Source organism: Lonchura striata, chromosome 11 (assembly GCF_050655825.1).
Source record: "Lonchura striata isolate lonStrDom1 chromosome 11, ASM5065582v1, whole genome shotgun sequence".
Classification (NCBI taxonomy): domain Eukaryota; kingdom Metazoa; phylum Chordata; class Aves; order Passeriformes; family Estrildidae; genus Lonchura; species Lonchura striata.
In genome coordinates, this window is record NC_140713.1 from 16,045,703 (window position 1) to 16,167,598 (window position 121,896).

General features: G+C 40.4%; 5 protein-coding genes and 1 long non-coding RNA gene across 16 annotated transcripts; 3 read left to right on the plus strand and 3 right to left on the minus strand.

The window, feature by feature from the left end:
- Positions 1-1,476: 1,476 nt before the first annotated feature.
- Positions 1,477-5,908, plus strand: LOC146766428 (uncharacterized). Its single transcript, XR_014957902.1, has 4 exons — positions 1,477-1,618; positions 2,322-2,404; positions 3,918-4,004; positions 5,771-5,908. It is a non-coding gene; the product is annotated as an uncharacterized LOC146766428 (long non-coding RNA).
- Positions 5,909-8,889: 2,981 nt separating this feature from the next.
- On the minus strand, positions 8,890-54,847 carry SLC12A4 (solute carrier family 12 member 4). Of its 8 annotated transcripts, XM_085589617.1 has the most exons (26): positions 53,794-54,152; positions 52,860-52,917; positions 38,512-38,789; positions 35,098-35,192; positions 33,707-33,838; positions 27,813-27,959; positions 27,192-27,246; positions 26,720-26,850; positions 26,031-26,272; positions 24,035-24,249; positions 22,968-23,132; positions 22,790-22,888; positions 21,111-21,168; positions 20,341-20,515; positions 19,842-19,960; positions 19,260-19,358; positions 18,825-18,944; positions 17,976-18,080; positions 16,851-17,019; positions 15,333-15,528; positions 14,484-14,653; positions 14,180-14,311; positions 13,976-14,083; positions 13,142-13,326; positions 10,345-10,478; positions 8,890-10,042 (listed from the first exon to the last, which is right to left on the minus strand). In XM_085589617.1, the coding sequence occupies exons 3-26, from the start codon at positions 38,681-38,683 to the stop codon at positions 9,951-9,953; spliced, it is 3,315 nt and encodes a 1,104-aa protein (XP_085445743.1). In that variant the 5' UTR covers positions 38,684-38,789; positions 52,860-52,917; positions 53,794-54,152; the 3' UTR covers positions 8,890-9,950. The 8 variants fall into 8 exon arrangements, with proteins under 8 accessions (XP_085445743.1, XP_085445744.1, XP_085445742.1 ...); XM_085589618.1 differs by lacking the exons at positions 52,860-52,917; positions 53,794-54,152 and adding an exon at positions 54,501-54,612; XM_085589616.1 differs by lacking the exon at positions 52,860-52,917.
- An 8,162-nt stretch (positions 54,848-63,009) lies between these two features.
- Positions 63,010-77,279, minus strand: LOC110484426 (dipeptidase 2). 2 transcript variants are annotated; one of them, XM_085589625.1, is made up of 11 exons: positions 75,790-77,279; positions 72,578-72,858; positions 71,677-71,803; positions 71,089-71,218; positions 70,620-70,761; positions 70,108-70,177; positions 69,433-69,609; positions 68,820-68,907; positions 68,174-68,249; positions 66,418-66,553; positions 63,010-65,162 (listed from the first exon to the last, which is right to left on the minus strand). In XM_085589625.1, exons 2-11 carry the CDS (start codon positions 72,709-72,711, stop codon positions 64,977-64,979), a joined length of 1,266 nt encoding a protein of 421 aa, XP_085445751.1. In that variant the 5' UTR covers positions 72,712-72,858; positions 75,790-77,279; the 3' UTR covers positions 63,010-64,976. The 2 variants fall into 2 exon arrangements, with proteins under 2 accessions (XP_085445751.1, XP_085445750.1); XM_085589624.1 differs by lacking the exon at positions 75,790-77,279 and adding an exon at positions 74,438-75,728.
- Positions 77,280-83,284: 6,005 nt separating this feature from the next.
- On the plus strand, positions 83,285-97,414 carry LOC110484408 (galanin receptor type 1). The gene is made up of 3 exons (XM_021555017.4): positions 83,285-85,664; positions 86,528-86,593; positions 95,411-97,414. Exons 1-3 carry the CDS (start codon positions 84,957-84,959, stop codon positions 95,726-95,728), a joined length of 1,092 nt encoding a protein of 363 aa, XP_021410692.2. The 5' UTR covers positions 83,285-84,956; the 3' UTR covers positions 95,729-97,414.
- Positions 97,415-97,529: 115 nt separating this feature from the next.
- DDX28 (DEAD-box helicase 28) lies at positions 97,530-99,814 on the minus strand. The gene has a single exon (XM_021555045.4). The coding sequence runs from the start codon at positions 99,791-99,793 to the stop codon at positions 98,168-98,170; it is 1,626 nt and encodes a 541-aa protein (XP_021410720.4). The 5' UTR covers positions 99,794-99,814; the 3' UTR covers positions 97,530-98,167.
- DUS2 (dihydrouridine synthase 2) lies at positions 99,124-115,325 on the plus strand. 3 transcript variants are annotated; one of them, XM_085589623.1, is made up of 16 exons: positions 99,124-99,235; positions 100,197-100,336; positions 101,223-101,268; positions 101,942-102,033; positions 102,880-102,923; positions 103,589-103,649; positions 104,756-104,803; positions 105,408-105,473; positions 107,028-107,098; positions 107,493-107,579; positions 107,685-107,853; positions 108,824-108,945; positions 111,561-111,704; positions 112,836-112,923; positions 113,533-113,606; positions 114,821-115,325. In XM_085589623.1, the coding sequence occupies exons 2-16, from the start codon at positions 100,214-100,216 to the stop codon at positions 115,056-115,058; spliced, it is 1,473 nt and encodes a 490-aa protein (XP_085445749.1). In that variant the 5' UTR covers positions 99,124-99,235; positions 100,197-100,213; the 3' UTR covers positions 115,059-115,325. The 3 variants fall into 3 exon arrangements, with proteins under 3 accessions (XP_085445749.1, XP_085445747.1, XP_021410688.2); XM_085589621.1 differs by lacking the exon at positions 99,124-99,235 and adding an exon at positions 99,863-99,896; XM_021555013.3 differs by lacking the exon at positions 99,124-99,235 and having other exon boundaries at positions 99,863-100,336.
- The last annotated feature ends 6,571 nt before the right edge of the window (positions 115,326-121,896 follow it).

A 121,896-nucleotide genomic window follows, 5' to 3' on the forward strand; every position in this document is an offset into this window, starting at 1 on the left:
AATAATCTGGCTTCAAGGGTGTTTCCAGAAAAATAGCCTCAATGGAAAACTACAGCAGTAGGGACATGTAGGGGTGAGAAACTGCAGCCCATGAAAGGGGACGGAACCATGGCAGCCTTTCACAATCTGCTCCTCTGAATTACTGCAGTTACCACATCAACACAACAGGAATTTAAGAAAAATTAATCCAAGCCACTGAAAGAAATTTCTGCAATACTTAAAAGTAATCTGGGTGTCACAGCATATCCCACAGTCCAGACGGCCACAAGACACAGTATCAGCATACAATTCCATACAGAGCCACACCACTTCAGAAGGCTGCAAGCACCTGCCCTTCTTGTTCTTTAGCCCAACCTTTTAACCCGTCATGTTCATGCATTGCCCCTGTGTGCCCTCTGCTCCCTTTGGGATTGCTCAGTGCCCCTGGGCACTCCCTGGCTCATTGCTGTCAGTGCTGCTCACCTGCTGCTCACAGCTGCACCCACTGGGGATGAGGCTGGGCTGCAGCCCCACTCCCAAATTACCAAAAACTGTGCACCTACATCTGGTCACTCCAGAAATCACTTTAAAGCACCAACAATAGCACACTGTAATGTAGATTAACTATTTAATATAAGTTTTTCACAGTACACAACTTGTGTTTGAAGCCGCATAATATTTGAAATGAGCTTATCTGGAATTCTTGTGCAATAACAAATGATAGATAAAGGTTTTGAGCTCAATTATTCAAATGTGGTGAAAGTTCCAAACAATAGCGTTAGCTAAATAAAAGCCTACTGACACAAGCCTGTGCATTGTCAGCACACAGAACACACGGGGGCACCCATGTTCAACGAGACACAAAATGCTCTCCTCAAAAGAGCTGCTTTGGTAGCCGGTCTTGAGTCCTTCCATCTCCCTTCCTGAGAAAAACATAATTGCTTTGTTCCATTTTATAATTTTATCCTCTCTTTGAAGACTTTATAGTTAAGCAAAGCTGCTACAAGAAGTTTTTCTATAAACCATAATATTGTCACAATGTCATATTTAAAAATTTTTAGATCCAGATTTAAAAGCCACTTAAATAGTCGAAAAAATAAGAGCTGAAATTGTCAGCAGAAATCCCTTTAAATTCACCTGTTCATCTGCTTTTCACAACTGTATCCCATTCCCAATTACCATTACCTACACAGATGAACGAGAACTAACACAACCTCTGCATTTGCTGGGGGCTTTCATGTTTAGTCTCAAAACATACTTTGTGATAAAATATGACAAGTGTTCTCAAAGAATGCATACTGCAAGAAAAATTGAGGTTGGATTTATTCCTACACAGATACCTTTGAATTTGGTTGGTTTTGGAAAAGCTTTTTAAGAAAGCCAGCAGAGCTGCAGCTACAAACAAGCTGTCAGAGTGATTCAAGCTCTGTGCTCAAAGGGCACCATGGAACACCTACACGTGGATAATCCTTTCTACAGTGTCACAGGGATATCTGCACTCACTTGCTCAAGCATGCTACACCCAAACTCAAACATTGCTTCCTGACACATTGACAACTCATTGCTCTCTTCAATGGAAGTTTTGCTTTCACATATCACAGAAGAAAATACTTTCTGTCCAATAAGCAGCAGAAACAAGGTGAGTACTCTGGGCATGGCCTGTAGACAGGCACCACATTCAAGAGGGTATAGCTTACTACTTTTATTTATCTTGAGATTAGCTTTCTAATTGCTGGAAAATTTCATAGAGGAAGTGTAATTATGTTGGGCTCTTCTAGAATTTATGTTCAATTTATGAGACCTACTCCATAGAAGTGGATCTCATTAATTATAATAGAGATTAAAGTTCCTTTAGCTCACCATCAATAGAGAATATGACATTGAAAGAGGAAGAAATACCAAATTATAACTGATACATTCTGTAGTTTCCCCTTTTCTTGCAGGCTGTACAGCGGATTGAAAACTTGAGTCTTTTACTTCTGAAGCAGATCTTTCCTGTGCTTTTCATCTGCTCTGCTTCAGTTGAGAGACTTGAGCTCCAGTTTCTTGTAATCATGCACAAAGGACAAACAAGATTGTTTACACAGTTTACTCACTGTTGGAAAAGCAATTGAAGCTTGTTTGTTGTTGTGTTTTTTAAGACAAACTAGAACTTGAGTATTTAAACAGAAGTTGCTACCTTTTATTTCCTTAGTGTTGCACATGGTCTAACAAGGGAACAGATTATGCAATAATTGTTTGGAAGTCAGTCAAGCAAAGGACTGCTGGTTACTACATTATCAATGACAGGGCCTGTTGTAGGAATTGAAAGCAGCAATTTCTTGTTCTATGTTTCCTTCTAGACTTGCTGTGTGAGTTAAATCATCTTTAACTCAGCAGATACTTCTTATGATCCTGGTTGCTCAAGAAGCCACAAAAGACTCAGGTAACTGGGACAGCACATCTCTAAGGAGCAGCTGTTAGCTGGAAGCACTCTTAGCAGCATCCACAGGTGTTTTGGTCTGAGAGATGTGTTTGTCAAGGAAGGCAGGAACTTCCCTTGCAAAAGAAAATATGACCTCCCTTCCCTCTGAGTTATTATAACTTCAAAATTACAGGGCTTTCAGGCAAAGATATAGGAAAAGAAATAACAGCTTTTTACTTGTGTCTGTGTATATATGTATAAGAAGGCAAACAAACAGCAACAAAAAGAAGCAGAAACCCAGTAACAGCCTTCTCTGGACTGCTGCTACCCTTTGGTGTAGTAATATGAAATAAAAGATGGGTTTATAGACTGCTATTGTCTGCTTTGTTTTCAGTTGTAAAACAAGCAGTATCATGTATTTGTGCTGCCAAGTGAAGCTTCTAATTGTGGTGAGGTGTTCAAACAAAAAAACTCTAGTGTCTTCCTTTGATTTAACAGTGGTGCACCACAAGGGTTTCTTTTTGTTTGCTTGTTTTATTTGTGGTACAAATAACCAATTTTCATCCAAGTTCCATTTTAGTCCTGTAACTCAGACTGAGAGTATTGCATTTGAAGTAATTTCTGATTTGAAGATGATCATCAAGTGTTCATTTTGAAATCCAACATTAATTGAAAAACTGGCCCAGACTAGGATGATGACACCTGAATTCTGTTTCCTGAGGAGTTCAACAATTTCTGTGAACCATCTCCCAGAAATACATAGATGTCACAAAGCAGGTACCTGAATGAAGTAGGTTTGCAGCTGGAGTCTCTTTGTAAGTGTTTGACATGGCTTTGATGATGCCAGTATACAAAATGGCTTGGTCATCTGGGGTTGAAGCATGTCTAATTCTTTAGTTACAAAGGTGAGATCAATTTCCTGGCTAAACCTTAAAGCAAAAGAAATGTCAGCATCAATAGAAGGTCAACCTTGCTAAAATAGGTGAACATTTTCCTTTATGCGTCTTATCTGTAGGACTATTGACTTCTAAATGTTTTTTTTTTTCTAAGTTGCCTTCTCTGCTTTTTAGAAGATTTGCCCCTGTATGCCCAATTTAAAGACATTATTGAGTTTCCCTAAAAATCCTGACAAGCAAGTTGCAGTACCCAGGATTTGATTGTGGGCATATGGTTAGTAATGACATTCTAATTAGATTTTGATACTTAAGCCTGGTGTGAGGAGGGTCAGTCTCTTAATCGTGTTAGACATTGAAGAGATTATGAGTGACTTTTTCCTCCTCACAGACTCTGCACTAAAAGCTGCCTCTCTTTAACTGGATTGAAACGCTAAATGTAACTTGATAAAACATTGGCACATTGCTGTATTAGCAAAAAAAAATCATACAGGCAAATTTAGTCATTTCATAACCCCACAAGACTGAATTGCAATATGAAAAGACACCCCGCACATAGTCCTGCTGAAATAAACTTGGCACAATCAGATGTCCAGTTGAACAACCACTGTGAATTCTAACAGGATTTGTTCTCTCCACAGACTTCACTGACAGAGGTGAATTAACCAAGAAATAGGACTAACTTCAGTCTCAAAGCAAGTTTTCTGTAACTTGTTGCTTCTGTGTAGGTAAGAAATAATAGTAAAGAGCATCTCTGTCATTTCCACTTTAATTTTTGTTCTGATTTGGTGCAAAATTGGTGTTTCAGGAAAACAAAGGCCACTCTTACTATCAGAGGAAAGTTAAAGGGGAGGGGGAAATGGGGAGACATAAATGCAATGCTTTAAGTGCACATGGTCTAGAACTTAGACTTGGTATTCTTCTATCACATACCTATCCTTCTTCCACTTCCTCTCCAAAAGTACTCATTTTTACAGACACATTTCACATAACTAGATCTGAAAGTCAGAAGGTTTTGTACATGAGATGGCAGAAGATGCAAACATCAGCATTGGACTTTGCCACTTAAGGCTGTACTGAGTCCCAGACAATGTTATCCCCTCTCTGTGCTTTCTTAGGATGTATGGCCTGACTGTAGACACTGAAGTAAAATACTTCTGTTTTGTCCAGTGATGTGGGGCTTATGCCAGTTTTCACTAATTACACAACAGGTGGCAGAAAGAACCCACCTTTCATCTAGTTTATTTCTGTCTCCAAACACGAGAAGTAAATCAGGCTTGTTTGAAGTAGCTGCTTTTAAAATCCGATAATAAAAAAACCCCAGCATTGTAGAAATGATGCACTACTCTGATACTAACATATCTGCTAAGATTTAAGATTTGCTCATGGCAGAGTCTTACACAACTTTAACTTTAGTGTTTTAAAAACTGGGCATGAGAGATAAACAGAATCACCTAAGAGACAGGCTAGAGAAAAGCCTCTCTCTCTCCCTCTCTTTCTCTCTGCTTTTTATTTTCAGTTTGTTCATTTAGTTCACTGACCACATTTTAGTTCACTGACCATTTCAATAGGCTCTTTTGAGGTGAGAAATATCTCCATAAATGCAATTTGTTGAAAATGGTAACAAGTAGAGCCCAACTAAACACACTGTCATGAAAAACAGAGCTGAAGCCACTCTGACAAGAGCTGTGCTAGTTTAAAGTCCATAAACAATCAGCATGGCCACACTTCACCCCAGCACAGCTAGCCTCTGAGGAGGCTGATTGTACTTGTCCTTGAAAGAGAAAAGAGCAGATAAGCCACAAAGACTTATTTTGTGGGGACAGCTTGTGTGGATCCCAGTGAAGGACATGAAAGCAGCCAAATAAAAATATATTCAGTCCTGACTTCAGCTAGCTTATTTTGATGGGAACTATTTACATATTCCACTTAGATTTATAATGTTCCTTTGATGAATCTCTTTTTGTTTTGGATTTTTTTTTAAGCCTCAGAAATTGATTTCTTATTAACCAGTTTGGGGAGAGGGGGCTGTTAGTTTAAGAGAAAGCAAATCAAAATTTTAATAATAACTGTAAATTTTAAAGCAGGATCAAATTAATTGCTACATTTAGCAAATTGTTTCAGGCATGTAACAGGAAAACCCTATATCTTTGGATAAGTAGAGGAGGCAAGTTTGACAAATACTGCATTTATATGACTTGCTTCCTTGTTACCTATAAAAAGCTTTGAATTTAGAATTTATGTATCTTGGTTTTAAGCTGTGATTTTTATAATCCTTGTTGATTGCAGATTGAGAGTGGGTCTTCTACAGAAGTAACTATCTGACCCAAGCAAAATTGAACTCTCAAAAACCAATTATGAGAAACTGAGGAGCAATAACAAGAGTGGTCCATAAGCTTCTTGACTTTGGGTTCTTTTTTTTTTTAATTTCTAGTAAATATTTTATATTCACCTGCTCTGCTGGCTACTTGTTTTTCCTCTTGTTTACACACAGCTCAGAGGACTGAATTGTCAGAGAGGAGCTGCTCATCTTTAGCACTGACAACATCAAATACATCATAAGCATGTGTGATATAAATCACAGTCTGTACAATACAGGCACTCTTGTATGAAGACACATGGAAATCAGCATTTGTTGAGGGAGGCTTACCTCAACTACTAAATAATATTTCAGTTTGCTGAAGAGAAGAGCTTTTCCAAGGTACTGCTTTTTTGAAACTCAGATGTCTGGGTTGTGTTGGACTTTCAGTCAGATTCACTGCCCTGACCTCCTGCAGACCTATCAAGGACAGGCCAATCCCATCCTATGAAAAATGAAGCTAATGTTTCCCTTGCATCCTCCCTCTGAGTGTGATCCATCCCCTGCACTATGACAGCTATAGTTCAAATCCCTCCAATACTTTGCTGTCTTTGAACCATGGAGAGTTCTTTATGTCTGGAGGTGTATGGACAATATTGGCTTCTCCTAGCAGTAGTATTTTATTGGCAAGAGAAGTAGTTACATTAAAAGGACATGCCCCAGCTTGGAGCTGGCAGGCAAAATTAAGTTCAATCTCCCATCCAGTGCTGCAGTTTAAATAGGCAAAACTTGACCCTGCTGCCAAGGAGCACGGCCTCACCCATTGCTACATGGTTTAGAGGAAGAGATGTGCCCTTAATTATGCTGTTCCCAGCAGCAAGAGCCCTACCTGCACTATTTTAAGAGTAGAGAGCTAATTTTGGACAGATGTTGCCAGCCACAGACTCCATTTTAGTCAACTGTCCATGACCAGGCTGTATTCTGTTCAGAGAGCTTGGAGTACAGACTGAGACCCCGATGGGGAATTTTCTTCCAAAAGCCACCACCTGCTGTGGGTCTGCCTATGCTGTCTGACATGGAAATCCAGAGAAGGGGGAACCACTTCCCGGGGAAAAGCAGCACTTGGTATTGGCAGCATCTGCCTGTGGATGCTGTATCTGACCCGAGCTGTGCAGGGGGATAATTACTCGAGAATGGAATGAGAACCCAAGACCCCCGAGCACAGCACGAGGCAGTTCTTCCTTCCCAGGGGAACTACTGAAGGAGCGAACATTACTGGGGATGACGCAGATGAGAAAATGAGAAACGGGGACGGGGGGGGGGAGAGGAAAGTGGAAGTGGAACTTTTTTACTCTCCCACGTTTCGTTGGCTGTCCGCACACACGGGGCGCAGGGAGCGGTGCGGGGCTGTCCGCGCTCCCGAGCGCTCCCGGGGCTGTCCGCACTCGCGGTCCGGGCTGTCCGCGCTCCCGAGCGCTCCCGGGGCTGTCCGCACTCGCGGTCCGGGCTGTCCGCGCTCCCGAGCGCTCCCGGGGCTGTCCGCGCTCGCGGTCCGGGCTGTCCGCGCTCCCGAGCGCTCCCGGGGCTGTCCGCGCTCCCGGGGCTGTCCGCGCTCCCGGGGCTGTCCGCGCTCGCGGTCCGGGCTGTCCGCGCTCCCGGGGCTGTCCGCGCTCGCGGTCCGGGCTGTCCGCGCTCCCGAGCGCTCCCGGGGCTGTCCGCGCTCGCGGTCCGGGCTGTCCGCGCTCCCGAGCGCTCCGCGGCCGCGCGGGCCCGGCCGGAGCCGCTCCCGGAGCGCCTCGGGCGGCGGGCAGCGCCCCCTGGCGGGCCCGCAGCGCCGCTGGCGGTGCGCGCTCCGCGGAGCGATCTCCGCGCTGCCGCGGGAGCGTTGGCAGTGACTCGCTATTGAAGCTGCGCCGCTCGTGTTTTGAGTGTAGCTCCCTGTACCAAGGGGTGAAGAGTTCAAATCAGCTCTGTCACACTGCATTTTAGGTGCTATGTTCTCATCTCCTTAAGCTCCGGGCATAGGAACGAGAATGGAAGATGACCATTCAGGTACACTCACACAAGATGACTCAGATAGAAATCACCTTTTTTTTTTTTTTCAGTGATCTTTTCTTACACAAACTTTTCCATGCTACTTTGTTTTCAGTGCTGTGAACAAAGTCTCAGAAGAACTTATTATGAACGTTCTTCTGGATGTAATGAAGGCTTACATAACTGGAACCTGTAAAATCCTTAGGATCCCCACAATGCTGTGTGGAGGGGGCTAATCACCTCTGAAAACCCAATATACTGTATTTGTAAAGAGATTCACTTGGTTGCTTTCATGTTAAAACACAATGAGCCACAAACAGATTACTTGGGTCAGGGAACAGATGGCACTGAAATCCTTTTGCAAGGTATAGTCATCATCCAATTGCATAAAATTTCATAAGGAAGTGTATCTATTTCTCAGAGTGCTTGAATGAGATCACATTTGATAAAAGTCTGAGGAACAAAAGATTTCTTATTACTCCTATAAAAGAATGTTTGCAAATAGGTATTATCTATCAAAATTACTGTACACTTGCACCCCATTACTCAGTGCTCTGAAGATGTAAAAATAATCTGTACAAATAGCACATTGTATTTGCAAATACAAAAGCTTTATTCTTTTTATTGGTTTGAAAGCATGACATTAATTTTGGCTTTCAAAATCAAGAAAGCAAAGATTTGTTAAGATAAAAGAATACCCAATAGAGAGCACACCCTAGAGGTATGTCCTGGCTGTTGTCTCAAAGGGATCCTGGCATAGATTAATACCATCCTGATCCCATCAGGTATGTCCTTTACAGAGAGAACAAACAGGTTTTAACTATGAAACTCCTATGAACAGCATTTTTATTAAGTTATTCAAGATAAAAGCCTGGATAGTTCTTCAGATTTGCATCTCTCAGACAAATTGGGCTTGCTGTGATCAGTGAAACACCCAGGAGTACCACCTAGCCAGAGCCCACGGGACAGAAATGGGTCAATCCCTACCTTTCTTCCAGGTCCCTGGGATGCTAGCTCACACTTGCCCCTGGGTTGGATCACCACTCTAATCGTCTACAGGTGCAGAGTTCTGTGTGGCTGGGGGTCCTGGCAGTGCCCCAGAGCTTCACTCTCAGCCACACACCCAGCTGCTCTGCAGGCTATGCTGGCAGCTCCCCTGTGCCCTTGTGCCCTCTGGGTCAGCACCCTCACCTGGTGGGTCCAGCAGTGCCAACGCTGGAGCAGGGCAGGGCAGAGGCTCCCCCTGCACAATCCACCCCACACACACAACAGAGAGCACCTTCAAAGTGTATGCAACATTTTATTGAAAAAATACGAACGTTCTGTACATCAAGTACAACTTAATGGGTTTGATAAAATCTCCAGAGACTTATTGGTTAATATAGGTCTTCTTTTCTTCTTTTCCCTCTAAGGGCATAAAGCATACAATGAAGCAGCAGGTCCCTGTACCTGTGCAAGTGCAATCCCATCGCTGTGCGTGCAGCTTAGCACCTGGCTCTACACGGGACTCCAACATGCCCAATGCACTTTTGATGGATGGTCTGCAAGAAATTTAAAGCATGGAAGAACTGCACAGGACCGGTCCTTCAATCCACTGGTGATTCAGAATTTATTGTGAGATCTCTGTTCTCCTAAACAGTCTGCATCTGCATATCCAATAATTCTGACAAATAAATACAAAAATAAATAGGGATCTGGCCTCACAGAACCTGAAGTCTCAGAAGCAACAAAACTTATAGCAAGCTACATACATAATTTCAACTATGTCAACATAATTTATTTAAATCTCTATCAATAAATGTATTAAAAGTATAAATTCTTACCCAATACTGAGAGTTTAGTTCTGGAAATAAACCCAGAAAAGGAAAGCTTTTTCAGTCCTCTCTTACTTCAGTGTGCTCTTAGAAAATGCTTTATAGCTGAACTTCAGCAGAAACTAGCTGCTATATAATGCACTTCTATCCCCCAAACCTAATATAAAAAGCTTTTTAGATCTTTTTACAGTAACTGGCTTTCATGTCCTAACTTTACATACAGTTATTAAAATACTGCACATAGCAGTGCTGACTAAAAATAGGTTTAGTGTTAAAACTACATGCACAAATGCTGGGGTACCAAAGCAGAAAATGAATAATGTGGCAGCTTCACAAATTTATGTTGCTAATTGGATGGTGTAACAAATACTGCAATCCCAAAAGATATGTATGTTGCAAATGGAAAAACAATGAACAGGATTGGATGAGAAGAAAGGCAAAAAAACCTTTTTCTCTTCTCTGTTTAAAACTGGAATGTCCGTAATGGCCAAGAAAGTAAATGTAGACCAGGGTTAGAAGCTTCTAAATCAGGAGTAAATGGTGATGACTTCTCGGCCGCCACCTCTCACGAGCAGTACCCTCTCCAGACCCTCAGTCAAGACTTCGAGAAACTCCATGTCTGTTTCAGTAAAGTCAAGGCCAAAAAGCATCAAAAGCAAAATACACAGGGGGCTAGACCAGGGCCAGCTCACAGCCCTGGTCTCACTTAGTGCAAGTACCCCTCTAAGGACCAAAATACTGTGAGTTTGTGGCACTTTTTCCTTTAAGCAATTACTACCTTACAGCCACAAGCCAGTACCTTCCACTCAGGGAACACTTTGTCACATATTACAGCTCAACAGCACTGATGGCCAAATGAATTCAAGAGAACAGATTACAGCAAAACCTTCTGTGTGGCCCAGGCCCTGCCTGAAAGGATACAGTTTTCATCTCCATCAGTATTCTTTGGAGGACCAGGCATGTTGAGGAGCACAAGTCTGGCATCATGGGATCTATTTACAATGACTTCATTGAGCTTCACTGCTGTGTGCATCCTTCGGACATTAGACTGGTTCCTGTAGAAGAAGCACATTCAGACTTACTGTTAGAAACAGGCCTCTGAACACGGAATTATTAAAAAGGTCCTTAAAAAGCACACTCAAATCTCCTAAATACCCTGTTAAATGTCAACTCAACACAATGATATTCTTCAAGTTTTATGATGAAGATACAAAAGACATTTCCCTGACTTACTCAGGTTCAGCTAGTCCACTGGTTTTAAGATCTCTGGAGTCAAGTCTCCAGTTTAGAAAGTTACACTGCTCTTCAAAAAGCATACTTGATAAAGTTGATTTGGTGTTGCATAAGAAATCAGAGCACAGCTGCACGAGGGGATGTGCTCTTCAACCAGGCACAGTCGTGACTGCAGGGCTTCCATGCAGGCAGCCCTGCCAGGAGCCCTCACACCCACAGCAGCACCAGGCTCCTCTCCAGACCCAGCAGCACCAAACTCTCCCCGTGGCCTGGGAACCAAGCAGGAGCCTGGCACGAGGCTCAGCCACACCTGCCAGGAGCTCACTTCCCTCTTGGTGCTGAACAGCAGTTGGCATCTCCAGAGAAAGGCTGGGCCACTACAGACTGCAGTCACACGATGGGGAAACAGAGGATGGCAGCCCAGAACAGGCTGGGTGTAAGGGGCTTTCCTGGAGGGTTACATGGATGTTAAGCTCTCCTTCAGGATACTCTGCCTGGCTGTTTACAGGAAACACTTTTACCCAGGTGTCTCTAAAATCTCAATCACACTTTCAAACTTGAGTAGCCACTCAGTTCAAAAGTTAGGGAAGAAAAGGGAAATAGGTGCAGCATGATCTCATACGCCTCCACTCCATGAGAATCCAGGCTAAGAGAGGTAAAAGCATTGATAATTTGGAATATATTAACACAAAATAACATCAATTCATGCAGGAACAAAACTCAAAAGTAACCTTTGGGGATTTCAAGCCAGGGAATGTGTCCTTCTTACAGGAAATCAACCATTATTTTGGTAACACAGAAGGAATACAGAAATAAATAAACTTATCAAAGTTTATATATTAGAATATATTTATACTTTTGATGCTTTTCCATTCGAGTTTTTGTCTTAATTTTAATGAAGTAAAAATAAGTATTAGTAGAAACAAATGAAATATGAATCTGTGCTTTCATTGATTCAGCTTTGCACAAAGAGAGAAACTCTTTAGTTACCTTCCTGCTCTTCTGAATATTCAGATTTGCAAAGAAATAATTTATATGCACAGAAAGAAAATGTGGTGGGAAGAACCATGTTTATTATGCTAACAGAATAATTTACCCACTGTGAATTACCTCTCTGTTACTTCATGTTTATTTAATTTGGAGCAAGGACACCCTCTGTCTTCACCACATCAGCTTCAGAAAGCCAGGGACACACTGAGGCCAAATTATGTTTACAGGAAGTCAGGAAAAAAACAGCAGCAGGAACGTAACAGTTGTTGGCTATGTATAGTTTTGGAAAGGAAGCTGAAAACTTGTGGTTTTCTCTAAAGTGATATTTAAAACTGGCATCTCCCCAGTGATTTGAAGGTGTAGGCTACAAGAAAGGACTTGTTTAGTGCCCAGCAACTGCCAGAGCTAACATCCTAGCAGTGTTGTGCAATGAGAACGTCTCTAAATGAGTAATGTTGCCTCCTGCTTGTGTCATACTCCACTTAGGAAAATAGGTTCAGACTGGAATTGTTATCTAACCTTAGTTCTTGTCAGGACAACTCTTGTAGTTTGTTACATCCTACTTATAATGATACTTAGCTTAAGTAGCTAATCCTGCTCCCTTTAAAACATTGCTAAGACTGCTCAACTCTAGAGTCTCTTCTTCCATCAGTACACACAGTTTTCCTGCTTTTAGCTGAGAAAATTAAGTCTTTCCTCTCAACCATCTTAATGTACTTCTAATTTAAATAACAAACTTACAAGTTTTCCCACCCTCTGAAAGCATGGAAGAGGAAAAAGTACAGGCAGTTAACACCAAATTCAGCAGAACTTCTACAGTATGATTCAGCCTAAAACAGATTTGAATTCTGATTTATGGGGGGGAGGAAAAAAAACCTGGACCTTTGCCATGTATGCAAAACTGACTGAGCTCTTCATGTGAGATGTAGGACATCAAAGAGGTGGCAGGAGATTCACATAGTTTTACACAAAGCCAAAATAGACCTTTACTTCTCACTCTTCAGGGGGCACACACGTGGTAGTACCACAGCTGCTGTTACATGCCAGTGCTCCTGCAGCAGCAGGTCTCAGAGGGTTTATCACACACAGATGCTGTTCCAAGTCATTCATCACCATCTCCACAGCTTCTTCCTTCATGCGTGAAACATCCACACTACATACTAGACAGTGAAATTATCATCTTTTCTTTTAAATTCTGATTAGATCAGTGAAATTATCACTGTGTTTTATTGAGGGATTTGGGAGAAGTAGGGAAGTTTCCACAGGATTTAACAGTTCCAATTTAGCATTTGGCTTTACCAAGTGAAATATTGAGGGATGTGTGCACATTTGATTGGTTAAAGGTTTCTGAGGAGTAAACTGCTGTCTTTTCATAGCCAGGTCTCAATGTTTACAGCACAAGTCCAAACCAAGGATAAGGAAACAAAAGATAATTAAAAGCACAGCATATGTAGAGCTTCAAGAGATGCAAAGTGTAGACTTAGACAAGACTCACGGCTTAATGGTGATGAGATCTCTAAAGCTTCCCACAGCACTGCCCCGGTTCCGCTTCTCAGCATCACATTTCTCTTTAGTCCAGGTCATCTGGATATTCTCAGGAACAGGGTCTGTCTCATCTTCCTCATCTGAGTAGAGGCTCTCCAGACGTGCTATTGAATGTCTGTCCTTTACAAGCTGAGCCTGGAGGGCACATGAGTGACAAAGTGAACTTAGACTTTATTTTATGTTCTCTGGTGCTCTTTAAATAATTATAGATGTTTTGTTCCATTGTATCTTTTATTCTGCTCACTCAATTCAGCCTTCAGGAGAGTTCTGATACCAGGAGTCTGTCCTAACCAAAAGTCATACATACCAAACTGACTTTTAACAGTTTTGAGGGGTGTAAGCCAAGCAGAATTTGGACTGACAGAAGCCTGTATCTATACAAGAAAATATGTCAGTCTAGCTCACATCATGACATGGTCAGAAACAACAGAAAAGACCAGCCCAAAACTGACAACTGGAATAAAACCTTAGCAAACACATGCAGAAAAGATGGATCATTTTCACAGACATCACAGTCACGTGTCCTATAAATCCAAACTGGAAAGACATCACTGGAAAACAGGATATGCTATAAATTGAGACAAATACCGGATATCCCATGTAAAGAAAAAAACAAGAACTACATGCAATTTTGGGAAACAAAAAAAGCTACACTAAAAGTATTTCCTTACATCTTCAGAGCACAGGAGTTAAATTTAAGAAGCAGCTACATAACACACTACTAGGAAGGCACTTTGTGTCATCCTCCTCAGCAGCCCATAGAGAACAACCACAAATGACATACCTCCCTTTCCCTCTCAGTTTTTGTCAGCCTCATTTGCCTCAGCATCTGAGATCTCTGCTCCATCATAAGAGTTCTCTCGTAAGTATATGCTGAGATATCACTATTGTGCTGCAGAAATAAGGATAAATATTGTGTTTGTAATCAAGTCATAACCAAACATCATCATGTGCATAATAAAGTGAAAAATGGGTTCAATTCTCTTACCATTTCTACCACTTCTACCTCTGCCTCTATTCGGAGCTGATAGAGGAAAGTAGCCAAATCTTTCTTCATCTGGATGCTGTTATCATCCATCTGAGCAACAGTAAAAATTCTCATTTTGCATTTTCTCCAAACCTAGTGAGGGAACACCAACTCTCAGTTATTTGAACCAATAATACTCTGCTCCACAAAACAGAAACTTAGCAACACGTCCACTCTCATTTATCAATACAGGCTCTACTAAGCCTGTTTCTTTAACTAAAGAATGCAGAAATAGGTGGGGGACATTCTCTGTGTAGCTGCTTACTTTGTGCTGTTTGAGAAGAAAAGGAAGCAACATCAACATGCCTCCATCATGCACAATCCACCACACATCAATGTTGCCTTCGTTGTAACGCTCGTGGTTGCTGGGGTAGAAAGACACATTTTTGGGAACCAGCAGAGCCAGATGAGCTGCAGTTGTGCAGCGAACAGTACCTGCCCAGGAGGGGAAGAACACACTTACTTCCAATTCTGTAAGAGTCATTCATGGTTAGAAAAACACTACTCACTGAGCAAGTGTCAGCAAACCATAAAAGTCATCACTTAAATAAAGAAAAGTATGCACAGCAAGGCTTGCACAGACAGGTCAGTCCAAGTGACAAAACCAGGATAAAGCAGACTCACAGGAACACAAGCCTTATTTCATACTGGAAAGTAAAGCAGCAACCTTCAAAGCTAAGAATGAGGAGACAGCATCTGTCTGTTCTGATTTGATTAAGTAACTGGACCACAGTAGAAGGAGAGAGAGGCAAGGAGAGTGTTATCCACTAGAGAAGGATAGGTTAGAACCACTGACAAAACAGAGATTATCTAGTAAATTAATTATAGTCTGCCACAAAACCAGCATGTTTCAAGCCCATAATTTTTTAAACATTTATTAGAGCCATGAGTTTTTGCTGCTAGATTAATCTTTGAAGATCTTTCTTAGGTCTTTTATCTAAAGGAACTGGTATTTCAAACAGAACAATTTTGTGAGAAAATACTGGCTTATCCATTGATACTAGATAAAAAGACAAACTCAAAACCAATCTCACAAGGATTCTGTTAAAATCACATGTGTGTAATTAACACCTCTATTCACAACATCTGATCATACCAAACCTTTAAAGCTCACCTATAAATGTCTTCCAAGACCTTGGATCTTCACTCTGTCTCCAGCCATAGGGCCACCCCAAAACCACAGTGTTGTGCTTCATCCCACCAAGTCCACAGGACTGGATCAAGTGAGCAATTCCTTCTCGAACTTTATTGGCTACAACTACTTGACAAAATCCTTTAACCTTCTCAATTTCCATCATATTCTTAATAGTCTGAAAGACAGACAAGGAAAAATCTCCTTTTTTTTTTTTTTTGCAAGTTTTCCTTTCCAAAAGGAACTCCCTTTATAGACAGAATATTTCTTTGTCATGAGATTACAATGTAAATTCCTGCTTCACATGTCCATAGGTAATGCATATTACAGTACATATTACAATTGCATATTACAAATTCTGCTCATTGAATCCAATGATTCAATGATTCAAAATTTCCTTTATAAAACAAAAGAGAAAACATCCACTTGTTTAAAACACAGTTTCTTTCCAAACATCAGCATTTCTAACTGATTAAAGTAAGGATTTTTTGGTTTGTGGTATCATCTCTTATTCATAGTAGTAGATAGTGATATCTGTGTTACTATTTTACTTCCCATTTTCTAATTCTGTAATGCTCACCTTTTTAAACCCAAGGCCAATTGACTTCATTTGGATTTCCAGTTTCAGATTCCCATGTAACATGCTGTGCAATACTAAATTTACAAATATAAACACCAAATCCCACACACCAGCATGTACGCCTTTTATCTGTTTAAAAACTAAATAAACTTAATCGACACCTAGACCATTAATTAGTTTTCCTTTTGTAACAATTTTCCTACAGAAAAAGCCTCTGGGGAAGAAAACAAATACACTGAATCTATACAGATGTAAACAGGGCTATGATGTCATGTTTACACAATGAGGAAGATTAAGTAATTTATTAATAATTTCTCAGAACTATCCTTCAATGTTTTTTGTAAAAAATTTATCAACACACTGAAAAAGAACACATTTGCTAAGTTTAACAGTTACTGAAATCACAGAATCACTAGGTTGGAAGAGACTTTTAAGATCACCAAGTACAAGCCATGCTCTAACACCACCTCAACTAAACCTCAACGGCACCAAGTGCCACATCCAATCTTTTCTTAAACAGCCAGGGATGGTGACTCCACCACCTCTCTGGGCAGATGATTCCAGTACTTTATCATTCCTTCTGCAAAAAACTATTTACTTGGAATATTCAGAAACCTAAATAGTTCTCCTCCCTCCATTAAGCAGCTTTCAGAAACTTCTACAGTCATTATTTCCTTCCTATAAATGAAGGCAGTTTTATGCAGTAAGGCTGTTTACAAACATGGTGAGCATTGATCTGCATTCCCAAAGGCACAACTAGCAGCTGAAACGTGTATGCAAGTCCTTCACTGAACAGCTGAACTTGTTCTGTGTTTCATGGAAGCCTTATTGAGATGCTTTCTTCCATGTATGATTACAAAACAAAATTTTGCATTACCTGCCCACTCACCCCTTTCTACTTCAGGATTTAGGACACTGACCTGCTCAGCAGCCTGGGCTTCTCCATAAGTTTCTAAGAAATTCCCTTGGATGACTGATCCTATGATAGTCAAACCTTTACCAGCTTTCAGCTGGGATGCAAATGTTAACAGTCTAGGGTATTTTACATGCAAATCTTCATCAAGTTTCAGAAGGACCAGCAACTGAGGCCTGGAGAAAATAAAAAAGACAATGTATTTTTTAACTAAAGTTTTAACAATAACACATGTAAAAAACTGCCTCTCATCACTTATACTGTGCTCAAATATTAACTCTGGAACATTCTTTCTGAATTTCACAAATATGAGGGATTTTACATAATATTTTGTTTCTCTTGGTTAAAAGCAGATGTGGAAGTGTGGGAATTCTGCTGCTGCATTGTGCTGGCAGTAATAAAATCTGCTGATATACTCAGTTTGAGAGGTTTGCAGTAGTGTTTTATTTACAGACATGATCTTCAAGGCTCTTTTTTAAGTACTATTGGAGCACACATAGTGTTCATACTGCAGGGCTGTTCTCCCAGATCTATCTGAATACTTGTGCCAAGAAAATATCTGTTTTCTGTCTCCAGAAACCTGGCATATGGAAAACAAAAATATTTTCATCTCAACACAGATCCCACCTGCCTGCTGTTCCTTAAGGTATCACTACACAATCAAGTTGCTGGCTGGCTGGCTGAGCAAGTATAAAAAGATTTATAAAACTCTGTCTTTGATAGATTCCTATTGCTCTTGTTCAGAGCCCAAGGGTTGTGCAATGCCCAACCAAAAAGAGGGTTTTTGCCTACTCTGCTTTCAACACCAGAAAGGGATTACATCAGAAGGAATAATGTTGGCCACTGCTCATTTCTGGCCTCTACACCTCTGTACTCACAGACCTCCAGTTTCCCCAGGTTCCACTTCTGAAGCCACCAATTTGGAGTCCAGTTAAAGATCCAAAGGGCACTAAAGGTCTGCCCGTACAGGGTCCACACAGTGACAGCTTGGCAGCGACAGGACAGCTCACTGCAAACTCAACACTTCTTTTGGCATTTAAATTCATTCACACATCTCATTTAGAGTCCAGTTTAATTCCCTTAGTGTAAGCAGACAGCCATGCCAGCCATTTCATTAGTGCAGGGTGAGTACCTCCAGTTCTTGGTGTGTGGAGGGCCCTCCTCCAGCCTGAGCAAGGCGTATCTGGCTGCGCTGAGCGACAGGCCCCGGATGCCATCGCCCCACTCCTTCTCTGCACTGTGAAGAACAAACACTTCAGCCAACACATGGCTCCACGAGCACTCACCTGTACACTTACATCAGGCTATAGAGACCTGAGCACCTTACAGTCAGTTTAATGACATCACATGTATGGCATCTACATTTATAATTTGTGCATGAATGTCTGCGATATCACATCACAAAAGTGAAAATGTTGCAGTAAAATATATATGATGGACCACCACTCTGGGCTTCATTTGTAATCAACACTAGAGAGAAGGCTTCCCAAGCATATATAAACATCTGGCATTTCAACACCCAATTTAGTTAAGAGGCCAAATTAAGTTCTAAAGCCACACAACAGCCTGACTCCATCTAAGCAGCAACCCAAGCAGCCAGTTCAACGTCTCAAGGACTGTTCTAGACAGACCTTTGCACCAGATAAATTGGAATATAATGGTTGGCATCAGCTGTTCTGGGCCTGAAGTAATCATGTGCAGTACACAGCAGATAGATCCCAACCAGCTTTCTGCTTCCTGTGATTCATTTTCACCTAACATCTCTAGAGGTGTTAACAACAAAATACTTAACAACAAAATACTTCAGGGGCTTTTGAGTAGCAGTGACACAGTAAAATAGAGAAAACAAAAATTAATTAATAAGAAAAGCCCTCCAAGTCATCTCCTGGACAGTTCCTTTTCCAAACGTGAAGACTCTAGAGATAACTCATTAAAGAGATCTAGCCTCCTTCTTACCCTTTCTTATCCAGTTAATACTCACCCTTGGTATTCAATGTACTTGTAAATCATGCCTGCAATAAGCATAGCTACCAAAGCATAATACCAAGATGAAATGAACATCAGTGCCAGGCAAATACTCATGCCTAAAAATGAGAGGGCCCTGAAACGAGAAGCAAAGGTATAAGTAAGTAGTGGGGCAGAAAAGCTTAAAAAACAAGTCAATTACTTTCTTGCTCTTTTTTCTTTACACTGTCTGTGGTGAACTGGCAGTGAAAGTAAAGCCTCCACTGCATCTCCCCAGTCCCACCAGTTTCAGTATCCTGTTGTTAAAATTAAACTCTTGTGCCATGAGATATCCGAGTCTGGCTCTTGTGTATAGCTCATACACAGAGAAATAAAAGATGCTCCCTGCCCTGCTGGAGAAGGTTCTCAGGTGCAGATTTCAGGCTCAGTGAGGTGCCAGCCCTTCACTCACCAGTGGTAGTATTTAAAGCGGGGCCGCCAGTTCGGGGTTCGCAGAAGTGTCTGGACTGCACAAGCAAGATTAACAAAGAGGTAACACATCAAGAAAAACCTGAAAAACGGAAGTGCAAAACCTTTTAACATTCACATTCATAGATCCTGGTATATATTACGATTGCATGATTGATTTCAAGTCAAAATCCCACTTCCCTGTCACATGCCCTATTCCCCTACCCCTCAGATTTTTATTAGCCTGAACTATCAGCATAAAATAGCCAGAACAATTTTTTAATTGGATCAAGTTAGATCTGTTCACAACATAATGCTGTATTTGTTCTGTGATTAAAATGCTTCTCCAAACCAAATCAAAACATAATGAACACTTGCTTATTCACAAAATAGTCCAGAGCAGAAACCAATAGATTTATACATAGAGCCTTGAAGTCACAGGGTTCACAGAGATCACAGAAGTGGAACTCAGGCTCTGGGAATTTGCTTTACTAGCTTAAGATATAGTTCTGAAAGACAATCAAACTAGCAAAACTCAAGAGTATTTCTATCCCTTCCCCAAGACAGCAACCAGGTTCTTTCTTACATTGAGAGAATTGGAGCCACCATGTCAAGTGAAGCAATAAGGATTCCCAGCTCAGCAATTAATGCTGTTAACAGAAGAGCCCACGTTGGTTCACCATTCGCTTTTCCATGGCCAAAGATCTGAAGAAACAGAACCATTAAGCATATCTTCCAGGTATTTTATAAGGTTGTAATGGGAAAAAAGAAAATTATATTTTTTAAAATCAACAGTAATTCTCCTACGTACTTCCTCCTCTAGAGCAAGGAGTCAAATTATTCTAATGACTTGCCATGCTTCACGGAATCACATGTTTGACTTCTTGATAAAATTACCCTATAAGTTTAGTTAAAAATCCTGAAAAGTATTCTTTCTTTTAAACAAAAGAAAAAACCCATTAAAAAAAAATACTGCCCCTCACTTCAGCGCTGGGCAAACCGGGGAGAATAAATCTGATTTTAAGAGCAGGAAGTCAAAGAGCTGGTGAGGCAGCAGGAGCAGAAAGGCTTCCCAAGGTACGAACCCAGAGGAAAGGGATGATGTTGTCCTTGGCAATGGCCTGCAGCAGGCGGGGGGCCCCGGTGAGGCTCTGCAGACCTGCCCCACAGGTGGAGAAGAAGGAGCCTATGACAATGACCCAGGGCGAGGGCCACGACAGGGTGCCCACCACCAAGTTCTTGTTCACCGCGTCGCCGAACCTGCAGGCAGGAACACACTCAGGCATTCCTACTCCAAGGAGTATTTTGAGACTCACGTTTGGGGTTTTCAGCTCATTTTAAACATGTCATTTAAATACTATTATTCATAAAATACCATACTTTTAATATGCTATACTATATTATTAATAATACTATCTTATTCTCTTAACTAGGAAACGCAGAAAGTAGCAAATAATCTGAGTTACTTCTGATATACATATTGGAAGTGTCTGCAGCTTCATTTCAACATTTCATTATACATATTTTAAAATTCTTGTATTATCATCACAGCATAATTTTTTACAATTACAAAAAAAAAAAGCAAGAACCAAGACACAGGATGAAAATCTGAGGGTGCCATGCCAGAAAATATCAAATGGAATACAAGAAGATTTCAAAAGCTGTGCTTACAATTTACATACATATATGGTTTAAAAGGCACCCAGAAGTAAAAATTAAAAAAAAAATTAAAATAAATTAAAAAGAAAAAAACAACAAGGAGAGGAGTGGGGCATGCAGAGAAAATATGCAAGAACACACCTACACTGCAAAAATATAGTAAAACAAAGGAGAGCATTAAAGCAGTAACACTTACTTATCTCTCAGGACAACACCTTCTATGCAGGCTCCAAATAATAACACACAACTGAAGTCTGGAGAACAGAGTGTGCTAAGGAAACAGAATTTATTTAGACATGGCACATGAAAGTATTGTGGAAAGGACAGTACGTTCCTCCATCCCATGGCACTTGCACTCCAGCTTCTCCACAAGTACATGGTAAAGCTGGCAAGGAAATGAACGTCCCACTGCTCACATACACCCCCTAATGTTACAGAGAAAGCTTCTTCTAAGTTTCAATTTTTAAAAAGGACAGATTTAAATGCTAGGATAAAGGAGAAAAAAATCAAATTAAGCATTTTTGTACTAAAATGTCCATTTAATCTTCTGCTAATACAAAAGCTGATATTAAAATCTTTCTTTTCTCTCTCCTTCTCCTGTGTCTGATATTTTGAACATACAGCAAGCCATTACCTTGCACATTCTTTTTTTGTATCTCTGCTGGCATTCACATCACCAATAAGTCTATCAGACTATTTGGCTATCAGGTTTGTTACTAACTGCACTGCTTCCGCACTGGGGAGTACAAAATACCTCAGGCTTTTTGGTTCTGGCATTCCAGGAAAGCTTTTGACCTTGTGAATTAAATTCACACAAATGGTTAAATCTTGAATTCTACCCCAAAATGCAACTATAAGTTACAAACTGTAATCAAAGGCAAAACATTGCTCCTGAAAGTGACAGTGTGAGCTTCCCCCTGGGGTGGAATCAACATGGACACATCCAGTCACCCACTGGGTGAGGCCAGAGCTGCCAGCAGAGCTGGGGGTTAAGGCTGGGACCTCTTTTAATATTCTTTATGTCCACAGGAAATGCTGACTCTTGGTACAGGGTCGGTTCTCAAAGTGACAGCAGGGAAAGGCTGTGCTCCTAAAGAGCTGGAACAAGCAAGCTGCATTCTGATTTACAGCTTGGCAAGTTTTGGCAAAAAAACAGGAATGAAGCAGCAGAATTTCCAGGAGAGTCACGGTCTCAGCCAGCTACCCTTTGATGAAACTGACTCAGAAAGCTCTTTTAACTTATTTTTTTTTTAGTTTTCTATGTTGATAAATTGTCCTTTAGGACACCAAGAGCTCGATAAAGCTTAAAAATCTTGGCTAATCTCTTCTTGAGCAGGAGAACAGAAATGAAGACAGCCTCTCCTAAGCAAAGCTCCTGTTGTCCTAAGTCCTGAAGAGCTGAAAAAACACTTGGGAACACTGTCTAATTTCTGAATCCAGTTAATCTTGTTCTAAAATATTCAAGAAAACCTATACTCCTTAAAGTCACTCCAAAGAAAAGGCTTTTTTTTTTTTTCAGAGAAAGGAAATTAAATTAATGAACTCTCCCATTAAAGCCTCCCCTCACCTTAATGTTTCACTGCAACCTAAAAAAAAATAAAATCTCCAAGTACACCACCAGCATGAGAAGCTAGAGATCACTGTGTAACAAAGAACAGCAACAGGAATGCAAAATAAAAGAACCCATCACAAAAAAGGGAATGGTAAGTAATGGGATAATAATTGCAATTCTTTCAGCTCAAGGATTAATGTTCTGTTGTTCTGGGTTTTTTCCCCCACTGGCCAATCACACCTGCACTGACAATTTGGTGCGCTGAAAGCCCTTCCAGAAATCAGATACAATGTGCCAGCACTCCAGTAATATGAAAAGGATACAGACTAGTGATGTGGTGACAATGGCAAGAATGGTTCCAACAGGGATGGATTTCTGTGCATCTTTGAGGTCCCCTGATCTGTTTGAACCAGCCATGATACCTGAAAGTACATTTGGGTAAGCTCACAGGGCAGGAGGAAGCTCAGAGCCCCAGAAGGCCCCTCATGCCAGCATCCTCACCCGTCACTGAAGGGAAGAAGATGCCCACCAGCACCATGAACGACGTGGTGATATCTGAGAGCACGTACAGGTGCAGGTTGTTCTTCTGGCCTGCTACATCCACAGAGGGCTGATGTGCTCTCTCCAGGATCTCTCCTTTCTCCAAATAATTGCTCCATAAGTTGTCTTCAAGGTTATTATCAGACCACGGAAAAGAAAAGCATGTTTCAGTTCAAACCTGTTCTCATTATAATGGGTTTACAACTGAGGATTACAAATGCAATTCAGTGATCAACATAGGAAAACTACAAACATATATCAGTAGTTTACAGAAGTCTAAGCAACTTTATTATTACTAAATGTAACATTCTTTTAACCTCATACCTACTTCAACCAAAGGAAATACAGGAATATTTTTATGAGCCACCACAGAACACAGTAGCCCAGAGAATGTAAAGCAATACCAACCAGTTTTCTAGACAGAAACAGGTTTGTTCTTCAGTCAGTGGAAGAATTACAGAATTGTACGTTTGGTATTTGAAATTTCACTCATAAATGCTGAGTCTTCTTGTAATCTTAGAAACTAGACTGTTGGTTCCTGTGAAAATGGGAACCTTTGGCACTCAGCACCTGCTCTCTAGTGCTCATTTCAATAATGAACACTTTTCAATTATATTTTATTCAGGAGTGGGCAAAGAAGGAGACACACTATTTCTATACAAGTACTCTTATCTTTCAGGGCATTATCTTAACCTGACTAAAGAAGAGAGCTGTCACTATAGCGTTCTATATAAATTTTAATAACTTACTCATGTTAGTATAACTTAAAATCACAGCTGACTTCACGTTGAAATTATGAGATGAACAAGGGAAATTTAATCAATTTTACAGGAGACAAGTACTGTATCAGGACAAAAGTTCCATCTCCTCTTTTTAAAGGTTATAAGACCTTCTTTATTGAAGATAGTTTTCTTCACTGTAATTACATTTTTTCATTGCTTTTTTTCTTAACCAGCAGGGAAGAGTTTGACCCATTTCAGCTACTCAGCATGCCTCCTTTTTAAGGGAAAAAAAATGTTCTACCATACCTATTAAAATGCCACTAGCAGCTCCTGGAATTCCTGCTATCTCCGAGACATTGTTCATTAGGAAATACTCATCACAGTGCTCGGTGGTTAAGTTTGTGCTGTGGCAGAAGAGCTCCCAAAGCTTAGAGGCCACAGTCATGTTATCCTTAACTACTGTTTTGGCACAAACATCAAATTGATCTCTTGACAGAGTCCTGTTGCCCAACATGCAAATCCTGGAAGGGAAACACGAACACCAGAGTTATTGGTCAAGTGGCTCTGCTGTGCTACATCATTTCTCACCTTCAAAAGGATGGCTGTAGCATGACAAAGATAGTATCTGTTCCCTTTAAGGGCCAGAAATATAAAGCTACTTTTTTGATTTGTGGAACTTGATTATTTTATCTTAAACAATAAAGGGAACAATTAGGACAATTTTTGGGTTTTTTGTTGTTTGAGGTTGCTGGATTTTTTTTTAATTAAACAGAACTACTGGAGTGGAAGATAATGTGAAGATTACTAGAATTCAAATTACAAAATATTTAGAATATCTACAAATATTTGGAATCTCATTAGCCCAGTTTCTACACTGCAGTACTTGAATAGCAATATAGACATTTTAGATTCAGAATTAGGAATATATATTAAAATCATAATAAGCAAAGTTTCTTCTTGTCAGCAGATACTGTGCTTAATTGCTAAAATCCTCCACTGCCTGTTGTGTTTTATCTAACCACAAACATAATTTATTTCAGCACTGAAGAAATTTTAATCCACTTGTCTAAAGACAATTCCACAAGACAGTGAGGTAATGTAAGAGCTTCCTGCTTCTAAAAGTTCATTCAGCTCTTCTTCCCACAATCAGAAAACACCCACAGGAAAATAAAACTTCTTCCATTTTAATTTTAATTAATTTTAATTCTATTTTAATCGTTTCACAGGTCTTATTGATCACTGAAGACAGGAAAATGGGAAAACACAGGGCTGCTCTTGCATGGTCTGCAAGCCTGTGAACTGTAACTTCCAAGCTTTCCCCTACATAATTAAAAAACACTATCTTGTTACTTCAGGGAAAAAAAAAAAAAAGGAATACACTCCAAGAAGAAAGATAGGGAAAACATTCAAGAACAATCTAAGAGATAATGAGTGGGCTGTAGAGACATTGTTTTACTTTTACTGCTGTAAACCTTTGCTGTTGTAAAACACTATAATCATTGAGCCTTAAATATCCAAAGGGAACACTTGAGGGCTGCAAGTACTTAGTTATGGTCAAAGCATTTCAAAATGTGAATAATTATGCATATCCAACTCCTCTATTTCCATTCCATTCATCTCTTGTCAGCAGTATCAGAAAACATTGTTTGCATTCCTGGTCAAACACATACATCCACATTTCTGCTGCTCCAGCTCCGAGCTGAAGAAGCTGATTCCATGTTTAGCTGCCAACATGGCAAGGACCCTGCTGGGCCCAGGGCAGGCTTCTCACAGAGCAGGGAAAGCTTCTGTGGAGCCTCACACAGCCCCACATCACCCTCCCAAGAGGTGCCCAGCTTCTCAGCAAGGAGTTGACCACACCACGAATTTCCAACCACAAGGGCAGCGTGTGGTGTCTGACTGGCCTGGGGAAAAGGGACCTGCCCAACTGCTCCCTAAGAACTCACAAATAACCCAGCAACACCAGCACTCAAATCCCAGCAGCTGCAGGCCAAGAGACTGGACTGCTCTGCAGGAGGCAGAGCTCTGACACTGCTTCCATGAGCTCCATCAGCCTCACCACAAGACTTCCTTCTACCAAAACAGTTTAAAAAGTGTAATAATATGCTCATTTTAGCCTAAGAAACTTCAGTTCCATGAGCTCTGCACACTGTCATTATCCACAGCTAAAAACATTGGAAATAATTCACAAAAAAGATAGCTTCAACAATGCATCAGGCACAGGTTTGAAGAAACCTACATTAAAGCCCAACTTCCAGACCCACAGGCAAAGCTACAACCCCCATCCAGGAACATTACTCACGGAAATTCAGGCGGATCAAAGATGGACTTGATAGCTCCCGCATAAATGGACAGGATGGATATTACTACACAGGCCAAGAAGAGGGAAGCAAATTTGTTCACATACTTCACACCTACAAACACCACCACTGCCATCAAGATGAGGAACACCGTGCCATAGACCCTCATGTTGTTCAGCATGGCACTGGATGCATCGTGGGCACCAGAGGGATGAAAAATTGCTGCTTGTGGCACAATATATGTCTGAAACAAGAAAAAAGAAAGCAAAAGTGAGCTGGAGGAACACCAGCACAGAACTCTGTCTGGGATCGTGTACCTGTACTAGAAATGTAAACCACTTTGCATTCTGCAGCATGCTCTTCACTGGGAATCAAGAACACACAGGGAATACAGGAAAAGTCAAGAGGTAACATCCCTTTCTATGGCAGCAGTACAACTGAGCCACCTTTATCAAAAATGAGGTTTGGGTTAAGTCACACTTTCACCTGTCTTGTCAGAAGAGCTCCCAGTCTGCACACTCAGAGTGTGCAGCTTCCAAAGGGAAGCTCTAGAGGTAAAGAACTGGATACCAAGGAACTGGAGACCTTCCAGTCTCTTCCTGCAAATGTGTGTGCAAATATGGGACAGAGTACTAAGGCACTTTCTATATTTTATTTGTCTTTAAAGCAGGATTACTCTGGTATTACTCACCAATAAAATCTCAATGGCACCAAGGATATACATGGCTCCTGCAAATGTTGTTCCCAAATAAAAACACAGCCCTACAGCTCCACCAAACTCTGGGCCCAATGACCTAGATATCATGAAATAGGAGCCACCAGCTGTGAAACAAAAAAAAAAAAAAAATGAGAGCAAAATTATAATTTATTGCTATAAATGTTTAAATATTTATAAAAATAATACAACAGAATTATATACAGTGTATCTGCTATTTTGATGTTCAACCGAAGTATCTTTTTTGAAAACACATGGGTAAAAACCAAATAAATTGATCTTTAGCTAGACTGATGACAAAAAGAAATACTAGATATGAATTCAGGCTTTGTATTCTGGATTAAGTAAATTTCTCCAGAATAAAACCATTTCACAGCTTATAGCAATTTAGGTTTTGGGGTTTTTTTACCTTTTTAACACAACTGAGACACTTGCTAACTACACTTACCTGGAACAACACCGTTCGTGGCAATTGCACTCATTGATATGGTTGTCAACATAGTCTGGGGAAAACAGGGAAAAGGAAGCAATTGTGTCAACAACATTTTTTAAAACATAACTTATTTCTTGATAAAATAAAGCTGCCACTGCACATACGATACAGCATTTCTATTTATTCTGCCTCTCATTATCTAAAAGAAAACATGGGCAGCAGGAATTTAATCACTGAGCTGTTGAGACTTCTGTTTGAGAGATGGCCCCTGCTGTATCAGTGCAAACAGTGGGTGTCTGCAGACAACGCAAAATAAGGGAATGCAGGTGTTCCTCCATCTGCAGAGATGTGATTTCAACCAAGGCTGGTCCAGCAAAGCAGGCAGCCCTCACCTGGGGCAGGCATGGAAAACAGGTATTTGCTGAACAAATACTATTTATAAGACTGTATTTACACTACAGTTAGCCAGTTTAGAAGTAACAGTAAAAAAAAAAAAAAAAAATTTAAAAATCCTGCAGCTTCGAACGTGGCAAATGTGTCTTTTCTTTACACAAGCACCTACAATACTGCCTCCCCAAGTCTCCCAGCAGTTTCACAGAGGTTTTGTCACATGCACTATTGTACCCAAGTACTTACACAACAGCAGCAAAGCAATACAATCAGGAAGGACTGCAGAACTCCAGCCATTCCCACCATCCAAGTCAGCCGAAGGAAGAGAATAACCCCGAAGATATTCTGCATGCATGGCAAATACACCCCCATCAGGGTGCCCATGCTGGGTGACTGGAAAAAAAAATAGTTGATATTCATTAACTGAAATTATTCAAAGCAGAGGTAACCAAAAAGGCCTTGAAGTTCATTATTTTTGATGGGTAGAAACCTGGGAAACCCAAGGTAGAGACACTCAACTACGGTGCTAGACTTCCATAAAACACGACATCAACTCCAAGATCATGAATTTCTGAACAAAATGTTGACCCTGTCACATACTGAACTGAATAATCTCAGTATTTAACACTGACTAGTAATAACCAGAGATATTTGGTTTTTTGGTTTTTTGTAGACCCATAGAATTTTCAGTATGAAACACGTCAAGTGCTGCAGATCCCAAGACAGATCCTTACCCTACTGCCCAGAGTTCACAAATTGTTTCAAGGAAAACATACTTTTGTCATGTTACAACTAGAAAAGATTTGGAAGCAAGCTGGGCACATGAATAATGTATTTTCTTCCATTTTCTATATTTCATATAAAACTAATGGTTCTACCTGTCCTTAAGTTCAATTTCAGCATCAGACTCCAAATTATTTTTGTCAGTGACTGAGAAAACACAAGTTACACGACTTCACAGGAACTGCACGTGATTGGTCTTCAACATAGCATCCTGCAGAATAATCATCCAAAATAATGGCAACAAAATGCCACTGGCAAGGGCTTTATTCCAAGGAATATAAAACTGTTTGTTGCATTGGTACACCTGGCACCAGCAGCATTTCAGTCTCAAATCTCTGTGGTTTCCTGCCAAGACATCTCATTGCTTCTGCTTTTTACAGTTTCCTTTGCACTTAAAATTATACTGAATTTTAAAACACACGGGGAATAGAGAGTCACTTCTGAAAGACTCATCCCTTCTCATACTCCCTTCTATAAATAAACATGAATTCCAAAACACATTAGATAGACAGCATTTAAAGACGCCCTTGAACAATCATTCAAATGAGAAGGATATTAAAGGGAGTTGACAAAACTTGTTCAAATTTGACTCCACACAGCAGTAACTAGATGCAAAAATAAATAGCACCTTTACAGACAAATGAAGTCATGAACCCAAAGCACTAGTATGCAAGACAAGCAATAAAATGTGTGCCAAAAACTTCACATAAGGTAATTCAAGAGTGTATTTCATTACACAAATCAAAACCCTTAAAGAATCACATGTTTATAAGATCACCAGGTCAAAACAAGCAAGGAATTTAGTGCTTCAACTTGCAATTGCATGTTACAATCCAGAATTTCCTCATCTGCACTAGAAACCTGCCCTGCCAGACATGAACAAAACTGTGCCCAAGAACATGATCTGAACTGTTCTTCGCTAGAAGGGCCAGGAGCTGCTGGCACTGAATTTTTTGAAGTCAGCTTTGAATTCCTTGACTAAAGCTGAAATAGATCAACCAGACTTTTCTCATACACACCACAGCTCAGGTGAACCTCCTGAAGGAAGGTGGATGACAGAATCATGTAATGAGGGCTTGCAGTGGAGTTACCCTAACAGACCTGCAAGCACAGGCCAGAGCTGCTCCTCAGCTGTTCCAGTGCAACAGTACCAAAAAAAGAAATTCACTAAACCATCATTTTATAAAAATTATCATCCAAATTATCTAACCTGATCAGCTTTGCCAGGACTATGTATGAGTACAAAATGAATTGCTGTCTGATAGTAACAGAAATTATACTTGTTACATAAATGTCCCGATCAGGGCAAGGTAAGGATTTTTCTACTGAGTTATTACAGTGCTATAATTGAGAAGGATCTTTCATGGAGTATGATTTACAGTGTACTTGTTTCCTCAAGGAAGGGAAATTGTAGATACTTTTGATTCCAACACTTTCACCTGATTCACTTTGTCTTTAACTCCATAAACTCAGACAGACTAAATAGATATTGCCCAGCACAGGGGCTTCCTGTTGTCACATTAATGCATACTTTGCCTCTCAGGGACACATTCCACATAATTTTATCATCATCTATCTGACTATTCATCCATCAGTCCCTCCCTCAAAACATCTCTGAGCCCATCAAATGAATTTATCAGACATGGAGTTAAAGAGTTTGTCAAAACTGGTATCTGAAGCCCATCCTGCTGCTCCCACACAGGAGAAGTAAATGGACCATGGTTATTGTGTTTTCTACATGACAGTCCTCCACACACTATGAAAGCAGGTGAGATTTCAGCCTGCCCTTTACACCTGCTTCCTTTGCATAAGAATCCACTTTATCTCAGTTCTATCCTATCTTCTGCCCCATGTGGTCCCTGCAGCATTGCTCCACTGCTCCATTATCTTCTCCCCCACCCTCCTAAATGGCCTCTTAAAGCCTATCAAGTTACAAGCTCACTTCGACCACAGAGGAAGAGAAATTGTGCATTAGCTGTACACTTGTGAGACCACTGTGGAGCAGAACAGCCTAAAAAATGCCTAGGTGTCTGCCCAAGCAAGTATTACTAAGTGTGTCTCAGGCATAAGAGTTTAGTCTAGATTATTTTACCCTGTGGAAAAAAAAATTACTCATGAGAAAGAACGATTTACAAATACTACTTGAACCAGCTTGTTCACAGAAATATTTAACACCAGTAATCTGCAGTGATTTGATCCTTTTTTTCACCACTAAGTGATACTAAACCAGTGCTGAAGTTTCAACAGAACATGACCTTAAACAAGGGTATTATTATGTTCAGCCTCAACAGCAACCACATGAAAAAATATAACACCTCATGCTGCATAAAAGAAATAAAAGAAACATTTTGAACACCATTTTATAACAACCAAGAAGGGACAGAAAACTCTGGAAAACAGTCTCAATTTCAGTGATGTAGATCATGTTTCTGTTCACTCTCATCAGCTGCAGACACATAATTTATGTAAATATTGATCTGAGTCTGAAGGACAGTGTTTCCATTGTGCCAGTGTGATGGGTTATTAAAGCACTTGGCTGCAGGGCTGAGGGACATTGATCAGCAATGACAGCTCTCACAGCTGCTGTGCAGCATGAGGACAGGCAGCAGCACAGAAATTAACTGCCTTGTTAAAGATACACGAATCAAACCTGCTTATCTAATTCTTTCCATCATGAGAAGGGGATATTTCTACAGCACTGTGACTGTTAAGTGCTTTATTGCAAGACTGTTTTAGAAAAGAAAAAGCAAGCTAATTTCCACCTTATTACATTGGAGTTGTGTCAATTTTACCTGATGTGTACCCTAAGAGGGAATGCAACTACCAAAAGTATTTAGTGGGGTTGCTGAAACAAGATATGATGTTCATATCAAGATGTCTTGCACTGAAATAAAATTAATTTGAAAGGATGAGATTTGGCAGGCAGGGCTGTGCTACGTCCCAAAAGGTCCTCCCTGAGAGACCTGTCTTACCTGCTCAGAGAATTACAGTAACTCTTACTGAAAGGATTGCTTTCCTCAGATCATTTTTAAATATCAGATCTAGAGCCTGCTCATCTGCCTTGCTCCAGCTCTTGCCTATGAGATGCCAATTCCAGCCAGGCCACTCTTTGTCACATCAGCTGAGCACACCCAGTGCAGCACTCACCCACAGGAGGGTTAACAATGATTTATCCACTTAAAACAGACCTGCTGGTGCTGGAATGGACTGCCAGACTTCTGTTCTCATGCTCAAATGGGAAAGATAAGGTAACAGCAGCACAGTGATTTATACTTCAAAGATGACTAAAAAGAAGCATGTAGAAGAATCCTGTTTGCACTGTTTCTGAATACCCTCAATCCATACCCTTGTCCAGTTACTGCTTTTAAATTTCATGGGTTTAATGGTTATAATTATTGGCCAGGGATTTCAGTCATCTTATATTCTGCATGATGTTTAACATTTTATATTGCTCATGGCAAGAGAGGGAGAAGAAATTCAAGCTGCAGTTATGATATTGCAGCTGATGTAATTTATCCCAGAGACAGACATGCAGACAAAGGTTCGCCTAAGGAAACTGCAGTGTTTACACAGAAAACACTGAGATATTAATACAGCATGATACTGTCACTTTTGGAAAGGTCACCAAACCCATCCTACAAAAAACATCTGAGAAGTCTGTGAACACACATTTTTGGGACATGGGAAAGCGGAATTCAGGAAAACACAGTTATTAAACCTGAATTCCATTTTGCCATAGAAGCAAAGCTTTAATAAAGATAATAGTTCTTTTTAATGGCAGTAAATAGCTTGAAAATATGCAAGCATGAATCATACCAAATGTAGAAATATTAACACCATACCATGCATGGTACTCTACAAGGGATTGAAAACAAGTTCTCTGTGAACAACTGTATACTACAGTCCCTTGCCAAATTCTCCCAATTATTTTTCCATCAAGGAAGCAAGGGACTAGCTTCTAGATTGCTCTGCATCTTACCCTGGTATTCTGGTCAGGCAATTAATAAGGAAATAAAACAGCAAAAGTGATCAGAACTTCCTCAAAATCACAACAGCTGTATCTATTGTATCCTCCACCATTCTGCTTTTGTCAGGGAAATAATCAATCTGCTTCTGACAGCAAGAGGATGAAAATTATTTTAGATTATGCAATAATACCATATTAGCAGCTGATGCATGACATTACTCCCACCAAAAGCATGCTAAAACAAATGACGCTGACATTCCTTATTCGTACTATGAAGGTAAAAACTTTGGACAAGACTCAAGTATAATGGCAAAAGAAAATCATAATTAAAATGTTTAAATTACTTTTTAAATGTCAGCTTATAGGACCAGAATGCAACTACTTTACCCAGGTGACCTTAGCTCAGTCCTGTCATGATGTAAAATTAACCACAATATTGCAGCACTTTTAGCAGATGTGCTCTCAAATAAAATTGAATTTTAAGCTTCAGATTGACAAAACAATTTTCTTATCCCCAGTGTAAAACTGCAGAGTAAGGAACTGGAATATAAGCAAGGGCATTCAGCACGAGGTAACATGCATGCTCCTTGAAAGCACTATTGGTTTGCAACATTATCACTGCCATCTCTTTCTGAAATGGCTCAAGCTTTGTAGGGCAGTGCTTGAAAACCTACAGAATTCAAGTGCTATCTTAGCTTTTTTGAAAACCTTTCTTTTGACAGAACTTGTAAGCAAAGTGACAGGCCTGCAAGCCATAAAATGCAAGCACACCACTTGCAGGTGCAGCAGTCACCAAAGCACCTGCGGCTCTGCCAGAGGAGGGAGAACAGTTAAACACTGCCCTCCTGATAGAAATCAACTCCAACAATCCAGCCTCACCTGCTACAGTCATTCCAGGGCCAAGCACCTAAATGCAGATGCTTTGGGGCAGAATTCAGTTGCCTAAGTGCCTGAGACCAGAATACCTCCTGAGCTGCCCCAGGGTGTCCAATCTGACCTCCACCCTCCACTCCAGATGGGTGCTGTCTCCTGCAAACCCCGTGTCACTACCTACCAGCCTTGTAGAGATGTGTCAGATACCACTGGGCAGCTAAAACAGCACTAGGAAAAAGCTGGGGCGTTGTTTAGTTTTTATTTGTAGCCCACTAAAAGCCCTCTAATCTAAACTCACATCAAACATAAGGAATTGCACTGCAGTGCACAGTTTTCCCATCTGCCCCAATTCTCTGGTAACAGCTGGCTCCCTACAGCTCCTCTGTCCTTTCTTTACAACATTGTCATGGCTCCTGAGAGAGGTTAAACACAAGCAGAAGGGAGGCCAGTTCCCCAAAAATCACACATGGTATCATCCCATTCATCAGTTTTGGCTGTGGAGAGAATCCTGACTTACTTTTGATACTTTCTTCTTTGATCCATCAGTATTTTCTGCTTCTTCATGTTCCTTGACACCTTGAGTAAGATTTGTGTAGTTGACCAACTTGCCAAGCAGAGATGACACTTTTGGTCGTATATCAAGTTCTTCCTGTGGAAGAAGACAACAAGTCAGCTTCTGCAGTTCACAGCATTTCTGAAGAGTGGCTGGGATCGCATCTTCCTGGGCATGCCTGAGACTACCAGGGAACACACCAGAAAAATCATCCAGGAAATGACAGAGTATTACACTGTACCTGAACCACTAGTGAGAGGTTTTAATTTCCTGAAAGGAGGGCAACTCTGATAGGAAAAGGCCAAAATGTCTACACCATGTGAATCATTCTCCTTAGGTGTTGAAAAGAATGAAGCAATGAAGAAGTCTGAGAACTGTGAGAAAATGAATGTGTACCGTGCATGTATCTCTAATGTCAATTTACATCAACAGGTATACTTTTTAAAAGGTCAAGCTGCCAAACAAATCAGAGATTTAGTGATTAAACTCTACTTATTGTAGACATGTATGCACTCTGATGATTTTATTACATTTTCCAAACTATGCTATCTAATTCATGTGGATCTCGACAAAATTTCCAAAAGCCACACGTATGGAGGGCCTCCCACCTTTATACTCATCCCATCCAATTTCTGTTTGGGGGCAGGAGGGGATGAAAAAAGCCCCAGAACAAAATCATTCCCTTTCCCATTGAAATTAAAGTCTTACATGTCTGGTAGCACAGTAAGGAATTGCATGGTAAACAGAAACAACTTTCCACGCAGGAAATAAAAGCCAATTGAGAAAGATTTCACTGTCTGCAGCTTTATCATATCTTTAGGTATCACCTTTGACAGGTGGGATCAGTAGCATTATGTGTTTTGTACATGATGCAGAAACTGAGCCCAAATGGGGTCATCCCTAAAAGGATGACATGAGCCAAGCACCCCTTTTCTTATTCCCTCCTGTGATCTGACCTGCAGTTGACATGTTTAAAAACCTGATTACAATTCCTTCCAGAAAGGGGCTGAGACAACATGTACCTCCTGTTCAGAGAGCAGCATGGCCTTTGGGATCCTGATGGATCCAACCTCTACTTAGTCCCAGGGAAGAGCCTGCACACCTGGTGTGGTGTTGTGATTATAGAAAAGGCCTCCAGCAGCAGTGTCTGCCCCTCCTTCATTCCAGATGTTTACAGTTTATATGGAGTTATAACTGCCTCACAGAGCCAGCTGTCACCACACAGGATCTCTCTGCCTACTGACAACAGATGGGCACCCACAAAAAGGCATGTGGGGGAGAAAGATGTGCTCAATCCCTCCCATCATGGAAGATCACAAATCACATTGGAAGTATAAAAAATAGCTAGAAATTACCTCAAACAAGGCCAGATTTCTGTCATAGTAATCACCTCCCTTGCTAGCTTCTGAACTGTTCAGGAAAGGGCTGTTTTCTTTATGGTTGCCATGACCTGTGAAGAAAAAAAGAAGCAAGTTTTGATAAGCAGAGAATGAGACTGCAACCTTGAAAAATCCACAGGGAATAAACTCCTTTGGTTAATTGAGTATGTTTCTTTTTAGTTTCTCAAGTCATACAATGTTAACAATATCAAAGGTATTATTCTCAAGGTAGAGTTACTTCTATTTCTACTCCTCTGCTTCATTAAAATAGAATAAAAGTCATCTCAAAGTAAAATTTATGAGCAGGGTCACAGCTCCAATGCTAAATGTGCCTTTACTCTCTAGTGCTCACTTCAGTAACCATTGCACTTAGAAATGACTGCTAATGATAACAGCAACCTTTGAGCTGTGTGTCCAACCCAGTCAGATACATTAAGACTGAACACTTCAAAACTAGATTCTATAATGACAATACAAAACAGCCCCCAAAGCACCTTTTGAGTTCTTAAATGCTGTTTGTTATTCACTATGCCCACTAATCCCAGACATTCAACATCCTTACTGTGTTTTCAACATTTAAGCTGCATTCTTCAGGCTCCTCTTGTACTCCTATATTAAAACCTAACATCATATACATCAAAACCAGAGCATTCCCATATGCAATGAACAATGTTTAAAAAAAAAAAAAAGAGCATGGAAGATGAGTAGAGCTTTCTGCAGCAAGCAGTAACAAAAAAAAAACCAAGGGCACTATAGTTTAAAACAACCTCTGAGGGGGAAAAAATTAAATTGATTTCCATCTTCAAAAGAAGTTCTTGGACCTATGTACCTATGTCTCCGATTACCCTCTGCTCAACAAACAAAAATTCTTCTTTTTTGCCTGTACTTCTTCCCTCCCTGCTCTCCCAGCCAATACAAATGAATTATTTCCAAGAGCATCTCCTTAAGAAAGGATTAATCCAAGGAATACCTTTTTCTATTTACAAAAGATGTACCCACTATAGAAAGTGAAAGAAAAAGAGATTATTACCTCAAATGAAAATACTACAGGTTAAAATATTGCACACTGAATACACCAAAAGGAAGAGATTAAACAGCTGGAATTTTGGATACATCTTTTCAATGATTAGAGTAATCAATTCAACAAGGCTACACTAAATTATTGTAATATAACTCAAGTGAAATTCTCTCTGCATTTTGAAATTTGAACCAACTTACAAAATTAACAGGCAAAAACAAGAGTCCTCCTCTACATATAGTGATCAGCACAAACCACACTTTTACAAAAGTAATTGTTATAAGCCAAAAAATTATGAGAACATTCAGTCCTACTCTTACTGAGGGAAAGGCATGCATGGAAAGCAGCACAATTTTCTGAAAATTGCTGACAGGTGCTTTGAACAAAACTGTTGGAAAAACAATATTGACAAAGAACAGAGGGATTTTTAAGCTTCTGTAAGGAAATACTTAGCTGACCAAAAATATATGAAAAGAGCAGCCTATTGTGTTTATGTGCTTAGTGCCTTTCTCACAGCTGACAACTAACCCCAAAATGTTAATGAGCAGCTGCCTTGAACAAGGGGGCTCAGCTTCTTTGCTGACCCCACCTACACATAAGAGATGCTCACTTTGCTACAATTGTAGAATTTTTTACACTACTAGAAAAACATCAGTAAGCTTAGCAACACAGCATCAAAATCAAACAGTTATCAGCTTTAGCAAAGGTTAAAATCTGCAAAAACTGCTTTACTTGCTGTATTTGTTATGCCTATACTGGAATATACCAGATCAATTTTGCTGCAGTGTGTGCTGCAGTCCCCCCATCCTGTTGTGGTTAAAGTACATTTACAATTTTTGCTGAGGAAATGGAGTTATATGCCATACACCTTTCACTCATTAAATTGGACACAAATGATGGTGCAAATTATGACATCAACAGAAATACTGTCTGCTTGATTCTTCAAGTCTCTGGTCTCTGCAGTATCTTCTCCATTACACTTATCAAACACAGCAAGGTCATGAGCAACTTTGGTTTGTTTCATCAATTCCTATATACCCTAATAGGAAATCCTATATACTGGCTCTGGTGACAGAATGTTTGAAATATCATCCTGGTTTTTTGGGGGGTTTTTTTAATCACCGAGTGATTTTTAAAGCAATTCTTTGCTGCCTTAGCTTTCCTTCTTCCAGTGGAAACCCTACCTTATCACTGTCTCAAGTCAGCATAATGGGGGTTCTTTTACTTAAAACACTCGGAGAAACTCTCAACCATTTTATGTACAAAATCCCACTGTTGCCAAGATACATTCATACATTCAATCTCAGCTTTTTAAACAAGATGATAATTCTTTTGCTCTTTCAAAATGCCCTTGTTACCATAATCCACATAACCTCTGCTTAGTTAACCAAGATTACTTCATACCATCTCCTTGAGCCTGAGAAAGACCATGACTTAAAATGAATCATCAGCTTGATTGTTATTATTTTTAGATGCATCTTCATTTTACCACCAGTGAATTTTTCACAACTGGTCTATTCAGAAGACCTCTCTCCCTCTCTCTCTAAAAGCTTCCATCTTCTCTCTCATTCTCCACTTATATGCTCAATGCTCATTCAGACCCTTCTCATTAGAGTGCCTTTCCAAATTTGACCCCTTGGCATGCTGGCTTTATACACCATCCTGCACACAGGAAGCCCAAACTCAATAGAAAATTCAGCAGAACTAGTGACTGGAAATATAGTATTGATTTTGCAATTGCTAGGGCACATTTTCTTCTCGATGGTTCAGATGATAGAGAAGCACAACTGGCTTTTTACCACATTCACAACACTAGCTCCATTGTCCTAAAATAACATACTACAAATAAATTACTGCAGACAATGCAAAAATAAAAGTGAACTTTCCTGCTGATCTAATGAAGTGCCACTTTAAAGTCCCTCTCAAACACCGCACACTTTCCACAGGAAGTGAAGGAGTGTAAGTTTATATGCAAGCTCTTTACAATGACATCCTAGTGCCACATCACCAATAAGCAGAACTGGAGCTGCAGAGGTGTGTGCTAATTCAAGAGTACTACATTGCTAACTAAAATACAGATAAACGACAGCCAAAAAGCACCTTCACCATAGCTGTATGTTCAATGCAATCTCTTTTTCATAGACATGTTCTAAATCAAAGCATTCCTCTCACTTTCTCTCTTCTCATATAGTGTTTCCATTTCAGGAGTAATACCTCCAGCAAATGACCATTTCCTCAACAACAATCACAACTGTACTTTGACAAAGCACACCAGGCTGCAGCATAGTGCAGAAACCACACTGCAAGAAAAAAATTTGTCCAGTGTATTCTCTCTGCCAGCAAGCAAGAGCAGCAGCTTCAAAGAGACTTACTTGCATGGGAAGGGCGCGTTATCTCCATCAGTTTGGGAAGGGAGCGGATGTGACCTCGGAAAGCCACTCTGGGGAATTCTTGCCCCAGCTTCACCCGAGGACAGTTTACATCCTGAAGCACGAAGTCTCCTGGGCGAGCACCATCCTGTGACATGCGCACAGTTTTCCACATCCTTAGTTATCAAGTCTTTGGTCCTGGCCAGTAGCTATGTGGTGTTAGTTTTCATCATGCAAGATAGATTTGCAAGGAACATTTCTCAAAGAGGGAGCTAAATACTCTGCAACAGAGAATAATTTATTTGCCTTAGTCCCTAATTAATCTGAAATTTTGAGGTATTCAGGCTGTATTCCAAGTAGGCTAATGTTTCCTTTTCACTTCTTTCATTGCTTCTCAGTCTTCATTATCTTTTGATAATTAAGGCATTTCTTTCTGAATGCTACCAGTTCTCTTCCAAACCAGATAATTAATTCTATTGCAACCACCACTTCAACTATACAGTTTATCTATAGCATAGATAACATGTCCAGCATAGTTCCCTAAACATTCTACTCCCCTACTCAGATACAGGCACAGGTCCAGAGAAAAAGTTCCTCATCCTGTGGATCACCTGAGTTCCTTAAAACATCAGAGCTGATCCATGGAACAAAACCTAGAACACTGAAGTGTGCATGTTCCCACACATGCAAACACACAGGCTTAGGAAACAAAACAAAAGCAATAAATGGATGTTCAAACTTTTGCGTCACAGCCAAGAAAAAACACTCTGGCTAAACTGTAGCAGATACTCTACTGACTAGTTTTACTTTGTTCTTCTCCAAAAGGTTAATGTTGTCTTTACTTAAAAAAAAGAAATATTAAGAACACAGAGGACACTATTCATGTTACTGCTTTCCTTCTGGAAGAGGATTAGGCCAGACAGACACAGTTTCACTGCTTGAGCATGCTGAATGCAAGCCTTTTGTGCAAGCCACTGTGTATTCTCAAGTCACTGAGGGATGAAATCCAGAATTTAGAGAAAATTACAAACAAAAGACATATATGAAAGTAACTAAAAGACAGATTAGTGAGGATAAAGGAAAGCTGAATAATTAGGCACAGTGATACATACTTTACACAGTATTGTAAAGAAAAGACCAAGAAGCTTCACAATGATAAGGCCTACTCTGCCAGACTAAAATAATCATTGAGAAGGTGGCAAGAACAGTTGCATGACTTGACCTGTCAGGGTTTTATTTGTTTTACTGCCAGTTTCCAAACTCCCTTATAAAAAAACACCACTCCCCTACTTCATCACATTCAGATGCAGAATCCTCCCTGCCTCAAGTACCAAGTCTTGAGTGAGGGACTAAATTTCTTCAGATAATTTCAGTGTGAATCAGAGTTCAAGTCAGAGCTGGAACTGAAATGCTAAGCTTGACCAAGAAACACATTGGTTTATTTACTCCATTATAACCAACAAACAGCAGGTATTTCCTAGAAATCCAGCTCAAAGGACAGCCCAACACTCCTGACCTCATTGTAATTTAATTTCTGGAGCAATGCAAGAGTTGGTATCTCACTTTTAATTGTACTATGCAAGTACAGGCTCCTTTGTGTCCACCACAGTAACAAACACTGTGATGAAATAGCCTGTCTAGCAGCTAACACCACGTTTTGCTATTACTCAGAAACTATTTCACAAGTATTACTGGCTACAAAACCTGTGATAGTTAAGGGCACAAACTGAGCCATTTTCATGAACAGGGAACACTACCTGATCTGACATTTTTTTTTAATTACAAAACAAAATATTCATACTTATAATATTTCATCTAGCAGTAACACAGGAATCTGAGATTAGAAATCAGAGTTGATACCCAAGTAGTTGCTGTGGGTTTCCCTTAATAAGAGCAATCTAACAGCAGGCTGTTTTAGCCAACTAATCACACAGGCTCACTTCCCACTCAGAAGGAGGTGGCTCAATTAGCTGACCCCTGGAGTGCCTCTCCTGTGCATGCATCTTGACACGCTGCAAATTACCTCTAAAGAGAGCTTAACCTAAATAAAACCCTGATGTATAGGTATTTTGAGACAGGCAAAAGGCATCCCACTTTGGAAAGCAAGTCAGTTCTGTGTGATTTATTTCTGTTTTCTCAGATTTTCATGCGTCAGTATGTCCTGCAGATTTCTACACAAGTGGTAATTAAGACACAATTTACTTTGATTTTTGACCACAAAATCAAAATAGGTTTGGCTACACTTAACTGTTCTCACAAGACCTAGAAGCAAATGAATACACCCAAGGTAAGTATTTACTGGAGGGGGAAAAAAAATGGAGAAACAATGGGATTGCTCCAAACAGAAATTATTGCATAATCGGGTTTTATTAGTCATATTATTTTGAGGGCATTTGTTCACAGCCTTATGAATAAAGCTTTAATATAAAAATCTGTCCATGTCCATTTTGATCACACTTTGAGGGTTTGGTTTGTTTTTGACAGTTCTTGAGACACCATTTCCCAGATGTCAATAAGGATCATGCTCACACTGCTCCTCCCAAAGGCTGTGTGATGTTCAGAGAGTTCTGCTCATCACTCACAGGCCACCAAGACCTGCAGGTCTGAGTATTGCTGAGAAACAAAAACCTCAACAATCTTCCTGGACTTTGCCAGCAGACCAAGAACCCTGGTATCTCCACATTTCAGCAGCCAAGCACTCAAGAGTACTGCTGAAGTAAACCAAGAGGTTGTCATTTTAGGATAACCCAAGAAACATGCAGACAACAATTTGATTTCAAAAACATTCCAAGTCTGCTTCTATTCATGTAGCTCCTCACATGAGGCAGGACTAAACAAAACTCAATCATTCTCAGACTGCAATGGAACATTTCTTTTGGCTCATTTGTGAATTATATGAAATAATTCAATGTACAATTACGCTTTTGCAGATATCACTACCTTGACAGTTCATTAACAGAAATCAGACATTGCTTCTTTTCTTAAATTACTCGCTTTCAACAATTTAGCAAAAATCCTAATCCAATATTGGCAACAGTTGAAAGTTACCTTTATAACTTTAATCAATAATAAAAAAAAAAAGACAGCCTATCAGAAATACTTGTTTCTCCATGGACAACACACAACTAGCCAGAAACACAAAGAATTTCTAATTCTGGTTACAAACTCATTTATGGCAGCAGAACAGGCAGCTGAGATCACAGGATCCAATAGTGAGGAATACTTATTTTCCCTTTAGCTAAAGTAGTCAGTATTACCCAAAGCACGTCTTTTCAGGAAAAAACAGAAATTCATGATTTAACTTTCATATTTTTAAAAAGTGAAAACAATAATTTCTTTATTTTCCAGTAGGAAAAGGACTAAAGTAGCAAAGTGAAATTCCAAGTTCAGAAACAAAACAGTTCTCAAAATGTTTTGAAAACTCCACTAAGTTCTTGTTTTGAGGCTGGGCTGGTTTAGGCTTGGGGGTGTTTTAATAGGATTCTTGTATTTACACCAGAAATAGGAGAAACATGAAATTACCACTATTGCATCTAGTTAGACAAAACTCTTTCCCACTACAAACCAGGCATTGCTAATGAAATAACTAACTGCAATCTGTTAATGCCAGTTCACACCAGAACCTGGGCTACCAGGTCTTTCTCACTGAAGGTGGCAGAAAGCACAAGCTGTAAAATCCCAGTATTTTATGAAAATAAAGGCCACAGTCACACTAGATAAGAAGCCACACAACAATGAGGCTCATGAGAGGAAAGCACAGCAGAATGAAAGGACAGATCTTTCCCTGGAGAGCTTTGAGATCCTCTGTACTTGAAACACAGGCTCAAACAATCAGTTTCACTGAGCGCTCACATGTCTGCTCCAGACACACATTTCCATCAGAAACTACAGCTTAAACACCCAACTGCTGACATTCATGCTCATTTGAATTGTGTATGTTTTCATTTACTATTATAACATTATTATGCTATGTAATAGCATTATGTGCTTCACTGTTAAGTGACAGTGTCAATATAGTTTTGAGTTTACTGGATTTTACCCAACTAGTAAAGCTGTGATTCTAAAGACTTATTACATACTACATTGCAGTACACATTTATCATCAGTGATGGCACCTATAAAAGTGACACAAAGAATAATTGTACCCAAAAAAACAAAATAAAAAGCTGTATTATTGAGAATTTTTCATCTGAACTAATTCAGAGCTCAAAAGATGGCAATTGCTTGTGCTCTGCTTGAAAGGAACAGCCAAAACCTTCCCAGACAACAATCTATGCAACAGTCTGGAGCAGAGTACAAAATTAAGTATACAATTAAGCACAGATCTTGGATTTATCCCTAAATAAACATGTGTGAATACTTCTACTGTATTTTACAAAACTAGATTAGAAACAGCCTTAACCATCAAGTTGTCTGACCTTATACAAATCGAAGGATTTAACAATTTAATAACCCTGTGTTTCAGAAAGCATTATGACTATTTTTCAGTTAAGATACACTGATAGTTTCAGAACACTTACAATTCTTTTTAGGTGCTAATATCAACATAAAATACTTACCCTTCAGCAACAGTTCTTTGACATTTTCAGTAACTTGGTTTACCATTATTCTTCCTCCAGTTCTTAGCACATGCTTTAGTAAATGCTTCCTCTGTGAAGTCCTGAGGATTGGACAGCTATAATAATATTGTATTTCCAAAAGAACTGTTTCTGCCTGCTCTGACAAATGCTGGCTGCAATGCTGAATTGGACTGATCTCTTCCAAGAAGCAAGAGTTCCTCACAGAAAGTTAAGCTGACACTGATATAATCCTGGCATAATAATCCTTTCAATAGTGAGAAAATATACAAATATCAGGATCTTAGAGAAAATACTACTTGTGAAATCCAAGCCCAGGTGCATTTAAGAGGCACACTGCAGTTTGCACACTTGCTCAGAAAAGTGTGCCACAGATCTGCTGCTAGCTGAGTGTGGACTCAGGGTTTTAAACCTGCTAGTGCCACTAAAAGTGTAGCTCTGTGACGTAGGCCCTGCAGGCATTTCAGCTTGCAAGTGAAAACAGTCATCTGTTTCTTTCCATCTTCAATACATTAGAAGAGGATGACCCATTAATGGATGAACGATATGTGAGATAACCAAAAAAACTAGCAACAGCAGATGAAATGGGAGATTTACATAAGATAAACATGAAATACTAACTTAATGATTCTAAGCACTTCATAATTACCAGAGCCCCCACCATTCTGCCCACTCACAAGGAGGTTCTCTGGATATCAGCACACACCTCACTAAGACTTATCTATCTACATGATGAGGTAGGTGAAGTCCCCAGGAATACCTGGGCAATTAAAGATACCAAGTCACTTTTGAGAAATTTGATTTAACAACTCACATCACTTGGGAGCTTTCATAATATAACCTGTCACTGCCAGATGAAGAAAAAAAAAAACAAAACACTATAAAAACAACCTCTATTTCACTGTAATCCACTTCAGAGGTTCTTTCATGTGGAACAATTCCAAAACCATTTCTCATGATTATCCTCCCCAAAACTCCATCCCTTCACATGCATGAGGGCACCTCAGATACAGCACACCTTCTATCAAAAAAATATAGAGAGCAACCTTCTGGTATTTCTCAGGGAAAACCTCTTATCTTGCTATAAAATGTTCTTACTTTCTCTGAAAGACTGCAACATACATCTATGAGACTGGTATGCAGATTCCATGCAATATTCAATTAAAATTCACCTTTCTTTCTGATACCAAATACAGAAAATTCTTTTCAGCCCCATCCAGGTTCAGCTGACCATGGCTTCATAGCACAAAAGAGAGAACAACAACAAAAAAAAAAGACCAAAAAACACACACCACCGTTCTGGACATACCTGTTCCCTCCTCCAGCTCAACACAGGCCAAAGAAACAATTGTACAGGCACAAACCTTGGAGTGAGAGAAAGCAGATGGGAACAGTGACCACTAAATGCTAGTATTGCCACCACCTCAAAAAACTTCCTACAAGGAACAAGTGGAAAGAAGTAAGTTAAGAGCCAGGAAGTTAAATATGCTCCAGACATGCAGAAAATGACAGAAGAAAGGAGATTTAATTACTCTGAACATTTCAATGTATGTACATTCTGTGCACTGCACAATGTGTAGTAACACAATGTGCATTTACAGACATCAATCTGCTATCCATCCATGGAAGACAGCAGAAAGACATTGATAACCACTTACAAGCTGATTGTGAAACCCTGAATGTCATTAGTTTTCAGTCAGTTAACTCATACAGAAAGTGCTGAACATCAGATATTTCTTATATTAGAGAAGTACCGTATTCCATGTGGAAACAAAACTCATGAGAGATTTTTTTTTTTAAGCCAAGGAAAAAGGAAAGGGGGAGGGTGTTTCAAGGAGGAGAGCAAAAAAAAGTTAAGCAAATCCAAGGATGACCTTTCAATGTGAAGTGCTACAAACAGCCAAAACTCACTCTAACTCTGATCATAATACTTAGAGAAATTACAAGTCAGCATGATACTTCTCCAAGTAAAGGGAGTCACTCCTTCCCACTGAACAACTCAGAGGGTGGAGAGAGCTCTGACATTGCACATGATAAAGAGAAAACCACTGTTCTTCTAAAATACAAATATTTTGACCCACATTTACAAAGAGCCCACAAGTCTCCCAAAACAGCAGAACACATTTCCCACAGTACAACACAGCACAGACCAAGACGAAGTCAGATATCTGGAGAAGCCACAGAGGCTTTTACCATAATTTTACAGAAAGTTCATCTGTTTGCAAGAGCATCAGAGCAAAGTAGGAATAACACAAGAGCTTAGAGAAACTCTTCAAAGAGCAATCGGCAACGTTAGATCACTTTTCTGCTTCACCAGTCAGGACTTAGGCAGCTGGAACACAATCTAAGTCAGAAAACTCTCCAAGATGTATAATAGTGAGTTTGCTCCTGCTAAATAGATGCTTCTACCAAAAAGTCTACAATACAGTGTCTTAACAGGGCAAAGGCAAAATACTGCAATTAAATAATTCTCTCTGTGTTACCTTGAGCTACAGCTTTAAAACTGCATGTATGCTAAAAGGCAACTTAACACAAGGCAGATAATCACCCCACTGTCTGCTTACACAGAATTGGGATTTACCAAACATGGCTTAACCATACCTCCTTTCATGACTGGCTACCATGAGGCAGAAATTAACCCCGACATCATCACCACATTTCCTGGAACACAAACACATCAAGAGTGAGTGGTTTGTGTTGGCCTAGACAAAAAAAAAGACAAGATAAAAGTTCATGCAGGAGCTGAAGCAAGGGTTGGCTTGTAATGCTCTCAAAACAGCCATGTCCCAGCACAGGGTGCAGAACACAAACAGGAATAAAGAGAAATGAAGGGATGCTGTTGAGGGGATGGGAGTGGTCAAGTGGTACTACTGCCAAACACTTCACATTGTGAAATCACAGGCTGAACAGTTAAAACCTTAGCAGAACAAAGCCAAAAAAATACATGAGCTGAAGGTTCTAAAATCAGATCTGCAAAACAATTAACAAACGTCTACCTTTGTGTCAGCCCTGGACACAAATATACACTACAGCAAGTAGTAGAAAAAGTAAGATCAATTATACTATTTAGAAGAGGATCAGCAAGACAAAGTTTCTAAATACAAAGGTAGAAAGCAGAGGAGAAACAGTAATGTGCTGTCCTCCATCAGAGACAGCAGCAGCTATGCCACACTCTCGAATTGCTCCTAGTCCTGACTCAGATCTGACCTCCTACATGGAAATCCAGAAGTGGACTTTGCACACAGTGCTCAGGGCTATTCAGCTTGCAAACAGAGACAGGGTCATAAAACAAAGTAGCATTACTATAGATAATTTTATGGAAAACAACTATACTCCAGGGCATAAAAACTGTGTTTAACTGCAGCAATCAGCAATGTAAAGTATGCAAGAGCAAGTCTCAACAAGTTTGCCCTTCTTAACTCAGCAAATGAGCAGCTTCTAATGGCACACCATAAAAATCCTCTTTTCCCTTTGACATGGAAGTGAAAGTCAGAAGGTTGTATGGTCTGCTTCATGATAAGAGGGTAAGTGCAGTGATTGAATGATGATCTAAATCCCTTAGATAAACAGAAGAAATTGATGGCTACTGGTAGGAGATGAAACTGAAGGCTGGTAATTAGAATGCAGGGGAAAAAATCCCACGTAGTCTTGTTGAGGCATAATTACCTATGCATAGCACAGTGTGCCTCTGCCCTACACACAGCTCTGCATCACCGCCCCTCTGCCAGGAGCTGTCACACAATCCCAGCCTCCAGCAGCAGCTCACAGCTCTGATTCTCGTTTTCACAGCAATCGATGGATTGCAGCCTCATGACACTACAGCCCATGTGCCAGTCAATGCAAGAGCTTCTAGGACAATGCAGGTCACTTGGGTGGAGAGAAAGGGGCAAATTAATCATTCTGCATTCAAGAGGGTGGACCCGCTGGCCAAACCCTAAATGTGAATACCTGTGGTAAAAATGCTGGCATGCCATGCCTTCCACAAAGGAGCTTCCTGGAGCAGCACTGTGACCATCAGTACAGAGGAGGGATGATGGCCACCCCTCCACCAGTCCCAGCCACCTCCCTCAGGCCCTGCCCAGCCCTGCCTGGCACTGGCCTCTCATCTTCTGCTCAGCAAAATGTCATTTCATTTTTATTTCCAATAAGTCTAAAGCTGCGTCCAGTCAGCAGAGCGTAACTGCCAAGTTATCAAACTTCCCCATTCATCCACAAGCTAATTGAGTAAAAGCTTTTTTGGGGCAATTAGCACTTTATTCTGCATGTCAAATTCCATCTCTCTGTCCTACAGAGCACAAAGAAGATCAAGAGATGATTAAAAAAGAACTGCACCTGGTACCTTTGACAGCAACAAAAATTTGACAAAGTGTGTTCCCAGAACTGTTCTGACCTGTACCTCTGCTGTTCAGACATGATTTAAGACTGGTGGAAAGCCAACAACCTTCTTTTCCAAGCCATACCTAGAACCCACCACAAAATCTAAAGCCGTATTAAAAGCCTGCTAGGAAAAAAAAAATGCACTCCATTCCCTCCAGGAACTTCTTTCTACAGTTCAAAATGACAATTTGAAACTTGTGAAACACTGTTTCACAAGCCATAGGGAACAAACAGGCAGAAAACAGGCTACAAAATAACCTCCACACACAGTTTTATATATACATAGATATATATATATGCAGTTACAGTATACAAAATGTTGTCATATTGAAATTCCAGAGAGGTTTACCCTACATGCACTGTAAGGGCTGTATTTTTGAGTAGACCTTTTAAATTTAAAGACAGTCATACTAAATGTCACGTATTACAGTCTGTGAAAAGACTAATATTTTTTGTGTATGTATTTTGTTATTTTGCTTGCTTAAAACAAAGATATTGTTCACTTGGCAACTGCTACAGCAGCCACTGTGAAAGATGCTCAGTCCTCCATGCATGACAAAATCCAAGTATGCTGAAAGACATCATCCAAACCAGCTCAACTGAAAGAACAAGAACAGTACTACTCATTGCTAAGGGATCACTTGGCAGCATTTAAACAGTTGCCTATTGAAAACTAATAATTAAGAAAGAGGTTTCACTAAATCAAACGAAAAAAAAAAAACCTGAAACTTTATTATCTGAGAATAAAATTCACCTTAGTGAATTTAAGTGATGCAAAATTTCCAATTCAGGGATTATTGAAGACAAAGGAAACACCCCTAAAATGTAATTCAAATAGGCTTTAAACCACGTCTTAAAATGGTGCATTTTTTTTTCTCTGTAATGCAGGTCACAAAACAGTGTATTTAAAGAGCAACCTTGAACCAACAAGTTGAAGACCTTTGGACCTTTGGATCAAAGAAATCTTGCTCCATGTATCAGTGCTAATAGCAATTTTTCTATAATTTAAAGCAGCCTGCACATTATTTGTTGCATCACAATCGAAACCAGATGTCAATCCTTAACTTGGTCTTGGAAGGTGAAACTGCCAAATGCAGCTTTCCTCTCCCTGTGGCACTGGGATCCCCCTGTATCCCCCAGCCTGTTACTTGCACTTCTAAACAAGGCAGTGATCACTAACTCTCATCTTTCTCAAGGTGGTTGTTCCAACCTCAGCCAATGGCATTTATCAGGTTTGGCTACATTCCCTAGTCAATGAGACTGCAAACTACCTCAGTCTTCATTCTACACAGAACCTTAGAGCAAAAAACCAAAATTAAATTTTACATTGAAAAGCACACAAAAACTTATGATTTAATTTTGTTGCAGCAGGGAAAAAAAGCAGATGTCACTATTTCCTTGAGGAAGTGAAACACTGAAGAAATTTGTAAGGGGAAATTGAATAACACACACAGATCAATTTTATACATGGAAGAGAGATATAATACAAATACAAGACAACCAAAAATGTACTTAAAATTCTTTAGAGAAGTTTGGCGATTGTATAGGAGACATCATTTCAGCATTATTAAAATACTCCCAAACTTAGACTCAACTCAGGTTTGGAATGGCAGCTTAACTAGCACAGGCAGAGAGAATTAGGTAGAAAACCCATGTCTTTTCATGTACAACTGCTTAGTCTTCTAATGCAGGTGTTCTCCAAAACACCAAAATTCTGCAGTTGCAAAAGACCAACAGAGAGTTCTCTGGGTTCTTTCAACAATCTCCTCTTAGTTTTTTGCACCATGCAGACCCATGGGTACAGGAGCTGCTTTCACATCACTCAGACCTATCACAAAGATTCTTCCCAGAGCTTTTTCAAATAACTGAAATACCAGAGAACCCACAAAAAGGCCCATGTTTTTCTATATTTAGATAAGTCTCCTGTTCACCAGCAGCTGGCACCACGATCCCCTTGGTACTGGACAGCTGCAGCCTCCCCAGCTCGGTCCTAATCACTGCAAAAATTAGAAAAAGTATGAGACATGCTTAGCAAAAGTAGCAGTTTATGCAGCAACAAGAATTTTTTTGTTTTCTTAGACAAGCATTTTAACAAATTAAACCTTACTACACTACAAGTCAATAAAATAGAGGTATTAACCATGGGCTCCAGGAAAATGAGCTCCTCAGAAAAATTCCTTTGATTACAGGGTATGAAGAAATATACACCACCTCCTTCACCCTCCTAGCTATTATAAACACCTAATTATGTCACAAAGCACATTTCCACTCTCATTTTTCACATGCCAAACTCTTATCTTTCCTTATCTGAAGCAAGAGTCCACTCCTCTATGCACCTGTATTTCTGAGAAAAGCATTCTGGAATTTACCACTGCAATCATTGCTGTGCTAATTGCTGTTTGCTCAAACAGAAAGAAAAAGAATTGGGGAAAAAAAAAAAAAAAAAAGAAAAAAGGAAAGAAAAGGAAAAAAGCCCTAACAACAAAAAACCTTCCTTCCGAAGGACTTCTGAAGTATGGACTTCTGAAGTATGACCCTGCTGCTAAGACCCCTCTTAGGATCTGCACTGAAAACCATAACTATTGCTGTGGATCCCACATGTACCCTTTCTAAAAAGAAATAAATATTGATATATTTAGCATTGTCAGGACACCTTTAATATCTCCAAATTTACACATCATACTTTTCAGAGAGGGGAAACCAGATGCCAGCAGAACAGAAAGAAAAAAAAACAAAACCTTCCCATCAAAATGCCACTACACTGAAAAAGATGCAGTCTCTATTCCATTTTCAGTAAGAGAACAGTTAACAAATCACCAGAAAAGACAAGACAGTTAACTGACATCAGTTTTGCTATTCTCAGGTTACTTTCTTTTCTCTGAAACAATTCAGAGGTTCTGCCTCAACCCCACCCTAGGCTGCCTCCTCTATGACCTCTTTCTGCAGCTTTTAGGCAACACAAAAAATACTGAAGACACTTGTGCTACAGAGGTTATGCAAAAATATTCCACTATGACCACCCTAACAGTGCCATTTAGCCACACTGCTGCCAGTGAAAGTTCTTAAGACAACTTAAATGTTATCTGGACATGTTTCTGTTGTCCTATTTAGCCCTACTGTCTAATTTATTACCATGACTAATTTAATCTTATCTCCGAACTTGGCCAAAACACCTACATGTAAGAATTAAGCACTTTGAAGAAGAGTTTTTGAATGATTTATGTGTCCCCATTGGAAGTATCTTCAGACACACTTTATGTGATCTTAGTTACAAGTCTTGCAAAAGACTGCAAATCTTTACCAGCAACTTACCACACATTAAAGCAGTGAACCAGGAAGTTTAAAGTAAAAGCATGCTGCTATCACAGCAGAACTTTACCCACATTTTCCGAAGCAGCTCAATGCAAATGAGCAGCACAATCTGCTGCTGCACAAGAGCACTGAACACACTGACACAGAATGTGAGCTCGAGGTAAAGGTCTGGTTAGAGAAGTCAGGGCTTGGAGGAAGCCATGTGATAACTGAAACATAAGCAGAGCAATTCCTTGGCAAAACCAAGGGTGGCAGCTGACCAAAGCTTGTTAGTGACACCAAGCTGATTAGTGTCTCATTTCCACACAAAAGTCAAGGGAAGATAAATAACTTCCCACAAGACACATGACATTTCCACACTTTGGTTAACTGGGTGCACCATGACTGTGGAGCTGAGATTTCTATTAAAGCAAAGTATATTTGGTTTTTTAAACACTCTTCAGACCCCACTGTCCCTCTTTTTGCCCTGTGTACCCAACCTAATATGCTGGCTTTATTTCAAAGACAGAGGGGATGCCAAATTCACATTTCTCATCCCTGATGATCCATAAAGAAGGGCTCACGTGTTTATCATAGGATCACAGGATAATTCTTTGTACTTCTTTTTCTAAATGAAAGATGTCAAAGTCTATTACAAGCAGTGGCAGTCAGTGGAACCTACTTAGAAATAAAAGGCTGATTTTCTTCATAAGCAAGCACTGGAACGATCTGACAAGGCTAAATTATTGCACTGACTAATGTCTCCTTATGGAAATGGTTGACAAGAAATTCTGTTGCAGAACAGTTTCACATCTGCAGATGTGAAACCCTATCCTAAAAAAAGCAAAATTCAAGAGGAAAAAAAAACCTTCAAAACCAGAGATATGACAAATGAAGGCACCAGTAAAAAAGATCAAACTAAAAAATAATCCATCAGAATCATAAGCAACAGCCTAAGGTATTGTGCAAGGAGTACTGCACAACACAGCCACTGCCCTGCAGGCTGTTACAGAGCAGCTGTGAACAGTTACAGCACCATGGCCACTCTGGAAGGGCCATGTCCCTACTGAGTCACCTCAACCAACCCAATCTAACTGAGCAATCCAAACAAGTCTTGAAATCAGGTTCTAGATAGCAAGTTGACCAAATAAAATCTTCCCAGCAGAAGGTTCACCAGAACAACTGCAACCAGTTTCTCACTCTGCCTGTGGTGGAGCTACTTGATGGCACGGAAAGCCTGGAGCATGGGCACTGCTCAGGCAGCTCTGTGCATCCACATGTCAGTATCAACTGTGTGCACTTTGGTAAGGCCACAACTTACAACTTGAACTCTGCACTCAAGTCAGTTTATCTTATCTCCAATCAGGGGCATCCCCAACACCAACAAATCCCTCCATGAGCCCTGTAATCAGCTGCCACAGAAGGCTCTGCAGGGTCACCCTCTTGCCTCCAGTCTGCAGGCTCCAGCCAGTGCTGAACAGCTCTGAGATATTCTGCCTTCAACAGGAGCTTCCACCTCTGCTGTGTCAAATCATCAACGCCCCGCTGTGTGAGCAGCCAGAGTAACTGCACAGGATGTAGAAACCAGCACCAAAACCAAAAGGAGTAACACAAGATTGAGTTCAGATTCCCCTCTACAGAGCTACAAACTGAAGAAACCTAGGGAAAAACAGAAAAGTCTAGTGGGGGAAGAACATACTTGTCAGGACAGGTAGGCAAGACACATCTTCATACACACACCCCGAGGATATGAAACAATACTTAATTACTGTGAAAGTAAATTAAAAAATGGAAGGCAGTTAGAGTTCAAACAAAAACAGAACTAGCTACCATATATTAGTAGAAAAATTACTAGATATTAATCAGCTTTAAAACAGAGAGACTCAGCTAACTTCCAGCAGCGTGGTTGGGCACTGCAGTTGGGACAGCAGCGCATTAGAGGCCACAGCCTGCCAGTGACTGATGGACTGTGACAGAAGCCAGGTGGCTATCCTGAAGTGTGTTGGTTGCACACATCCTATAGGCAGCCTCCTACCCAAATAAGAAGTGGTTTGAGTTGACCTTCCTTTATCCACCATGGCAGCAGCTTCCACAAGCCACACTTACCAACCCATGGCCAAAGCCAGCTACTGGAAAAAGCATTCCACAGGGTGTCCACCTCGACCTGCCAAGACAGGTAAAAAACACCCACTACCTTCATACACACAGGGACTGTAAGGTAAGTAGCCTGAGAGTAAAACAGTCCTATTTTACAAAACAAATTAAAAGCCCTACACAGCCTTTAGGGCTAGTGCCTCCAACTGTCTGTGGTAATAGAAAGCTTGGGAAAAGCACCTCCCTTTCATCATCTTAAAACACCCACACCAGGCATGGAAAGAACGGGCATTAGGGCTACGTAAGCAACTTGGTACTCTAAATCTAAAATTTCTTTGAAAATGATACAAAGAAGCAAAGAAACTCTCAATGCACACATACTGGAGATTGAAAAGCATATTGTCAGAGAAATTAGCAAGTTAACAAGGCAGGAACTGAACTTTGTTCTTATGACAGTTGAGTATCACTCAGCAAAATAACCCTGCTGCCTTCCTTAAGCACAGGCCTGAGCAGTTACTGTACATTCAGTAATATTTGCAGTCTGAGAAGTTCAACTGCACGGGCAAGGAAGATCAGGTCAGGTGTTTACTGCTTTTTCTTTTGTTGCCTAGAGTCACTCATGATTCACCGAGAGTAAGTCAGATTCACCAGATGAACCCATGGGAAGATCCTCTTCCTAAAGGTTACAGAAAGCTAAACGTAACCAAGGCAGGAAAGAAAAAAAAAAAAAGGAACAGATTGCACAAAGACCTAAAACAACCTTGTAGCAGGACTACACTATTGCCCAAATCTAAGTGTCCTTCACGTTCCCACTAGAAACACTCACTGTATTTAAAGTGATTTATATCTAAAAGTCACAGCAAAACACCAAGAAAGGCTGAGCACTGATATCAGCTGCCTAGTTAAAGAGTGTACTTCTCACCACCCAAAATCCCCTCCTACTTACGTGATCTTCTTCAGTAATTGGAATAAATTAACCCCTAAGAAAAAGCAGCTCTGCCTGGCAGGAGCAGCGGAGAGAGCCACACAGCACAAAGCACTTGCTGTAGCATTCAAGGGCCCGGCTTGCGGAAGAGATCTTGCTGGGGAGCCGCGGTTTTTAAGATGATATAAACAAGTAAAGCAGACACCGTTTAATTCGGCTAATTTAACTGAATCCTCTATCACCCGTTTATTTTGGCAGTGGAGCGCTGAAAACATCTCCACGTACTCTTATCACGTCTGGAGAAGGCAGTTTGTGGGAGCACCGATAAGAGCTGTACCCCGGGCCAGCCCCGCTCCCCGCCGCACCCCCGCTATCACCAAGCGGCCGGGGGGGCGGAGGGAGCCCCGGGCTGGCTCCCGTGCGCTCCGGGGAACCCCGCGTCCAGGGCATCCCCGGCCGCGCCGGGCGGGCTGCGCTGCCACCGCCCGGCCCGGCGGGCTGACACCGGCGGCAGCGCTGCCCCGGCCGTGGCAACGCCGGAGCCGCCGCCGCCCGGCGCATCCGGGGGGCTCCTCCCCCGGGCGCCGCAGCCCGAGCAGCCCGGCAGCCACGGCCAGCGCCCCCGCCTTTGTCTGTGCCGCAGCCGGCGGCAGCGGGCGGGAGCCGCGCTCGCCCGGGCGCCCGGAGCGTGGGCACCGCCGCCCCCCGCCCCGGCCGTGCCCGCTCACCGTCGGAGCTGACGGTGTCGTAGGAGTCGCCGGGGGCGGGCGCCGCGGCCGGCTCCCGGTAGTCCACCCAGCTGAGCCCTTCTACGCTGTCGTACTCGGCGCGGGGCTTGTCCTCCACCGGCACCACGGTGAAGTGCGGCATGGCTGGCGGGGCGGAGAGGGCTCCCCGCGGCACCGCGGCGAGGCAGGCGGGACGCGGCGCGGAGCCGGCGGCGCATTCCTGCCCCGTGCGGTCACTTCCTCTCAGGAAACCGCGCTCCTCAACTCCACCCATCCCAGCGCCAGCGCCGGGGCGGCGCGGATCCCGCCGCCCCCGGGGCCGCCGGGCGAGCACCGGGCGCGGGGGCGGGGGTCGCTCCGCCGGGCGGCCGCGCTCGGCAGCGGGGGCGCGGAGGAGGGGCCGGAGGCGGCGAGGCCAGCGGGGGGAAGGGGGAGCCTTCCTCCCGCATTCATCGTGACAGGAGCCGGGCCCGGGGGCGGCGGGAGCGGGGCGGGGCGGGGCGAGCGCTCCCCGCCCGCCGCCCTCCCTTGCGGGCGCTGCCGGGGTGCCTCGGGGGGGAAATTTCCCCTCCGCCGGGGCCCGGGCTTCCTCCCCCGCCGCCGCCGCCGCCGCCGCCGCCATTTGCTAGGCGGGAGCGATGCGCGGAGAGCGGCGGTGCGGATGGAGCGGGGTGGTCCCGGTGGTGCGGGCAAGCATCAGCAAGTGAGCCGCGGGCAGGGGAGCCGAGCGCCCCGCCGGGCCGGCAGCGAGCGCACTAGTTAGAGATACCACGGCTCCCAGCAGCCGGTCCGGCCCGGCGTGCGGCTGGCGGACAGGGGGATAGCGCAGCGGCACGCCGGGAGCCGGGGGTGTGCAGGGTGCCGGTACCGGGCGATGCGCAGCTGTCCCCGCTCCCCGTGCCTGCGGCGGCAGCGCCGCGCTTTCCCTTCTGCTCGCTGCGGCTGCGGGCAGGGACGTGGCAAGCGGAGCGAGCCCAGGGGAGACGGGGAACGTGGCAGCGCTCAGGGCGTGCGGGCAGGGCGCTGCCTGCGATTTGCATGCGGGCCGGGAGCGAGGTTTTTGGCAGCTGAATGCAAATCAGCCGGTTACTAAGGCAGCAGACGGATGGACTGTGGTCCTGCCGCTCAGCCAGGGGCTGCGGAGCCGGGGGACACCATTGTTCTGGAGGCAGAGCGGTGACATCCCCCCAGTAGAGCTCAAGGCACGCCAGCCACCCAGCCTCTTCCCCCCGAATGAGCAAAATGAGATATTGCCTTCACATTTGTAGAAGCTGGCGCCAACAGTGGGTATCTCTGCCTTCATATCGTATGTGGTAGCCTTCACATGGAGTTTAAACGTGAATTAGTATTTGCTAATGCCATTTATTGTCTGCATTTGAAAGCTGGCCTTGACAGTAGAAGGACAGTAGAAGGATCGTCAGGAAAAAAAAAAAAAAAAAAACAAACAGAACAAAAAAAAAAACACCTCTGGAAAACAATTTGTGTGTTTTACTGTGGATTATCAATTCAAAGTAATTCTGCAGATTTCTGTAGAGTAAAATATTCCCTAATCAAGCAATGGGTGTACAGTGACAAGACTTTCCAGCACAGATGTAAGATTTGTCTTTGGATCACACAGGAGTCACAGGAGGATATAAAGCTTAGAGCAGAGGAAGGGGCTAAGGCTGGACCAGGGAGCAACCTGGACCTTACCCCCAGCTTTCTGAACATGTCCTGCCTTTCTGAGAAAGCATCCCCCAGGTCACTGAGAGGAAGAAAAAATTGTAATGAGCAGGAGAGAGACAAACATAAGGGAGAATGCTTTGTTCACAAGAACTGACTAATAAGTCTGCTTTTAATTAGTTGGAGTTTGAAATGAACATAAAGGATCCATGCTGTGCAGCGACTGCTGCCAAGGGGGTACAGGTCTCTCAGTTCACTTAGCACAAGGTTGCTGGTGGACCACCTCTGGGGCAAGTCAGAGTAATTCCACCTCTTGGTATTGATCAGACAGGTGGAAAGACTTCTAAGACTCCTGTGCTTTCATAGAACCTACATTTTACTTTTGACACTCAGCTTTGTTGGGGGAAACAAGGATCTTCATGTGGCCATGTATATCTCTGTAAACAGCCTTATCAGTTTTGGAGGAGATTAAAAAAAAAACAACACAATTTCCTCTTTTAAAAACTCCTAGTTTCTTGAAGACTTAGGGTGAGATTTTTTTTTTCCCAGTAATCCTAAAATGAGCATGTTTGTAAATGTGGTCCCCTGAGATCTATAAAGTTTTACTAGCAATTTCGCTGATCAAGCAATAATTTTATTGCCCAAAGGCAATAAAAGGAAAGTAGAACAATGGGCCAAAAAGCAGCATTTTCTGTTTTACCCTCTATGGTTGAATTACGTTACATTAGTATGCATGAAAGGTTTGACCTAACAAGCTAAACCCACCAAGAAAACAAGAAAATTAATCGATAGGGGACAAATAATTTTTTACAGAAAAGGGGAAGATGCTAATTCACCATTAAGTATGTTTGTCATGTTCACTCTTCTTTCCTATTTTCCACTTTATAAAGCTTTTGAGTGAAAGTGTCTGGTCTAAGTAAGCTGGCCTAGAAGAAGGAGGCAGGGACTGCAAGAAATAAGTTTCCAAAGTTAATGTTTTTGAAGTCATGCTTATTCAGGAAAAAGCATTAAAGGGGGTGCTTTCTTCTCTTGGCACTTTGGAAAGCAGATGTGGCAAGGACACACCACTCTTTAGGCACCAAAATTGCATCTATGCCATCACACAACATTTTAATATCATAGAATCAGTGGTACTGAAATTGTAACCCATGAGCAGAAAAAGTTAAAAAGAAATTTTGACTCATGCACACATACCAGCATCTCCCTTCTCTGGAATGGAAGCTATATCCAAATGCCTTAGGAGAGAATTGAGCTCTAGGAAACCATTCAAGTCTATTGAAGCAAAAATATTTCTTTTGTCTAAGGACAAGGGTCCTTTACTGACTTGCAGAAAGACCGTATTTAGAGCTGAGAAATTATCTACCCAGATCAACTTTGATTAGCATCTGGTTTGTAAGAGAATACAATTTCAACCTGGATGATTAACTTTATTTTTTTTCTGATGATAATAAGTGACTGTTACTCTGAATGGTATGAGTGGGTATCATAAGCTCAAAAATTGTCTGATATGAATATGTTGCTGGAATTAAACTGGATTATCTACAATACTACAGTATTTACCTGAAACAACATTACTGTCTTCTCATTAAATAAAGGGATTAAAATTACCTGTTTTTTAAAAAGCTGAATAGAATTTTTAGGGTTTATGGTTTCATACCAGTACAGATTGGTCAGTGAAAACAAAAAGCAGTGAAAATAATTGTAATTTTCTCTCTTTTTTTTATTAATCTTTCTGCACACCCCACTCCAATATCAACAGAGAAAAACTGCACTTCTAAGAAAAAAGCCTGGTGGTTTCACAGCGAAAAAAAAAAAGAAAAAGCATTTGGCTCTGCAGAATCTTATTAGATTATTAGAAGGTTTACTAGAAAAGTATTTTCTGTATTTTCAGTAGTCTAGTTCACATTTACAGCATCAGTGAAATCAGCAGCCTAAAGATCAGCAAATCCATCATCTCCCCTCTGATACACAACCAAGAACTGCTTTTAAATTGGTAATAACTACTAATCATGTAATCCAAGGCACAGTTCAGTTCTTCCTTAGTAAGCCACTGGATATCTGTGAACCACCTTAAGCAGGTAAAGCTTCCAGCTGAAAAGGTCAGTGCCCTTCCACAGTAGAAAACTCTGTTTTCAACCCAAAGGCTGTGTGAGAAATTCAGAATCTTCCAGAAGGGTAGCTTAGCCAGCTGCTGTGGAGCCTGATAGAAATCCTCAGGGCGGGCAAGTGAGGTCAAGGTTGCCTTGAACGCTTCTCCCTGCAGGTGCCCACCTCTGAAGCACTGGAAGGGAGCTTGGCTTTCAGAGCCAGGGGCTGCACGTCCCCACTGCCAGCCAGCCTTGGCTCATCCCTTCCCTGGCACAGCCCTCGGAGGGTCCCCAGCAGAGAATTCCCAGCAGCGTGTGCTGGCACTTCCAGGGTTCAGCCCTCGCGAGGGACGTGGTGCACGAGCTCTGGAGCAGTGTTAACTTCCAGACTTGCAACATGGGATGTTAACCTCAAACAGCAAAAAAGCATCATCATTTCAATTCCTTCTCCAAGCAAATGATTTCCCATTTGTTTAAAGGATAGATGCTGCATCTGAAACTGTTTGAGAACAGATTTTCTTTTATTCTTCCCAAATTTCATGGAGAAATATTAATTTTAAGTATTTAGTTTTTTCTAACTAGGAGAATCGAGGCCAAATGAAAAGTATCATCTGTAGAAATAAGTCATTAGATTGCAAGTCAGATAATTTTTTAAAAATTCATCTCTAAAATTCTGTTGCCCTAACACAGCAGGGAATCTGTGACTGTTATTTATTTGTTTGAAAGATTTTTCCCACTAGAGTGGAAGCTGGGTGACAAATGGCCAAGAGCTGACCATCAGAAATAAAATAACAAAACAAAATTCATCTCTGCCAAGGCACAGTTTCCCAGGACAATCAGACTTGGCAGGAATTCTGCCAGTTCATGGCCAGCATTTCACCAGAGTGAACTTTGGTTTTCAGCACATTCCTGCTTTTCCACATGTGAGGATCACACCAGCCTTGTGGACAAAGCAAACTGGAACTGGCAACCTGGCTGTGAAAGTTTCCCACTCATAAAGAACAGGATCCAGTGCCCGTGGCAAGGACAGGCAGTGGCTGGAAGAGATCCTTTGGAGAGGACCACGACAGGAACACCCCCGTCATAAATGCTTGTAGGAGATGTAATGTGCAATCCTCCACAGGCCACTTCCAGGAGAAAAGTGAGGCAAGGAAAGGCCTTGTCTGCTTTGTAGCCAAACAGGAGTTCTGCTAAAGAAAACTGGAAATTTTGCTATTCTGCTAGAAAACATATCACAGCTTAAACATTAAAAGACCACAAGAGGACACTATAGTGCCATTTACCTTCAAAGTTTATTTACTTTAAGGAACTTCTGCTTCACTTGTAAAATTATTTATAACTGTATTTGATCCATGGAATAGACATTTCTACAAAGAAACTTTGTAGAAAGTTCATCTTTAGAGACTGAAAAGTTGCTTTGTCTTTGAGGTACCATTTCTTTCCTAATCACCCAGGTTCTGCACGTTCAATAAGAACAACTATATCAAGGTTTTCTACAACAAACTTATTAACATGACGGTAATTTTTAGTGTAGAATTAAGATGCTGGAAAAAATACTACTCTGTGGATCAATTTTCATATCAGTTACATTTTAGCATGGGTAGATTTGTCATGGTCTATTTAATTTTTAATAAAGGGCTCAGAGAGGAAACTGAGCACAGGCCTAGACAAGATTCTTGAGATGCTGAGTTTATCTACAGGAGGAAAATCAGAAAGATTAATCCACATCCAAAGGTGTATTAAACTTCTTTCAAATGTTTGTATTCCAGACTAAAGGGACCTTCTTTTTTTATTTGTGTGATAAAATTTGTATGAGCTTCAGTTTTATTCTCACTAAGTTTGATCTTTATTTTCTTTCTCAGCAGCAACCCTCAGGGGAACTTGAATTCTTGTTTCCTGGGCTTTATATTTTCCTTTAATTGCAGAACTGACAGAAGAAATGTTTTATAAAAACAGATAGACCAGGTGCTGAGAAAGGACTTCAGAGGAAAATACCCATTATGCAGAGGAAAGAATCATCTTAATGGAGTTTAAAAAACAATCTGGGGAGAAGCAACAGCAAAACAGCAGAATTAAGTGCCTCTCATTTGAGATCTGATTGTTAGGGCCAGAGCCTTAATTAGAAGCAGCAACATTTTTCTGCTGTAAGATAAATGCTGAACTTTGTTTACTTAGCTTGTATTTTTTTCCCCTCCACTATTTGTTGTCTCATTACAGAGAAGCAACTGAACCAAGTCCAATACCTCTCTGAGGTCAGAGTTTTTCGAAAGAGGGGTTTGTTGTTGCTTTTGTTTGAAAAAAAAAAAAAGTCATAATGCAGTTATAAATAAACCTAAAGGTTACTGAGGAACTTTTTCCATTTCTCTGGTGTCAGTCCCATGTCAAGTTGTTCTATGTAGATATAAGGCTTCTAGGTAAGATAGCAAGACAAAAAATGAAGACCAGATTAAAAAAAAAAAAAAAAAGACGAAAAAAAGAAAAGATAATTCTTTAATTCTTGAACCACTGAACCAAGCCTTGCAGAGCAGTCCAAGTAGGGTTATCCAGGATCACAGTCTGTCCTGGAAATGGTTCAGAAGATCAACTAAATACTCTGGGTCTGCAGTTGCTCTGGGTCTGCAAATTAAATCCAACAAATCTTAAGAGCAAATAAAAGTGGATGAATCTTCTGGTTATTTAATCCTTTTGCAGTTTAAACATGTTATGTTTTCGAAGCAGTTTGATCATTTCCATGTGTATAAATCCAGAAAGAGCAAACAGAACTGCTGCTTTCAATAGCAAATGGAAGAAATCCAAGTTGCTGCAGCCTCACTCTGCTTTTTCACTCCTCCCCTCCCTGAACAATGAGCATGGTTAACCCAATCACTGACACCATCAGCAGGAAACTCATCCCTTGAAGGAGGAAAAGTTTTCTGCAAGACCAGCTCGCTGAAGCAGCTTAGACAAACACCAGAGCTGTCTCCAGCAAAGGGAGAGACAACCTGCAGCCAAGGACAGAGCAGTGCAGCAGCCACAGCTGGCTCTGGCATGAGCTGCTGGGGCACTGCTCCTCACTCCACAGCTGGAGGGGATGCAACAGCTGGCTTGGCAGAGTTGGTTCTGTGGTGCAGATGCCCACTGAGCCTTAGATGTAAAGCCAAACAAAGTTAATGAGCTTGTATGCATATAAGTGGTTAGACTTAATGCACAATGTTTGCTGAACCTGAAACAGAAATATGCTGGCATGTTGCTTGAGAAACTCAATGACATGCAAGGAACGTGGGTGTTAAGCAGAGCTGAGTAGTTTGTATCCAATATAAAACATGAAGGAGTCCTTCCATGGCCCAGACAAGTCACCTCTGGGTGGAAGTTTGGTACAGGAGCTGAACTACTCAGATTTGAGGTGACAGAACTGTCACGTGTGTCAGACCAGCAGCAGACACTGGAGGTTTGGTCTCCAGCATCACCACTTGCCCAAATGAGACAACTCAGAACTGAAGTTATTTATTTCTGTGGATGCTACAGTCCATTAGTCAGGAAAAGGACAGTACTGGGGGAAGGGCCCTGGCACCAACCTTTTAGAACCAAATCAATAGTCTGCATCAGTATTATGCCTGTAGTTCTTGGCTGCTCATATCACATATGTTAAAGCATGAGCCTTTGATTGTTTAAGATGCCTTCAACTTTGGGTCTTTTGAGAATCAGCCTAAGGTGATTAATTTTGAGATTTACAGAAATATTAATAAATATTTTCAGAATTCATGTTAGCACAACTCATTATTTAGAAGAGGTAAGTCATGACTTGCATTCTTTCATTTGGCAGCCAGCAGAGCTTATTACAAAGTTTGTATCTCTGGTATATCTGGTACTTCACTGATACCAGCAGCCATAATAGAATCTGTCAGCTGAATTTGATTGCATTCGAATTACCAATGCAAATGGTTATTATTAATTGGGGCAGGGCAAAGGCATTCAGTTGTAGCATGAATCATCTCCCATTGGGAGGCAGAAAACAGAGTACAATCATTTTATGCTTGAGTTGTTACAAATGCAGAGTTGTGAATACTACAAGTTGCTGTCAGGGCTGGAGACATTAGCACCAGAGTGAAGGGTCACAAGTCTGAGAGCAGTCACTCTGTATCTTACATGATTTTAATTTTGAAATTAATTTCTAATAAGATGGCTTCCTACCATGCTTCAAGTTGTGTGATTTTGATAGTTTAAGAAAAATAAATTAGCTGCATCTATTAAATAAGCTAGATAACATGGATAATCAGTGCACAAGATTTCATCTGTTGATTTTGCCTTCTGATTTTGTTTCACACAAGCAGCTTAACTGAAGCATTCTGAATTAACATTATAACTGGTAATGGAAAAGGGACTTTTAGATCACAACACATCTGGGAGAAGTGCTGTGAGGCAGAGGTTATCCTAACCCTGATGCAGGCACCCCACCTGGTTCCCCTTTTGCCTTTTTCTCTATGCCTTAACAGCTTGAACAGGGATTTGCTGCAGGTCCTTATGGACTCACTGCTCTGACTGATCCCCATCCCTTGCTTGGATGGGTTTAGCAGTATCTGAGTTTAGATGAGGCTGACTGCCTATATCCAGGATTAAACCTACTTGAATTTCAAGCAGGGGCTTGAAGGGCAACCCTTCCCTGTGTTATCAACCCAGAGTCCTCATGTTACTTTGGCCTTCTTTCTGCCACAGGGGTGTGTGGTTCTTTCAGGGTTTCATGGGTCTCTGAACATCTACACTGTTTTGTGAGATTACATAAGTATCCTTACACAATTTTAAACAATATTTTATTGAAATTTCATATCTCTGTTTTGCTGCAAGGTTACAAATTACTCATTGCACAGTCAACAAACAAGCACAATACATTATAGATAAGAAGCCACAGAAAAGTATTTTATGTATCTTTAAGAAAAGGAATATATATTTTTACTGACAACACAGTATAAAGAAAGTAGCTGGAAGGAATGAAGAAGCATCTTACATTTTGTGTAATGAAGCAAATATCAGAGCACTAGTTCTGAGAAAAGAGACTATGGATGGCAGTTTTCCAATGGCTTATGAACTCATTATAAGAAGTACTGATGGGAATTAAATGCCCTATTGAATTAATCATTTTACCAGTAAAACATGTTCTCATTACAGTCAAACAATATCAGGGAGACAGACTTCTGAATCATTAATTCCCCTTTCTACATGTATATCCAGGAGCAATATTTATTGAGAAACTATTATTTTAAAGTTGGCTTGTGTGCAACTAGCTTGTTCAACATGATTGGTAAAGAATTTGGTAACGTATAGGAGTATAATTAGAATATATTTATCAAGGAGACCATCTTATCAAAAGAATTAATGAAGCTTAATTTTGAAGCTATAAAAGAACAGGGTCCTTCCAGAAACTCTACTTGTACACAGAGTGCAGAAATGGATGGTAGGAACAGTCTCAAATTCCTCTAGAAAAAAGCTCATGTGCTGTTTTTAATCCTGTTCATGCTCAGACTTCTCTTGTTGTTAAATACTCTGTGTGTTTACAAATGCTTTCCTTAGATCAATTACACGGCTTTTATTCTACACTAAGGCTAAATTCTGTAGATGTCATATCAGTAAATAAAAATTGGTATCATGAAATCAACATTAACAGCAAGCATAATGGGAAAGCATTTACCAGCAAGCACTGGGAACTGACCATACAAAGATGTGTTGCTGCCATCTTATAATTTCATAATAAATCTCAGTAGATTTGATTAAAATGTCAGATTTGAGCCTTCAAAGAGCAGGCCTATGTCAATAACACCACATACCTTGTGTATTTCAAAACATATTCCAAACACCAAAAGAGCAGACTTATAATAAAAATATCTCTGTCTAATCTTACGTCTATGAATCCACTGGTCTGATTTTAGCCAGCTAGAATAAAAATGAAATAATAAAACATGTTATTGATAAGGATAATAATTTAAATGTCAAAAAGATTTCTACAACCCTCTTGTTGTTCTTGCTCCCATCATCATGAAAATGCTGCAAACAGCTGTCCTCAAATTATAGAAAAGTATCTACAATGCTGACTGCACCTGAATGTGAGATCTACCTCTACCCTTCAGTAATTGTCCAGTTGCCCACTGTCCTGGTCAGGGTTCAAAAATAAAGAGTTTAGTGCTGCAGGATGGGTCTCTAAAGCTAGCTGTAGGCATGCAGTTCAAACTGGAAAAGGCTCGTCACTCATCTTGTCATCTTAAAAAACAAAACAAAACAAAACCCCAAGCAAACCAGAAAAGCACTCTTCTTCATATGGCAGGGGATGGTCTTCTCTGAGTAAGAGTTCAGATATTGATGGAAGTTGTATGATTTAACAAGAAGTAATATTTGAAAACTATTTGGCACAGATGTCTTATTCATAATCTCTAGCTCCTGTGTGGAACTGCTGGTCCTGTATTCCAGTATTTATTCCACAATATGGGTACCAAAACCATGCATCAAGTATTACAGAATTTATTCTTTAAATGTGAATATTTCCCATTAACAATGTTGGTCCTGGTCCAGCCAAGGTGATACAGAATTTATCACTTGAAATTCTAAACACTTCTGCTACATCATTTATAATTTACATGATTTTTCAAGTACGCAGATGAATTTATAGAAATTATGTTTAAAATTTATTATAGTTTTCCATTAACAAACCACAGAAAGATAAGTAGTTGCATTGCAGAGTATTCTCTAGATTCCATAGATTTTATGATACATAATACAGCATTAAGCATGATACAATTGTCAGACTAAAAGGTTGTGCCACAGAAGAATACCCAAAGGACCTGGATGGCAGTGGCTGAGGCTTACGTAGGTCTAGGCGGCAGGAATTTTGTGCTTCTTGCAGAATTTCACTTTCACCTACGTCCATTACTCCAAAAGTGTCCCGCACCTACAAAAATTCAAAAGGTTGTCCCTGAAAGCCAGACTGGCACAACAGCAAAAAGCTCTATGCAGCTAGCAAATTCAATGCTATTTCAAGTTACCCAACTCAAACTGTATTGCAAAACCACATCTGAATGTGAGGAAATCAATATTATTATTCTGCTGTTTGCATTCCTATGAAGCACTTCCCAGAATTCAGCACAGATACATTACAGCAAGAATCACAGGTCTGGCTGTTCTTTGTGTTGGCTCTCTCCACATACGGAGCAAAGAAACTTATGAACTTTCTTCCCTGGAAGGAACCCACACTCTCAAGACAGAGCTTCAACATCTCTAATTTAAAAGGGAAAAAACACTGCTAGATCCCACAGATTGGTTAGGAGTGGTGAATTTGAGCCTCTTCATAATGTCAGTCTGCCACACAATGAAGTCAGCATTACGTAGATATTTTGGCAGCTTAACTGGAATAGTACAAATTTCCCTAATTTCAGTTCATCCAACATGCCCAAAAAAGACAAGTGGAAGAAAGGTCACCTTGAAATATCTGCTGTCTAGAAGGCTTTGTGTGTAATATCTTCTTACCTATCAATACCTGTCAATAAAAGTAGGAGGCAAGCAGTCTGGAAGCTTCAGCAGAGGCATTTGGAAAAGTTACCATTGAGGGGGCCCTACTCTTATCCAGTCTCCTTCCCTCCTCTCCTCCCTCATCCTTCTGGATTAATTTCCACCGTTTATACTTAAAGCTCATTGTGATCTGGTTGTTATGTTTATGGCTTGTTAGTGATCTGGACATGGCAGAAGCCTTTTGAACAGCAGCCCAATCCCATGACAAGAATTAAATTGATTTGCAGGAGTCAACATTCCTTCCTGCCCAGCGAACACAGCCAGACTGTGATGCTGGTACATCCGCAGTTTCTCCAAACCATGAAGTGATTCCATTTAGAAGTCACTGATGTGTGCTTATCAGATTACTGCAGAGAGGAAAACTTCCAAAGAGCTTTGTCTGCTCTCTCTCATTTTCCTTTATGCTGCTAATGCTCTCTTGCCTTCTTGGTTTCTTTCCCAGCGTTTGGATTTACTGAATTAGGTGTTGACATTCCCTCATATCTCTCTCATTGAACAAAAAAGACTTTCCAAAACAAAACACATAAAATGGAAAAAAAAAAAAAGGGCAAAAACCCACCCAAAAAATAAACAAAACACCAACAATTCCTCTTTCCCTCTTGGTAAGAATCAAAATTCAGTTTGGATTTTAATCTTACATTTTCTACTTCCCTGAAGACACGGAGAAAGTTCTCCCTTAAGACTCCTTTCAGTTCAGTTTCATTCCATCCTCTTCTAAGAAGTTCCTCTATCAAAGAAGGGTATTTAGAGACATCTTCCAATCCCTTGGGAAAGCTGTTGACAAGAGTGACACAAGAACATACAACACACATCACTGACAAATTGGAGAAAAAGGGTTTTAATTAGTCTTTTGCACATATTGACTTCTGAAGTGACCTGACTTTGGACCCAACTCTTCCTCTGAGAATTCAGCTCACAAACAGAAATGGAACTGGGACACAACAAAAGGCTTTTTCTTCACATAGGACCCAATAAACAGAACACAACTGGAATGAAGATGAACTTCTGTAGAGGCAAAACAACACCATGGGAGGATATAAGAACAAAAGGGGAAAAAAATAACCAGAAATTCATGTATACAGTAATCCACACTTTCCATCTGACCTTTAGAGTAAGAGGAAACAGCTGCATCACAGATGAAGTTGGGGCAATCCAATGTAACTGAGAACAAAAGGAAACCTACAAACACATTATGAGCTCTGGGGTTGGAGGCATTTTGTCAATTCTGTTGTTTACAAAGTATTTACAAAAAAAAAAAACCAATTATAATAATAATCCTGGTTGAATTAAGCCAATTGTTTAGGCAGTGGAAAGAAACTAATTCAGAGTCCTCTACTGAAGAAATTACAGAAAGCAAAACTGATCTATACCTTATGCTAATTCTTGTCAGAATAAAAAGAATTTAGAAATAAAAAGCTGTAAAACCTGCATTCAATAGTTGTTTTTAATTATATTTACACGAGATTTTGACATGGTTTTGAGATAACAAATATTTTTGTTACTTTTCTGTTCCATGAAGGTGTGGTGATAAGCATATGTCAAAAAAATCTGTGGCATTACTAGCAGGAATTAGGACCTTAACATCAGTTTAACTGATGGCCTTTGAGAAAATGCATGATAAAATGTGTCCTTTTGTTGCAAACTGTATTTTTATCTTGAACATTATCATTACAGATCTATGATATCATGGGTGCTGACACAATGGGTTTCTGTTTGTACTTTACAGATGGGAGCCTGACTCTGACTTTCACTTCCAAGCAGGGAGTGAAAGGAGAAAAAGAAAAAAGAAAAAGGAGATAATGATTTAACAGGAAGATAAAAAGCAAAAAAAAAAAAAAGTTTAAGATTACAGCAGCAAGTGCCACCCAATGAGCATTTGTTTCCTGTGCTGTAACTGCAGTAGTCCAGGAGTGAGGAGAGGTTTTGTGGTAGGCTGCTCAGAGGTTTTGAAGCTCTGTTTGCCTCAAACATTTCCCAAAAGCAGGAGTGGTTTCACAACACCCAAACTCTGTGGGCTTTCCCCATGGATAGTGGAGGAAAGAGTTTTGCAGCATCTGTCTAGACTGAACCATTTACCATATAGAGATTGAGGCAGCTTTTCTGTCATTCATCAGTGGCTTTTGGAGAAAAACAACCCCTATCACTGGTTCTGTATGCACAAACCTAGAACACACAGCTTCAGAGTTCACAGGGCCTGAGAATCCATTTCTACATTAGTAGCATGATTTCTAAAAAGAAATTATTGTACCTCTCTTTCATAAAACTTGGGTTAGTCTCATTACAAGATAATCTGATATCAGTTTTTTTAGTCTGCCTTCTTTTTTTTTCCCTTAAATTAATCAAACCCCACATGATTTAAGGAGCAAATGTCAATGTTTGTACAACTTTACTCACCGTTCCACTCCATCATAGTCACCACCAATTCCTATTGATTCTGAGCCTGCAATTTCCTTTATATGGTCAAAATGATCTGAAAGAAAATGTCAAGAAAACAACATCTAAGCACCTAGCAAAAAAGAAATATGACAGTTCACACATATTGGCACTAGGTAACAGCTCTCCTTAATCGTGGGTTCTTAATCAAATTCTTTTTTAAAACAGTGAGAAGACACCCCATCAGGCAGGAACCTTCAAAATATCAACTACACTGATTAAATGCAAATGAGGAAAGAGACATGATCATCACAGCACATTAATTCCTAACAAGTAACCCAATTATACCAATAGAATTTTCATTATCCATCACATACCTATGTTTCCCACTCTTAATTACATAGGCTTAAAGTGTTTTCCAGAAAGTAACAACTACTTTGGGATTAATGGTTGTTGGCTCTGCTTGTGAGCATCATGTCCTCCAGCTACACACACATCTTGTACCTCTTGTTATTGTTTAGTGAGTGTTAGCTCAAAAAGTAATAGAGCTGGAATAAACAAGCAGTCAAATTTACATGGCTTTGAAAATGATGCATGACCTAGGACATTAATAGAATTTATGCAAATTTGTAGAACCCACAAAAACTACAGTATATTAACATCAAACCTGCAAGGGTAGAAATAGTAACGACTTTTCTGCCACAGGCCAGTACATCTGCATTGAAAGTCACCATGATAATTCCCTTGTTCTTTTTCTGAAAGATATGAAGAGACAGGTGATGAGTGAACTCTTGTGTCCTGCAAACTTCATGGGTATCTTATGTAGAATCTTCTATACCCATCCACCAGTGAGAAAAGCAACACTAAGTCAAAGTTCAGATGGCAACAAAAGCTTTGCCTCCCTGTCCTTTCCCCTGGGTTAATTTTACCTTCACACAGAATCAGAAGTGCAGTGACTACATAACAAAAAAAAAAAAAAAAAAAAGAAAAAAGAAAAAAAAAACTCAACCAGAATTTAAAAGTATTTGAGAACACTTCATTTTTGTAGTCAAAGGCTAAACACAACCCAGAGAAAATGTCTCAGAAGCAATTGTAAGCTGCTGCTCAAGGATCTGCTTCTAAATCAAATTCAGGGATCAGAGGGAAAGTAAACATCATGATTTGAATGCACATTTGCTGCAGCCCATGCAAACATTGCCATTAAAACAAAAACCAAAACCCTCAAGAAGCAAAACCAAATTCCTTCCACCAAAAACAAACCCAAGAACCATGTCACTCACCAGTTGCTGGAGGATATCATCAGGAACATTTCTTGAGTGATTACAAACAGAAAATGCTGCTGAGTGGCTGAAAATTACTGGTGCTTTTGAAATACTGAGTGCAGCCTTTACAGTGGAGTATGAAGTATGAGATAAATCTATCAGCATACCCAGGCGATTCATCTCCTTTACCACTTCCTAAAACAGATGTACAGACAACAGTGTCAGTATTAAGTTTCCTGAAAGGAAACTGTTTAGCTGGTATATGGAAACAGATTAATTCTGCAGCTGCCAGCTAGTCATAAACATGCTGTGCCTGTACTGGTTGCTATGTACCTATTAATTCATTAGTGATTTACTCACTCAAAATTAGCCAGCATGCCACCACATGCTCAAAATTTAGAAAACTTAGTCAATCTAAACTAAGTCATTGGAAGTGTTATTCATATCTTACTACTTACACATATTAATTCATACATCTAATATGTATTAAAAAAACTGTAATTAAATTTAACACTTCTTTTACCCTAAGAAGCACCACAGGGAATTTGGTTTGACTAAACTCTGGTCACCTCCTAACTATTAAGAACTTCCAGTAATTAATTTTTAATGTCAGTTTGCTTTTGAGAAGATAAGGCCAGAAGTTATTAGTTGCATGACAGATTGCCCAGATTAGCATTTGAAAGAAATCCTTACTTGGCCAAATGCAGTCAGACCAATAACATTAGGATAAAAGTTGTGTATTCCTTTAGATGATGATTCAGACCTTGAAAAGGGGAGTGAGGGAGAAGAAATATATTATTCTGGAGAATACAGTATCAACAGCTGAAAACTCTTACACTACACACAAGAAAAATGTCACATAGACAAATGTGGGGATAATGAGCTAGGTAATAGGTATCTTGTTCAGGCAGTGCTTTTTATGTTCATAACTGCTTTCAGGTTCACTAATGTTGATTTTTGTGAAGAAATTTAGGACAAGCAGATTGTCAAGTGTCCAAACTATGATCAATACAAGCACTACATAATGGATGTAGTCTCCCATTGTACACATGGAAAATTATTTACCCCCAAAACCCATCACCTTGACTTGGTTCAAAGTCTTTTCTTTCACAGGATAAGTTTGTGTCTGGATCCATATGTCTCCCATCATGCAGCTGCCACTCCTTTGCATTACACAGTCACACAAAAATATGCACAATAGTTACCAAGGAGTGTTGCAGGAGTGTGTTAGAGTCATGTAGCGAACACCCAAGTCATAGTACATCCTCAGCGTTGCCAAACTGCTGTCAATGGAGTGGCCACCCTCTATTCCAATCAAACATGCAATCCTTCTGCTCTCAGAGATACCTGGAAAACACAAAGAAGGATGATTCCAAAGTAATTCCATGACAGATAAGAAGCCAGCATTACTGAGCACTGTAATTTAATTACATTGTCTGTGTAAATTGCAAGCAATAATAAAGACATTTTGATAGAATTGGAGCTTACAGGGTACATGTTCATATGACAAATTTTCTCATAACTGCAGTGGGCCAGGGCTGTGCACAGTTAATCGCTGTGGTTCAGAGGAAATGTTGAAGTTACTCTTTAAAGCAGGATAAGTTGTTTGCATCTCTCTGTACACACCTCCTGCAATCACATTTTTAAAAATTCTTTTACAAGAGGGAGCATCACCTTGGGAAGTCACCACAAGTTCCAGCTCTTCATAGCTGTTACACATCCTCTTGACAACATCGATTTGCTCTAAGGTCAGGCGCACAGCATCCTTGTTCTGAGCGCTGCAAAGAACATACACTGACCAAAACTGAAAGAGACATTGACAAGTAAACCAGATAACTTGTGTTTTGAATTGGAAACTTCCATTTGCTCATAGTTCAGGAGCACAGATCAAAATAACTTCCTGCAGTTTACAAGGGAGTGGTCACTAAAGCTGTTTCCCCAAAGAAAGAGTTGTGTTGCAAGGCAAGAGCACCCACTCCAGACATGGTCAAGGCCTCCTGATACACTCAGCTACTCCACAGTACATGCAGGAAAGCAAATATAAGCTTCCTTTAATTTATATATCACAAAACAAATGCTGCTGTTTTGACTAAGAGTACCTGAATTATAAAACCCAAACACTTAAACACAACTGTCATGAAAGACTGTCTGTGGGTTTTCAGTTCTATTATTTTTTTTCTTTTTCAGTATAAATAACCAACATCAGAGAGGGAAGCAAATGTAGAAATATGTTCTGAGCCCCACCACCACAGCAGTACATACCTGAGCTCCCACATAACCAGCCTGAAGTTTCACAAGGTTTGTGTGGGTCATGTTGAGTTCCCTCAAGTTGACTCTACTGAGTCTATTTTGGTAAAGTATTCTCAGCTGCAGTACAAAGTCATTGTGGCTAGAATGGCAAACAAACAGGGCTTGTGATAGAGATAAATGTTCCCTTTCTAACCCAAGTGTAATTTCTTCCACTGTTTGGAGTCCCTTACACCATTGACAATAATCCTTCCAACAATAGATGCCTGACAGTCTCTCTTCTTTTCTGCGTTTTCTGCTTCTCACCCCATCCCACCACTGAGCAGATTATGGATGTTTAGTAAGTTGGGAGTGGACACAGATGAGACAGCTGACCCCAGCTGGCCAAAGGATCTTCCAGACCATTTATGCTCAGCATATAAAGTTTGGGAGAAGGAGGAAGACTGGGGGCATTCAGAATCATGATGTTTATCTTTCCAAGAAATATTATGTGTGGTGGAGCCCTGCATCCTGGGGATGGATGAATGCCTTAGTCATGGGGAGTAGTGAATTAGTTCCTTGTCTTGCTTTGTGCATAGCTTTTGCTTTCCTTAAGCTGCCCGTGTCTCAGCTCATGAGTTTTCTCACTTTTCTGATCCTCTCCCACATCCCACCAGAGGGACAAGTGAGCAAGGACTGTGTGGGGCTCAGGTGCCAGCTGGGGTTAAACCATGACACCTAGCTAGAAAATCAAAATGGTATTTAGGGTAACAGTCCTGCATTAATCACCCTCTGAACCAAAATTCCTTCCCAAAGTATCACTGCAATGGTAGCTCAGTGCTGTGTGCTTGTAACAGCCCATGTCTCTGGCATTTCAGCATTTCCTTCTCACTTATCAGCCTCACAAAGAGGGTTTAGATGAACATATTTTATATACCCATCGATCAAACGTGCATCTTGCATCAGCTCAAGAGCTCGTTCTCTCATTGCTTTCCCACAGCTGAATGGCACAATATCAGAAAAGAACATCAGCAGCCACAACAACTTTGCCATATCTCTCTTAATTTCCATTTTCCAGTGGAAAAAGTGCTAAAGCACAGCACCACAATTGCTCACTGATGACAATGAAACAGCAAAATTTCCAGTCTGCAGAGACTGTAGGGTTAGCAGCACAGGCAATTTGAATGCTCCTCCTTCTGATAAGGCCGCTTGTGAATTCTGGGGGAGGAAAAAAAAACAAAGAAATAATAGTAAACAGAAGGGAAGGTAGCATTGGAAACTCTGAAACTGCTACATTCTCCCGAAGATTTTAGGGTCTCTGGCTATTGTGCTCTTGCACATATGACCTCTCCTTAAACTCTGCTGCTGCCACCAGCTCAGTGCTGAAGAGAACCAATTGCTCAACCAGAGCTGAGCCCACTACACCCTGGACACACAGCTCCCAAAAACAGCTTCCAAAACAGCAGAAGAAGAGTGTTTTTTCATTATTTTAACTTGCTTGTTCTCTTTCTGTGGGAAATCTCATACTGAAATGGGCACTGAAACTGTTTTCTGAGAAAGTTGAGAAGTGAACTTAAAACACAAAGAACATCAGATGAGAGGAACAGTGATTGCTAGAAACAAAACCATCCTCAAAATCCTTCCTCTGATAGTCTCAGAACTTTTTCTTTCAGAAATATGCATCAGAAATATGCATGCATTGTGAGACCCAAAAACTTTAGTGGCACAGCACTTCTACACAACCATAAAGTTTAGAGAGCAATCAGAAGTTATTTATTTTCTTCTCTGTGTCAACCATAGAGATTTTCCCTCAAATGTCAAAGCACAAATACAGACTTACCCTTTTACCACAAGTACAGACTTTGTTACCACAGGGAAAAAAAGTCCTTGTATCTCTAATCTAGAGAATGTTAAATTGGTTTGTGGCAGGTCAGCATGCAAAATGTTAAAACGACAAGGTCAAAAAACTGCCCAAGCAGAATAATTTTGACAAGTTAGTACCACAAAGGCAAATTAGTTTCTGTATGCGTCTTTTGGTTGCAAATTCCACAAGATAAAATACAGGACAGATCTGCAGCCTGAATCTCTAGAGTTCTGCCAGATCCTGACAAAAGGACTCTAAAGGATAAACTAAGATTTTATAGCTTATTATCTGCTCTTCATATACATATAGAAATTCATATAATGTGTCAGTTCAAACTGCTTAATGAGAAAGTAGCAAACCTTTTTCACATAATATCTGTTCTGAGGCTCTAAAAACTGATATACACTGTAGATTTTGATCCAAATATTTACAATTTTTTCCTGAATTCAACAGCAATTTTCAGGAAGATTTTTTCAGCAGGAATTAAGTGTTCTTCCAGTTGTATGACTGCTAAAATAAATTATTTTCATCTGTACATTACCAAATCCACTTTCTGTGTATGTCTACAAAAATACAGTTTTTTGTAGCTACAAGAATTTTCTATTTGCTGTATCAAAGTATCTTCTCAGTTTCATGCAAAATATTCTTTATACTTTGACAGTAAGACTCATTTGCCTTTGAGGCTCTTTAGGTATAAAAAAAAGATCATAATTAAATCATCATTCAGAGATCAGTACTTGAAAATTGAAGGAGTATTGCAAGCACTATACAAAATTAAGAACATGGTACATTGGCATCCCTGTTTAAACAACATTTGAAATACAAAACCCACACAGCTTTTTCCATGCTTACTGAGCAGAGCAGAGAAGTGGAAGCTGAAATAAGATTTATAGCTTTCCTTTTATTTATCTAGAGGCTCCTTGGAGCAGTTACCTTCTTCAGATAATAGAGCCGAGTCGAAATCCACATTCCGCTGTGCCGGGTACAGCAGCTAAGGCTCGGCGCTGGACCTGCCTGGCATCACAGCAGCAACCAAGAAGCTCCTGTGCTCCCTTAGCTCGTGGCACAGGCTGCACACACAGCATTTGGCATTTGGAAATTGCCACTTGCTGAGATGCAAGGTCTGTGCATGAGCTTTCAGCTCAGCTACACCCACATGGGCGCCCCACAGGGTTTCTGCTGTGCCTTGTTAAAAACCCAGCGTTTCCTCCCTCTCGTGGCAGCCTGGCTGTGCAGTCCACAATGCCTCCGTTCACCAGCAGATGATGTGTTAAAATCTCTGCTTGTATGGTTCAGAAATGGGTGCCTCTTACCACGGCATAATTTAGGTTGGAAGGGGTTTTCGGTGGGGTATCATCTAGTCCAGCCACCTGGCGCCAGGTAAGGTAGCTCCAAAGTTAGAGCAGGTTGCTCAGGACCTCACTCAGTGGAAGGTTTGATATCTTCAATGAAAAAGATCATACAACCTTTCCAGGCCCCTCTTCCAGTGTTTGTTTATTCACATTGACTATACCTAAGCCAATAAATATCTACTTCTTGTTACTATACCGGCTGTATTTTATTCAGGACTCACAGTGCCATTGTATTTTATTTACAAAGGTCAAAATAGTCACAAGGTACGGGTGACCTTTCCAAAATGAACCTACTGTGGCTTTTCATTTTCTTTTAAATATGAAAATTTGGGAACAAGGAAATACATGGAAAAACAATGATGCTAGAGTTTCACAAGAAGTGGTTTGTTTTTCATAGTTTTTAATTCACTTCATATCTTTTTACCAGAAACCAAAAGGGCATCATGTTTTTGTTTAGGATTCCATTGCAGAGAAATGACCAAGTCTTATGATGAAATCTTCCACAGACCTGTTGTGCAAGTCATGTCCTAAATGAACACACATTCATCATCAATCCTCTAGTTCCCACTAATTGCAAAACTTAAACAGAAGCCCCCACATCCCTGGGAATTCTGATGCACATTGCTAATTTGGTGAACTTCACTTATAAACATTTACTATTCACTTCTCTGGACTAGAGAGCCCTAAACCATACAAATGAAGTAACAAGAGAAAAGACAAATATTTTCTCTTTCTAATCTGAAATTTGATCCAGGTCAGAGCCATTATTATGCCAATGACAGGAAACCATCTTTCATATTGAAATTAAAGCTGCAGTTATCAGGTTCAGACTCCTTTTCCATTTGTGGTCTAGTTCTAACCCATATTTCATTTTTAATTTTAAAGTTTTCAGGTTCTCATCTCTATCTTCCAGAGTAATTAAATATCACATACCTTGCCATTTATTTTTCCCATTCTCTGAATTTTCTCTCCTTGCAAAGTCAAGTTAAATCTCTGATCTGGTTTCTACCTAAAACTGTTTTCCCACATACTTGCAGAAAAGCTAAGCTCACCAACTCCTTGTTCAACAGAAGTTTTTGCCGAGCCACTAAGCACCTTCTTCAGCTTTTAACAGCTCACTTCTTTGCAGATTCAGAACATAACTGATTTTTAAAATTACTAAATGCCAGCTTTCTTCTATAATTTTATTCCAATAGCCCTGGATTAGTGTTAGCAGCTGTCTGTGTATTATAAATGGCAATGTAGCATTTGTGATGTACATCCTTCCTGCAGAGTTCATCTGCCAAGACTGGTCTCTTGATAAGTACCCCAGGAGCTATCTTTATTGTCCAGAATGTTGCTACACAGCTGTCTCACCCTGATAATAGCTATCCCTATGTTTATAGTATGTAAAAGAACTGCAGCACTCACACTGAAATCAGCTGCTCTCAGGAGGCACAGGGATAGAATTATGTATTGGAAGTACTTTTCCCACTAGGAAGGCTTGTTCCAGCCAGAGCATCTTCATTAATTTCAGCACCTACACATGCAAACCACTGATGGTTTTTACTGTCAGCACAGATTGAACTGTAGATGACTACAGCTGGGAAAGTAGGACTTTGTACATGCAGATGCCTATTGCAGCCATTTTTAACTGCTATTTTGTTTTCTGTAAAAGTCTTCTCTTCTACCAGCTGCACTACGTAACAGCACTTCAGCATTTGGGATGGATATAGTTTTGTGTGTCAATCAGCTTCAAAACCCTACTGAAATTGCTTAGGGACAGGTCACATTGACATAGTATTGTAAGTCCTGCTTATCAAGTATTCAAACTTGCTGTCCTACTTCTGTGTGAAGATTGCAATCTCCAGGGCAGTCAGTTTGACATTTCTCGAGGGCAGGTATCAGTGTTTTAATTAGAAACTGTTATAACATGTTAGGAAGAGGCACTCCTGTATATCAGGATTTAAGTTTGCATAAAAATAGCAATACAGGCAGAATTAACTATTGCAAATTGAGTTCCAACTGTTTCTTTTACTCTTCTCAGCATTAGTTTCAGGTCCTAAAATGAAGTGAGTTCACACTCAGAGGGGGTGGTGATGGGAGGTCCTTTGGTAATTTTTATCTGTTTAAATCAGTATGGTTGCAACATATTTCTTAGATGAGACCTTATGAGAAATATTCATCTTGGGAGATCAAAGAGGTTAAAAACCAAGTCAGTAAAAAACTTCTTTTTGCCATGTTGCTCTGCTTTGGGGGTGCCTGAAGCTGCCCCAGTTTCACAGCTAATTTGACCAACATCCTGAAGGCAGTTCAGAGGGTGCCATACACTCTCAGGACATGAACATACAGAACCACATCAATTGGCACAAGTTACTAAACACAAAAGAAACAGGAAGTACCAAGACAAGTTGTTCTTTTCACAGAGGAAAGATTTCATTAAGCACATGAAGATATCACCAAAGCTCCTTAGAAAGAATCTAGAGCTGAACTTTGCCTATAGCTGACAGCAAATAGTCCTTAATGAATGCAGATACCTTTCAGGATGAACACAAATTAGTACTATTCTGACACCCATCAATGTGTCTCGTCAACAAGATTTTCTAAAAACACCAAAGCTGCTGTGGATTCTCCTGGTTCAATACTCTGAGAGAATCAATTTCTGTATTTTCTTGGAAAGAAAGGTGGAGAAAGCAGCAGTGGGAAAAAACAGCTGCAATAGGCTTATCTAGCAATTTATATTATATTTATTTTTTAATTGCATTAATATTTGCAATTGATAATGCCCAAATGGCAAAGCAAACCAAGCAAGGCTTCTGTTTGTTTAGCTATAGATTTGTTCTACAAAGGTATCAGCTATCCAAATTAACTCTTTTCATTCAAGCAAGGTGAAAGTTCTTGCCACGAGGTGGCAGGAGCTTCCCCATTAAAATAATATGTATTATTATATGTGTGTGATCTGTGATTTGATGACAAATTGCTAATTGGCAGGACTGGAGATGACTTCTGAGAACCAGGATGCAAACTAGCTTGTTTCAGACAGGTGGGCTCTTTTATTTGGAGGTTGTTCTCCCACCCAAGGAAATAAAAAGAAAAATTTTCTCCTTTGAAAGGCAGTTGAAGAGGTCATGAAAGCCTCAAGGACAACAGAAGTTGTTGCCTACTCAGTTTGAGAATTTTATCTGAAAAGGCTTCCAGAACACTTAAAAGCAAAAAATAAAAAAAAATCCTGTTTAAAAGCAGAATACTCAAAGCTCTTCCAGTTCCCACTCCAATTTTCCAGGAAGAGCAAAGCCTTACATATCTATTTAAAGCAGTTGCTGCCCTCGTGGCATTAAGCACCCACAGCCAGTCAGGGCTCCACTGAATGCCATGGTTCCTGTTTAGCACAGGTTTCTGAGAAAAGCCACTCATTTTGGTATCAATGAGAAAATCCAATTTAGAGCAAGTATTCTTAGCTTCATTTTTACCAGCTAATAATGGGTCCATTTTTTTATTTTTCTTCATGTTTCAAATACTTAGCTTTGAGTTTTGGAGGGATGTTTAAAAATTGTCATCCTTGCCTGATGTGCAGATGGCATCCAGGTAATCCTTGAGCAAGATCTGATTTCTTATTCATTCCTATGCTTATGAGTAGAAGCTCTCAAACACCTTTAACTGCAAGCTTGTCAGCACATGCTAGGATGTTAGAAGAGGATATAGCAGCTTTCTAAATAATCAGTTGTGTGCCAGTCTCTTTGTTAGCAATTCTGAAAGGCTTAAGCAATTACTTCTCTTTGCTGTGTATCTGCAAACAGCTGTGCTGTGCACACATACAGGTAGTGTTTATTTCCTACCTCAGAAGCATTATGAAGCTAAATGGAGTATGGAAATAAATTGACTGGTTGTGTCTCTTGTTCATACCACATTGAACAAACTGGAAACTAAGTAAAGTTGCCCATTCAGTCTGTCAGAGACTTTCAGAAAGATCTAGAATTTGCTGCGATTGTTTTGAGTCAGCTGCCTCAGAATCTGACAGAAAGCACAATCAGATGCTCTTAAACACTCAGAGCTGTGTGGAAATAAGCGGTCCTAAGTATAATTTTTTTTTTTTTTTTTTTTTTTTTAATGTTAGTGTTAAGAAACTTCCAAGTCATTTTGTTTTGGGATTGTTTTGTTAGATCAGAAAATGTATCAGCATAGGATCCATTTTTTCTGAGGTGTTTTTCACAACATATTGTGATGCTTAAGAAGAGGTTTCTTTAATTGAGAAATTTAGCAGTAATTTCAATGAGGCAGTAGACAGAAATTTGCTGTGGTTCTATTGGAAAGAGAATTCCCTCCCAGCAATGAGAGAAAATCACCATGGAAACTTTTTGCTAAGATGGTATTAAAGAACAGCATGTACACTTAGATCTCTCCTTTTGTAATAGGTAGCATTTTGTGATACAGTCTGGAGTGACTGAGTAAAAGGGTTATTTGCACATGAGGCACCAAGACTTTCTCAGAACTATTTCAGGATTCTGTTATGCTGCAGAGCTGGCCAGTTGACAGCAAATCTTGTTACACATAGAAAAGTGTGAAGAGATGAGTGGACAAGTGATTTTACCCAAGTTTGGTAAAGTCAAGTTGATACACACACAGAAAAAACAGATTTGTGAACTGGCCTTAAATCAGTTTATCACCATGAGAAGCTAACTAAATGTTCTCATATTGTCATAGAACAATCTGGTTTTCAAACCAGGATGGACCAAGCTCACACACTCAGTTGAAGTAGTAGTATCTCCTTACCTTCCTTATAAACACCAGGTCTGGTACTGAACAGGGGAGCAGCACCTCTCCAGGGTGACACTGTGCTCCTGGCTTCCACAGCACAAGTGTGTCTCAAACTGTGCACTTGGATCTGACTGTCCTTTATATAGAGGCACAGATGTATTTACAAATAAATCCCATTAGGACCCAGATAAAGACATCATGTTCTTCTGTGTTAAGGCCAAACTGTAAGAGATCACTCTCATCACTTTGTCTCCTCTGACTTCACAGAGGAGCTGTGCACAAAACCACAGGGAGAATACAGGAAGAAATACATTGTCTGGAATCTGTTGGCATAAGCCAGAATATGTTCCTTATTCCCTACAGAATACTAAACAAATATTTACAAGCATTCTGTTTTGAGGTTTATTATGGTTTTGACATATTCCTGTTGTAATTTCATATGTGTCTGCCAACACTGCATGCCAAACAGACTTCTCTTTTTATAACTTGATTCCAACATAATGTCTGTTAGAACCAAAATCAAGATTTTTTACTTAGTTGGTCATAAATTAATAACAAACTTTGCTAAACAATTTTACCTGCCTTATCAAAAATTATACTGCAGAAGAAAGTTTGGAAACAGTGTGGATATAATGCTTTTGGCTCTTTAAATGAAGCTGTTCTATTTTTTATTATAAATTCTAGATAAGGCAAAAGGAATTTGCAGGGTATTTGTAACCAGCTACATGTCCAGTAAGGATGACACAGAAAAGTCATGTGAGGACTTAATGGCCAGAGTGCGATACATAAATTCAATTTTGATCCTTCACTGAAGAGACTCAAAGGTTACAGCTCACAAAAGGTGAAAATATTTACTTTATTCTGGCCCTGGGATTTTTGTAGTTGCTGCAGCACTTCATCATAGCTCCTCCATGAGCAATGCTACCCCGCACAGCTGGGCTGGGGGCCTGGTGGACAAGTAACTCTTAGGGGGATGAAGGTTTAAGTTTCTTCAGGAGCTATCTAGATGCAACTCAGGAAAAGGATTCTGTGGAGTTGGAAAGGAATTTAATCTGGGTTCTCATTTTTGGGCACAGATATGCAGAGCAGTCAACAGGACCTCCTGCCTCTCTTGGGGTCATACTTCAAGAGGAATGGCCACTGCACCTTTTCTTTCCACTCGGATCATAACTGGAAAGGGTTGGTGTGAGGCAAGGGCAAAGATTTCTGACCTACCACTGCTTGCTTCCCAGTTGCATCTAGGTAGCTCACTAGTCAGCATAAAGGGCTTTTCAGCCTGAATCAGCCTTTCAAAAAGCTGCTGAACCTAAAGCCACAAACAGGCTTTTCATCTGGCTGTTTGTTTTTCTTTAAATGGATCTGAATCTGAGATGTAACCCACATTCTCCAGAGAGGCAGAAAAGTGTGACGGTGAGGTTCTTGCTTGCTGTTATGTTTCAGTGCCCTCCTTCCACTCTGAAGTCAAGAGGCTTAGAGAGCTGATGCACAAGTATCAAAAAGCTGAACCATGACTCACAAAACAGTAGGAGTGGTTTACAACATACCTGATATTCAGTGCAATTAGGAGCTGAAGCATCCATTAGCAATCAGAAAATGGACAAATTAGTTTGTACCTAGACAAGCTAAAAATGCTACCATTTAAATGCTACTACTTAATCTTTTGAGTTTTCTTTCCCCCACCCTTATTCTTAGGGTTGACATTCTCCCACTCTTCTCCTTACTCTGGGATTGCAAATTTGTTCATAGAGGTCCTCTCTCAACAAGACACATCTAATGCCTGTTTAGTCAGGGATGAAAATCCAGTGCTTTTAGCCCAAATCAACTCAGACAAAAGCAACAGCATCTGGCTTCCAGTTCATTCTTGATCTTGATCATTAGTGATGGCTGTCAGACTTCTATATTTTTTTCCTCTCACAGAGATTATTCCGTGTCTTTTTGCTCTGTCCTCCCGCTCATGTTTAAATATTTGTTGTCTTCCTCTAAAAAGCAGTAGAATTTCTAAAGAACAGTATAATTTTTACAGCTGAGATATTTCATGCAGCTCAATCCACAGGGCATTAAAATTGTTTCTGGTTTCCAAGTGAAGCACTGTGAATTTTAAAATACCACATATAATGTGAGTGTACCCAGCAAAGTAGACACTACAGGTTCACTTGCTATCTATGCTCTTGTAGTTATTCAAGACTTGACCTTCTGCTAGTTGGAATAATGGACAGGTCTTAAGGCAAGTACTTTGTCTTGGCATGGTCAGTTCCCTTCTGACTGTATTTGGATTGAGAATTCTCAGGGATTGCAGATTTCTCACTGTCAAAACCACATTATTTAAAGCAGTGGAGAAGTGGCACAATGAAAGAAACAGAAGAAGGAATTTTTATCTTTGTAAAACTTTTGACTGCCATGGTAAATATACATTCAGGGTAAGTTTTCAGCAAAGCATGTAAATTAACACTGGAAATTACTTCCTCATGAGTAAGGCCAGCCAGGAATACTTCCACACCAGCCAAGCTCCATTTGAAATCAGAGTTGCAGCATCTCAGTTCCCTAATTAAAACGAGCTGAGTTCCTGCACATAGTTTTCAGGATGACTAATTCAGCAGGTGACTGCCACTTTCTATCCAGAATAGTCACCTTTCTTCCCCCTGCCCCAGCTATAACACTTTCACAGAACTAGAATGTTCCTTCTGTAAGAATTTAGGTAATTGTTGAATTTTGTTTTTTTTTTAAAAATCTAAACAATTCTATGATCTGTCCCTCCTCATTGCCAAAACTTTGCTATTCTCTGCCCATATTCTACTTGGCATGCCATGAGATCTTTCAGATCTGCAAAGCTGCATTTGTTCTGCAGGTGACACATACAAGCAATTCTTAAATTCCTGCATGCATTGTTTCAAATCCCCTGCAGTAGAAACCACACATGCTGAAGTTTTTATTATTTTTCCCAAACCCACTAAAAGACTAAAATGCACATTCTCATTTGCTGTGATTGTTACAGCTTCTTTTAAATTAATTCTTTCTGGTATGACTGTCCACTAAAGAAAAGAGGAAAAAATGAAACCACAAAAACCTCAAGCATAGAAAATACAAATATAGCCACTGAAATCACTTTCAATAGCCCTTTCTAAAACGCTACATGTAGCTATATGAGTAATATGACAAGAAGTAACCTTACAGTGGTCACATATTATCACAAAAGGAAACAGGAAAACATATTTTAGTTGGATGATTTAAGGCAGTGGGGCGTGGGTGTGCATAAGGAGAGAGAACCACAGCAGGCAGAGGTGAGCACTGAGCTGACAGTGTCTGGGGGGAAGAAAGGCTGAAGGCAGCGAAGGAGAGACAGTGTCAGCAGATGGCACTCGGGCTGCAGCACAGCCCACAGCTGGCAGAGGTCCCAGCACACACACAAAACATTCAGGAGCTGGAAGACTGAAAGGTGTGTGAGATCCTGTGCCACTGAAAGGTGCCTGAGGTCCTGTGCCACTGAAAGGTGTGTGAGATCCTGTGCCACTGAAAGGTGCCTGAGGTCCTGGGTCACGAAAAGGTGTCTGAAATCCTGTGCCACTGAAAGGTGCCTGAGGTCCTGGGTCACGAAAAGGTGTCTGAAATCCTGGGTCACTGAAAGGTGCCTGAGGTCCTGGGTCACTGAAAAGTGTCTGAGGCCCTGTGCCACTGAAAGGCGTCTGAGGTCCTGGGTCACTGAAAGGTGTCTGAGGCCCTGTGCCACTGAAAGGTGTCTGAGGTACTGTGCCACCAAAAGGTGTCTGAGGCCCTGTGCCACTTGAGGCAGCCAGGTCATGAAGCTGCAGGTGGGGTCAGGTCCAGCCACGGTGATCTGTTCATGACAAGGGGAGATAATTTTTTCCACTGTGGCTCAGACACGTTTCCCTCCCTGGCCTCATCCCCCAAAGCTGTGAGGGAAATAAGGGACTGAGCCCCAGATCAGTTTTAAACAAGGGTATAATCAGCAGGCTACAGAAGGCAGTGCTGTCACCTCTCAGCAAGAGCTTAAGAAAAAACCACAAGGCAGAGCAGCTCTCAGTTCCTGAACTTCGTTCCTAGAATTGAGGGGCTCCCCTGAGTCGAACCCTCCCATTCACAAGAGCCAGTGGTGCCCCACTCTGACCAAGTGCCTGGAGCTTTAACCACTGAAAATAGAGGTGGGTACTCTTCTTTGCAGGCAGCTGTGCTGCATCCATAAATCACTGTGTGCAGGTACTGTTAATTTTCGCCTAAACTTTGTTCCCTCCTCACTGCCTGCAGAATCCCTCAAGAAATGGGAAGAAACAAACCTCTAGAACATGTTTATTGCTTTCCAAAACATATGTGCTGTTTCTATAAGTAAGCATTTGAGCCACAGTAACTGAGCCATTAATCTTAAATAAAATTTCTGTTAAAAAAACCCAAACCTATCTCTGTTCCCTGGCAGGGAATATTACAGCTCCTTGCAGCTACTTAGACTGAACATTTAGGTTTCCAGTGAAGATGCTGTTGACACTACTGGGCTGGACCCAAAATGTTTTCAAAGCTGTATCAACAAGGTTCATGAATATTCAGGCACTAAGGAATTTGGGCAGATATCCCAGAAGTGGCAAGACCCGGTGCTGAATCTAAAGCTTTCCCAGCTTTTTGTGTTGGAAACACAACTATTCAGATGGCTTTATGCTCTAATGGGAGCATTGAAAACTATGAAACAAATAAACAACTAAAATCATTCTCTGTTGATTAAAATAAAGTATTTTAGCTTTTTTTCAGTCTTAAGCAGCTAGTAACAGTACTGCCCCTCACAGAGCTGCACACACTATTGTTCAGCACCTGCTGCTTATCCATCCCTTCAAATGAGAACTGTTCCTTTGCTCTTCCCCCTCGTGAGCAGTAATGCATGGGGACAAAGCTGGCCAGGGCTTGTTTTCTGAAGGGCTCAGGTCACAGACAGCATTTGTTCTCTCTGCCACAGCTCAGGGTGGAGCTGGGAAAGCAGGTATGACAGCCACAGATCCAGGGAGAGTGGGAGGGAAGCAGAAGAGGAGGAGCATGTGGAAGCTGAGCTGCTGCTGCTTCAAGCTCCCAGGGCAGCTTCATCCTCTGCTCTTCTGGCACAGACTTTTCTCTGCCACATCAGCACCAACTGCCAAACTGGATGTCTCCTCTTGGATGACACAAATTCCTCAGCTCCTTTTTTTTGCCAGCCCCTGGAATAAACTGCACCAGAGCCAGAGAGAACTTGGAAGAATAATCTGAAGAAAATTACTCCTCAAAGGAAAGACAGAGCATTGGAAAAGGCAGAAGTTCACCTCTGGCCACCCCTACCAAACACAGACATACCTATCAGCAGTCAGGGCTGCAGTGACTATTCCTTGCCTGGCTCCATGGAGGAGCAGGAATACAACTTCGTGCTTTCCTTTGGAGCCAACACCAGCAAGTGCAGCCTTGAGACCAACCAAACAGAGGTCCCAACATGCTGGGCAGGAGCAACCAGGGGTGGCCCAGAGGTGGTGATTGTACCAGTGCTTTTTGGGTTGATTTTTCTCCTGGGAATGGTGGGAAACACATTAGTGTTGGTTGTTTTGGGGCGTCTTCGTCCTGGGGGACGCCCATCGCGCAGTGCCACCAACATCTTCATCCTGAACTTAAGCATTGCAGACTTCTCCTTTCTGCTCTTCTGTGTTCCCTTCCAGGCCACCATCTACTCCCTGCCAGAGTGGATCTTCGGTGCCTTCTTTTGCAAGTGGGTTCACTACTCGGCCATGGCAACGATGCTGGTCAGCATCTTCACTCTGGTGGCCATGTCTGTGGACAGATACATTGCCGTGGTCCACGCCAAACGCTCGCCCTGCATCCGCAGCAAGCGCAACGCCGTCCTCGGCGTGGCTGTCATCTGGCTGCTGTCTCTCCTCATTGCCATCCCCGTGGCCCAGCACCAGGCCCTCATGAGTGGCCATCAGCAGGCTCCCAACAGCTCTTTCTGCTGGGAGCACTGGGCAAACGGCTCCACAGCCAAGCAGATGTACAAGATTACCATCCTGCTGGTGGGATACCTCCTGCCCCTGCTGCTCATCACCTGCTGCTATGCCAAGGTGGGTGCCAGGGATGGGAATAATTTTAAATGAAGGGAAAGATCCCAGACTCTTGGTGGCTTGTGTGTGTACACAACTACACAGCCAACACATTCCAAATCCTCTCCTGGTAGAGAATACTTTTTTGAGGTGGGGGGAGGAAGGAAAACAGAGAATGAAATTACACCAGCTCACAAAAAAGGTTACAACTACCATGATGACACCCAGCCTGTTACTCAAACCCCCTAAAGACTCTTGCTGGTTTTCATATTTTTTATTTTGTTAAATAACAAATGTTTGTTACTGACAAGAAGAAAAACCTATGAAGAGATAAACATTTCCAGGTTATTGCTGTGCTGTAATCGGTTTTCAAAAGCTACATCTAGATGTTGTTAATTGAGAATTGCCTACAATGCTCCAACACTCCTTATGACCCTCCCTCTGGAGGGTGACCCACTCCTGTCACTGCATTTGTTTGTGCTGCCTGCAGGAGCAACAGGACAGTCCCACCAGGGTACAGGACTGGCAGCCCGCTCTCTGCCCATGTACCCCATCAGCCTAAGGATTAAATGAAGACAATCTGAGCCTTAATATAAAATTCAGAGTCCATCTGAAAACTCCTGTGGATTTCAGCATTGTGCCAGCTGAGCTCTTAATATATGCTTAACTACTGAAAGCCTAGCAGGTTTAATGCTCTTTCCAAACCTTGTTTCTTGAAAGAGAAATTGGAGAGCTTAGAATTAAAAGTCTGAAACATCAAATTCATCTTTGAAGTCATGTTAAAACAATTACTTCAAAATTTCAGTGCTTGTAGGATAAATTCAAGTATTAATACATAAATTTCAATTTCCCATTCAATATATTGCTCCTTTTTTCCCCCCAAGGTTTTATACCATCTCCATAAGAAAGTAAAGAACATTTCCAAGAAATCAGAGAGATCAAAGAAGAAGGTAAATATCTTTGGTTTAATGTGTATATTGACTATATACAATAGATATACCAGGTTTATAAAGTAATCAGCCTGGTCTGTGCTGATTCCAGCTGATTTAGTGCCATTATAGTTTTTGCCAGTCCTTTTTGCCTGTGAATCCCAACCAGACTTAACTGCAGATTATATGTAGTTTCTGGTTCATTACATTCACTAGCACACACTCAGTTTTGTTTGCAATATACTTATTCATAATTGTTAATTCATAATTCATAATTGTTGTTCATAATTCTTGCATCTACACAGTCTGTAAGGATGGTGTTCAAAGGGTATTTGCAATATTATCTCATAACACAATAACTGTCCAAATTATAATACACCACAAGCAATATTTATTAGACAGGTGTTACTTACCCTTTTCCCTCAGAGGAAAGGGTTAGTATGTTTTGAGCATGTTTTGTGTTCATCTAACTTCAAGTTGGTTCTGATGAACATTCTTTTCACCACCTTTTTTAAGGGAACACATTGTGCAGCAATGAGCTGCTGTGTATTGCCTGCTGCAGGAACACCACCAGACCTAGATAGCACAGACTACCTTGAAGAGCACCATGTCTTATTTTGCCTACTGACTTTTTGATAAATGTTGATGCTGCTACAGATAGACTGTGAATTAAAATGTCAAAACCAGGAGTATAATTTCTCAATCAGTAGTGCAAACTACAAACAGAAAGCAGAGTCAGAGTTTTGTGTGTTTAGCAGCTACTATGAGAAAAGGCAAGCAAGATGTGTTGACAATTTTGATAATGTGAAATGCACCAAATGAAGTGCTAAGAAACTCTGTTATTCCACATAGAATCATTTCACAAGTTTGAAAATTTGCTTTAGGTCTCAAAATCACCAAAAATCCCTAAACTGCTTGGTTTAAATTTCCTTCCAGAGTTTCCTTACTTAGGTATGAATGGCAAACTACCTTTTTTATTGCTAATTTTTAAGAGAATTCTACCAACAGTTGAAAATAACTACTGTTACTTTCCTGTAAAGAAGTTAAGAATTTAATTTATGACATTTTTCAAATGTATCCACTTGTTTTGTTTTCAGATTTGCTCTGTAGAGTTTGATGAGAAAATAGCTCTGCAGTTCCTTCAATCTCAAGTTTAGTTATTAGATATTGCCAAGAGGATCAATTTCTAAAAAACCCTTTGATTTTAGCTGTTCAAACAAGTTAGTGGTCCAGCCCTTCTTCCTCCCTCCCCTTAACTGTTTTCCTGGCCATAATTGTGAAACACCCAACATCAATTCTTGTTCCATGTACCACAGTCAGATGTAGTTAAATAGGTGATACTTTCAGATAGAAGAAAAATTAAATACGTTCCTCTCCACACACACATCATCCTTCACAATATGTTTTCTTCCAGCCCTGTCTGTGTGGAAATTGTCCATCTAGCCTTCCTCTTTAGTATACTTGCTTAAAGGGGTTTTCTGTTGCAAACACTACTCAACATTTCTTAGGAAAACTTCCTTGGGTTGGTTGCAGACACACTCAATTCTTGTATATGCTTTTAAAGCATTCTTGAAACATGAGAGTGAGAGTCAGTTTTTTAAAGCACACCTTCTTAAGAACACTTCACATTAGAGACTAATGGGAAACTCATGGATGGCTGTCAGTTCTGTTAACATAGCTTCCTTCATATGTACTTAGATTTGTGCAAGCAGTTGTGTTTGAGTTTAATTCATAAACTTCATCAGGGATTTAGTGAACAGCTTTTGTTTATTTAACTGAAAAATGTTTGACAAATGAATCTTGATCACATTTGGAAGGTTAATTTAGTACATACAGAACATTGAGTTTGCTCTGAAATATGTGTGACTTCAGTGGCTAAACCCTGATTGCCTTGAGCTGTGAGAGAAAGTGTAGCACAACAGCCAAGTCTTCCCACCTGAGGTGATAAAATTGTCTGAGTCACATCTGTTAATTCACAGTGTGTGTCTTAACCAAACTGGTGTATGGAAAACAAGGTGTCATAATCATAATAAAGAGGATAGTCTGAAACTATGACCATGCAGTTCCTGCTTCACTCCTATAATTTCAAGAAAACAGGGCATTTGATACCTCCAAGAGAATGGAGTTTGGGTTTGCACTTTTTGGCTTTTCCAAACCTTTGGGTTTGGATTGGGTTTTTTCTGTTTGGTTTGTGGGTTTAGTGTTGCTTTGTTTTTAAACAGTTAAATAGTAAATTTTGCAAAAAGCTTTTTGTTCAAATCTCCCAATGCTCATCTGGTCTCCTTACATGAGTAAAGGTCTCAAAAGAATCAAGCTGCAGACTCAGAGTCCTTGTTGGACAAGATTTTCCAGTGAAACAGTTGCCAACATTACCACTGCAAACAGTTTGCTCTGTCACTCAGCATTTCAGAAGCTATAAGAACTATCCTCAAGATTGAACTACTTTAAGATAAAACATAGTTAAGAAAGAAAGCAAATGGCATAGAGCTCATAGAATGCTGCTTGCCATAAGCAGCATTCCACATGCTGACTGGAAACACATTGCTATTATTCTCCATTATAAGCTGCTTCTGAACAAACAGTATTACCAGGTAAGATTTTTTAAAATGTCAAGACTTATTTCAGGATCTTTAGCTTTCATTGACCTTGCTGGAGTCTTGTTGTAATACCAGTCCCACCCCAGCCCCAGATCCTATAATACTGATAAGAGGCAGAAGAGATATCATTCTTACTCACATCATTTGAGACATAAAATACAGCAAGAAACATTACTGGGATAAATCCAAGTTAAAGCCAACTGAAAGGTCATAGAGGAGATGGTATTTCATCTGCTATTAGTAAAAAGTTTGCTGCATCCTGACTTCACATTCCATTGTCAGAAGAATTTTACCCTTAATTCAGATTCCCACTTTGAAAATTTTATATAACTTTGCCATCTACATGTCAAATGTTAGACATGCTCAATTTAAAGTGCTTTTCCATCTGTATCATCAGTGCATTAGAGCAAGGAAAATGTTTAGAACATTTTGCATGCCTAGGCTGAAATTCCGCATGAAGAACTAAGACTGTGCCTACAGAACAGAGACATGACTGGCTGCTTCCCCATTTAATGCCATACTAGCTGTACAAGTTTGCCAGCCTTGAAAATCAGATGGTGTGATGCTGCAGGATTCTCCTTTAAAGTTTTGGATAATTGTTTTTTGAAGTCAGCCAGCAAGACCACGTGCTAAGATATTATTTGCAGCCCTCTATGACAATTAAGTGTATTTCAGTTCTGTCACCTCTTTTCTGAACTATGCAAAGTATAGCAAGTCTGTAATTTGGCTCCAAAGAAAGTTAACAATTCCCTGTCTGATGGTGTTGCAAAATGTTTCGTAAGAGCCCAGCCCCAGGAACTCTCATCTTACATCTGCCTTAAATAAGGTGATTTAATGATGGAAATTAATGCAAACTAAGGTCTAGCATGGTCCTGTGGTGTTTTACTGGCCTCTGGAGCACACCAGGGTTCCTCAGTGTTGACTCAGTTCTGTATTGTGCATCTTTAAAGAATAAATAACAAGTTTTGCAAACTGAACAATCTGAAATTCTTTTTCAAGTTTAAGAATGTGTCTGGGGATGTGAATTTCACAGCTGTTTTGCAAGCTCCCTTGAAGGGATAGTAGTTGTGTCACCTTGAGGCCAAAATCTTCAGTTTACAGACCAAATGAGCCACTTAAAGATAAAAATTAGTACTATGCTTTTCTATTGGTTAGCTACAATAGGAAGGTGAGCCTGGTGCTTACCTGGTGGGTAAGTAAATCAGCTGCTCATTGCTTCCAGAGCTAAGTAAACACAAAGACAAATGGAGTTTATTTATCCCTGGAGTGCTGCACTTTGAAGGTCATACAAGAGCCTGAGGTAAAAGATACATAATTCCTTCAAGGTAGATGGGTAGTCCTGAACATCTTGGCCAAGAGAGACAGATAAATATTGCTCTGTGACTACTTTCCTGTAGCTAAAGGAATTATTTGGCTATTGTTCATGCAAATTGAAGGTTTTCATGTGGACAATGAACGTGATGTTCAAGGCCTTGGCATTTGAACAACAGTAAATACAGCAAAGGAACATGGAAGATCCTGGGATCCATTGAGCAGAAGAATATAATTCAGAAGTGTCATCCAGCACATTTGATTAACAGAAGCCCAGGGCAGCAGGAATTAAGAGCATCATTACCAATTAGAGAGTAATAGAAATATCACAATGCTTGTACACATTTATGAATATAAAGTTAATAAATTTCAAGGGCACCAGCAGAGGAGATTAGAAGCATAATCCCAGAATGAGAGATGTGCAGATGAGCAGCTGGAACAGTGCAAGCAAGCTGCTGGGAAATGAAGAGCCCCTCTTAGCACATAAAGCAAGTAATCAAAATGAGCTGATAACATCTGAAAATATATTTACTTCAGTACCTCCTCTTCTTCATGACATCCAGCTGCCATCTCTGGCTCCAAGAAAGAAGACAGAACAATAAAAAAGAATACTCTCAGTGTGGCTTTTAGATCACTGAAGAGTAGAATTAGACTCAAGTGTAATTAAAAAAAAGACCAAAGCGCAATGAGAAGTGCTTCAGTAGTAATTAAAAGATGCATGTGCTCTGAAGAAGAGACAGCTGCTATCTAACATTTAAGTTATTTAAGAATAGGTATGCCATTTTCTAAACATTTTGCATTTATCACTAAGCTATGGGCATGTTTCTGAAGATCAGATTGTGCTTGGGACCTTTCTGCTAGAATTTTAGGTGCAAAAAGCAAAAGAATGTTTGCAAATCAATCAGGGCAAGTCAGATTTGCCAACAAAGCAAACAAGAACATGGCACCAGGAGTGAAGGAAAGGAACTGGCAGTTTTCACTTTGCACTTTGGCTCACAGATGGACTCTGAGCTCAAGGATGTTCTCCATTGGGTATCACTGAGTGTAAAGCCACAAAAATTGTCTTCCTCAGAGGTTGGTAAGTTCCTCCAGCAGTACAATGGTATATTGCACTAAGCCACATGTCTTTCCTGGGCACTGATACTGGGTACCTGCAGTATCTAAAAGTAAAAGCTTAAGGCACCATGGGTCACTACGTATTTTCCAAGCCTTCGCTACAGTAAATTACAATATATAGTGAAGTCTGTAACTCTGTAGTTTACCATAATGAAGTCTGTGACAGTAAAAATGTGCACCAATTGTCTCTCAAACTTTAAGGAAAAGAATCTACAAGTTAGAGATGAGCATATCAGGAGAAAAGATTTATCAGTAAATCACATAATCAGATATCCTCCTACAAAGCAGTAATAAAGGAAGCATCAATTGTAATTTGCTGGTAAGACAGTTTGGAAGAACTGGCATAGACTTCTTCATGCTTCTTCATTTAGAATTATGGACGAATAAAGGATGAAAAATAATCTTACCATATTCAGGAGACAGCAGTTTTCTCACTAATGAAGCCCAGTTTGTCTGCAAGCTAGTTCTGTTTAATAAAAACCTAATTGAATGTTCTTTCCCATTTCTGTGTGGCTGAGGTACACAGTAGAAATGGATGGAATGATCAGCTCTTGAAAATGATGTGCAGCTGGGCTGTCCCCACCTGGGACTAAATTAGGAAAGTGACAAGCCCTCTAGCCCTCCAGACTGTCTTGTCCACTCTATATTTTAAACTCAGGAATACATTCAGGAGGTTCTTCCTAAAATATGTAAATCCATGGAATACTTGAAGCATTTGACTCATTACAGGAAATCTCAATTTTGCCCTTGACAAGATGCCTGACAAGTTGAATCAAGAAACTTCATTAAAAGCTTATCAAGAACAACAGCTCTAAACACAATTAAATGTTAAAGACTTTATCATCCTCCTAAATGAGGTGTCTCACACAAAATGTTTTTTAAACACATTTTCCAGTGCTTTTTGAAGGATAGGGGAAGGCTAAAAGCAATAAAGAGTTTGTCCAGGGCCAGGGAGAAAAGTAATCAAAGGGCAAAACAGACAAAGAAAGGCTGGAAAGCATAAATGAGGGGCAGATGACCTACAAAGATAACAAATGAATAAGCAAGTAAATTCAACACAATCTGCACATGACAAAAATTTGGGGGGGAGGGGGGGGCAGGGGAGGAATAACAGAAGTTCATCCAATTATCTGACAAAGAAAAATATCCCCTTGTCTTTGTCACCATGCTATTGATTCACTGAACAGCTTAAAGACGCTTACTTTGCCTGTACAACAAATACACTGTAAGTTATATCCTGGAGCTGCTTGGAAGACTTCTAGGAGTACTAAGAGAGATTTAAGTGGCCAGTAGTGGCCATTGTACAGATCTGTTAGGGACTCATCAAAATTTCAGAGTCGAACCAGAAGGTTTGCATTAAGTGGGGACAGCTTGATCAACAGTAATGCAGTAACTGTGCAAACTATCACAGCTTATGGAAGAAGCTCAAACAGTACACAAATTATTTTGATCAGTCCTCCACAGCTGGTCATAGTATACAGTAACAGTAGTTTAAGTACAGCAAAGCACCATGTTAAAAGCTAAAGTGTTTTGTTTCAGTTTCCTCTGTCTTAACTACATATTCCCTAACTTGAGAAAACAGACACAAGTTCCATTTCTAAATCTGTTTCTTGCGTCATGAATTATGTACATTAGTGCTCTAGTATTGTCTGTGTTTTCCATCTGCAAAATCCTAAAAAGCTGGAGCCCAGAAACAGCTCTGTGCTATTACACAGCAACTGCAAACCCATTGTTTAATACTCAGCCCTACATTAAATGCACAGTTTGTTATTTCACAATAAAAGGGGGGGGGGGGGGGGGCAGAATTTAGGTATATAAGCCTTATTCAAAAGAATATTTCAGTGCTTGTAGCCCCCTAATGTAAGCAGATGGGTGCTAGGAAAGGTTGCCTGGGTAACAAGCCTAAGCTACTTAACATTGCTAGAGGGTAAAGAAGTAGCACCATTATTGCTGGTGAAAGCTATTGATGGGACCTGCTTATGAATCATTTCCTTGGTACTCATACCACAGTGGGTGAGCTAGACCCCACAAGACCACTAGGTCTGTGTCTTTCAGTCTCATCAACTCCTAATCATTCCAGTCTATTTTTATGGACATCATCTGGCTCCCAGCATGGTTGGTTTGAGGACACTTGCCAGGTAGTTCGTTCACTCCTAGGGGAACATCTTTGTTAGATCAGCTGTCTGACAGAATTCTGGTAGGTGAAACAAGCACCTGGAGCATGCCAGGTACACAATGAACCTACAGGGGATTGCCTTTCAAAGTTAATAGAAACTTATTTGAGAGGCCTATTTGACAGAAATCCTTTTTTTTAACTTGCATTGTAGTCTTGATCTAACACAATAACACCTTCCTTATGTAGCCATGATAACCACCAACTAAAGAAATTTCTATTCACTAGAAAGTTCTCCCATTTCTAAGAAAGTAACTACACTATTCACCTGAAAACATTAAAGAGAATTACTGACAGGAACATTGACCTAGACTAGTGAGGCTGTAAATCTTGACCTGAAATGAAACCTGAATTTTAATTTTTCTCTGTTGCATTTCTGCTACTTGTACAACAATTTTCCTTAGGGGAAGGATATCATCTGCATGTTTGCAAGTTGCTACATTTATTAAATGACCAAATAGAAATGAGAAACACTAAATACCAAAGTTAAAAAGCAGATATTGTGCAGAGAACCAAGTATGGCAAGAGGAGGGAAGTCACCAGCTGTGCATCTGCTATAGAACCCCAAAACTGAGGGATTAAATACAAAACAATTGCACATCTTGCATTACCATTTGTAACTTTGAAAATTCATGAAGTCAGGTGGAATCAGCCTACAAAAATATCAGGAAAGGATCTTAGGGCCTCCAAGTCAGTAATCTCTGAGACTTGCTAGGCATTCACTGAGTGTTCTAGAAGTAGAAAGTGAGAGAAAAGCAACACTACCAGCTTTCCTAAACTTGGAAAGTGCGATCCTGCTCCCACAGGCCTCACAATCTTACAAAAAGAAAGTTGAAGTGAGTTACAGTTTAATTTTATTTACTGTCACTGTTAACCTTCATTTTGTATGGAGATTCCAAAGGAAAATTTTCAGGAAAGTTTTACCTCAGGTCAAGCTTTGGGACTTACAAATGACAGACTGTGCCAGAGGCTGGCCACCTAACTGGGGAGCAAGCACTGCAGGGGCACACCTCTAACCCAGGCAGCACAGGCTGGGATCCCACAGGCACAGGGAGCCTCCCTCAGGTCATCACCCAGCTAGGAATAAGTCTAACCAATGAGAACTGTGTATTTAAAAAAAAAAAACAAACCAAAAATTGGTTTTCTGGGTTTCTTCTGTAATAGGGAAGATACTGGGAAAACCTTTCTCCTCAGGCCAGCCTTTGTTTCTCCTCTCAGTGGTGTGCTTACTTGCAAGATGTTTTCCCCTGCAGTTCTTTTTAATAGCCTCAATGTTCCTCACCCTCCAAATGTTAGGAAATATTATTTCCACTCTTCCTTGTAACACAGCATTGTTGCAGCCTTTGAACTGTTTGAAGTTTTACAGGCACTACCTCAAATTTCAATAGTTCTTTGCTTGAGTCAAAACCAGTCAATCCAAGTTTTACCAGGGCTTTTAGCATCCTTTTTCATATTGTCATAATTTGCCCACCTGGCAGTTGTCAGTGTTGCCTGTATTATGCTGCCTTCACTACTGACAGAGGAAAGCAAACTCACTCAGTCCACACACTCCCTTGCTCTGTGACCATTATTTTATATTATCATGTATTATCTGTGACCATTATTTTATTTTATCATGTATTAACACAATCTCCTCTCCAGACAGCGCAGACAGTGCTTCTCGTGGTTGCTGTGTTCCTGCTCTCCTGGCTGCCACACCACATCATCACCATGTGGGCAGAGTTTGGGCACTTTCCCCTGAACAACATCTCCTTCACCTTCCGCATCATCTCTCACTGCTTGGCCTACGGGAACTCTTGCATCAACCCCATCCTCTACGCTTTCCTGTCGGAGAATTTCCGCAAGGCCTGCCGCCAAGTCTTCACCCGCAAGCTCTTCCTGCGGCCGGTGGCTGCTGAGAAACTGGCCAGAGTGCGCATGGAGAACTTCTCTACCACACACTCCACCACAAACGTGTAAGCTGGGCTCGCAACTACGTTTCAGGACGAAGAGGAGGGAAGAGGATTCTGCCTGGGGAGAATACACATGCAAGTGCATTCCAGGGAGTCTGCAAAAGTGTGCACTGTGCCAGGTTACTGGAGTGGTAGGAGACACATTTCCCTCTCGCTGTGATGACATGGGACAGAGCCTGTCCTAAGGTACCTTGCTAGACACTGGGCTGTGTGCAACAGAATTATCTGAATGCCCATAAGACAGAGCCCAAATGAAGTTGTAGTTATGACCACACAGAAGGTAGAATATGAACAGAGAAGACAGCAGTTAATTATGTCTGTAGACAGTCATTGAGATGTGAACAATGTGACATTCAGAGAGCAGTTTGGGAGAAGTCAAACTAAAGCCTTTGGATGTCTTTGTTTCTTCAACAAATTTGACCGTGTGTGAGCTGCATACACATTTAGTTCAATACTGGGGGTAGAGTCTCTAAATCTCCTTGAAGGCTTTAATGTAGCATTTACCTATTGGGCAAGTACACCTTTCACATGATGTGTCAGTGGTGTGGCTGTCTGTATTTGGTGGCTCTACATCAGCTTATACATCCCAGAGTCTGAGTGTCTGTGTGCTCCTGTGTGTAATTTCTGCTGTTAATCACCAGGACCTGTCTCTTGGTCCCAGCAATCTCACTGTCTCAGAAACAATACAGCAGATGATGTGGTATTTCTCAATGTATGCTTAAAAAAATTGTGATTTTGTTTGAAAGTACTGTCTACAAAAGGTTTTGTTGGTAAATACAGTGTTGTCTTGAGTCAACCTACCAAAGGCTTTTTATTAGCCACTTTAGTATATAAATGCCTGAAATTTGTGATGAGGGTTTGTTTGGTTTTGGTTTTTTTTTTACAAACTTGTGATAACAGTGCTCTAGCAACAGGTAAGGGCATTTGTACTAAGTTCAAGGTTATTACCTGTAATTATATAACGTGCGTATTACTTCAAAAGTAGGAAGCAAATGGCTAAATGTAATTATTTCACTGTGTTGTCTAATTCAGTATTTCTGTGTGCTGCAATCCAGACTAACCTGTTTATAGACTGTAAAAATGTGAGTTACAGATGTTAAACTACATATTATTTGCTGTCCTTGCAATGAATGGGTCTCCAGTCTCCAACTGGATCGCTCTTTCAGTATATTTCTAAAACTTGGGAGCTATTGTCTTGAATAATTTTACTGCAGTTTGTAACTTCCTTTAAGAGCCCCCTACCTGTGCAATATGAACAGAGCACATGTACAATAAGATAAAGTCATTGCTTGATCCTCGGGTGACTATCTATGCAAGTTTTCTCTTTAACTTTTATTCTCAGTATACTGAGAATAGCTCCAGTGAATTAGATTTACATCAAATGCTGTGATCTTCTCATTTACCATAATGTAGAAATCAACTATTTCTACATTTCCAGTGATTGCACAGCCTAAAATGGAGAGCATGGGAAAAACAGCCACTAAAAGAAAGGGTTGTGGCAACAGAAGTGAAGCTAAAATGCTTATTTGTGTGATTAGTTACTGCAGATACAAACTAGCAGCGAGACATGTAATAACCTCAGCCTCACTTCAACTCTCTTGGTTTGAAGCACAACAGTACAAAGGCACACCATTCAAAAGAAATCCTACACTCAGTTTGTTACATGAGAGTCACTAGAACCTGTAAGTTAACACATTTAACAGGAGACATCTTTAAGTGTGCTGGGGGTGAGGGTTTTTTGGTTTGTTTACAGACAGTTCAGAAACTTTACAAGTCACTACAGTATGCAGAAAAAAATGTACAGGAAACACCTTAAGACTTTTTATTTAATATAACGTGAAGGAGCAAGATCCCATTTCCCAGTGAAAGGTAACTATAAAATAACAAATTAAGGCTTTGAAAGAGCCTCAAGCATTATTGTGCCTTCTCATTCCCGCTGTACTTTACAGGTACTCAGTTTAGAGTTCTCTGAATTAACTGCTACACCACAAGAAAATGAAGTATCCTTTGTCCTTTAGTTCCTTGTGTCTGTAACTAGTCCGGTTTTTTCTCCTGCCACAGCAGCAATTTTTCAGTTTTAATAACTAATGTTAGCTGATGGTGGTGGGCAGTAATGAAATAGAACTGTGTATCATACAAACATACTCATTTAGATTTGAATTTAAATTATGTCTCAAAATAAGTAAACCAAATCAACTGATGAAGTAATTTCTCGATATTCTCCAAAAGCATTCTGTTACTCACTAGCTTCCTTTGGGAAACCACATCTTGTGATGGCTGTGCAGACAAATACTGCAGCTTCCAGAACAGTGCACAAAGTTAACCTGATCACCTGGTTCTGAAACTCAACTCTATTCTTTCAACCTGCCTTACACACAGCAGCTCATTCACTCTGCCTTAATGGCCTCAAGGCAAGCCCCTACCAGGGAATGCCTGGCAACCTGAATCAACCTCCTTTAGGTGAAGGTTTATTAATAGAGTCCATTCCTGGGAGACCTGTCCTTTTCCGGGCTGCAGTCTCTATTTTCCGTACCAGGTCCACGTCCCATCGATGGGTGACAAAACTAACCACAGCTCCAGGTGCCTTGCTCCCAACCCGGCCAACTCTCCCGGCTCGGTGCAGGTAGTCCTGCAGGGTGTCTGGGAAGTCATAGTTGACCACTAGCTGCACACTGCTGGTGTCCAGCCCCCGCGAGGCAAGGTCAGTGCAGACAAGGACAGACACATCACCCTTCTGGAAAGAGGCAAAGATGCCAGCTCTAGCAGCTGCCGACATCTGCCCCTGCAGCCTCAGGTGCTTGATTTTGTGGTCGTCCAGGATGTAGCCCAGCCAGTTGACGGTGCCGGCGCTGTTGCAGAAGATGAGAACGGCCCCGCCAGACGATGGGCGCTCCTTGAGCAGCTGCAGCAGTTCGGGCAGCTTGTCCCGGCCTTTGAGGCGGACAAACTTCTGCTGGACGTGAGGCGGCAGGCGGTGCAGGCTCTCGGTGCTGAGGGTGACAAACTGGCCCACGTCAGTGAACTTCGCCAGCGTTTCGCTGAGCCCCGCGGGGAAGGTGGCTCCGACCACCACCACCTGCGTCCTCTCCTCGTCGGGCCCGGCTGGCCCGGGAGCGCCGGCGGCCAGGGGCGCGTGTGCCAGGATCTCCTCCAGCAGCCCCGTGAAGGACTCGTCCATCAGCGAGTCCGCCTCGTCCAGCACCATCCAGCGCAGCCTCTCCAGGGCCAGGAAGCGCCGCCGCAGCGCCTCCCGCAGCGCGCCGGGGGTGCCCAGCAGCACGGCGGGGCCCGGCGGCGGCGCCCGCAGCTGCCTCCGCAGCCCGCCCGCGGCCCCGCCGCCCGTCAGGCCGCGCACCGCCAGCCCCGCGGGCGCGCACAGCGCCGCCGCCACCGCGCCCACCTGCGCCGCCAGCTCCCGCGACGGCAGCACCACCAGCCCGCGGGGCGCCGCCGGGCCCGCCGCCCCCGCCGGCGCTTCGGGGCGGCCGAGCAGGCGCTCCAGCAGCGGCAGCAGGTACGCCAGAGTCTTCCCGCTGCCCGTCTCGGCGGCGCACAGCGCGCTGCGGCCGCGGCGCAGGGCGGGGATGGCGAGGCGCTGCACGGCCGTGGGCCGGCCGATGGAGAGCCGCTCCAGGCCGGCCAGCAGCGCCGGCTGCAGCCCCAGCTCGGCGAAGGTCGGGCCCCGTCCCGCCTCAGCCGGCGGCGCCTGCAAGGCGGGAGCCGCCTCCTGCGAGGGCTCCAGCTGGAAGTAATCCCCGTACGCCTTCCGGTGCTTCCAGCCCGCCGACACCAGCGGCGGCTGCTCCCAGCGCCCCACCGTCTGCCAGCGGGGCTGGCTCAGCTCCGGCCGCCGGCTCCGCAGCAGCAGCTTCCCGGAGCGCGGCGCCGCCGCCTCGCCCTGCTCGCGCCGCCGGCGCTGCGCGCCCCGCTGCAGGCGCTGCCGCAGGGCCCAGGGGACGCGCACCACGGCCCCGGGGGGCTGCGGGCTCCCCGCCGCCGCCGCCGCCCCGCTGCCCGCCGGCCGCCGCGGCAGCAGCAGCGGGAGCACCGGCCCGGCCCGGCCCAGCGCCATCGCGGCCCCCACGCGGGGCGGCGGCGCTGCCCGATGACGCTGAAAGCGGCGCCGGCCCCGGTTCTCCCCGCCCCGCGGAGCCGCGGCGAGCCGCGCCGGGAGGGTGAGTGCGGCGGCGGCCGCTCCCTTCGTTCGCCCTTTTCCGCTGCCGGCTGAGCGCCTTCCCCGCGCCGCCGCCGCGGGAGCAGTCGCGGCCCCGAGGGGCTGTGGCAGGGGCGGCGCGGGGCCCTCGCTCGGGAGGGAGCCGCTGCGGCGGGGAGCATCCCCGGCGCCCTCACGCTGGGCGAGCCCGCTGCCCGGCGAGCTCGTCACACCTGGCGGGCTCCGCCGCCTGTGTTTCCCAGCACAGAACTCGCGTGGGAAATGACAGTCCGTGGCAGTCCCCCTGGGCTCTCTCTTTCAGGTGATACAGCGACAGGAATGACGGTGAACACCCCGCTGTGCTTTAGAGGAAAGAAGATCCTGGCTCCAATGGTGCGGGTGGGGACACTGCCAATGCGTCTGCTTGCTCTGGACTATGGTGCCGATATCGTGTACTGTGAGGTATGGAGAAGGAGCAGATGAGGCGGTTTTATCTGATAACGTTATTATTAAGGAAAGTACAAATGGACAATTTCATTGTATGGCTTGTTCTTTTTGCACATAGTTTTCCATTAAAAATGAGGAAAGAAGAATCTCTATGTCTTGAGGTGTTTCTCTGAGCCATTCTCAAGTTATGGTAAATCCGTATTTTGAGGCTGTTCAGTAACTTTAAGTAATTAAGACAAAACACCATAACAATTTCCTCAAGTTGTACTTTTGGTGGGGGTAGGTTTTGTTGTTGTTGAGGCTTTTTTGTATTTTGTTTCAGTAGAGTCAGAACTTTGAAGACTCACTTCATGTCTCATCTGGTTAGTTCTGCTGTGCCTCCATGTATTTCACTCATAGCATTGCTCTCCTTGTTACTTAAACACTTTTTTTTAAGCTGCCTGAAATTGAGGTGTGGGGTCCTTAACACAAGAACTATGTGGACCTGTTAAGAGTGCATCCATGGAGGCCACGATGTTGATCAGAGGGCTGGAGCACCTCTCGTACAAACACAGTCTGAGACAGCTGGGATTGTTCTCTCTGGAGAAGAGAAGGATCTTCTAAGGAGACTTTGCTGAGCCCTTCCTGTACTTAAAGGGGGCTTTTTAAAAAGAGGGAGAGGAACATTTTGAAAGGACAGATAGTGATAGGATGTGGGGGAACTGTTTTAAACTGAAGAGAGTCGAGCTTTAGATTAGATACTAGTAAGAAGTTCTTTAACCAAAGTGTGCTGAGGTACTGAGACAGGTTTCTCAGAGAAGTTGGTCTCTCCAAATAATTACTTAATAAAATGGGCAACTGTTTGGAGCTGATTGGTTGAAACAATTCAACTCGCTGAGATTTTTTTATTCTTTCTACTCAGGAGCTGATTGACATAAAGATGCTGCAGTGTAAAAGGGTTATAAATGGTAAGTATGGCATTTATTTTGATAATGACTGTGAGAAGTCTCTTTTCTAGTTAAGAGTAATTATTTCTCTGAAGAATTTTTCTGGTGATTATAGGGATGTATCAGTACATACAATCTCACTGAATTGTGTCTAGGGGTTTCCAGTAAGCTTCTGAAGTGCTACCTTAGACTTGTCTGCTACTCTATAGTTTCAAACTTTCAGTTTGTTTGGACTGCAGTTTCCAATCATGTGTCTTTTTAAATGTTAGCTGTTTGTGACATGATAATATAAACACCTTTTAGTCTACTGCAATAAGGAAGCAACACATACAAGACCTCACTATTTATCATTCATTTATTAACTTGAAGTCCATGGGCTGGACTTGCAATAACATGATTGTCACTGCAAGCTCTTAAAAAGGTATCTTTGAGACTTGGCCCTGCTTTAGTGGCATAGAAACAGTTGTTTGCAGTGTCCCCTCTGGGAAACAGGAATTCACTACAAATCTCCTCTCCCTTCCTACCCCTTCCGAAAAATAGTATTATTCATTCTGGCTGAGTCATCACTGGGCTTTGATACTTTTCAAAGAACATCAAATGACATTGATGGCATTTCATTTATGACATGGTCATATGACTTTTAAAAAATTTTTACATTTGTACAGAATTTCTGTCTGTTTCTCATTTCATACAGAAGTACTTGAAACAGTGGACTTTGTTGCACCTAATGACAGAGTTGTTTTCAGAACTTGTGAAAGGGAGCGAGAACGTGTTGTCTTCCAAATGGTAAGACCCCAGATACTCTTCTAACAACATAGTTAAATGAAGTGGTTTCACACCAAAGGTGCTGCAGAATTTCTGAGCTGTTGGTACAAATCAAGATTCTACATTTTAAGCTCTCCTTAGAGCTGTTTTCAGAAAAGGTGATCAAGATAATCACTGTGCTCTCCAGCAGCTTGGTTTTGTAAGAAGTATCTTACATATATTTCTGAACTTATGAGTATGGAAAATAAATTGTGCTGATGTCTGATCACACACTGAAGTTTTGCACTGTCCTGTAAACAGTCTCACTGGAAAGTCTGAAAGAAGCTTCATTGTTTAGTACAGATAATGTGTGCATTGGCATTGCACAAATGAATTAAAGATTCTCTCTGCTGAAGAGAAAATGACAGTAATTTGCTCTTAGAGACTACTCTGTAGGACAAGAGATGTTGGGCTTGGAGGGAGGGGGAAGCATGAGTGGACTGTATTAGACACTGAAAAGACCTTTTCCAGTGGTAATGTGGCCCTGAAATAAGTTGCTTGTAGAGTCTAGAATTGTTATATGTTGAGCTTCTTAAGAACATTAAAATAGATATCTGTTGCTGAGGGGCTAAGAACATTTCATATGGCTGTAGGTGAAGAGGGCAGACCGACCTCTTTGGATCCTTTTTTGTATCACCTTTTATCATCCAGTGGCTGACTCCAATATGTGCTATAGGTAAATGTTTTAAGTATCCAGTGTGCCTCTGAGTGGGTCTCTGTGCTAAATGTTCAGAACAAATATAGTTATACACGTGTGCAAGTAAGCATCTTGGCTTTTGATAATTTGATGATATTTTGTATTTACAAACCCTCTTCTTTTACCAACAGGGTTCAGCAGATGCTGAAAGAGCCCTGGCAGTAGCTAAGCTTGTGTAAGTCATCTTTTCTCACCCCCTTCCCACCATGGGTTTGTCTGGGATTTTGTGTACAGAGTAATTATTGTAGAAGACAGTTTTTTATGCTTGAGAGCATCAAGGTAGCTCTTGATAGAACCAGGAAAAGTTCAGCTGCATAAATTCTGTGCTGGGATGGCTTCTTGCTAGTGCAAATGTGTCCTTGATCTCTCCAGTATGAATTTTCCTGGATATTGCACAGCTGCAAGACCAATATATCTGAAAGTGTCCGTTACTGTTTGTGGTTTAAAGCCTCCAGTAATGCATTGTGCAGAAAGAAAAAGTGTCTCTTAAAAAAATGGTTTTAAGCCTCCATTTAAATAGATGGAAGTTTCAATAAGACTTACTGTAGTGATGAATTTAGTGGTGGATATACTTTATATAGGATTAAGTATATAGAAGGTATTTAAGATGAGTATTTGTAGCTTCTGCACAGCACTGGTTATTGAAACCTTTGAACAATCTGATCTTCAGACCATCATTAAAATTTGTATATTTGACTTAAATAAGGGAGAAGCTAAGAATTCAAAAGTTTAAATTCACTTTAAGTTTTCATTTAAGTCTCAGTGATGATGGAACAAATTACTTGGAAAGATATTGCTTTCTTTTTCTAATATACTAAAAAAAATTTCCATCTCTTTCAGAGAGAGTGATGTGGCTGGTATTGATATCAACATGGGATGCCCAAAAGAATATTCTACTAAGGCAAGTGGATTTTGATTACCCTTAAATGAGCCTTTGCTGTCTTGAAGGTATGGAGTGTGGAATTCATGGTCTGGTTTTCAAATTCAGGCAGTAAAATTTTGCTGAAGAGAAAAATTAAATTTAATTGTTTGTAGTAAATAGAACACTCTAAAAGGTGTCATGGCCCTAATACAGTAAAATAACATAGGCTGTTAGAAAATTAAATTCTTAAAGTCTAGATAAAATGAAGTGTTTAGAGCTTTTTAATATTCTTCTGAAGTCATTAATTTGTTGGTTGAGTGGAATAAATTCTGTCTAGCCTTAATAAAAGTTGAAATCCCAATTTGTCATCTGAGCAAATAGATGGCAAAAAACAGTCACAACTTAGTAAAGTTGAATTCAGTTATTTGCCAGTTTTAAGTGGGAGGACAATAGATCACTTAAAACCTGTTTTGTTTGTTTGTTTTGTAATAAAGCATATGAAGTTCTATATTAGTCCTGTATATGGGATTAGAACAGAGCATTCAACAGAGCATTGTTAGGACTGTTAAGCCACTTGGTGTGGACATAAAGGATCAATAAATTGAACCATGACACTCCATTTTGATTTCAAATGCGTCACAGAACCATAATTATGAACAAAACACCAAAATATCCATCTTGTACTACGGTGAAAGATCAGGAGTACAACTGCTGGTCAATGGTTATTCTCCAACAATAGTTCTGGGTCAAAAATATTTGGACAAAAAAGTTGTTGGACTCTGCATCTGTGTATGCAGATGAAACAGTGTGTGAAGAACAGCTAAAATATTAAATTGCTCATAATTATGTTATAGATGAAAAACAGGAAAATTATGATTATGTTTGCTAAAAATAGCTTTTTGAAATCCTGTCTGCTCCCTAAAGTGATGAGAGCAAGTTGATGCCCTGAATTACTGCTTAATTACTATGATACAAGTCTAAGAAATGTAGCACCAAGGTGTTCAGTAATGCTCCTGTATTTTAAATTTTGACATTTTTTTCCTGAATACAACATTGTGCTTTTGTTGTGGTCTGCTATTAGGCAAAACAATTGAGTTGAAAAATGTGTTTGCCATGTGGGTAACAGCTTCTGTGTGTTTTGCCAGGGAGGTATGGGAGCAGCACTGCTGTCTGATCCTGACAAAATAGAGTCTGTAAGTATCACCTGGTGGGGTTGGAGATGCCTTGGGAGGAATTGTGCTCTGTGCTCTACTGGCAGCAGGAATGAGTTGCATAGACAACAAATTCATGATCAGTTGAGTGGACTACTCAGTTTAGGGCAGTGAAGTTAAGGTTATAGAGAAATAGTCCTGATTTGGTTCTCCTTGCCATTATCTGGACTATAAAACTGTTACTTTTGGGTTTTTTTTTCAATTTAAAAACTTTCAGTGTGGTGCAGTATTTGTGTGTTTTATGTGTCTATGCATGTAATTTGAAATCAGAGTTCACTGGTCACACCATATTAAAAGCAGTGTTGAAACTCCAGCAGCAGTTAATTTCTCTCTAAAAATCCATTTCAAATCAACAAAGAAGTGGCAGTAAAAGTGTCGTAGACTAGAAGTAGGCTTGTGTATGTATTGGATAAAATTGTATATTCAGTTACAGATTGTATATGTCTGTCTAAGAATCTGTAAGATTCTTTATAGAGGAATAGTAAACAGTGTTACATTATTCTAATTTATTTTCAAGAGAGAAAGAACAAAAGTTTTAGTAAAGCCACTGTTGTGATCAGATTTTGTCTTGTCTTTTTCTTTTCAGATATTGACCACCCTTGTTAAAGGAATTTGTAAACCAGTAACCTGCAAAATCCGCATTTTGCCCTCAGTAAGAGCATAAATTGTTGTGCTGAAGTGTTCAGCTGTTATTGTTCTGATTTACTATCAGAATATATGTTCTAGTGAAACCAGCACTTGGAACTTACAGTTTCTTACAGTTTGGGATGCTGTCCCAGCCTAAATCTGACCTGCAGGTGCACTGAGACTGTGACTGTGGGCTTGTCAGTTTCTGATAGGAAAGGGCACAGAGGCTTTTATCCTCTCAATTTCTCAACGGAGTCAGTTTTTTATGTCATAGGGGTACAAAAGGGTGTAGGACAGTTCCCCTTGAGCAGCCAGGAGGTGCTGTTAGTTCCTGCTTTTCACATGGGGTAGCCAATAGATGATTGTTTTCTGTTCTTTCAGACTAATTTTTCTTCCATACTGTTTTCCTGTTCATGCAGTTAGAACAGCCAATGAAGTTACAGGGTCTTTTTGAGGATCTTTTTACAGACTTTTTTTACAGCTAATGTAGATTCCTTAGTGCTTTTTTTTTTTTCACATGACTTCTCTACATATTTTAAACCTTCAAGAGATTATGTGCCTTCTCCTTTAAAGACTGATTATTTAGTAATTGAGTATTTAATTACTTCCTAGGTACTATGATTGCATATAAACAAATATTTCAGTAGATGGATGAACTGTACCTGAAGCAGCTTTGTTCAGAAATCATTTATGTGTTGGGATAAACAAATGTAGCTTGTGTGAAAAGAATCAGTAACCCAGTCTTAAGATCATTTTGGTCCTGAAGTATTAAATTAGAGAACTTTTTGTTTCAAGCTGGTTTTGCATAATGTCATCCATCAGAGCAGCAGGTGAGCTTCTGTCTCTGCATCCCTGCCAGCTGGGACATGTTGCAGTTTTCAGACTGAATCTGGTATGTTTGGGATGAGCCACAGATATTCCTCCAGTTTTTGAAAGCAAAATTTGCCTTTTTTTCATTCTCCCTTTCCCTAAAGATGCATAAGACAGGCTAGTGCAGCAGTGTGTCAATTTTATTTCTGCTTTTTAAGAGCATATTACCTTTTTGAAGATATACTAGGCCTTTTGATTTACTGGGCATGTATGAATATCCTTAGAATTTTTAGATGCTTGTTAATGTCTTTAAGACACTTCTGAGGGGAATATTTATAGTTGTGTGATTGCATGTTAGGTTGATTTCAGAAGGCATCCTCTTACTGAAAAGCATTTTAATTACAATTTACAGAGTAGTCATTAGAGAGGACTTGCTAATCAAATGTTCCAGTCATTTTCAATTGACAATCTGAAAACCTTTGGAAAATATTCTCCTGCTACAGAGTATTATATTACCTGGTTTGAGAAAGTTTGTAATCTGTAAGTTCATGGAAACATTAAAAATGGATTTTTTTTTTTTTGCCATAGCATGTAGTTCTTTAATTGAAGTATATATTAATTGGTTGTACATGTTATGTTATTGATGAAAGACAGGGATCACATCCCTCTTGATCAAAGAAGACTTCCAGCATTTGTTTGTACAATGGTCACATGATAGTTATTCCTTTTGCTTTGAATTAAAATCATGTCAGACTGTCTTATCCGTCAGGTGGAGGATACTGTGAATCTGGTGAAGAGAATAGAGAAAACTGGCATTGCTGCCATTGCAGTCCATGGAAGGTAAATTGATTTTAGGCAAGAAAGACTTAGATTTTTTTAGTTTGTTGATGACTGTACCACAGTATATGACTGATACAAGTATACTCTATACTCTAAATGTAATATGTAATTCTGATTTCAACTGTTAACTGAATTGGTGTTCTAAGAAATCAAGTCAGTAATTAAGGAATTAAACCGCTTGCTGCTCTTTTCCTAAATATTTTTTTCTCAAGGACCAAATAAAGCTAAAATTATCTTGCATACTTTGTATTTAAAAAAAATAATATATAAAATAAAAAAACTGAAACAAGTATATCCCAATAATCCTTATGTCATGTCTGCTGTGGTTTAGAGATCTATAAATTCCACAGGAAATCTTTGGTCTTGTCTTTTTTTTTTTTTGTTTGTTGGAAAGGAAGAAGGAGGAGAGGCCTCAGCACCCTGTCCACTGTGATGTTATCAAGGCCATATCTGAAGCTGTCTCCATTCCAGTAATAGCAAAGTAAGTTGGACTAATTAGCTCATTATGGTCAGATGCCTGTACTTAAGATTTCCAAGTGCAGGAAAAAGAACTGTGATTAATTATATTAGTGTTGTTAATTTTTAGTGGAGGATCTCATGACTTCATTAAGGAATATGCAGACATTGAGACCTTCCAGAAAGCAACAGCTGCCTCATCAGTCATGATTGCTCGTGCTGCCATGTGGAACCCCTCTGTCTTCAGAAAAGAGGGGTTTTGCCCCTTGAAGGATGTCATGCAAGATTACATCAAATATGTATGTTTTTATGAAGATCTTACTTGTAATTCACATTGTTTAGAATTGTCAATCCAAATCCTACTGCAGTTCTTAACTCCTCTTCATTTCAAAGACTTGGTTCTGGGGATATTTTAACATAGTGCATGTTACATGATCCTTGCGAATTAATCCCTGATTCCTCTGTTTGATTTTGTTCAGAAACAAAAAGGTTCAGAAATCTCTATTCAGAAAACATGCTTTTTAGCCCAGTTTCTTGGGAACAGTTATGAGGTTTGCCAAGCTATCTAAAAATGTAAAGAAATATAAAAATATGTAGTCAAACTCTTTCGAAGTCACAGTTGTACAATTCGAGCAGATTATTCTATACCGTATACAATATTGAATTTACAACATTGAACAGAAAGGTGAAGGACTATTAAAAAATCAGTTGCTCCTAGAGTCCCTTTTAGAAATTAGTTACTTTTCACAAATCCTGTCAAGAAGTATTCACAGTAGAGAAGCAAAGGGAATGATATGCCAATAAAGTAATGCTGTATAATTGTAGTACTGTAGCTAAGTCATCTAATATATAAAGTTTTATCCATTATTCAAAGGACAAAATTTTAATGACGTAATAGGAAATTAGTCAGAAATCTGTAACTTTGATCATGTCATCAATTCAAATTATTTTTTCCTAATTTAAGCTTGCTATTAACGAGTTGCTTACTAAAATATCAGTGCATTTCTAGTCAATGATGTAAACAGGTCAACTCTTTCTTCACAAGTATATGAGTCAGTTGAACTTTAGTTGGTGAAGTCATGCCAAAATAATTCAATTATAGTCACGTTCATGGGTAGTGTTGAATATGTTACTGAGGAAACTGCACTGTGGTTTGCCTTTCAAAAATGATTGTGGAAGCCATCAAGACCATATGTCTGTACTGCAACATGTGCACTATAGAAGATAAATTCGTTTGGTGTGTTTTGTAATTCTCTCTCTTTCCATTAGGCAGTGAGGTATGACAATCACTACACCAACACTAAATACTGCTTGTGTCAGATGTTGAGAGAACAGTTGGAAACTACTCAGGGTAAGAAGCTGCACGCTGCACAGTCCACACAGGAGATCTGGTAAGCATGGACTTCAGAAAAGGAGTTGTACTCTGTCAAACTTGCACACCACTTCTCTGTCTAACACTGCCTGGCATTTCACACTGTCAGGAGAAGTTGCAAAAACCCCAAAAATAACCCCAAAAATCCAGATGGAGGTATGAAATAACAGAGTAAACTTTTCCAGGTTTCCTGCATGCTCAGATGTTAAATCTTTATCCCTAAAACTCTCTATATTCAGCACACTAATTTGAGTGGTGCTTCACTGAGTAACAAGCATTTATCCAATATTTGCATGAAGTGATTAAGAAAAATTTCAACTTGTCTGAAATTTTGTGGAACTTGTCTTCTTCCAATGATGCTTATTTGACTTAGCTTTCCCCCTTGCATATGAGGTTTTTAATGTTACTGGAATATTTATAACATATTTGTTTTAAAATGAACACTTAGAAACTCGGAAACTTGTATCAGGATTATCCGGTTGTATGGTACTTAAATGTAATTTTTTGTGCTGCTTTTCATTCCTGTAATATCCTAAATGAATTATGGCAATCTTTTTGAGGAAATATAGTAAGTAGCTTTAAAGAATCTTGTCATCCTGCACATCAGAAACAGACTGGATGATATTTCTCAATTGCAGAGACAGAAATGAAAAAACAAAAATTTTGAGAGAAACCATAAAATAGGCAGATGAATAAAGAATTTACACAGGATTAGGGGAATTCAGGTTTGGATACATCTCAAACTGAACAAAATAAAGCTCTAAGCTTGCATGTATCATATCCATATTGTGTGTTATAATTATCCTTCTGATAGAAGGGAGGGGAGGAGTCTCCTTGTTTTTTATAAAATGAACAGTCTGAAATTGTTTTATATCTGATGTGTATGAAAATGGATGGAAATGTTGAAAGCTTGAATTATTTTGAAAAATAATGTATTGGTTTCTAGCAAACCCTAATCAGCATTCTGTTCATGTTCAAAATGAATGGAAATGCCTGCAATCCTTTTGCCATTTTATTGCCTTTTACCAATTTTGGCATTCTAAAATAATTCTGTCCATGACTGTTACATTACAGTATAATGAAGGGAATTTGTATTGCATATATAAAGGGAGCTAGAGTTCATTATTCTTAAAGGAGCAGGGGAATTCATGAACAACATTTAAACTTTGCAAGTTACTTTTCACTTTGGCAACTTAAAGACCTTAACAAGTTTAACTATGCTAACAGACTATCTATTTTGATTATAGAGTTTGAGTTTAGGAAAAAAGATAAAGTGTAGATTGGAACTCAGACCTTCTGCAGCTTCAATAAAGTATTAGCCCAGAGGGTGGTGGTGTTTTCTGCTGCATGAATAGCAATGCATAGCATGTAAAATAAATACTGTAAAGTAACAATTTTACACAGGTAATTAGAGGTGTCGCAGTTCATACACATAAACACTGGATAGAGATCTGGTGTAAAACTGTGGGGTTTATGTGCTATGCCTAACAATACCAAACTGGTTTTGTACATGTGATGCAATACCAACTTCAAAATGGGCTAAAGCAATGTGTGTGCAGGAGAGGGGACAGAGCCGTTTGAAAATGTATGAAACTGCTTTCTGCCAGCAAACCTGGTCTTTTAACCCCTGTTCTGAACAACCTGTTTCGTGTCTCCAGATAACTGAGGGACATGTAGGTTTTTTAAATGCACCAGTTTATCTTCAGACAATAATAGTGCATAATTTTGCTGTCTCCTGGTGGTGAAGATGGGTTACAGCCATTTGAGCTTTAACCTCAGTGCTTAGTGCAAGAGAGCAGCCTGCTGCTCTTCCCACAAAACGTTTGCATAGCAGTATGTAATATGCTTCCCTTAGAAGCATAAGTTAGTATTGTGCAGCTTCTATTCTTTTTTGCTTGGAGCATTGGAGATGGCTTTGTGGGAAGAATTCATTTTGTCATTGAATAGCCCCTTATCAACCAGCATCCTCATAACAGAAAGCAATATTTCTTTTATTCTGCAGGTTTTATTGTTGTTAGCATCTGCAGAAAATTGATAGTCGCAGTTTTTCAAAGTAGATCCAGTCTGCCATGAATTTGAAATTTAAAAGGGTTTGAGGCTTTTGCCTTTGACTAAAATTCTGGTTGCTTCTTCTCTTTATTTGGGCTTGTGAATAATACTCTGAAGTCAAAATCAGAGATTTTGAGAGGTTTGGATGCTGTAGTGTTTATTGCTTATATTATTTTTAATCACTAACATTAGAAGATTCTTTTTCCTGCGTTTTGCTCATATTGCCCTTGTGGAGCTGATGCACTAGAAGTCACTCTGAGATGTTTGTTTGGCTGATTCATCCAACTGCAAGTTATTAATGAGATAATAACTTGGACATTGCAGATTCTGCCTTCACTTCCAGGCTACAAATTGTATATGTTGTGCTGGAAATTAGAACATCATTTTCCTCCTTGTAGGTCAACAATGTCTGGTAAGAATTGAAAGAGAAACAATGTGCAGAATATAGCCATGCTTCCACTTCATTCTCTGTACTCTTAACATATACTGTAAACACAATTGATTTCTACATTTTCTTTCTCTGTCATAATGTGATACAAAAATTTATAAACTGATATCTAATATAAAGGAATTCTGTTTGAATAGTGAAGCCTTTGAAATGAGTGACTTCTATGAAGAAACCACAGCTATTTTTGAAGCAAAGAAAACATCTTTAGAAACCAAGACGCAAGATGAAGATGACCAAATGGAAGATCCAGATGTAATAAAAATGGCTGTTAGATTTGACAAGTAAGCATGAAAATCAAGTTTTTCACTATCTGACATCTCTGAATAATAATTGTGAGGTTCACAGTGTCTTAACAGTTCTTTGAAAATGGTGATTTGCAATACAGCACTTACTGAATGAATTCTTATGAAACAGTAAGTGACCATCATTGCATAATCACCACTTTTCCTGTGCCATTTGGATATTGTAGGATATTCTTTAGTTGCAGGTTTCCTGAAACTGCATAATTCTTCACTTAACTTCTTCACTGTTGCAAGTGCTGAGTGCTCTAAAAAAATTTTAAAAATAACATCTCTAGGTAGAAAAGTGTATTACAAAGATCTAGAGTTCAGTTATTTTTAGTGAAACTTGACAAAAACATAATTTTTCTATAAGAAGTCCTGAACAAACGTCTTAATACTCTTCTAAGCAAAGAACTTGCTCATCTGAAGTTTTCTAAATGTGTTCCACTCATAAGCTATTCCTTGAAAAATAAATTCATGGAGTTGAATTCTATTTTATACAATTTTAATTATAATCTCTGAAGCCTATAGCTGTTACTTTCCATGTTACATTTGTGTTTGCTGGTTTTGCTAATAGGCCTATCAAACAGCTCAAGAAGACTGTGATATGTAAAATCCTCCACAAATGCAGTCATAATGCTTTAATATTTACGGGATATATAGGACTCCTCAAGAACTGAATACAGATTTTTTTAAATGTTTTTTTTCTGCCATATGTGAGGGTCTGTAATTCTTTGTCAATAACTGAATAAATTCCTATATTTTCTACCCTTTTTTCATTTGATTACTGCTTTGTAACAGAAGCAGCTTCTCCTTTTTTAGTGTTTAATTGGTGCAGTACCAAACTGTATCTCTCTTCTGTGTCACATATTTAATTAGAAACTCCTTTCTGGTATCTCTTCTCTAGCTGTATTACTACAGAATGTAAATGCTTGGGAAAACTTTAGATTTTATTTTAGATGTCTTTCCACACCTATTGCTTGAGTTATCTAATGAGGAAGAAGAATCTTTTTCATCATTTGAGCTGTAAAATTAACTTCAAATAACTGGTAGAAGTAACACAATAAGCAGCACTGTCTTTTTAAAGTGGAACTTTGTGCGCAGTTGTTGACCACAAATTTTTCTGTCTAGGCGAGAATATCCACCACAAATCACTCCAAAAATGTATCTTCTGGAATGGTGTAGGAAAGAAAAGCATCCTCAGCCTGTTTATGAAACTGTGAGTCAATGAAAAATCCTTTCATACCTCTTCCTCTGCCTTGTATATGAAATTAAGAATTTTAGAACTCAAGGTAGTGAGAAATTCTGCTTCCCAGTCTGGTGTAGCTCTTTCAGAAAGCAGCTGCAGAAATGGTAATGCACACAGGTATGACAACAGTAGCTTATTGTATTAGAAAATAAAAAATCCAAAATCAGACCTTCAGTCTGCTTTTGATTCATTTGTGAAAGAAGTTGCTGTAACTTCTCTATCTTTTACTCCTTCTGTGAAGTAAAGAATTAAGTGTTGGAATGTTTTCTCTGTTGTTGCACACTGTTACGGATAGGAACTGTATGGGACAGGAGCACCTGTTTGGTTACGGGAGGAGATTATTTGATTACTTTTTATTTTTTGTAGAGCAAAAATATTTGTAGCTTGGACAATTTCTTAATTTTTTAATGTTGAATATGTGTGGTGAAATGTGTGGTGTGCATTAGAGTAATTTTAAAGTTATGTTACTCGTTATTCTTGTCTTTATACCTATGAAGGAATGTTGATGATGTTGTTTCTTCTCTGAATGACATGAGTGGTTTTTGACAGCCCCTTCCCTTTTAATTCTTTTTTCTACAGGTTCAAAGACCACTGGATAGATTATTCTGTTCAGTTGTGACAGTAGCTGAGCAAAAATATCGATCAACTCTGTGGTAAGCCATCCTTAATGGATTTTTCAGCTGGATTTTTGTTTCTGAAATGTTGCTTAAAAACTTGCATTAAGGGATATTCCAATTTATTCCAGTTGGCTTTGATAAAGGTCAACTAAAAGCTACCTCCTAAAGCTACCTCTAGGAGAGAGAAAGGATTAAAATCTTCTGAGAATTGAATGTTACAAGAGGAAGTAAGCACTGGCATAATCAAGTAAACAGTAACAGGTTTTAATTAACTTTTTGTTAGTCCACAAGTTGTATTGGAAGGGGAGCAAATAGGTGACCCAGTTCCATTCTGTATGTGATGAGTTCAGAAAGAAGCCAAGGCGAGGCAGAGGGGAATGTTGGAGGAGGTTGGAATATCTTCAGCCACTGCAGCAGATCCATCCCAACAAGAAGTCAGGACTAAGTGTCTATATTCAGTGAAACAGAGGACGGTGCACTGAGTTCTTGGGGATTACAGTTAATTAGCAGCTACATTCAGAGCTGCTCCAAAGTTTCATGATGGTATTTTATACAATCATCTATTAATACTGGAGTTGATTTGAGACATTTGCACCTCAAGTGATCTTGATTTAACTGCAAAGCTAGAGCTCAGCATTGAACATCTTAAACAGGACAAGTGCACACAACTGCTTTGCAGCCTTCCTGTTCAGAGGCTTTAGTTATGCTCAGCTGATAAGAAATTTTGACTGGAAAAGGCTTTCAAATACTGACTTCCACAAATGTGTGATGGGCAGTCTTTCTCAGAAATGACAGAATTTTTATTATTATGGAACAGTTCCTGCATTTGTCAGCATCAATGAACTTGTACGTCTGCCAGAGATGTACTTACGCCTGAGCTTCTTTCAAGAAAAGTGATCCTTCATAACTCAGTTTTGTTTAGTGATCAGATTTGTAAAAGTTACCTTCCTGAGGACTGTATGGGCCAAACACACATTGGCTGTGTACCTTTGAAATGGAGAGTGTCCAAGAGACAAGACCTGATAGAGACAGATTTTCTAGGAATATTGCATCAGGAGTGATGCATCAATGCTTGACACCTAGCAAGACTGAAATAATTTCTGGAACTGACCTGTTTTGTTCCTCTGCTGTGAGATGACTACAAGTGCTGTTTGTTTCATGATGTTGCATCAGAGACAGGAAATTGTCTCTTGGCAGTGTAGAGACCTCAGTTTCTACTTTTACATGTGCTCTGTGTGCTTGCTCTCCAGGGACAAGTCCAAGAAACTGGCAGAACAGGCTGCAGCTATTGTCTGTCTGAGAACACTGGGTGTCCCAGAGGGAAAACTCTGTGAGGGAGAAAATCACCTGATGAACAAACGCAAGAGGGGGGACCAGGAGTGCTTGATTAGCAGAGACCATGGAGAGGATCTTGCCGAGCCTTCCCATAAAAAAGCCAATTTTATTGAAGAAACTTCTGACATGAATGTGCCGAAGATGCCACGATAGCATGGAATTAATGGAAATTAGAGATTTCATGTCTATGCAGCTACAAATGAGCTCCTGTTTGTATATCTTGCTGTTCACATTTCATTTGGATTCTCTCAGAGACATAAATTTCCCAGTTGTGCAAAATGCCACTGAGATGTTTACTGTTCACCATTCACTGTCCCTATGGTGCCTTTCAGATGATAATTAGGAACTTGATTTTAAAAAACATGGAGAAGGTAATCCCAATAATAAACTTTTTTAAAATATCAGGTATTTTCAAAGCAATTTTGTCATTGGTTTCATTACTTGTTTTTTTAATTTTTAATAAGTCTACAGTGTACTGGTAAGAGATGTATTAATACATCATCCACCAAGGAATGGAGCTGTGTATTGGAACTGCTCAGTTAATCAGAAAAATCAATGTAGGAAAATAATTAATAGCAAAGTAGACATGGTTGTGTCAACTGAGTTTTATGCACGTTTTGCAAGCTTAGTTTACACTGTTCATGTATCAAGAAAAGGTTTTTTTTACAGAAAGAAGGATTTAAAAATTGTAAGAAAAGCATTAAAATAACATTCTTCTATGATAACTTCTAGGTTTTTTACCTTCAGAAATATGGCAGTAGAATTAATTGTCCCTTCCTGGTCATAGGTGTTAACAATTGTGTCTTTCCAGTAAGGCAGTGGAGCCAAACCTAGTAGCACTGACTTTGTTGAATTAAGATCCTTTGAGATTTTGTCTTTTGAACTTGAAAGTCCTTATAAATGTCTACAAGTAGATTACTTGCAGTAATGGCCATCCAGATATGGCCTTCTATGTTCCTGAAATGTGACCTTGTTTGTCTCAATAATCAGCTGTTGGTGATACAGGGGTCTTGATCAAAGGCCCATGTTCTCTTCTTTGTTTTCCATCATCACAACTTCCTATTAAAGTGAACTGTAAGTAAATGCTGTATACCAGGAGAGGATACAGACCCTGTCTAATTCATGGCAACTCAGTGAGCTTGTCTGAATAAAATGAGAGTTCTGAATCCTCAAAAGAGTGCCAAAAGAATTCAGAGGTTTCTGTTATTAATAATTGATTGAAACACTGGCTTAGTTTCCCTCAACAGTGTGAGGGATCTTATCAGCTCTGGTCTGAAAACAAAGTAATGGGGATGTATCATGCCATGATCTCTAAAGTACTTTGTATAAAGAATGTACAAGATATAATTCATGCTGTTGTAATTTATAAAGAATCTTTCTATTTAAAAATTTGATCCTTTTCCTCAAGTGATAATGCTACATTAAACCATTCTTTCAAAAAGGAAGAACAATATCTCATCGGATAATATTCAGGGTTGTGAAGTTAAAATGTCTGCTGATTAGATTTGAGTAATTTACAGTAAATCTACACGGTCTAGGAAGAAGGAAGTTTTTATTGTTCAATTTGTACATTGCAGTAAATGCACTTTAATATGTTTACATTTGATATCATTTTAGTGCTACAATTTTAATCTGAAGCACTAAAAAAAAAAATTGCAGTATTAATCAGAAATTTCAGAAGTAACTCTTCCTTTTATAAGTTCTATCTTACTTTTGTCAGAACTATTTGAAGCCACAATAATAAAGAAAAAGTAATTTTTAGGTCCTGCTACCAGTGTGATTTGCAGGATCTAATGTAATAGAATCATGGAATGTTTGAATGTGGAAAGGACCCCTGGAGATTGTGTGGTCCAAACCCTGTGCTCAAAGCAGGGTGAACAAGGGAGGTTTCCCTGGACCATGTCTAACTGGCTTTTGCACGTATTCAAAGATTGACACTCCACAACCTTTCTTTGCAACTCATTCCAGGGTCTGAGCACCCTTAAGGTAAGCAAAAGTGTTTTTTTTTTTCCTTCTTCTACATGGAATATCCTGTGTTTCGATTTGTGCCCACTGCCTCTTGTCCTGCTGCACAGAAGGCTCTGGAGTAGTCTTATAATCATTGTCTGCCTAAAAGGAAAAGTGAATCTTTGGGTAACACAGGTGGTGGTGCCTAAGTTCAGGGTGGACTTAGAGAGCAGCAGTTACTTTGGATCAGTGGAAGTTCTGGTGGAATGGGATGAGTTTATAGATAAGTCAGTCATGAGATGCATGTTACTTCTCTTTTGACCCAGAAAAAAACCCAAAAAATTACTCAGGAGAAAGTGTGTCACTCCTGATTTGAACTTCTAACAGAAGTGAGATAGAATCATTCAATTTAGAAGCCAAGGCTTCATAACACTATTTGTACCTTGAGGGTTTTATTTCTGGTTTTTTGCCATGTGATGTGAATGTGCATCCTCCTGCCTCCTTAGAGAGGTACAGTCTGTGCAGGCTTTTCATTTCTTCCTTCCAGCCACTGACTCCAGGCAATTCAGAGCACAGGTATGTGGTGAGAGGTTGATGTTCCAGTGCTGCTTGAAAAGGTGTAAATCTTGGGTTCATTTATCAGCTGAGCAGATTTCTGCATGATTTCTGCTGTCAAATATTCACAGGTCACTGTAGTTGAAGATAGATACCTTAACACAGTCTGCATGAATAGCAGCCTAGAGGGGCTTTACTACTGATAAAACAGAATATGTGCCTTGGCTTGCTTGATGGAGAGAGTTGGATAAAACTGGCTGCATAGTTTGCTATGAGTGAAAGAAATTCTATGTTAACACTAGTCTGCCAGGTGTGTTTATTAAATCAAATGGATGCTAAATGTTGTGGGGGATGTTTCTGTTTTCTAATAACTGCAGGTTTTCAAATCCTTCCTGAAATTATTACATGGTTGCCAATGTTTCACTTACTCCTCTTAGCTCTCTGCAGTGGTTGTACACATTAATGTCTGTGCTGTAGCTATGGACAGGCCAAACGGAGCCTGTGAAAATGAGAGTGAGGAGTCACTCTGTTGGAATGAGCTTTTAATGCTAAATATAGAAGGGCTTTAATTCTGGCAAATGGATAGAAAGTGTAACATTTGACACCTTTGATCAGTTTCAGAAAGATCCAAAGAAATGTTACGCTTGTGTATATATATATATATATATATATATATATATATATATAATGTGCTGTCCAGAATGTTGTGATTTAATGGCTTTCTGTTACATACTTTCATTCCTTGTAACTCTGTTACAACTAATGTGTGAGGACTTTGATCATTCAATTCACCCTTAACCACTTCTACAGATAGGATAACTGTATTTATCTTGTGTATTCCTTTCTCAGCGCTGGTGGGAAGTAATTACTTCAGTGATCAGTGATTTTCTCCTAGAAATCGTTACATTCACATTGCTTTTAAGGAGAAATTGGTATTCTGTGTGTTGCTGCCGTGCTTCTCTTCCCTGCTGTACTTTCCAGAAACAGAAGGTGGCAGGTTTTTTTATTGTTGTTACAAAAATACGCTGTCTTCTGCAGGATTTACCAATCCAGCCATTGCACTTCAGCATTCTTGCATAGGGTGGCAATTGAGACCACAGCTGGGTTGGAGGATATTTAGCTTCACTTTTTGTAAACTTTTTTTTTTTAATTTTAATGTAGTGTGAATATGATACTTGGTCAATACTGATGAAAGCTGTGTTCTATTTTAAGTATTTGCTTAGTGAAAATGTTTCACTATTAATCCTATGGAACTCTGCGAAGCAACTGGAGGGGTTTTTTGTCCCAGGGGTACCATCAGCCAACAAAAGAGCATTTGTATTTTTTTTACTTGATAGTGATGCTGCAGAGAGTATTTGTGATGATACCTGCCAAAGTGTGGTCCATGGGTATGGGGAGAACTGTAACTTGTCCTCCTTGTATTTTGCTTACTAGAAATGTGAATGGGAATGCAGAGACATTTTTACCAGCCTTTAGTGTGGATGCACTCACTGAGGGTCTACCTCCAGGGCCTTGCTGGCTGGAATGCTTTTTGGAATGTCCCAGGCTCTGAGCCCAGCCCCACCCTGGAATGTGAGGTTAAATGTTGGCGGTACAAATACAGAGTTTGAATATCAAAATCCTAGAGTTGCCCAGCACTGCAGTTTCAGAAACTGGCAAGTGAGCCACATGTCAGCTCAGCTGCTCTCCAAGTCAAAGAATAAGCATGCCTCGGGTTGCTGGGGAAGGAGGGGGAGGTGGGGTGGTTTATGTTTTGGTTTGGTTTTCACTTGCCCGTTATGACACGCAGAACGTGCTTTTCAAACACGTCAACTGGCAAGATTGTGAGAGGTCCCACACAGGTGTTAGCTGGAAAGAGTCTTCATTCACAAAAGCATTTTACTGCCACTCTTTAATCAAACCTAGGAGCTCAACATAACGAGAGCTATTGCCTTTTTAAACAGGAACCTGCTTATATTTGGACTCTGAGTCAAGGAGTGATGAGATGGCCAGTAAGGCTTAAGTTCCATCTGTGCCACTGTGCAGGACGCCGACGCTTGAGGCTTTGAGTCAGAGGTGCTGATGAAAAACATTAAAAGCTAAACATGGAAAGCAAGTCTTTGGTGAGAAAGGAGTGCATCATGTATTGTTAAAAAACAGTTGTCTAGGTCAGCTAAGGAGAAGAACTGCTGAGCTCCAGGGGGGAGTCTGGTTCAGTCACCCGTATTCCAAGGAGCTCCAGCCTCAGTGGGGTTTGTGAAAGGAGGCTTAAAATATGCCTCACTTGTGGTGTTCACTTAGCTCCCAAATGAAACTGTGTTGCAGGGGCTAATGTGAATCAGCTGTTAAACATCTATCAGTTGAACAAATAAATACTTTTCCCCTGCCCTGGTGTGGTGGGAGAGTCTCTGTTTTCTGTTTTTAGAAAATTATTGTCTGCAAGAGCACTGTAGTACAAATCTGATACTTGACTCATTTTTACTTAATTTTCCTTGATAAACTCCATACATTTGTTAATACTTCAGTATGTCATTGTATTCCTGTTCAACTGCCTTTAAAAATTATTTCTTGGTGATTGCAACCAATGGATATTTATGTACAGTTATGAACCTGCATTTTTTAATTTGTATTCTGTTGCATGGAGCTGGCAGAACTGGATTTGAATACAACTCTTCAACCTGCTTTTTAGCTAGTTCAAAACAGTATTAACACATTCCCTTTTCTAATACATTTAGTTTGCAGACTTCTCTAAGCAGTGTTAGGCTGCTGTGCATGCCTGTGCACAGGTGGATTGTCAGCAGCTGGTCATGGGCCTTCATGTTAAACTTCTTAAACAGAAACTGATAAAGTGGTTTCCCTCATTGTGGTCAAAGAAAAGTGAGCATTACAAAACTATTTAACTAAAGTTAGTACAATTTTACCTTTTCTAATCTTAAGTGCTGGTAAATATTATCTTTATAAGTAAAAAAAAAAAAAAATCAGGCTCTAATTGAACTTCATTGGGAAGCTTCTCAGTGACTTACCTAGTTTGGTTTAGTGTATGCTTCTTAAGAAATTGACCACTCCTATTTTTCAGGCAGTGAAAGGGGCTTTTTTGTTTTTTGGGTTTTGGGGGTTTTTTGTTATTTTTGGGTAGTTTACTGTTTCATTAGCTCTCTGAATTGCTATAAGATTGAAAGCAAAATTTCTGACCATCTGTGCATACATTCTAGTTACATACCCATACTAAATCCCAGGCAACAAAAAGTTTAAAAGCTGAAGCCATTGTTTTCTTTTGTGCTGAAATAGAACCAAATCCTGGACATCAGACAGAACACAAGTAAACATGTTTGAGTAGAAGCACCTACACGAGCCACAAAACCCTCTGAAGAGATCTGAAGGGTGTTAAAAACAGTATGAGGCAGCTTCACTTGAGCAGAAGTGTGCATTTATTTCCCCTGTATGGCATACAAAAGGGGTATTTGTAAGGGTTTGGTTTTTTTTTAGAAGTTAATTTAACATTGTGTATTCAGATTGGAAGTTAATTTAACATTGTGTGTTCAGATCTGTAGGTGGAAGGGAATGGAAGGTGGAGGGCATCAGAATGATGATTTCAGAGAGGTGCAATAGTGGGACCACAGGATTCAGGCAGTAAATCACTGTACAGTTAGACCATGATGCCTACCTGTCACATCAGTGGCATGGTAGTTATGTTATGCTGCCCTGTGACATTCTCTTATTACAGCTAATAGCAGCTTTCATATTTTGCAGTCCCTGAACATGGAAAACAGTTGTAGTTCTTAGAAAGTTTATAGCCTGTAGGCTATAGAAATACTGCATTATGAATGCTGAATTAATAGGGATTTAATAAATTACCTTCTCTCCCATTAACTTTTATTAGCATGCCAAGTGTTGCAATGTAGACTGTAAAATCAGTGGTAGTTTGCTCACTGGTGTGAGTAACATGCATGACTGTGCAGCATGACCTGAGAGTGCATATCCCAAAATGGCAGCGATGCTGGCTGAAGGGAGAGAGAGAGAAAAAAGAAAACATAGAAGAAAATTAGTCACTGCTGTCTTTCAGTGCAGTAGAACTGGTACAGCATCTACCCATAGATTAAACATTTACCCCTTTTTCTTGTGTTCATTTTTAGTATTTAAACTCACGGTTGTAATAAGATTCTCTGTACTTTGTTAAAGGCAAAATGTGTAATACCGTGTTTATTGGAAGTGATGCCTTATGCCGCAGAGGCAAACACAGCTCATAGTAAGATGGAGGGAAGAGTTTCTATTTAACTTCATAGAGAAAGTCACTGAAGACAAGCAGATTTGATCCACCCACACTTTATTTTCTTCATACCTCTTCATTTAAAAAAAATCAATTTAGATGAAGAGGAGGTTTTACAGAAAAAGTTGATGTATTTTCATGAAAGGAAGAGCTAACCTCATCCTGTTAGAAAACAACTTGCATCTTCACCTATCACTGCCTGATTGCTATTGTGTACTGTTTTCCTCTCAGCCTAGCCTGTGA

Bases quoted from the DNA above. Each gene is read 5' to 3' on its own strand.
- SLC12A4 (XM_021555053.4), bottom strand. From the start codon at position 54,774: ATGGGTGGAGTTGAGGAGCGCGGTTTCCTGAGAGGAAGTGACCGCACG. The intron at 15,529-16,850 runs GTCAGTGTCCTA...TCTGTCTTTCAG, and splicing joins AAGCCCAGGCTGCTGAGCAG to ACTATTAAGAATATGATGGA. The intron at 14,312-14,483 runs GTAAGCAGCTAC...TTCCCTCACTAG, and splicing joins TTCTTCTCAAACAGCACAAA to GTTTGGAGAAAATGCAAAAT.
- LOC110484426 (XM_085589625.1), bottom strand. From the start codon at position 72,711: ATGGAAATTAAGAGAGATATGGCAAAGTTGTTGTGGCTGCTGATGTTC. The intron at 70,178-70,619 runs GTAACTATTGTG...CCCCTTTTCAAG, and splicing joins CACTCCTGCAACACTCCTTG to GTCTGAATCATCATCTAAAG. The intron at 69,610-70,107 runs GTAAGGATTTCT...CATCTGTTTTAG, and splicing joins GTCTGACTGCATTTGGCCAA to GAAGTGGTAAAGGAGATGAA.
- LOC110484408 (XM_021555017.4), top strand. From the start codon at position 84,957: ATGGAGGAGCAGGAATACAACTTCGTGCTTTCCTTTGGAGCCAACACC. The intron at 85,665-86,527 runs GTGGGTGCCAGG...TTTCCCCCCAAG, and splicing joins TCACCTGCTGCTATGCCAAG to GTTTTATACCATCTCCATAA. The intron at 86,594-95,410 runs GTAAATATCTTT...TCTCCTCTCCAG, and splicing joins CAGAGAGATCAAAGAAGAAG to ACAGCGCAGACAGTGCTTCT.
- DDX28 (XM_021555045.4), bottom strand. From the start codon at position 99,793: ATGGCGCTGGGCCGGGCCGGGCCGGTGCTCCCGCTGCTGCTGCCGCGG.
- DUS2 (XM_021555013.3), top strand. From the start codon at position 100,157: ATGACAGTCCGTGGCAGTCCCCCTGGGCTCTCTCTTTCAGGTGATACA. The intron at 103,650-104,755 runs GCAAGTGGATTT...GTGTTTTGCCAG, and splicing joins CAAAAGAATATTCTACTAAG to GGAGGTATGGGAGCAGCACT. The intron at 104,804-105,407 runs GTAAGTATCACC...TTTTCTTTTCAG, and splicing joins ATCCTGACAAAATAGAGTCT to ATATTGACCACCCTTGTTAA.